We start from the raw sequence: 144,179 nt of genomic DNA on the forward strand, positions 1-144,179 counted from the left end.
TAAGACATTAAGGGCCTGATCCAAATTCCACTGAAGTAAATTAAGACTCCCTTTGATTTCAGTGGGTTTTGGTTCTGGCCCTAAGGGCCTGTTCTTGGTGAAGTTCTGTTTTACTATACCCTAAAGCAATGTCCTCTCTGCCTATCTCTGGAGTTTTCCAAGTGCAATTTACCATTACTTATCTAGATACTTATATGGTCCCAGTCACCACAGTATATAATTGTCTCCCCATTTCACAGATGGAAAAATGAGGCACAAAAGATTAAGTGAAGACGAATAGGGAATATTTTTAGCTTTCTAGTCAACATTCCCGTTCTTAAATAAAAAATCAAATGTCAGCCATTGTGTGAGCTGCTGAGTCCATGACTGCTGCACTGGCATACACACTCATTGTGTTAACAATTTCTATGTCATTGCAAAAAATGCTTTCCCCTAAATACAGTATCAGAGGTGCTGTATAAATCCACATTGTGAAGTCAACAGGCCAGATTCACTGGTATACTCTGCCCCTTTGCTCCACTCCAGTGACATGAAGCAGTGCTAAGTCTGGCTTGAAAAAGAAGTAGAATGTACTGGTGAATCTGGTTTAACAAATATATATTTCCATGAGCACATATGTTCTATTCTATGAAGTCACTGAATTTCATAGTGACAGAACAGATGCAATCTATTTTTCAGTCTATGGGATTAACTCATATGCTGCTATGAAGGATTATATCTTTCTACATTCTGGAATCATAAGGTGTATAACTTTGTCTGTTAATACAGTTGTAAGAGGCACAGGTACTTTTGTTCTTGTGCTGTTTTACAATTATTAACACAAAATAGTAGCCAAACCCTCTCCTGACTCATACAAGTATTTGTCCTAGTGACTTCAATAGGATTCTTTCCATGAATAGACTGAGCAGGGTTTGGCCATAATTTGCATAATATATTACCTGAAATAATCTTCTCTTTGTAAATGAAAGCCCTATTATGTACAACTATATGGTGTTCTGACTGTAAGGTGCTTTGAGTATGAAAACACTATAGCAAAGATTATTTATTTATTATATTATATTATATTATATTATATTATATTATATTATATTATATTACTCTATCTACTGGTAACAGATTTTCTTCAGGATCTGAAGTACCTATCAGCAAAAACAACAACAAAATATTCCATTAAACAATTTCAACCTCATTTCTAGCAGCAAAACTGTAAACTTCAAATCTTCATCCATTTCCACCCTAATTGGGTAGGGGAAAAAATCATATGAGTAGCTAAATGAAAATTTCAAATCTATAAATGCCTGAGGCAAAAAAAAAAAAAAAAAAGAAGTGAAGTCTCTTGTGAGTTTGGTTAGTGAAAAGAAAAAAAAACATACTAAGCATGACTGCATGTCATTTTTCAATTTGCTCGTGTTAAATAATGATTTCTAGGGCAGAAAAAGAGTGAAGTGAAAAGGAAGAGCTCCACTCTGGTCTTGTTTAGTTTTTCCTGGTCTTTTGCAGTGTCTGACCACTTCTTGGTTATCATATTAAACTTAAACAATGAACCATGGACAGTTTGGCATGTCATCTCTATCCTGGGCCATGTACCTGATGAGGAAAAACAGAGCAACCACTGGTATCTTTGGTAAAGATTTATTTATCTTTCTATTCAAAAGTTTTTGTTGGTGTGTTATCATGGAGATCTCTACTACTGCGTAATTATGGGAACTATTTGATGGGAAAGAACTTAAAAGTAATATAATTTCTACTGGAGCAAAAAAAGAAAATACATTAGTGTATATACATTAGCTTTCACTAGACGGCTAAGTATGTTGTAGGCTTTTAAAAAAATGAATTAAATTTCTTCAGAGGAAACACTTAAAGATAATTTTCATTATAACACTATGGATTTGGGTCCCATCAAACTCAGTGGGAATTTTGAGTAGGATTGAGTTCATAAATCAGTATTTGCTGTTTGACATTTTAGCCACTTCAGAAAGCAATGTTGTCACATGAGGCCGGGAATTGTCAATAAATTTCTATTAAAATTCATGGAATTATGCTGATTTGCTATGCTGATTTACACTAACTGAAGGTCTGGCCCATACATTATATCTTTAATTCCTTCAAAAAATGTTAGTGGAATAAAAAAGAGTTTTTGTTTCACATCAAAAAGCTAAAGAGAAAAATATCATTTAACAAAATAACTTGAGCTTGAATGAGACATTGGTCAGTTCAATTGGTTTCACTTAGGTCAATTCTGTTGTAGTTGTATTTAGCTGAGAATGTTATTTTTGATGCTTTTCAAATGAATCATTTGCCAGAATTAAATACAATATGTTCAATCTTTCATACATTTGACATACGCAAATTTTGTTTCCTTTTACATCATCTTGGTATTAGCACTGCTCTTAGTTGTCCCTTTCCACTAATAATATACATAACTATACAACACAATATCTTAATGCAAAAGGGACCTGGTTTGCATAACATGAACGTAGTATAATTATTAATATGGCTAGTTATTGTTCTACTCAAAACTATACTGAACAAGGATAGTAGGCCAGAATGAGAGTTAGGAATTACAGAATACTTTTGTCCCATCTATTATTTTTAATTCCCATTTTACAATTCCTTCACTTTTTCCCTATCAATTTCTATTGCAGTCAATTGTCATGATGTGATTCTCAGGTGCTTACTGTTAACATTATAAAGGTTATATTTAAACTGAACACGGGAATACATTCTGTGCTGATTTCTATCTCATGTTACCCTTTTGAAGTCCTAATCCCATTGGTTCTAAATCAGCACAGAATGTGGAGCAGAATCTCTGAATTCAACATATTCTATTGTTCTGTCAAGAGAGGGATCTATAGTTCTTGTTTCCATTCTACATGTTTTGGAGGTATTGTTTAATCATTTGCTGATAACATGTAGATACAGAACAGAGTTCAACAATGCTAATTTTCCAGATCGGCTTTAAGATATAAGATATGGCATATGGATGTAAAATTATAAGCCGTATAGCAGTTCAGACTGTAAGAGTTGCTATCCAAATCTCCCCCCCCCCCCCCCCGTAGCATTGTTTTGCATGTACTGAAGAGAAAGAGTAAAAAAATAATGACAAAAATATGATGTTTGGTACGTTTATTAAAAAATAGCTTTCAGCCAAAAAAATGAGACATCATCCCAATGTTTCTTTCAGGGTATAGTGTAAGTGATAAACATACCCTGTATCTGAAGTAGTTCTCAACATCTGAAGAAGATCTTTTGCTTTCTAAAGCAATGGCATATTGTCCTTTTAGAGTCATTTCTCCAGTAGAATGATTTAAGAAGTGATTTATGAGATGATGGGAGGGAAGTGCTTAGGAGGCAACACCATAAACCGAGGTTGGTGTGTATGTACTATATAACTACTGTATATAAATTAAGTTCTAATAAAATGATACAGTTGGAAAGATCAGCTGTATTTTAGATTTAGTTGTCAGGTGATGTGTGTAATTCTTACTGTCCAGTAGATTGAAAAAATATCCCTTTTGGTACACTGTAGATAAATTGGGTTCTTAAATGAACACTATGAGAAATGCTTTGGTCAGTGCAGAAATCATATCAGCAGATCAATTTGTTTGACAGTTATGTTTAGGCTCAATTTAGTTGTGATCATTCTTGGTCCCAATTTTATAATTCCCATTTAAAAACCATGCAAACAAAATACATATTGGCTAAGAAAAACTTGAATACTGCCTAACATAGAACAGGGTTAAAGCTCTTTTAATGCGTAATTTCAGAACCTGAAGGGAAAAACAGATTACAGGGTAGCATTGTGCTCAAAATAAACTTAGCAATGTATAGATAACCCATTGTGTCACTGGTATCATACACCACATCTGCTAATGAAAGGCTGTAAACAGATATGATCCCAAACCAAAGTTATTTGCCTTAGTATATAGTAACTTCCCTTTTAAACAAATTTAGTTTATAGAGTGGCTAATATTAAAATGGTTGGTATACAATTCACTATGTCTTGTATCCTATACTGATTTGATCATGCTTATAAATGTTCTATAATTTTAATAGCAACTTAAGAGTTGATTTGCAACGAATCTTTTGAAACTTTGCAGATTTTTTTATTTTAACACAACTAAACTAAAATGGCTCAATTTTCCTCTGACTTGCAGAGGTTTTACTGGTGTAAAAGAAGATCTCTGCTAAATTGCTATACTGTTACACTTGGGGTTAATGGAACAGCGAATCAGGCCCAATAGGATTTTATAATTAAAATGGTTTAAAATATTGTGCATTTCAGTTAGGAAACCTAAACTGGATATCCTTGTTGGATTTCATCATTTTCTCTGGCAATTACATAACATGATAAGAAGGCAACATTAATTCAGTCTAACCCATTATATTCCCACAGCATGTTTCTCAGAATCTCACTTCCTCAGAGAACTGGGGATTATTTTCACATCTGTCTCACTGAGGACTGTATCTCATCCTTCACTCATGTACAGATGTCATCGTGGACAGATGAGGGTGGAAGACTTGATAGGAAGTGTTCAGTGTTGTCTATTATGATTCACTATGACCTCTATGGGAGATCTGATGTAGATCAAAGCTGGTATAGCAACCTATCTGGATAAAGAAAAAATTTGTTTTAAACAACAAGCTTCCTGAAGAAATACTGTTGGTTTCCAATCAAAACAAAGTAACGCTTTTTTGTGATTATTTATATTTAAAGCTACAATTCTGGCATGGAAATTTTTAGTAAATTTCATAGCAGAGGTGCCGGAAAAAAACAATAAGTCACAGAAAGCTCATCAAATAATGTAAGTTTTGCTACATCACCGTGGTGAGGGTGCTGAAGGCCAGGGCAGTGGCTGTGGGGAGTGGGGTGTGTTGGAAAGCGAGCTCATCCTGCAGTCACCCTGCAGGGGTGGCTCTATCCCATAGGGCTGGGGCTGGATCCCAACTCTGGGTGTTGCAGGGGTAAGTGGTCCAAAGCTGAGTGATGCTGCAACCCTGTGCACCAGGTCACAATGCCACTCAGTTTGCGGGCTTCATCAAATGTGATTTCACAGCCATTTCTAAGATTTCACTGATTTTATTCCAGGTCACTATTTCCGTGACATCTGTGTCAAAATCATATCCTTATTAATGCATACTTGAAATCAATGTAGTGTTTTGAGGGAACTGATTGACAGTCTGGAAGGAGGCAATCCTGTATTTATCAGAATAGACAGCAACATTATAAACTCTTGCCCTACCAGTATGCCTCAATTCCACCTTGGAAGGTCAAACAGCCATTCAGTCTATGAACTTTCTGCTAAGGCTTCCAGCTGGAGTGACTATCTTGGGGCCACCTTGTCCAGTGGAAAATGAACTGACACCATCATCTGAATGCCAATAGACTACCAAATAGCTGTCAAATGGTAATGTTCACTATTGACCTGGGCTGGATTTGAACCATGAATCTAGAAACTTCTCTCCTATCCCATTAACTGTCTACTGAGCCACTCAGTGTACCATTATTTTAAAATGTTATCTCTGCTAATATTTGTGCTCTTATCCAAAATGATTGGGTGGGGGGGGGAGCCTTGCATATTGAATGTGCCCTCAGAAGGTTGGATCTTGGCTTCATATTCAGCCAACATCAGAAATGCAACTCTGGCCCCAATCCTTGGCTGGTGTGAATGGAACTATCCTCAGCTGAGGATTGAGTCTTCTTCCTTTCATGGGAATTGGTGGTGGAGAGAGGGAGAGTGCAAGATCTTGGACAGCCAAAGGGAATTGCCACAGTTTGTCTTCCGTCCTGATTCCTAAGGATCAAAAGCCTTTCTCCCTATAGAAGTGGTGTGCAGACTTTTCCAGTCACACCCCACCACCACCATTAACAGAATCTATCCACACCCCACTTCCCATTATTGCACCGCCAAGGCTTCCTCATCAGCAGAACTTGGGATGAAGGCGGAGCTGGGGGCAGAACTGGGGATGGAGGAGGAACTGGGGCTAGAGGCGGAGCTAGTCTGGAGTGGAGAGGGAATGAGGGCAGAACTGGGCTGAGGGCAGAGCAGGGGGTGGAGTGGAGCTAGGGGTGGGGGTGGAGCAGGGGTGGGAATGGAGTGGGATTGGGGGCAGATCTGGCCTGGAGGTGGAGCTGGGCCTGGCGGTGGAGCAGGACTGGGGGCTGAATGGGGTTAGAAGAGGAGATGGTCTAGGGGGGGGAGTGGGACTGGAAGCATAGTGCTCCCTCCCTGCCTCCCCCCTCCCCTCCCCCCCCGTGGGGACTGGCCTGGACCTGTCTCACGCCCCCCAAATATTCCTTCATGCCTCTTAGGGGAACGTGCACCACAGTTTCGGGACCACTGCACTATAGCAATAAAGGAAGGTAATGGGGGGCTGGGTTTAAATAAAAATGAATCTATCTCCAGAATGAATTACTCATTGAGATCATGGTTCTGGATATTCAGACCTGTTTAAAATTCCCCTAGTTTTTTTGTGGTGGTGGAAACCACCACCAGTATTTCCTATTACTGCTTCATGAAAAAGTCCTGATGCAGCCACAGCCTGCTGACATAGAAAGTACTGCAGATGCCTGCACCTGTCAGAGCCCCCAAAATAATTGAATAATAGCTAATGAAGTGTCAGATAAAACTACTCAAGTGAGTTGCACTTTAAGGATACTATTGAAAGCTGAGTGCCATTTGAAAAAGAGAAAATTATAAAAAATAAAAAATGTAAATAATAAGAGGAAAAATAAGTTCCTATCATTAGATACTTTAACAAAAAGGTGAAAGGACCCAATAGTTTTTTTTTTTAAACAAAGATTCTCAGCTAGTGTAAATTGGCACAGCTGCCAGTTGATCGGCATTGATATCAGAGAAGCAATGCTAAATTATGCCAGCTGATGATCTGGCCCACTGACTTCAGATTCACTAAAAACAAATAAATCCACAGATAGTGAATAAATGCAGTTATATATAATGGCTAGTGAAATATAATTAAGAACGTGAGCTCTTGAAAGACTGGATGTGTTTTGTATATAAAAGTGTGAGTGTGCATACACTAACATATAGCAAAGCCTGCCTGTAAATCCCTTGTATTGTTGAAGTTTGTTTTGTGGTCCTGAACAAACCATGAACTTGTCCGGTCATGAACCAGGACAACATTGTGCTACACAATTGCTAGACCCCATTGTGCTGTACAAACACACAGCAAAAATATACAGCCATATTTAAAACAAAACAAACAAAAAACAGCTAAACCAGACAAGACACAATAGTGAACATTCTTACACTGGCAAGGAGATGGACTAATAGCTTTATCCCTCTGTAGACTCCGTAAAATGTGTACACACTCAGGCTAGCACTGCAAATAATTGTACAAGATGAGTTCTAACAAAAGGTGACATATTGATATATTAAAATGATGTTAATTCCTTGGTTTAAACAAATTAGCATTTTATCTGGAATTCATCTTGTTGGAATACATATATACGTGTGTGTGTGTGTGTGTGTAAAATATTTATAATAATTCAAATATTTTCCAATTTTTAGTAACAAAATCTGTATCTTGATTATTTGAAATAATGTCTTTCTTCAAATCTATTCCTAATCCTGTTGCGTATACATTACCGTAAACTAGATTATATGATGAAGCTGTTTTATAGTGGGGAAAAAGCTATAATAAGAGTGGCAACAATGTATCAGAGCCTAGAGCATCTAAGTGGTATACTGAGCAATCGGTTGCAGGTGGAATGTTAAGTGGAAAAGAAACAATTTATGAGATTAACTTGCGGCTTCGTCTGTGGCTGTGAAAATGCATTAGTGGTGATGATCGTGGTTAATAGGCCTTTGCATTTCAGTTAGGCTTTCTTCCTCCATCTCTGATTCAGTCAAATGACCTTATGGTGAAAATCCCAAGCATGGTCCCTTAACAGCTCTGAGGCAAAAATGCCTTCTCTGTGTAGAGTCATTGTTAGATGTGCACCATGAAAGCCAGTCCTAGACCAAATGGTGCCTCAGGCGAGGAGCATCTTTGGCGCCCTCCCTCCTTCCCCTCCATTTGTTAAATTTTTGAATAACTTATTTTATTGCATTTGTGGCCCATTTCACAACTTTCATTCATGATTTGCGTGCATGATATATCCCTTTAAGATGATAAATTTGCATGCTAGGATCTGTATCTGTATTTATTCATGCCATATAAGCAAATAAAAAATGGTTTCCTCTAAGCTTATAGAAACACTTTAATTTTAAGAATAACTGAAATGTACTAACATAAAGAAATTGAACTGTGCACCAACATTGGGTGGACCAGTATTAAATAGTGTTGCAGTAGGTGACAGTGTTAGGATGTTAACCCTAGTCCTTTAGTTCAAAAGATTGCTTTTCTCACCTTTGCTCTGGTGAACTGAAGCACCGCGTCAGAGAGATCTGAAGACTGGCCAATGGCCTTTTCAAGCGATAAAATAGCAAGCGATGTCAGTCTCTTGTCATCCATCATCAATCGAAGATATGTTTTAATGAGCCTGAGCTTCTAAAAGTTGCGCTCACCACTCATGACTGTGACCAGCAGCGTGAGCAGAATCCTCAAAGCTATCCACACATTAGGAAAAGCATCCTTCAGCTCTGCATCATGAATGAATTGGAGAACTTGGAGTAGAGAGTGCTTCCCGTGTGGCAAAATGTGACAGATGTTGTCCAATTCGACATAGAGGTTTTTATCACTGATGTCCGAACATTCCCCATGTGTCAGCATCCAATGAAAGTCCATACAATTGTTCAAGAGTGTTTTCCTGTCCATCGGCAGCTTACTAAGGTCATACAAAAAGCCCCAGCTCTTTTCGAGGTGTTTCATTTGTCCAAATCTTTCTTCAACGGACTCTCAAGCAGCATCAATGAGCGAGCAAAAGAACTTCCTTTTGAATTTTAATTCCGAGCTTCCCATCACCTCATCTCTGCCCTCGTAACCAAACTGTCTCTTCTTCTGATGAATATGAGTTTCCTTGAAGACAGGCTAAACTCCTAAGTTTTTTGCTATTTCTTTGGCAGCAGTGGCGGGCTTTGCACCTCATGTCAGATTCTGGCCTCATCTTTACTCGACTGCACCAGTTCCATCAGGGCATCATAAACCTCAGTCACTTAGTACTTCACTGGCCGTACGCTGTCAATGCTGCTCTCCCAGTGAGTTTTACTTAGCGGCATCATGGTCAGATTTGTAACATCGTTCATGAGGATCTTCCACCTGATAGTTGATGCTGAAAACAAGACGTGTATCCTAGAAACTAGCCTGTTATCTTAAATAGAGTTACCCAGAGACTTCAACTTAAACACTCTGGATTAGATAAAACAATAAAACAAGCTTGTTAACTACAAAGAAATAGATTTTAAGTGAGTACAAATAATAAGGCATAAAAGTCTGAAATAGGTACACGAAAAATAAAGATAAAATACTTACCAGTGTCTAACTTAACAAACTATATTACATTCAAGCAAAATTTCTCACCACATGCATCCAGCAAGTTTACTGACCAACTCTTTGGGTCTGGATTTCCTTCCCTTGGGTCCAATGGCTGTTTCCTTTTGTCTTCTCAGGTGTAGAAATGTGGTGGGCAGGGACAGAGAGAGGGCGATCTTATAACTTCACAAACAATGTTGCCACACATATTTTATCAGGACAGTACTGACCAGCAAATTATGAGTTTTCAAATAATACCTTACAAGGCATACTTTGTACAAAGATCATTACAGTAGTGTGTAAGGTGTGAATACAGGCATGTATTCCATCACACTAAGGTAATACTCAGTGTGAGTAAAGGTGGTAGAATCTGTCCTATGGCATATACATTTCTCATAAAAATGAGCGTAACTGGAGCTAAGGTTTATGGTCCGGGTTTACCTCACTCTGCATTTCCTTGGTATTGCAAAGATGTCAGAAGGGTATGTAATATTTTACATTACGTTTGCTGTTGTAATTAAAATAGTAAAATGAATTAGAGACAGAATGGCAGCCTTATGTCTGTCAATAAAACTAAAACCAAGACTCAGGATGCAATCTCTTTTCATTGTGTGTCTTATCCACTCTCTCCTGGAGCTCCTGGAAGAGCACAAAGCACAATCAATTTCCACCCTACTCACTTGTGAAACACTATTGAAAATGCTAAGCAAATTCATTGAGAACTTTCTACTATGGGCAGCAAAATGAAGGAGATGCCAGTCTTCACCTTGTCTCTTCTCCCTAGGACCAACGTGGGAGATGTGGAGGGAGAAGGAAAAGGGGGGAAAGCGATTCACTTCATCTTGAAACCAAAAATAGTATAAGGGTGAAAGAAAAGGGAGATGCTTCTACCATTGAGCAACCAGAAGTCAGGAAGAGCTGAAGATCCATTCCTTCACAGAATGGAGTCAGAGAAAAGTTATATGACCAACTGATACAAATATCACAATGTAACATCAGGAGTAGCACTGTGATTTTTTTCCTTTGCGGCTCACTGCAACATCATTCCATAACAACATGGTTCCTCATCTCCTCAAGGATACATTTAATGTAAGAGGAAGGAAAAGTTAATGCTTCGTTTCCACATTTTTCTCACTTGGTTAACTCCAAACTCTACATCATTGGAACTTTCCTACAGGCCAACCACGGTTGGATGGAACTCCCTTTGAAACCCATCGTCATTGCTCTGTATTGAAATATCAGCTCTATAGCTCTATTCCACTAGGGAATGAACACGCTTCCCTTCACAGCAGTTCCAGCCCTTGCTGACCTGAAGAGCCAAAGATGGACCTTGGGAAGGAAGACTAGATAACTACAAGGATGGAAGAGAGCCATAATGGGATATAGAGTCCTTTATCTAGAAATCATTGGTTCAAATCTAGCCCAAAGCAAGCAGTGATTTTGGGGTTGTTACCATATTGAGGCTCATCCATGGCCTATATACAATGAATTGATAGCCCTAGTTTATCTTTTAGAACACAATGTCCACTTCATAAAGCGAACACTATAATCGGCATGCTTGTTGGCAAATTCAATATTGAGGCCAAGGATTGAATAGGCATGGTGTCTGAATAACCCTCTGACTCCCCAGGTCAAGGTTATGGCATACTGACAGGGCAGTGTGAGGGAGCTTACATTGCTGCTGTCATTTGTACCTGAGAATAAATTGATGACTTCAGGTTCCAGTTTTATCCACACAAGAGCTTTCACAGCCACTAGAAATTCATACTGAAGTTGTTTTTTGTTTAAATCAAACTAATCCTGAGGAAGGCAACCAAACCCAGGTCTCTGACCCAGCAGTGCCCAGCATTAACTACAAGGCCATCTATTCAGTCTACTTCCCTTGCAATTTTAATAATAGTCTAAAGAGGAAAAAAAACTATGTTTTTGTCATTGTCTTGGGTCAGGTATTCTTTGGTCCTGATACTGTGACTGGAAAAATGACATATCCGCTAACATCACATTAGTTATCGTATTTTCTTTTTTGTCCAGGATTATGCACAGGAGAAATATTATGGGCTGGATTCTCAGACTCTGGTCAGACTTCATTCATTGAAAGAACTGAGTCAGGGAAAAAGTCCTTCCCAGTATTTTGGGGCTGGCTGGGGTCCTGCTCAGCTACTTACATAAATTAGTGGAGCCTCAGGGCTGCTCTAACTTACACTTGGCTGCCCACAGCTGCAAGGGGCCATTCCAATAGCCGAATTGCACTCCAGTCATGCTCCTCAGCCAAGTCCCTGACATGGCCCCTACTCTGGGGATTGTAAGTGGGGTAGAACAGAATCACTATACCAGCTCTGTGCAATCTATGGAATCCCCATATGCCAAGGTTATGCCCTGGTGGCAGGTTGGCTGGCTTTTGCAGCCCCACTAGAATGCCCTAGGGCAATGGAAAATTGGGCCCTATATTCCATTTGCTGATATATTCCACCTTCATTATTCCTACCACTGTATATGAAAGCCCATCAAAAGACTAAACCTTACAATGAACCCATGTAGGTTAATATTATGTAAACCTTAGTATATAAAGTGCCATTGAAATCACTAGGTGTGAAAGATGTTATCTGTACTAACACAGACCTGTAACTCACAGTATAATGGTATGCAATGCTAATTTAAGTTTCAAAAATAGCTACTACATATACACAGTGGTAATTATTCAGCTCACTCACTTCCATTCCCTCTCCATCTCACTCTCCTAAGTATTTCAAGTAATCGGCTTCTACTCTCAGGATTAGCTACAATATTATATTAAAAGAATATTCTTAATTCAGCCTCTTATTTTCTTCCTTTTGTGCTGTGCAAAAAAAGAAATGATCAGAAACCACAGAGTATTTTTGTGTGTTCAATTTTGGAGGATCTCTAAATTGGCTTAAAATCATTAGAGTTCCAAGTCATATAGTGCATCACTGTGTTTTTGGCACCACTCCTACTAATTCTAAATTTTCTCCTTAAAGATGCTTCTCAAGCTGTGACTTGAAGGTTCAAGTGATGTTGCAGCATATTCCACTGTTTATCTGATCTTATGATCAGAATTGCTCCTGCTCTTAAAACTGACCTTATTTTACTGTTATTTCTTGTCTTATCATTTTTAAACTAATGAAAACAGTTCCTCCCCTTCCTTTTTATAGTACCCTTTTATATACTTGTAAACCTCAGTCATGCTGTCCCCCTTGGCTTTCTTTTTTACCTCAAATATATGGAGATATTTTATTCCTTTAATCTTTCCTTATAGATAGTTCCTTCCAGACCTTTAATCACTGTAGTTGCCCTTCTCTGTAATCTCTCTTATTTACTGATATATAGCCAATAGTATGATGCCCAGAAGTAAATGCATTTCTCCTGCTGTTATCTGAGTGCTGAGCAAAAGAGAATAGTTGCCTCCTTGGTCTTAGATGGTATCCCTCTACTTATTCATTTCAAAATAGCTCTTTTGTGCTTAGCCAACAGCATTGCCTTGAATAACCAACTTTATTTTTTTAAAGTTGCATCCAGGCTACATTTCATATTTTTAGCCAACACAATATGGAATGCACAAATCAGAAACTGCAGAAGAATGGCTTTGCAATGGAAACTTTGACCAATCCTTCACTGCAGCATGTCAGTTTATGGACATCAGTGTAATACACAAAGCAAAAATATCCTGTATACAATCACTTTATAGTATATTTAGGGCCAGCTTGTGACTTGAACAACACCCATGTGCAGTGGGGTAAAGAAGAGCGAGAACACCTGTTGCCCCTGCTTGGGTTACACATATCTTGGCTCTGGGCATGCGGGTGGCCACATGGACTGCACACCTGGTTACTCACACAAACCCTGAAGCAGGTGAGCAGGAAGCAGCCATGAATGAGCAGAACCTTGGCTTTGACCCCCATCAAGCCTGCCAGCATAGTTGAGCATTGGGGGATATCATAATTGACTGCTGGTATAGAGCAGCAGCAAACTACTGCACCTTTGCCGCCTCTCTGGAGAAAAGAGGAATCAGGGAGAGGAGGGTGTCTCTGAGACACGATACCTCCCAGGGTGGCATCTGAGGCTGTGCATTTTATATGGAGCTGTGCCTAATTGAGCCTTGAATTATATCAATTTATTTTTTTTAAAAAAAGCAGCAGATCCAGCGCTCAGGGTACTCGTTGTAAAAAACAATAAGTAGGACCAATGTCCCACAAACTAGCCCCTCTGAAATCTCCCCACAATTGAGCTCTTCCCTACTCTCACCTGTCAACTCATTCCTTCCCCCAAGGAAATCCTGGAAGAACAAATGGGTGTGACACTGCCATCTGAAGATGAACAAATCTGGGGTTTGATTCAGAAAGCATATTCCAGAGATGAGAGTCTCTCCCTGAACATATGGGTACCCACTCCACCTCCTGCACCCCAAATGCCTACACCAGGGGGTTACTAGTTTGAGAGCCACAAAAGAAAGAAAAACTTTTTAATCAACATGGCTTTCAGCCAGCAGCTGCACTTTCCGAATGGTTTTTAAATGTAATAATAATAATAATAATTAAGAATGCTGCACACTTTCATAGCCTTTTTCATCTGTAGCTCTCAATGTGTTTTACTTAATCCCTATTTTGTGGATGGTGAAAGTGATTTGCCCAAGACATAGCTTCCTGTAAACCATATTACAGTAATAGCATCTTGAAATGACAAAAGCATTGGTCACTCTAGTACAGTCCACATGCAAAAGAAAAGGTCACAAACTTCTGGACAAGAGCAAATCAAATGTGCTCTTGGCCACTGTTGGTACCTGTGTATCCAGAAGTGGTTGGGGATTCAGTAGTAGTCTCTTTGTTGCAAACCTGACCAACAAAAGGTAGGCAGATGACCACAGTCAAATCAACTGTGCCATTTCTCTAACCCCAAGGTACCCGCACAACCGCAGCCTTGCCTGGGTTGAACTGCAGTCAAGCTACCTTCTTCCAAGCCACAGTCTTGGCATAACAATTGATAAGCACCAAGCAGTCCAATGAAATATATACAGCTAAATGTCTTCCACATGTTGGAGACCTCACAGCCCAGTCTGTCTCATAGACTCTAAGGTCAGAAGGGACCAATATGATCATCTAGTCTGACCTCCTGCACAACGCAGGCCACAGAACCTCACCCACCCCCTCCTGTAATAGACCTCTAACCTATGACTGAGTTATTAAAGTCCTCAAATCATGGCTTAAAGACTTTAAGGTACAGAGAATCCACCAGTAAGTGAGCTGTGCCCCACGTTATAGAGGAAGTCTCAATGGCCTCTCATACACATTAACTTATATAGATTAAATATATTCAATATCTATATATTTCAGTGTATACATGAGGCCATTGTGGGCTATAGTGAGGATTAAGTGGCTATAACTATAGTATATTACTTTTCTCCATGCTGTATTTAATCATAAAACTCAAAGGCAAGCAGCACAAAAATATTTTAATATGTGAAATAACAGAGTATTTGTTTTCAGCCAATTCGGTCAGACTACTCACGATAAGAATTGCTATGCCTAACATTAAGTGTTTGCGGGATCAGTTGTAAAGACCTGATCATACAAACTCTTATTCACATAAGCAGTCCATCAATTTATCACACGCAGAAGCAAAGACTACTCACACAATTAAAAATTTTTGGCAACAGGGCCTTAACAGACAAGCTAAGCAATTCAGCCACAAAATGTACTAGCTGACCCAGAGAATAGTTTTATCTTAGGCCCCAATCCTGCAAACAATTATGCATGTGCATAATTTTATTCATATAAGTCCCATTAATTTCAGTGGGACCACTGCTAAGAGCAAAGTTAGCCAGGTGTGTAGGTGTTTGCAGGACTGGGACAAGAGCCTTTTTTTTTTTTTTTAGATTGTACTTTTATTATATGTAGCCAATTCTGTTAATGTCTACACTTTTTTCCTTTTATGATATTTTTTCTTGCTCCTTTTCCTCTATAAAATATGCTCAATGCCAGATGCATTTAAGCGATTCGAAACAAGTATATTTTTCATGTTTGCCCTTAGAATATTTGCATGAAGTAGCTGTAACTTGCATTGCATTCAGTTTTCCCTGTGCAATTCACTAAATTTCCTTTCTCATATTTCCAAAGCTTTTGCTTAACTGTAGTAGTTAAAAAGCTCCGTGCTTTGTGGTCTAGCAATCCTGTATGACAGAAGCAACCCATAGTGGCTAGAGAGTCAGTTGTGGTTTGTTTACAGCTTCAATAAATTGATGATAAAATACAAATATAAGCAGTACAGTACGCTGTTTATCATTAAAATACTAGCTGTGACTCCTGTTCTGAACTGATTCTTACACATAATCTTCATAGTATTTTATGACAATTATTAGCCTTAGGAATTCTAAGAAAGACTATTATATTAGGAAAAAATGCTTCCTGATGTATGTATAATTTACCTTCAAATATAGCAACAATCAGTTCACTAGTAACTGTCATTTTATTCTTACAGCCTGATTATTTCATTAACTTCTATTCTTTCAGAATATTTACACAGAATTAATCCATCCAGAGATTTTCACGGTACAGTAGATTCAAATTATATTTCCCTGTTCCTCATGCACAGATCAGTAAAATAGAAGATGATAAACTGAATTAACCAAAAGATGAAAACATTCTTACAGCTGCCTTCTTAACTCTAATAGGCATGTAATACACAACATTCAAGTTCAACTATATCAGTTATCTCCATCACAGTATTTACCACAGCCACTCCAGTCTTATATGACTCCTTGTGACAGCTTATTTTAATATAAAGCCTGACTTCTGGCTATTTACAAATGCTTTATTATTGCTCTTGGTTTAGTAATACATTCTTCTTTTCAACACTGATAATGCCAGCTAAATGGTGCAGGGTTTATAAGGATGAAATATTTCCTATGTCTGCTATTAAACTTTGAAATTGAATGTTTCCTTTTTCATTTGTGTTTCTATTTCATTTCTATTTCAACTGAACAATTCAGATTGAGAAAGGATCACCAGTGACTGAAATTCAGCTCAGTAAAGGAATGAATTTTAAAAATAAAATGCCTCTCAACTACCTGAATAAAACTGAAGAATCCTGCTTTTTCCAAAAAATAATCAAAGTCTGTAGGTGTGTGTATTTTACATGATGTAATATATACAAATATGCACATGTACATCACTGAAATTATTCTGCTTATCTATATGTCTATAAAAAGGTTTTCCACCTCTAATATATCCAGGATGTAATAAATACAGTAAATGTATTTTATAAATCCCCACTTGCCTTTTTAACTGCTCCTAAAATATAATGAAATAGATCAGAAGTAATTTAGATTAGAGCTAATTTAGCACAAGGGAAAGTTGAACAGTGAACAGTTCACTGTAATGATTTAATATTACAAGTGCAGAATATTTTTAAAAAATAAATAAAACTTGTTCTTGTTAAATGCTGAGGTTTTAAAAAGCTTTTTGATTAGATCCTCCGCCCAGTAATTCCTGAATGGGTATATTTAGTAACCCATGTTTCCTCAGTGCACTTTGTTATTAAAGGACATATTCTATATTTGCCACTGAAGGTTCTATTAAGGAACTGTGTTGTAAACAGTATGGAAACAAATTTCGAACAATTGTCTAGATCATTCCCCGTTAGTTGCGGGGGGAAAACTACAATTGCATCACCTATACATCCTACTAAAATAATGGAAGCTATGGCGACGAAAAGCTATTCTAAAATGAAGCTGTTGTTCTCTTGTACAAAAGAGACTAGAAAGAACTGCGTCTATTAGGTGGAGTAAGAAACTTTTCGTTAGTGAACGGGCGATACCGCTCAGGACGCGCTGTAAATGTGTTTGCAACGCAGGGAGAGTATGCAGCTTCTTCCAGTAACGTGCCTTCCAATAACGTTGAGCTCCCAGTAAAGGGGAAATTGCAGCTTCTGGGAGACAGCGTGCATTATACAAGAAGCGGAGCCTGAAAACATGAAGGTGAAAACGCTCCTACGTGCAACAACTGAGCAATATTAAAACCAACGTCTAGTGAATTTGCAAGATGTGGGCTGTGCTCATCTCTGTTGAATTAAAACCCCGTCGGAAGCCTTCTTGAAAGAATTATTGACTAACCAAATAGGCGACATATTAGGAGTTAAAATCCCCCATCAACATGCTAACGAAGGAGATGAATTTCCCATCTCTTGGAGATTCACACAGAGAAATAATCTGCTTTAGCTTCATTTTGTCTAAACAAGATCGGGTGCAACTAGAGTGATTTTCCTTTTGTTTGAAAAAACAAACAAAAAACCGGTTCATATCACCAGTCTTCAGAAGCTCATCGCCCTGCCTGTGGTTGTATGTGAGTGGGAAGTATTAGCCAAGTTGAACTTTTTCCTCTTGTGTAATGAAAAGAAGGGACCTGGAGCCGGGCACTTGGTCGTGCGGGAGTTAAGGCTGCTATTGAACCGGCGGTGAGGGCAGTGTGTAATGTGCGTCTTCTTTAATTGGGGTGGCACACGCCGTCCTACCAGAGCTCCTTTCAAGTGGTAAAAGGCAGTGTTACATCGCACTTCTTTCGCACCCGAGCTCAAAGGACAGGGACTGTAGGACGGGTCCTTAACGAGATCTCGCGTTCCTGACCTAGCAGCAGGTGACGCGACTAAGCGTCCGCACAGAAATCGTGATTAAACACGACAGAAACAGCTGTTCCCTTTACAGCCGTGCCTTGTCACCTGCAAAAGCCCTTCGCCCCAGCCTGGTGAACTGAACCCCTGAGCGCTTAATTGGGTGACTGGCTGTGCTATCAAACGTCACGGCTGCCTGCCTTGTGAGAGCTGGAAGCTGCCAAACACACCACAGAAAGGGGCCCCACCCTGGCTGGCTGACCCGCCGGAGGCGAGGATCGCTCTTTACCAGTTACTTCTCCGGGCTCCGTTCTCGCAACACGTGCAGATACGAAGCGGGGAGAGAGAGAGAGATTTCCCCCAGAGCCTCAGACGAGCCCTAGATTACATGGCAGTGCCAATCGTCCGGATCCCTTTCTTTCGGACGCTGACCTGCCCATTGTAGGGCAGCCTTTCTCTGCGGGGTGTTTAGTGTCGCCTGGGGGGTGGGGGTGTGAGCAAGCCCCATGCAAGGATCAGACACAATCCACTGTACCGGGAGGGGCAGGGGGGAGAAGGGAAGAGGGCTCCCCTCGCTTTCAGTCCGTGCGACGCTGCTGGGAAGGACCCACGCAGCCAGAGACTAGCCCCGGCGCCTTTTGCACCGAAGCCGACGGGCGGGGCTGATGCGGCTCCGTGCACGTGCCCTGCCACCTGGTCCTGTTGCACAGCACAGCCGCGTGCGCGCGTTCCCCGCCCGGCTTGGCAGGAGGGTGCTGCCGCCGTGCCTTGCCGTGCGGTGCCGAGGACAGGCTGTTGGCCCCCTCTACTGTCCGCTTCTCATTGCTGCAGGGCCCAGAGCGAGGCCGTGCAGCGCCGCCGCCTTCTCCCGAGTTTTATGGGCTGTTTGCTTTTGTATTAGCTTTCCCCCCCCGCCCCGCGCCTCCCCAATTGCGCAATAAACAGCTCAGAGACTCAAGGAACTCAGCCTCCAGCCCGCTTCCTCTTTGCTGTTAAAGACAGGGCCTCCCCCTCAGCTCCTCCCGCTCTTTCCACATGTACCTTTTGCAATGGTTTTTATTAACCAACGTGCCTACTCCCCCATTTCCCCTCGGACGCTGCTGGGCAGGAGCTGTTGCTGCTTCCCCGTTTCCCCTCCTCTGCAACTGCAGCTGTGCCCTTCCCACACATACCACACCCATATCCCTGGGTGGGAGCTACTGCTGTCCCCCTCCCCCGCGACTGGGGTGGCAGGCAAGGACCTAGCCCTTGATGTGACCCAGAGAGAGAAAGGTGCGAAGGGGCCACTTCAGTCTCCTCCAAGAGGGGGAAGCAGGGAGGAAGGAGAGGAGTATTTTGTGGCCTCTCTGCCCCCGGGGCATCCCCTGGGAAGGATAAGGAGGCAGGCTTGTTACCTCAAAGGAACACTGGATATGGCATTGCTTGCCCAGAGATGGAATTTCATTACATTGTTAGCACAGTTTTAGGTCTCGGCTTGTTTAAATGCTGCTGATGGTATTTGCCAACGGGTATCTGCTGAGGGGCTCCATTACCTCATGTCGGCCTTGTTTATTCTTGCCATTTCCCCCCACAAAATGTCACACCTTTGCAACCACCAATTCAACTCCCCCAGTCCTATCAGCAGGAGGAGCACTGGTGTAGAAAAGGTATCCGCAGAAGCCAGCCTTGGTAAGCCATGTTTTATCTAGCTAGGAAGGGTGTGAAATTTCAGAGGGGGGTGGGAAGGCTAGTGAGGACAGAGCTGTAAGTGGTTAGCAGCTAGGGATGGGCCCAGAGCAGCTTTGCAGTGCCATCTGCCTGGAGTGATCCCTGTTTGGCAAAGGGCAACAGCTTAAAAAAATCAGAAGAAAAACCAGAGTAAACCCAAAAAACCATCAATGTCTTCAGTGAAATGCTAAAACAGAAATCCTACTATTTGCATTTTGACCATGGCTTACAATCTTGACCTGAAATAAGCAGGAGTTGTAAAGGAAACTATCTGGGGCCGCAGGGTGGCCACTGCTGTGCTCCCTGTTTGAAAACTGTAGAGCTGTGTTTTTGAAATGACTGGATCACCAACTGCACCAGAATGGTGCAGAGGGATTTATAGAGTTGCCAATCCTCCAGGACTCACCTGGAGTCTCCAGGAATTAAATATTAATCTTTAATTAAAGATTGTCATGTGATGAGACCTCCAGGAAACATGTCCAACCAAAACTGACAACCCTAGGAGGGACCTGTATTTTATTTTTGGCTGGGTCTATGACTGGAGCTGTGATACCAAAGCAGTCATACAAGGGCAGGGTTTAAGAGGGGAGGGCAGGGGCTGTAGCTCAACTAACTGTTGCAAGTCCTTTCTTCCTAGAGGTGAGTCACTGGACCCTGCCAGGTGTGATAGGAGATCCTAAGTGGGCCAAGGGAAAGGACAATTGGAACAAACCCTGCTGTGGTTTTTCTGTTGTTGCGTTTTTTGTTTGTTTTTTAATTACGTTAATGCTTGTGCATGCTGTAGTTTGCCTGGCCCACACTGTTACTACAGCCGCAGTTATCTAGGGGCTGTGTAACAGCAGGGCATAGTGGGAACACATATACTTGTAGTGCCGTTCGCCCTTCCATTGTCATATCCCCTTGCTGGCTGAATAGTTTGTGATTGAAATAGCGTGATTTGTGCCTTTTTAAAAATGTGATTTGCAGGCATATCTATGGCAAAGACTGTGATTGTCCTGGCCTCCCCTGTGAAAGAGATTCTTGAGAGACAATGTGGGTGAGGTAATATCTTTCACTGGGACCAACTTCTGTTTGTGACAGAAACAAGCTGTCCAGCTACACAGAGTTCATCAGGTCTGGACTCTATGTAGGCCCATGTTAAAAGCTCAGGAGTGTGGAGACACTGGAATTGTATAAACCTGAAAGGACTCTAGAGTGAGGGAACAAGAAGTGACAAATTAAACCAGTATGGGGGGAGGAAGGAATAGCCTTGCAAAATGGTGTTTGTCCAGCTTGTGTCTTTCAGGGAGCGTGGGTGCAAATATCATTACACGTTATAATATCCTCACGTATGGGGATAAAGTTCAAGTGATGATATTTGGTGCCTGGGAGAGTCATTTTTCAGTGCAAGGCTGGATAGATAGAGTTAACCCTGCCCTAGTGGATATTCAAGGGACCCACAATCATCATCAGTTGCCTAGCAGTCGTGGCTTTTAACTGTAGTTCAGACAGAGCGGCAATGAAAGCCTGGGGGAGATCCCCAAGGGCTGGCTGACGCTGGGGGATTGCTTATCGGATCGATGCCATCCTGGGTGCTGGTTTCACTGTAACAGCCTTTAGCAAGCCACAAGCAGGGAGCGGAGTGCACCGTGCCCGTGGCTGCTGCTGCTGCTGCCGCCGCTGCTCCCGCAGTCGGTGTTTGCGGCGGGGTCCGAGCCCCAGCAGCCGCACATGGTCTCTCTGCCTCTGCGTGTGTGTGTGTTGTGGTGGCGGCCGCGGCATCCCATTGACACGTGGGCCCTTTACTCTTTACAGTAGCTCCGGCGGCGGCGCCCGGGCCAATTCCAGGAGCCCCAGGCCTGGAGCCGCGCCTCGGTTGATACCGGAAAGGGATCTGATTGGCCGGCGTCCTCCCCCTATGCAAAAGAGCTGAGGGAATGACATTCCTCCGCACTCTTACTGTAAAAGCAAATTCATTTCCAGTCAATCTCCATTCATAGAGCCAGAAGGCGCAAGGGAGGAGGGAGGAGCAGGCTCTCCAGAGCAGCATGAGCAAACAAACAGCGCCTCGCAGAAGGTCATAACGCTGTGTAGAGCCTGGGTTCCGTAGGTGGCCGGGAGGACGCTCTCCGTTCCATTCTATGAGCACGTGAAGACTTCCCAACTCTGGTTGCTTTGGAAATGGGGGTTTTTCTGAGCGGTCACCTGGGCTGGATATTTTGATTTCTGCCGTGTCCGTGAGCTGTTGTCATTGCTCTGCCTGTGCCTGTGTGAGTGTGTGAGAGAGAGAGAGAGAGAGGGAGGGAGAGCGAGCGAGCTGCTACAACTCCTCTTCCTTCTCGGGAGGGACGCTCGCAGCTCCTTCCAAGTAGGCATTAGTTGGGACTTGCCGGCTTTCAGTATCGATCTCGTTGAGTTGAGGCGAAGAGAGAGAAAAAGCATGTCTCCGAAAGCAGAGTTCCACCTGCTGTGGTTAAAATATTGTTAAGCAGCTGGCTGCTGTGGCCGAATTAGAGGAAGATTGTCTCAGAGATTGCAAAAAAAAAAAAAAAAAAGTTGGCAGTGACTCAGCCAGCGGCTGCAAGACTGTTGGTTGACTTCTGAAGAGTGTGTGCGACGGAGGGAGGGAGGGAGAGCTGTTGCGCACACCAAACCGCAGAGCGAACCCACAATTTAACCAACATCCCCCACACCCAAGTTTTCATTTGTGGACTTCGTTAGCCTCACGGCCTGAGCTCGGCGGCGGCTTTCCCGAGACTTTCTGCCAAAGACATGGCTGTCTAGTTCCAGGCCGTGCCCTGAGCGCTTTGCGAACTGACGGACAGCTCGTGACACGAGTCCTGTAGCTAGAGCAACGCGTGTCAAACTCCTGGAGCTGATTTTCAAGGCTACTTAAAGCCATCATCATCCTCATCATCATCATAACCCTGCAGAGCCCATTAATGGATTTCTGTTGTGTTTAAATCCTCCGCAGATGCTGCTGTAAATATTTGATGATGTACAGTATAGAGGCCTGCCTGTGCGCACATACATTGGTGTAGTCAGCTGACTTTTGAAAATCCTAGCTCCCGCACTGGGCCCTTTGAAGACTGCAGCCGGTTCTGGCCATTTTAGAGCGCGGCGGGTGTCTATGGGAGACACTGATGTATTTTGTATTCTATTGGGACTTTAGGAAAATCACCTGGAAGAAACTGATAGGAAATTAACTCCCGGGAAGCCCGGGTTTTGCGCGTCGGGCTGAACGCGTTGTCTTGAGCACAAACAGTGCCTCGCTGTGCGGGATTTCGGAGGGGGCTTTGCCTCTGATAACTCCTGTAGCAGCCAAAAGACTCAATGTGCAGCCTCCACAGCCAGCCCCCCTAAGGAAGATTATTTCGATGATTGGATTAACTCTTTTCTGTTTCGCAGGCCCAGGAAACCAAAGGGTTAAGTCTTAAGTTTGTTCGCTGCCTCGAACGGTTCAGCAAAATTAACTTTGGGGCCAGGCATAGAAAGAACTCCAAGCCCCCCTCCAGTGCTAAGCCTGTGTCCCTTGGTGTGGGTCTCCAGGGAGCTGAGCGCTGAAGAGTTACGCTCGTTTCGCTGTTTTGTGAGAACTCTGGGGAGATTTTTCACTCAACAGGCTTGTTGTGATGCGTATCCCCGTAGATACCAGCACCAGCCGCCGCTTCACGCCGCCCTCCACCGCTCTGAGCCCGGGGAAGATGAGCGAGACGCTCCCGCTGGCTGGACAGGAAAACAGCGGCGCCCTGGTGGGGAAGCTGAGAAGTGCAGACCGCAGCATGGTGGAGGTGCTAGCGGATCACCCCGGGGAGCTGGTCCGCACTGACAGCCCCAACTTCCTCTGCTCAGTGCTGCCCACACACTGGAGGTGCAACAAAACGCTGCCGATCGCTTTCAAGGTATGTGGCTTTTGAACCCTTCTCTGAGGGGAGGCACTTAACCGGGGAATCAATCGGGGAAGGGGGGAATTGAGAGCAATGTAAACCCCCCCTCCTCCTCGGTGTGTACATGATCGGGATAGAAACGCAGCGTTCCGCTCCGATAACTCCTTCCCGGAGGGGAGTTGGTAACCTGCTCCCTTCTAGCACCGATCACTGAGATCTGGCGTGTGCCCGGGCTCCTCTCATTCGTTTTAGGCGTGTTCCCACGTAAGGAGGCCTGAGTTGCTGTAGTGACTAGCTCTGGGCATCCTGATTCACTCTATAGCCCTGGCCACTATGCTACAATGTGTGGGGAGTACAGGGGCCCCCCCCTATTTAAAGGTATTAACGTATTGACTTGCTAACATGAGTCACTTTCGAGAGCTGAGGCTGTGGAAGAAAAGGATAATGGGGAGGGGGAGGGCAGGACAGCGGCGTTGGAGACTCTCTCTCTCTAACCACTGTCGGTCTCTTCATCTCATTCATAAGTATACAATTAAGGAGTGGTTCTATACAAAGCAAAGAACAAGGAGCCGTGTGTTGTTGCTACATTGTGTAACAAGATGCAACACAATCAATCCCAGGATGGATACACGTATCCATAGTCTAAAATGAGTCTTTCTGGACTGGACTGTGTTTCGGACACAGAAACAACCCATTACGATGGGAACAGGATCCTTTTTAAAAATACATATCAGTGTTTGGGGGTACTTCTGGATTAATATGTTTGCAAGACCACAAAGCACTACAGGCCGCAGTGTTCAAACTAGCGTGTCTAAAGTTTCGCACCTAAACTGTATTGAAGGCACCTAACTATTTGCTCAGAGGTGTTAAACTGCCATTTGTGGGGAGTGGCAGGTGCTCATCACATTTAAAAGTCAGGTCGTTTTTGTTTTGATATCTAAATTAGGCAACGATTTATTCTGAGCTGATCGTTTGTTTAGGAAAAAAATCCCGTTTGTTGTTAAATATCGGAATGTTTTTCCAGATTATTTTTTTAACTCGAGCCCATCTTTGACAAACCATAGAAGAAATACAGTGGCTTTTCTTCTGATGGAAGTCACTACAACGAACATGTTCGAAACACTAGATTAAGGTTACTTATTTGTGGATGCTGCTGTTCTTGCATTGAAAGGAGGCATGATCTCGCGGTTTCATGTATCATCACATTTCCACCAAGGGTGGTGGTTTGAAATTAACCAGAGGGACGTTTAGAAGCTTTTTTTCTTTTTTTGATCTTTTCATATTTGGACTTGCTGTACTACACTTACCCAGACTGTCTTAAGACGCATGGCCTTTTTCTTAAAACAAAAACGAAGAGACAGAACCCCACAAGGGTAAAACTTTAGCAGGACTATCTAAGACATAGGCTTGTTCTGCATGCTGAAATTACCCCACTAAAGTTTTGTGTTTCTCTGGATAATCAGTACAGTGTGTCTTTACAGTCAGAAGAGTAAAGTATGTAGATTACATTTAGAAGATAATTGCTACAGCTTTTCTTGTCTAAATGGCCCGATTTTATCTTATGTGGATTCGAGTATTTAGTACCCTTTGCCCATTTTCTTTTTAAAGACTTTGGCCTATAAATAATTTGTTTATAATGCTGAACTCTCTGCCATTGATTTATATGTTTCCAACCAGAAAAACATATTTTAATTGTCTCCAAGGCTGAGCCCCTGTTAGTTGTAACTCCCCTTAAACTCTTACATTTAAGATTACGAGCAGTACAGTTTGAACCAGCCTATTCCTTTCACAGGGAACAGGCTTCTTTCAACCGAGTTCATCACTGCCCAAGCAGCTCAGATCAGAATCCATCTGATTAGTTGGAGTAGTCAGTTTAGCTCTTAGAGCCTTAGTAAATATGTGTATAAGAACGGGGGTTTTAAGATAAGTGCGAGTGTTTATTTTGCCTACGGAGGGTTTTGTTTGTGAAGAGAGGTGGGAGAAAGGAAGGTCAAGTCGGAATGATCAGTTCTGAAAGCCAAATCCCCTCCCCCTCACACACGTAGGTGAGTTGTGATACCATTAACCGTACTACACGGGACACAAGTGCAGCTCATTAGTTGGAACGCGATAATACTAAAGTTATTGCTTTAAAAAAAGGCTCTGAAAACTCGCTCGGTCCCTTAGGGAGCTAGAAACACGAAGTCTCCGAATGTGGCTGATACTCCTCTTTCGAATTCGCTTCTTCTATTTCAATGTGCACTTCCGCGCAGGCTGCTCTCAAGCGTGGCATGCCTGGCGCGGAAACACGTTTGAAATCTTTTGATCTTATCCTGAACTGGAAAGAGAATGAATCAATATTGTGATTAATATCCAACACCTGCCCCGCTCCTTCTAAACGTGAACGACGCACCGGATTTCCACCGAGCCACCTTTTCTCCTCCGAACTAGAGCTGAGGGCTCAGCAGCTTACAAACCATCAGCTTCGCGCTCTTGTTTCTGAGCTGGTGCTTTGTAATGAAATGTTTGAATGGTGAGATCTCTTATCAGTCATGTGAAAAGTGCCAGGCTTGGGGGAAGGGAAGGAAGGCGGAGGGTGGATTTTCGGGGTAACGTCTCCTCAGCTGGTTTTCTGTAAGGAGTAATGCTTCATAATTTAAATAACCAGCCCCCTGCAACCTTTGCAATCGAAATAGGGGAGTCGAATTCTCTAAACTGACAAGATTATTAATTCCTAGCATTAAAACGCACCAACACAGAAAAGCAAAGGTACAGCGTTTCCTGTGAACTTCTGAAATTGTATGTTATGATGCCACCTGATTTCTGACTCCCTCTTCCAGCTCTGCTCACCACCGCCACCAAAACTATCCAGCTATTGCGAACTGCTGGGGAATGAGACCTGAAATATTTGACTGATCATAAAAACAAGCACAATCTGATGGTATATATTGCTGTATATATTTCCACATCGTCCTTTCTGAAAGTATCCCCCTACATTTGAAAATAATCTCTGTTTTGCTAAAATTGTGTAACAAAGAATACCTAGTTGCATGTAGTTCAGTTCAAATCATCCATATACTACCAAGATCCTATGTTCAAATATAGGAGTGGGATTTTTAGGGTACTTGGTAATATTTATTGTACCAATAAAACTCAAGAAATTTCTACAGATTGAAATACCCTCTCTCCCCCCACTTTTACACTCCAAAAATAAAATAAAATAAAATAATACTTATTTCACATAATCTTTAGAATCAGAATGCCATTTTAAACAAAAAAAAAATCCAGTATTTTCTTCCAAAATAAAGGAAAATTATAAGGAATTTAAATAATGTAAATTGCAATTATTGATGTAGTTTAATAATACATTGTAATAGAGATTAATTGTTCAACATACTGTTAGGAAATCATCTGAATCCTAATTTAAAAGATCAATTTGGTTTGGTTGATGGACCAAGATTGGTGAGGTGTACCTGTGCTGTTGCATGGGTTTGCTGATATTCTGCTCAGCTCGCTGAAGATATATTTTTAAAAGCTGAACAGTAAAACAAAATACTAGATATCTCCGGTCAGCAAGTTCCCACTTATTTGTTTAGTCTGTTTTATAATGTAAATGTTTGTATTTCTTCAGGGCCTATCATTTAGTACTTTTCATTCCAGTTTTTCTTTTTTCTTGTGTGCGTTTGTGTATGCACAAAAGTTTTTATATTATTTTTATAGTGGTTGCTTCAAATTGCTTATCATGGATGTTGCTTTCAGTGAATTATAAATATGGTGAATTTTTAAAATATTATTTTTCAATTTAAGATCATTATCTCAGTAACTCCGATAAATTTGAAAATAATTGCTGTCTTATGAAAACACACATAAATACACAAATACTCATGTAAAAAGGTGTTTCCCTAAATGTTCTTCCTTCCATTTCCTATATCTGAGGTGTTTAATATATGTAGAATAATTATTTTATTACAGGCTTTTTAAAAAACTTGGTAAGCGTATGGGGTTCCTGACTGTGGATTTTGAGAACCAAATTGCTACACCACACAACAGTCTGGAGAGAGAAAACATTGTGTGCAAGAACAGGAGGATTTGAAATACGTAGTGCTGATTATACTGCATTTTTGCTGTGTTCAGATAAATACAAAAACTGAAGCATGGGCTGGTGAGGAGGGATGAGGAAGAGGAAGTAGAAATATATGCACAACGAGGGAATTTCAACATAATGAGCACAACTCTATGTGGAATCAAGAATAATACTTAGAACATGTTGGAGAGCATTAAGTGTGGGAGTATAGCTTCATATGTAAGGAAGGGGTGATCAAAGACTTTTGAAATATTATGGGAATTATTATGACTAAGAAATAAGTATAATAAAGGGAGTAGGTAAAGGAGCTGTGTGTGGACCTCTTTAAAAATATCAGTATGATGTGAGAGTAACAGATAAAACTGGGTTGTGAAAAGCAATGAGTTATTTTAACTATATGCACATGAACTAGAAAATGCTAAGAGGAAGGGAAAAAATCAAGCAGTACCTCTGAGGACACAAAGCAGGACTATTTACTTCCTCTTAAAATATGTAAAAGAGGAAACTAAAAAGAGCTACATATTATTATAATTATTTTATTTATTCTTTTGTATTATTTCACCAGTGTAAAACTGGTCTAAGTGAGATCAGAACTGGGTTTTGCACAAGAGTTTAAGATGAAATTAAATACTAAAATGTTTAATTAACATGAAAATTGTGACACAGTTGCGAGAAATCAGAAAAATTAAGTCTAGAAATCTAAATGCCATGTAGCACATTGACAAAAATGTAGCAGCATGTATGTTCTTAAATATTAGGTGATATTTTTTAGATATTGACACTGAGGAAACACAATGGAAACTTTAGTGACAGAGCTTAAGCCTTCGATTTCAATGTTTCAGGTTTTATCAGTTCACATTACAATTTTAACCAAGTTTTGGGACAATTCTAATTTCATTGACTTGTTTTCTTCTTCTAAAAGGAAAAAATAAATGGTTTTGTGAACAGTGATCAAATGTATATTTTGGGGCTGATTTCCTATAGTTTTGCACTGGTGTAGCAGCATTGAAATAAATGAAATTACATGGCACAAAACGATTGACACTGTGAGGAATCAATTCTGTTATGTCCAAGAGAGACAAAAGGCCTGGTTTTGCTCTTGAACTACTTTTATACCAATATAATTCCACTGACTTTGATTAAATTATTCCTGACCTACGCTGATGCAAATGAGATCAGAATCAGGCCCGGATATTTATTTATTGGTAAATATAAATGTATGCATGTTATGTGTATTGTATATATTTAAGTGCAATTATAGTTTGTGGTTTAGACTATGTAGATACAAATATTTTGTCTGGCTCTGTGAACTACATTTGGAAATACACCTATTTACTCCAAGTAGCATTTTAATTTATTATAATTTGTTGCTTCTCCCCTTTTCATCAGCTTATTTACTGATACATTTCACAGACGAAAACTGAGGATTCTTCTATTTAATCTTTCAGGTAGTGGCCTTAGGCGATGTCCCTGATGGGACTCTGGTCACAGTAATGGCTGGAAATGATGAAAACTACTCTGCAGAGCTCAGAAATGCTACAGCTGCCATGAAAAACCAAGTAGCAAGGTTCAATGACCTCCGATTTGTGGGTAGAAGTGGAAGAGGTATGTATTTGCTCACAGCTATATTTTGACTGTGTTTACTACTTGAATCAAGTTTCAATTACTTAGGGACAATTTGAACACAAAATATATCCAACTTCTGCATTGGGGAATCTGGCAAAATCTGGCTTGTGCTGACTCCCACTGTACAGAAATTGCATTTTTATTGTTTTACACAAGCCAGTCCTCAGTATGATTTACATTTCCTAACAGTGTTCTTATTTAAAAGAATAGCCAAAAGACAATCCAAACCGTGCCCTTTGTCACATCTATGCAAACTCATTAGCTTCACTGAAATCCAGATGATTTCAGATGTGTAACTAAGGGCAGAATGTAACCCCTACTTCAGTTTAAATTAATTTGTGAACAGGGCCTCAACATCAGCTGATGTAAATCAACACAACTTTATTGTCTAAAACTGTGGTTGACAATTCCACTCCTCAGGCACAATGAAAAATTCTACAGTACGGGTAAAGCTTGTCTGTGCAGGAGTCAAAGTGTTTTGGGGGGGTCCTGCCAAGGCTGTGGAATGAGTTTCCTCAGGAGCTCAGGGCCATCAGAGACTCCACCATCTTCTGCTCCAGGATGAGAGAACAAACACATGGCAGATGTTAGTCACATTGCTTAATATTGTACTGGAAGGCACAGAGATACTACAGTGATGAGCATGGTATGAGAACCTGAAGAGAATAGAATAGAAGACTTCACTAGCTGAGGATCTAGCCCAGTGTGTCTCTTTGGTAACTTTTAATTATAAGTAAGAACAAAAAGGTGAAATTGTTATCTGCAGCAGCGGAGATTTTAAAATGATATAGAATATAATTCCACCCAAAAATCCATAAATTGTAGCATTAACACATCAACGTGTGGAGAGATGATACGGGGCCTGATTCAATGGGAAAGACTCCCATTGACTTCAGCAGGCTTTAATTCAAGCCCATAATTGTAGAAAACGCAAATTATAAACAGCCATGTTTATATTACAAGGTAATTTGAAGAACTCATTTGAGACTGCTTTCCTTACTCATGTAATTAGTCCCATGGACTGTTCATGGGAATAGAGTCTGTTTGCCTTAGTAAGGATTGCTGGATCAGGCCCATAGCAGAAAAACTGATGAAATTTTGAAAATACGGCCTTTCTGTTTTAGGTTAAGGTGCTAAAACGTACTTCACATTCAGTATGCTTTCATACAGTGCTTACCAATATACTAAATACAATATTGTCAGTTAAGTTCAGTTCAGTGTTGTAAAATTTACAAACCAAAACTGCCCTTATCTGGTGCATTAAAATAGGTTAGTTTTACCAGTTATTTTGAGATCTGCGTCTCTTTGGAACCAGACAGAGCTCTTTATGGCTTATTGTTCTTCCCCGCTCCCATTTTTATTCATCTCTGTTCTCTCTGAGTGACCTGGTCTCCCCTTGGTGCGCGCGCGTGCGTGCGTGCGTACATACGTATGTATGTACACAACTCCTATAAAAACGAATGGTAATACAAGCATACTCCAGGAGAATTGCATAATGGGCCTATTTCTATTCCTTGCAAAGCAGCATATTACAATGGGAGTAAGATCAGTCTTTAGACCTAGAAAGTTACACTGATTATAGACAGCAGAATTTATTTGCTTATGAAATGAAACTCATATTTTGTAGATTTTTTTCTAATATAAAATCAGTGTACAATTTGAGAAAACCATGCCCTTGTAACAGATTTAAAGATGAGACCTAAATTCAGAAAGTAAATATGTTTTATGTGTAAAATATCCAACCAGGCCCGAAATGTCCTGTAGCTTCATTAGCCTAATATCATTCAAACCTGTTTGTTTGGGTTAGCTTCAGAATGCAATTGGTGGAAAAAAAATCTGCAGTTAAAAATGTAGTTTAGTAATGCTAACGAAGGATAATAATAGGGTAACGCAGAGATAATTATATCCATTTACTGAAAACATGAGAGATGCTGTAATGTTAAAAATATCAGTCATTAAACATGTTCATTTGTTATATTAAAGGTTCCACCTTTTCAGTAAATGGTGTTTGCATTATGATTCAGAGATGAGGGTTTAGAAAACATTTTGAAGATTCAAATGAATAGCTGGCAAAGAGGCTGAGAAGCTAATAAAAATAGACTTGCAGTTTGGTTCCTGGCCATGCTAATGAAGCTAGAAATCACAACTGTGATCTGCGTGATTTTTCAAGGTCAGAATTTGATAGCTCAGAGAGAACGCTAATTGTCCAAAAGAAAAACCTTGTAGGGAAGATTTTTGTAGCCATCTACTTTAATACCGTTCCACTGGCAGTAACATTAATCACTTATATACAATGAGAAGTTTTATTTTAAAAATACTGTGATTGTAGCTTAAGTAAAAAATGTCATATGGGACTTTACATGCTACTAATCAGTTTTAGAGGTTTAATCTCATAAACTCCATTAGCTATCCATATTTTGAGTGAATGACTAATATATACTTTTGTTTACTCATATAATACTGAACTGTTTTCCAAAGGTGTGGCTTGTTTGCATTTGAGTGCATGATTTCTGATGTTCTGTTGCGTTTGCATAAAGCCTAAATAATAAGGTAGCTGCATCAAAGGGCATTGCTTCTTTTGATTCCTCAGTATAGGGAAATCAACTGAACTGTTTGCTGTGTCATATTTGAGCTTGAATAAATTCAGCTCCCACCAATGATAATGTGATGCCAATAAATACATGAACAGCCACTGAAAGTTTGAGTTGGTTATGGTCATTGTAGATATCATTTGTGTGGCTCGCACGACTTGAAATCAGTACTCTGATATAAAAAAGAAGGGGTTTACACTGTGACAATTCAAATTCATGCCTCACTTTCTCTTATGATGTGTCAGTTATCGTTGGAGGTGTAAACATCACCATTAAAAACCTCACAGAAATGTTGACAATCCACTTCTCATTTTCAGGGGGTAGAAAAGAATCATTCTCACTAATTTTAACAATTATTCTTAATTCTGACCCTCAGTAGTGCTGTAAAAGGAATGTGAGACATTAGCTATCAATATAGGTCACTATAGTTATTGTTTCATGTGCCCTTGTTTAAGACCATAGGCGACATTCTCAGCTATGTAAATTGATGCTGCCCCATAGACTTTAAATGGAATTACACTAGTTTGCACCACTTGAGGATCTTTGCCTGTGTTGTACATAGATGCACAAGCATGTGCCAAATAGTGGCTGAAAATTAATCCAATAGCTGAGCTACCTTTCAGTGTTCATACACATTTAATAGTGAAGCAACGGGCCTGTATTGCTATTTCTGGCCATGCACTGTGGTGTTCTTTATTTTAGAAAAACGTGATTTTTCTTGATACCAACACAGCGAGGGGAGAGTATCACAGATCTTCAGAACAGCAGGATGTTGTATTTAGGAGATTTGGCTCGCCCTCCACTACAAAGCAAATTTGCATTGGAATTGGCTGATGTCCAGGATTACTATTCCTCACCCTTAGTTCAGAATGCCACTGGGAAAACCTGCCTGTCTGGCTTGTAGGCCTTAGTAAGTAATTTCTAAAAGAAAAATGTAGTTTAAGGCTTAAAGAAACTCTAAGCTCCTGACTGACAATCTGATAAAAGTCTTCCTTATTTTTTTTCTTCCAAATTTTCCCTTCATTCATTTTTTCAAATGTAATTATTCTATACCAATGCAAAGTTCATAGCTCTCTTAATGTGTGATCGTCCTATATAGCTTACGATGATGAAATAAAGCTAACATGAAAAGCCTAATACAACACAGGAAGTTCATTGACTAAAATTAAAAATAAATAGTTGTTTTGGAAAGGGAAAGCTTCAGGATCTGGTGGACACTACATTGTTTCCGTGTGGAATCATTTATCCAGATAACTAGCTGATTTGTAGATGGTAACATTTTTATCATGTTTTCCAGATGAAAACTACCTTGAATGAGTTAATATAGTAGTAATGATGTGAATGTCTTTTGGTTACCTGCGGAAGCTGTCAATCTTACCTTTAAACATTTTGCTGGACTTTAATGGTTATTATAACTAGTTTTATTGCAAGATCTTTTTCTTTTGGTTGTAATTTTTAAAGATATACAAAATGAAATTTAAAAATTCAGCCTCTGGCAGGAATAGAACCATATGAATAATTTTGCAAACAAGAATATGCCATTTTTCCATTTCTATGAACATAAGGCATTGTAAATCTGTGCCACTGGTTTCACAGCACTAGCCTATATGAGAACACTTAGAGGATATTACAAAACATAATCAGAAATATTTGCCTCCAGGTCTCTTTCTTCCAGACATAAATTTGAGGAAGAAAGCTCAGTTGAAATTGGAACGTAGATCACAGACATGTGCTAATAAGTTACTTGGCTAGATGTGGAGTTCATTTGGCTTTTACTGGCATTCTAATGGCAGAATTTGACTAATTTTGTGTAGCTTCATTTTCTGACATATTATTTAAGGACATTTTTGTTAACTTTGCTTTTACTAAAAGTTAATCTCATTTAAAATTATAATAGTATTCAGAGTGCAGACTAGAACTCCATGCAAAAGAGTATAAAAAGCACTAAAACCTGCCTTAAGTGACTACCTCGGGCCTGATCCAAACTCATTGACATTGATGAAGAGACGCCCATTAACCTCGGTCAGCTTTGTATCAGACCCTTGAATAACAGTTAATTGGGGTCTTAAAATGAAAGCAGAGCTTTGGGAAATACTGTGGAGAGGGTCTCTTGAAACAGGAGGTTGACTAAAAAGTCTCTTATCTAGATTTCACTCTTAGAATTGATGAGATCAGAAGGGAAGTAACAATAGCATATTTGACAAAGAAAAGTTGCAATGGATAAAGTAAATATATTTAAAGTAAACATACTTAAAAATAAACATTGCTATATACTTAATGTATTATATTGTGAGAGACAGCAGGATTGGCAGATAGAGGTGATGGTCCAGGGGTTTGATAGTGCCAGCTTTGTATCCTATTATCTGTTGCCTGCATTGTTCCTATTCTGTGTATTAATAAGGTTTCTGGGTTTGTCAATTTAGTATCATCCTGGATCAATAACTTTTCTAAGGATGAAGTTCATCCTTGCACGGAGGGCCTGCATGCCACTGGTGCTGTATAATGGGACTTTGCAGGGGGTAAGTTGTGACTGGGGGAAGCTGTGTTTCCCTGTGTACTATGGAAGGTGGTGCTGGAGGGTAGTTTGGAGAGGAGCCTGGGGATTTTTTGAGTATGCCAATCCAGTGTCCCTTACACATGTTGCAAGTGGTGAAGGGGCAGTGGTATCTACTCCATCTCCAGGTTGTGGCCACAACAGCATACTGGGCTGCAGATTCAGACCCTGAGTCTGGGTTAGTAGGGTAGGTTTTGCCCTCTAGTATCTGCATACTTCACCTGAATAAAGTTGAACGATTCATACTTTGTATGAGCAAAGTGAATGTTAGCCAGAGAGAGAGGGGGGGATTTTTCACAAGGATGTGTGCAGCTATTGGTTAATATTATTGTAAAGTATTTTTTTCAGTGGGTTAAAATGCTTTTTCTGGTTCTCTTTTTCGGTTTGTTTATTTGTAGAGAGCTACTCAAAAAGTCATTGGCCTATTAAGACTGGGAAAGTAAAGCTTGTTAGTAAAAAAAATTCTTAGAAAGCAGGGTTGTGCAGGACAGAAACTGTCTTTAGCTTTGTACTGCACATTTTCTTAGTGCTTAACAAATAAGTCTTATGAATAAAAACTATGCCATGTGAGTAAGATTTGTAAGCTCAGAGGAAATACAATATAACCAAGTTTCAACCCATCATTTCAGTAGGAATGGAAGTATTCCTTTAGATTTCTCTCTAAAATTAAGAGTCATGGCAAAATCTGACGTGAAACTCTCTGCATTTATAGAATATATCACAGATCTTGCCAATCAAATAGTGGTGGTCCATCAGTGTGGGAAAAGATATGCAAATTAAATCAATTAATAACACAGTTCCTTTAGACAAAGTCACTTTCTTGATGTAAGCTTTCACTGGAAACTTAGCTGTGGGGAGTGGAGAGAAGAATTATTTATAAAACTGTACAACCAAAACTGACTTGTGTGTACAGTTGTATATTCTATACAGACATTTTGTATGAATTGCTGATTGTGTAAGGAAGTATATGATACAGTTCAGTGAGGATATTTGAATTGAAAACATCATGTGGTCCAGGAGGTTGAGCATGACTCCTGCTATCTGCCAGCTCACAGACATTCAGTTGGGTTATTTAAATTTGGTCTGGGCAGAAGAAGTTTCAATCAGAAAGCGCCTATAGGAGAAAAATAATGGTAGAATGATTTTTAGAGCTTCCTGTCTCCTGGAGCATTATAGTTGTAAACAGTGATCATGCCAAGTACTGAAACACTGGCTTAGTTCCATTAACAATAAATCTACTTTTTGGTTGCACAGAGCTGTGCTTGAACATTTTGTTTTAAACTTGGGATAATGATGATAATGAGGTAGTATGTTGTTCTCCGAGAGTTTTCTTATTTTGTAGATTTTAAAAGAAGTTTAGCTTAGGAGTATGGTGTTTATGGAAAACAAAGTATCTCACTGAAAGAAGAGGTTACATTGTTTCAAGCAATCTGTTTGCCTTTCAGCATTTTTTGTTTTGTTTTGCTTTTCTTTCTTGTGTGCTGTCTTTTAAGTGTCTTCACAAGCAAAATTGTCTGGAAAAAATGTCACACCAAGAACAGCTGCTGATTTGTAGTCAAAATAAAGCCATTAAGAGAAATTAATTAGTACTCAGGCTTCAGGGCAGCTTAATGAACTTCAGATGACTACTCTAAAGTGTAGTCTACTCTCATCAACTCTCTTGTACTTAGCAAAAGAATCAAGGATGTTCTAAATCAGTGGTGCACAACTGTTGTGATGCTCAGAGGCATGATCAGACCCTAATGTGCATATTAACTCACATAAACCTACTGCAATTTTGGATCAGTTTGTATATAGCATTTAGAGTAAATGGAAAAAATACATTTTGTTTAATCTTAAATCTTTTCCTTCTCTTTTTCCCCTTTTATAAATCCTTTTCTCTCTTTTTATCTATGACTTTCCTTCTCAGATCATTTTATCTTTCCCTTTTTGTTCTCTGTCTCTTTCACTGAACCCTTTCCTCTGTATCTGTGTTCTTCAGCACACTTTTCCTCTTATTCTTGCTCCTCTATTCCTGCTCCTCCTACATTTCTCATCCTAGAGCCATTGCATGAAATTCTGACCTCATTGTAGTCACTGAGGGTTCTGTCATTGACTCCACTGGGGCCTGGGTTTTACCCATTGTCTTCACGGTGCCTCTTCCCAGGACTCAGGCCAGTTGTAGCTTGAAGCTCAGCTCTGCTTCTTTACCCTACCAGCTTCAGGCACTTTGTGCCTGATCCTCATTTACACTGTTCACTTTAAGGACTCTTTACCCTGCTAAAGTGGTGTAAATATTGTTATCGAATGTTTATATTGTGGTAACACCTAAAGGCTGCAAGTGGGTTGGGCCCCATTGAGCTAGGCAAAGTACAAAAATGGCCTTTAGTTTTTAGCCTCATCTGGGCAACTAGCAATAGTACTCCTATGCCCTCCTTGTGGGCAAGGGGTTGCTTCTTATACCATGCAAGGAAGGGAGAGGCCTGGGGTGGTGGGAATGGGTGTAGAATGAGGAGCCCTTGGAAGCTGGCAAGGTGGAAGTGGGGAGAAGCAGCTGTTGGAAGGAAGGACAGAAGCTATTGGAGCTCTGGAGGGAGGTGTGTGCCGTGCATGTGCTGTCCAGTTCCTTGAAGCTCAGTGAGAAGCTATAGGAAACACCTTGGTAGGCTGTATATAATTCACAGGCTGAAGGTTATGCACCACAGCTCTAAAAACTAACATGTTTTGAAGTTTTGTTGAAGGCTTGTCTACATGAGAAAGTTCCTCTGTTGGGACTTTCTGTTAGTGGGGGGTGCCAGGTGTTCATACACAAATCTATCTGTAAGAGTGGTTCTTTAGACATCCACTAACACAAGATACCCCAAGGTGTGTATCAGTGGGTGTTACAGCAGTGGAATGCCAGTGTAGATGTGTCCTACTTCCAAGACAAATGAATCATTGCAAACAGTCCTTCTGTTGATGTTCCACACTGCCCCAGTCACTTCAGGGAGTGATCTCTCTGATCCTTTTTCTACACTCCACTGCTCTGGGGTCGTCTGGGCTGCAAGTCACTCACTTGTGCAAACAGTGCTGACAAACACACAGGTGCCATTTGCCAGCCGTATTCAGCGTGAGCACATTCCACTTTCTTTGAAGCCTGTGTACTGGCACTATCTTTATTCACTGTGCCTCAAGTGTCTGCCTGAAGCCATGTGGAGGTCACTGGTATGATTGTACTGCAGGGTGACAAGTGTGTCCCGTTCCAGCTGGGAACTAATCGCCAAAATGCAGAGATCTCCCAGTGTCAGTCTGAACAGGTGGTTGAATTGGGATTTGGCCAAAGTGAAAAGGGAAGGCACTAAGACAAAATCAGTAAGGATTACAGCAGGTGAATCAGTAGCTAGTACTCTTTTCTCTAAGCTATTACCAAATAAGTGCCCCAGACTGGTGAAAGGACATAGAGTGAGATGCTGAAAGTGCCATCTTTACACAGAAAATTGAGATACTTTCAAACATGATTCTGAAAGAGTGGCAATATTTAGGCATGGCAGAATTAAACACACACACACTTTGATGGATAATATCAATGTTTGCTTTTAAGCATTTTTTTAGATTTGTAATAATTTAAATGTTTACAGTAGTAGGAAATTATGTGTGGGGGAGAGTCAGACAGTTATTTAATGACAGTAGATGCTGAGATTCAAAAAGTAAAAGCTTTATAAACGGTTAACACAAATTGTCAACATCACAGGTCAAAATATACAATGTCAATATCCTTAAATCAACAAATGGTAGTTGTTTTTACTATTCATTTGCTAGTCCATTTGTAACAAGCCTGATTCAAAAGTCTAATAAGTTCTCTAGCAGCATTTTTCTTACTTTGTCTAGCTGTATATTTTGATCATTATACATGGAAATATTTTTCGTCTGTTTGCATGTATACAGTGAAATTGACATTTACCAACATTTACCAATAAAAATCTAATTCTGCCAAACTAGCAATATTCTAGCGTGTACAGGGCTGGGAACCAGGAATTCCAGAGTGTTAATTCCATGTTTGCCATTGACTTGTTCTGTGATCTTGGGCAAATCACTTAGCCTTTTAGCATGTGTCTCATCACCTATAAAATGGGTGCAATAATTTCTACCTCACAGAGGTGTTGTGACAACACATTAACATTTTGAAATTATGAAGTGTTACAGAAGGTTTAAATACTATTATTAGAATTAATGATCCCAAGGTACTTTTTGCAAGGATAAGGTGCTAACCTGGCCACACTGCATTTTAAATAATTATATTCTGCCTACCTGAGTTCTCCTCTCCATTTCATTTTACAGTGGTTTTTTCTCCCTCTAAACTGTTGTATAGCATCACTGCACTCTGCTAAACAACTGCTGCATTCCACCCCAGAGAAGGCTGCATTTCACTGGTGGGGACTAAGTGATTTCAGCTTGTTTGTTTGTAAAGTACTGGGTGATCATTTGCAGCGAAAGGGTCTGTGTAAATGTAAAATGGTGTTATGACAGATGAGCCAAAAAAAAGCAGCATTCCTGCCTACATAGGTGGCCGTAATTCAGAAAGACTGAGACCGTTTTTTGAGCAGAGACTTAGCTACTGAATGGCAGAAATGGAGTGATTTATGTCAGGCTGATCTTTGCGGGAAAAAAATCACACTTCTGTAATTCAACCCTCCCAACCCTTTTGTACAAACACGAGGAACATGCAAATATTTATGAAGTCCACATATACCTTTCAGTGCTCAATAATATTTTCACAATAAACATTACATTTTAGCAATAAAGCTGTATAATCCCTTTTGTACTGCCACTGTGCGACACAGGTTGGGCACCCAACAGCTTCTCATTCTTCCTGTACTGTAATTATTGTCTCCACCCATGTTCAGAAGAATTTTATAGTGGTGCTTGGCTTCTCCATTCAGAGCTCTTTTTTCAGTCTTTTAATCAAATGCTTTAATTCACTCTACAAACTTGATCTGCATGCTTTCAGCCTAACAAGACATTCCTGCAAATTTCCTATGAAGTGGTGCTGTTGTTGCTTAGAGCAGGATGAAATATATTTCTTCTAGTTTCTAACATCATTCTTCAATCCAACATATACTACGCCACACCGCCTTGATGCTTTAGGTTGAAACACACATAAAATTCTAAAGACGTTAATGTACAAATATGCCCAACTGGCCAAATTCCTGCACTTACCCCAAATAAAACCTGACCTATGAATTTGACCAATGCCATGATGTCATCCCCAGATATATTGCTTTTTAGTGGTGGGCAGTACTGCTGATGCTGATGTAATCCGATACACTGAATCACTGATTTCCAGTAAGAGAACTATTCTATCATCACCATGTTCTCAGGGAACTCACATCTACCTGATCCCAGAACTATAGACCTCATGCATAATCTCCTCCCTTTTGCTCAGTTACTTCCTGTTACACTTTTCCCCTCCCATTGCCTCCAGTACCGACCCCTGGGGCACTCCATTTGTGACCGGCTGCCAGCTAGACATTGAGCCATTGATCACTACTCGTTGAGCCCTATGTTCTAGCCAGTTCTCTATCCATTTTATAGTCCATTCATCCAACCCATAGTTCTTTAATCAATTCTTCTTTGATAAATGAGTGATCTCAATTTTTAAATGAGAAAGGGTTACCAAGTCCCTTCCAGGCAAACAGAACAACAGCAACATCTGCACTGTGACAGGGAAAGTGTCAGGGAAAACTTGGGTGTGGGGGCTCCCCCAGCAGTGAAGGAAAAGGGTGGTGTCATGCTAATGCATGAGATTGGGAAGTGAAACTGACCAGCAATGAAACTGACTATACACAAAACACTGTCAAATGAAAAAGTAAACAACTAAAAAACATAGAGAGAAAAGATCTGTCACTGTTTGTAATCCAAGGGCCCAGTCCTGTACCCCTTACTCACATGAGTAATCCTTATTCATGTAAGCAAGGATTGCTCTTCCAAGAATTGCAGGATCAAACCCTAAAACATTACTTGTTATAGTAATACATACAAAAAGTGTTCAGGCAAAAAGGTAATATTTGAGCTGACCATTTCCCATTTATTGTCTGTATACTAGCATCCTGGATTATTATGTTAGTTGGAATATATAGTGCTCTGGGACGCTAGTCTACGTCTTTCTGAAGAAAAGAGGAGGTCAGATTATCAACTCTGCTACTGCAGGGAAACGCGACGACAAAAAATCCATTTTAACTAGCTACCTGGGTATTCCCCAGTGTAAGAGGGTTCCTTGGGTAGTGTATAACTATGGTAGCCTAGGTGGCATGGCTGGTGCAAAGGGCTGTGGCCAGAGCACTGTAATACACCAGCAATACCTGCCTGCCAGAATAGCCCCATGGGATGTGGAGAGCGAGGCACATTTTTAGAGCCTGGTATCTACTCTAAGTTGTCCCTGGGGCTGAACCAGCCTCTGACTGGACCTGAGATCTGAATCTATTAGTTTTAATATTTTATGTCAAAACTGTGCATTTAAAAAAAATCTATGTAATGACTGTCTTAAAACATACCATTCATGAAAATTCTTACCATATGTGTAATGTTTTTAAAGTAGATTGAATTCTAGGACCCAAAAAGGTTGGTGATTTCTTTTTTAATATCATTTAATTTCACTTCTGGAATTCAGTTACTTAATATATACACCGTGCTTCTAATACAGTGAGGTAAATACATATATTTATGCTTCACAAAATAATAAAGTTAAAACTGTTTCAATCCAGATACAATCCTCCCCCTCCACCCCACGCACACACACTTAATCTGAAAAATGTTGAGATACTCCACCTAATTCAACATTCAAGAACATTAATTATAACCCACAAAAGCATTTGATTTGCTGGTTGCAGACAAGGTGGGTGTAAGGAGGGGAAATATGAGAGTACAATTTGCGTCTGTTGTTGATCACTATAGATGTATCTACACGGAAGCTGGAAGGCATAAATTCCAGCTCAGGGAGACAAAGCCTCACTAACTCTGAGCTAGCATATTAAAGAATTGGTGTGGCTGCAGTGGTGCGATGGGCTAGCCACCCCAAGTATGATCTCATGTGAGACCCGAGGTACGTATTCGGGACAGCTAGCCTCTCCCACCACTCCAGCTGCACTCTATTTTTAGCATGCTAACTTGATCAGAGCTAACATAGGTATGTCTCCTTAAGCTGGAATTAACACCTTCCAGCTTCAGGATAGACATACCTTATGTAATGCTGCAGGGAACAGAAATGAAAGAAAAGGGTGGAAGCCAGTAGCTGAATTGCATCAAAATTAATGATGATAATTGTTGAGCCATTAGTATTCAGGTAATTCAGAATCTTTTCACACTGTGGATTAAATTCTATGGTTCTTATTTAGGCCACTATAAGAAGGGCAGGATTTGACCCTATGAGTGAAATCCTGGACCTATTGAATTCAATAGCAAAACAACTATTGATTTAACTGGGGACAGGATTTCACCGTATAAGAATAAATGTAAAAGTAAGAACTTCCTGCAGTGGGACACTGGGAATTATCCAGTAGAAATGTTGCAGAATATTTCTGTGAGATTGAATTGATGAGATCACTTGGCTGGAAGAATGCAACAGTTGCATCTCCAAAACCATGCATTTCACACACACAGGCATCTATTTTTGTGTGCAAAATCTGATCTGTTGTATTTCAATTATCTGTTTGTTCACACAATTATTCAGTTTCTAGGTGCAAATAACTATTTGTACACTGTTTTGCAGGCATACCCATTGTGTTCTTGTTGTGAGATTTGGCCTATAATGCAGTGATCACCATTAAAAATTCTGTATTTAACAATTACCACATAGTAGTGTATGAAGTTACTGTAGTTTCTCTTGTACTTAAAATAATAGTTGTCTGTGGTATATATGTGATGATGGTAACAAAAGTTAACTCTTTAATATCTTCTACTTTAATTATAATTGTTTTCCTCTGAGATGCCCACTGAATGAAACCCAGTTGGCAAGGTTGTGTCCTTAGTTGTGTGAAACTGCTGATGAAGACAACAGGAACAAGACAGGCATCTGAGAACAGAATTTTATAGTTTTTCCTACACCGTCACACAATTAGGTGAACCATTAAAAATGAAATTATGCTCTGAGCAACGGCTAACTAAGGGTCAGGTTTTACTACTCTTACTCATCCCATCAATTTTAATCAGATTATTTAGGTAGTAAGCTATTGCTCAACCTGAGTAGTCAGAGTGGCAACATTTTCCCCTACTGTATAGTTGTTAATGGTGTGTGTGTGTGTGTGTGTGCGCGTGCGTGCATATTTGTAGGTGTGTATATATTGCACATGCATACATCCACACATAAAAAAAAATAGTAGACATCTTTACTTTGGCAGATACCCAGAGAAGTATCATGAGAAGTTGGAAAGATAAATAACAATAATCATTTAGCATGGTTTAATAAAATCAGCTAAACACATAAATATGAAGAAGTACTAGCAGAAAACATGGTACCATAATTTCTCTTACTACAACCTGGAAACCTCTCTAAGATCTCATGGAATTATCCATAATATCATTTGTATTGTATTGTGTATTTTATATTGCATTTCATATTTTTTCATCCACATTGCTTGTCCTTGTCAGCACAAACAACCTTGGCTCCTTTCCCATTTTTACTTCTTTTCTATCTTGTTAAAATAATGTATTGTAATTACTTTTAAAAACCAATAATATTCTATGGCAAAAGAAATCCTAAGGCAGCATATAGCTATTGTAATCATATCATTAGTTTCTCATGCTTTTTTCCCTTCCCCGCCTTATTAGCCAAGTCCTGAAACTTTTACTACATTTTTGTTCAGTCTTCATTCAGACGCAAACACTCCCCCTCCCCCCCGCACATTAATTTAATTGGGAGTTTTGCCTGAGAAAGGACTGAATAAAAATAGAAAGGAGGTAACTCATATTTGGTCTGTAATCTCTAAAGTTCTTTTCTCATCTTCCCCCACTTACATCTCTTCCGCAACCACAACATGAGAAGAAAGAAAACAATCCTGTAAAAACATCTGGTGAGCCCTGCTAGCTACATGACTTCTGTGCTACTTTCTGTTTGCCCTTCTCTGTATTTTGCCTGGGTGTTCTGCTTTGCATCCACACACATTCTGAAAAATGCCTCCCATCTTGTTCATGTAATTACATCTCTCAGGGATGACTAATGCAATATACAAAACCTTTTTGCATGTTACTAGGTTGTTGCCTGGTATTCAGTATTTTCCCACCTTGACTTTACTCCCTTACAAAAGCTGCAAAGCCTCCAGATTACAGCAGCCTTCTCTTCAACTGAAGAGGCTGGAATGCCGCTCCCTGAAGAGCACTTCAACATGCTGTTGAGCATCATCCAGAGGGTGCGCAGGGAGGGCCCTTCAGCTCTAGGGATCAGAGCTCACTACACTCTTAGTGCATTTCCAGGCTAGGCCTGACTGGAAATGACTCAGCTCAGGACACAAGCATGGATGCCAGTCTGACAGAGAAATGCATTGTCATTGGACCATCAGGCTATGATTTTTAGAAGATTTATTTAATTTATCTTTTCTTTTGATGTTTTTAATCACCAATGGTTCTGGAGAGCATTCCTGTGTAGTTTCTAATGCACTTATCAACATCATATCTAGGCACCATATACAAAATTTAGTGTTACATTTTGCCTGTCCAGAAATACAACTAATTCTCTTCCCCTGTTAAATTATTTTTTCAAGTGAATCATGGTGGTGATCTTGTAGGAGAAATGTTACCAGGCTGCTGTGCTACACACTTATTGGGAAAAGAACTGACTGACTGAAGCAGTGAATCTTGTACTGTACCTTTGAAGTTGCAAGACTTGGGCTTATCTTGTTGTCGGTGTCAGTATATTCCAAAGCCAAGGGCCCTCTATTCAGAAAGCCCCAGGCTCCTGGAAGTTTAATGTTGTGACCATGATCTGTAGTATCCCTGATGTTAGGAGCTGCTATGGATAACTACAGAAGAAATAGCAATCTCTATACCTTGCTCATTCACAGTTTTAAAGATAAGGACCTCATAGGAGATCATTTCACTATTCTCACCTAATACATCCACTGATGTACAATAATTACCAATGGTAATTAGCTCATGTGTGTATGATCCCTATTTAATTTGTGCATGGTCTTTCCATTGCTTTGTGGATTGTTTAAAGCAGGAGTCTCATCTCTTCCCGTTAGCTCAAAAAGGACTGTGTACTGGGGAAATCTGACTGTGGACTTTCAAAAAACTTATCTGGTATTCCTTTTTAACTAAAATTTAATTTACCCCAATCTTGGCAGATAGTGTGTGTTTGCATACATCTCTGTGTGTAATATGCACATGTGTATCTAAAATCAAATGAGATCACGTATTTAGGCTGCATGCTAACGCATAGATGCAAGGGGAAGTTTTGGGGTGTGCATGTATCCGATGATCTTTATGCACATACAGTATGTATTTAGCTAGAAATACATTTACCTGTATCAACCAGACATATTGTTAATAAGTCATGAGTAAAACTGAATGCAAATTAAACAAAATGGCTAGCAGACTACAGTGGAATGATCAGAGAGTAACAGTAAGTGACACATAGGTATCTGGTTATTTAGTCCTGTGGTTAACCAGCATGTGGTTAAAGGGTAGTCGTCTATAAACAGTAAAAGGTAAGCTATCTTCCTGCTTCTGCCAAATTGTGTCACAACAGGCGCCATCATTTTGAAATCTAGTCAGTCTCGAAGAATGTTTTAAAATAGTTACAAGTACTGCATCTGGCCCTGATTCTTTCTGGTAATTTTTCTGGTTTTACCATCACATTTAACTATTACAAAATATTTTTCTCACTCCTTGTGCTTTGTGAAAAACCTACAGAAACAAAGGGGGAAGTGACTGAGCGTGCTAGGGAAACTGTGAAAATGCCCCATTAAGTGCTCTCAAATGCTTCAAGTAAATAAACTGGAAACATAGAGAAATAGAAGTAGATTACTAATTAGAAAAGTATTATTTTTCTCCAATCTCTTTCAATTATAGGCATTGTAGTGTTACTTGTAATAACAGGAGGTAAAATATTTTCTTAAAGAAGCAGGATATGTTATTTGGGTTGATGATGTCCCTTTAATATTAGTTAAAATCTCATGTTTTGGGTATTAATTTCTTGAGGGGTTTTCAATAGTAGTTATTTTTGATCTATCATAGAAAAGTCTGAGTCCTGGCAAGAAGACTAACATCATTGTTACGGTCTGCCATCTAATTTGGTTTAGAAAATGTCAAAAACACTTTGCCCTTGACTCGGACTGAGCTGGCCTAAGCCAGAGGTCAGCGGTCCGAAGGCCAGGATCAAAGGTGGCTTTATGTCACCTTTACAGCTCCTCCCAGTCCCTGGAACTACTTTTCAGCAGAGGTTGGGAGGGTGTTAGGAAGGCACTGGACCGGGGTTCAGGAGGCCTGCGTTTTAATTCCTGCTACAGACTTCTTGCGTGACTTTGGCCAAGACACTTAGGGCTTGTTTACATGGTGTGACAATGCACACGAGAGGGGTGTGTATTCTAACTGGCCCGCATAGACCCTGCTGGTGTGCATTAAAAGTTCCCTAGTGCACATTAACATAGCTCTGTTTGGAAAGGGACTACATTAGCATGCACTCGGGAACGTTTAGTGCATGCCTGCATGGTCTGCACAAGCCAATTAGTGCACAATACGTTGGTGTGCTCTAGAATTCACAACCCTGTAGAAGGCATTGCTGCACTGTGTAAACAAGCCCTTATTTAACCTGTGCCTTATTGCCCCATTCTGATTCACAGGGACGTTGTGAAGACAGAAACCATTAATGATTATGAAGTGCTCAGATATTACAGTGCTGAGGGCCATATAGGTACCTAGATAAGAACTGAGTTCAGGTACTATTTATATTGCAAATGAAAAATGCATTAGTTTTATTCTTGTCACAAGTGGACATATACCTACATCTAGATAAACAAAGCAAACTGTAACAATTGGAAGCTTTGATCAGAAGAAGCCTGAGACTTGGATGACAGGAATGCTGGAGATCAGCAAAGAGGTGCTTTTTGTGGAGGTGTATGAGAAAGTTTGTACAGCACATGCTTGTACTAGTATAACCTCAATTATCTGAAACTCCCCATTGTCCAAATCAGAGTCGTGCTTCTTGATGTCTGTTAATTCTACTGAAAATTCCATGATTATCCAGGTTTCCAAAGAGATTCAGATAACTATACTAAAACTGGCTACAGCTAGTGCTTTTAGCCTTTTATTTCTATAAATGCCAAAGTAATAATAGTTATACAATACTTTACATTGTCAAAATGCCATACATTCAAAAACAAAATAATCTGAAGTATACTAGGTAAGTAGTAGTATTATCCCCATTTTACAAATGAGGGTAAAAGATAAAAGGAGTTAGAACCAAAACAGAAGCAAAAAGATTTAAATGCATTATAATAATGAGGGCATATATCATAATTTCTTATCTCCATTTGAACCATCAAAAATAGTAATTTTCCAAACTCAGAACTATGGTATGCACATACCATATCTGAAAAATCTTCTTTCTGAATTATAGTGAGGCCCACCCAAATATCCCAACAAAACTTTGAATAAAAATCCAGGAAGCAATTTTTTACCCACAAAGGGGTAAAATAAAAGTTTTTATAAAATATTCTTGTCCAGGTTTAATACGAGAGAGAAAGTAGAGGAAATCCAGAACAATCAAATCTCTATTATGTATTCATAGAACTCTTTAATTTCCTGTAGACAAACTATAGAGGGTTTTTTAAAATCTGTTCTCTATAATTTCTCGGAATTATGGTAGTAGATTTTTTTTATTTTAAAGGATTCCAGTTTATTCTGTAGAATTGATCTAACACTAGCTTGATCATCTACTATGGGATTTTCAAAGCTTCCTAGGGGACTTGAGCACCCAGTTCTTTTTTATTTTAATGAGAATTGTGTGTTCAGATTCCTTAAGCAGCTTTGGAACTCAGCCATAATTTACATAGTTCTGAGAACTAACACCCTTAACCAGTGTAGATAATTTGTAAGTGGCAATGTAGATAATTAAAAAAATTACTGTCCAGCTTTGTATTTTACAAAGCATAAATAACATTAAATGTAAATCAATGTATTATAAATGCTTGGAGCAGTAGCCATGTAAGGAATGTACACAGCCTTGGATTGCTGTGAAGTTGATGTGAAATACTGCACTGTATGGGCACATATATAATATATAGAGACTAAAATATAATGTATTTTTGAGCTGTTGAAAATTACAGATACCAATTCACTCAGTGCATGTTGGTTTGTAATTACCAGTAATAGAGTAATGTGCTTTTCTGTTGCAGGGAAGAGCTTCACCCTAACCATTACAGTTTTTACAAATCCTCCGCAAGTCGCCACATACCACAGAGCCATCAAGATAACAGTGGATGGACCTCGAGAACCCAGAAGTAAGTGGTTTGACAACAATGTTAATGCAGGTGTGAGATCACATATTAGTACAAGGGTTCATCACCTGTCTGATTAAATGCAGCAAAAAATAAAATTAATTGGGCTCAATTAGAGCTCAGGCTATACCAATAATGATTTTAAATATGCCTTCCTAGGGTTTTTTCCCACATGAGTGTATTCTGTTGTTCAAAAATGTATTTTAAGTGCTCTGCACTTGAAGACAACAAACTCAGGTATGATTTGTATAGTACACAAGACTGAAAGGATATTGGGTAAAAAGAGGCCAGTACGTACACTATGCAGTATTTCCCAGTCACTTTGACTTTCAGATATTCATAGGATTTTTAATGCTAGAAACCAATGCGCCACTGGTCTAACTTTCCAAAGCTGGCAGACAAAGACCAAAAAAAAAAAAAAAAAAAATCAGAAGGATGACAACTGGCTGGTTTTTTATATAGTTTTTTGTACCTCATGCTGGTTTATAACTTAGGAAAACTGTAATTGTTAAAAACAGACAGATGGAATTTACTCCACAGGGGCGCACATTTTCACAGACAGTTCTTCTTGCCAATTTTTTTTTAAAGAATTAAGTATGAATAGAAGATGAATGATTTGACATCTTTAGGGACAAATCCACAACATTTCACACAAGTACAGTTTTTGAAAAAAACAGATGTACGGTCATCAGATGCTTGTGCAATATGTGCTTTGCTTATTACCATGGGCAATAATTAACCTCAGTCACTAACTTTAATGTAGAATTTTCATATTTTTATCAAAATACCCTGATGTAAATTGAGGTTTGTGGTTTCCTTCTTTTATTCCCTCTGCACATTTGGCGTAGGTTCTAACTGTTGCTTAAGAGAAGTCATCAGAGGAGAACAGAAAGAAACAAACACCCACTGGAGGGTGATCCTTGCAAGCCAGGGCTATATTTACTGAGCATTGGAAGAACAATGAGGTTCAAATTGCTAAATATAATAGGTTAGAAAACTCTTTCATCTGCATTTTATTGTTAATTGTCGCTTGCAGTTATGGGCCAGATTTTCAGCAGGTGTCAATTGACATATGCAGCTATACTGATGTATGCCATATTGAAGATCTGGCCCATGTATTTTAGGATTTGAGGCCAGCCTTTGAAACACAGAGGACTATGTTTTTGTGTGGTGGTGGTTTTATTTTTCAGTGGGTGCCTATATTGTTCCTGAGAAATATCTCTAGAAGACCAGAAACTGTGCATGCAAAACAGATATTTGTATATGCAAATACCAGATCTGCAGGCACAATTACCTGGCTGTGTTCAGATTTTACAGACATCAAGTAGGTCTTAGGTTTTTTGAGTAAGTGTCTGATAGAGTTCTAAGAAACACTATCATTCTGCTGATCTACCTGCTGGTTTAGATCAATTGCTTAGTTGATATAGTAGTTAATATTTAATAAGGTTTTACATTTCAAAGAGGAAGTTAAGAAATCATCCATACTGAAGCTACATATGTATCTTCAGAACTCAAATTCATGTAAAACCCTTTTTGTATGCAATTTCAATTTGTTAGAGGGAAATCAAATGTATAAGATAGATAGTATACACAAGGAAGTTTTATGCACATAGTATTAAGGGGTCAAATTTCCTTTTGACAGACAGTAACTTCATTATTGCCAGGTAATCTGTTGTGTATATAAAAGAACTGACTATGCTCATTTCATATGCTACAAAGTACTGTAGTTTGATTTCTAATCAAGGGTTTCTGAACTGCAGCAACTGTTACATATATATCTGTAATACTCTTAGGTAGTTGAGTAAAATTCAAACCGCTTGACTTTATGGTCCTAATCCAGCTCCAGTCAATGCAATGAAGAGGAGAAGAGATGCTACGCAGAGCACGCTGTATAACAGGCTTATGTGTAAATCTCTGTTTTCCTAAACCACGCCATTTCACCTGGTTTTTATTAGGCTGAAAATTTCCTCGATTGTCTAATTGTATTCAGTGTTTCTCATAACATTCAGACAACTGAGGCAGTACTGAACCATATCTTATTTTTATATACTCTCTTACTCTTTTTGTTTATGGCATGTTGGATTTGTTGATCAATTAGATCAGTTCAAAGGTAGTCATCTGAACAAAAATAGTTTGCATCACAGTTATCTGCATAAACATATATTTAGGGGTTCCTTGCAGTACATGCAGTGTCTAACAGGGATTGAAAGTACACTGTTCCACGGTCAGGGCCTTGCTATGTTCAGATCTGGACCAGTATCAAAATAAGCACAGCTGGATTCAGGGGATCATGAAAGATTTAAGATCCAGTACCTTGAGGCCTGCCATGCTTAGAAATAAATACGTCATAATCAGGCTGCAATTTAAAAGGGAAACATTAGTTCAAAACTTTATTCACACGAGTAAAATTATGCAGATACATAAGCGTCTGCAGGATCAGGACATAGCTAGCTGCCTCAATAGTATGTCCTTACCCATGTTTCCTCAGATATCCCCATTTTCCTTTACGCTTTTTTATTTGTTTGTTTGTTTTTTACTGTGTACACTTGCAGGTAACATGGGAGGCATATCCGTGCCCATTCTGGAGGACTGTTCTGGTGTTTAGCCTTACATATGTTCATACATAGCCTACGGTTGCATTTTCATTGAAGCACAAATAGCTTTGCTCAGCGTGCTGGATATATTGCAAGGATTTGCTTAATCTTGGCCTAAATAGGAATATTTGGGGGGGAGGAGAGGGTTATGTTTTTATTGGAAATCTTTAAAGTCATGGTAATGTTTCTGTTCATCTTAGGGTATGGGGTTTTTTGTTTTGTGTTTTGTAAAAGCTTACTTTTACGGGATTTAAATTGAGGGTCCATTTTGACTTGACAGTGTCTTTCATCTCTAATTCTAGTGGGTTGTGATAGATTGGCTGCAAATATCACGTTTAAATTGAAATGGGCAAATAACCAAGATGGTAATCAAAATAATATGATTTTAAGGTCCAGTATCTCTCAGCTTGCCAGGGCTAGAAACACTTTGGCAGGCACACTACTAAGAATGCTTTCAGGACCAGTAACCTCTTCCAAGAAGAGGTCTTGTACCCAAGGATCAGAAAGAAAAATGTCAATTCTCATATTTTACTTTCCACAGTAGCAGTCTGACACCTCTACTGGGGCAGAGTTAAGGTAGTAATCCTAATAAAAAATTTCAATGTCCTAGTTACCAGTGAGTATTGACCTTAACCATTTGAAAACACGAGGAACTTGTTATGGTCTTTTCTTTCTTTTTTGCCTTCACAAGAGAGCAACATCAACCTTATAATGGAGCTGTGGGTGCAACATTAACTTTGTGAAGGTTATCCCCTCTTCATAATAAATCAGCACACACCTGCACAGCTGATCCTTCAAGACTAAAACCACAAGCCTCTACCACTTGAACTAAAGGAATACCTCTATTAGCTACTTTCTGTACAAATACCTTGATGGTCTTTCTAAAATCTTATCTACGCTTGTGGCAGCATATAGCGTATGTGTAGCTACATGCCACAGCAAAAGGCAGGCTGTGTCCACACTTGTCGCTGCCATGTGTAGCTACACATGGCAGTGAAAGTCTCGGACAACGGGGAAGCAGCAGGGAAAGCTCTGGCAGTAAGGAGGCGGAGGGACACTACATGCTAAAAATAGTAGTGTAGACTTTGGAGGTACTGCTTGGGCATCCAGATAGCCATGGTGTGTGTATGCTCTGAGGGTTCATGTGTATACGGTTCTTGACTTGCCTAAGCCATGCCTCACTGTCTACACTGTTGTATATACACATGCTAGCTGGGCATGCAGTGTCTGTATTCTACACACTGCCCACCTTAAGTTGAAATCAATCAATAGAGGGCAACATTTTCACACACACAACCCAGTCCTGCTCCAACAGAAATCAATGGCAAACATTTCCCACTAACACTAATGAGAACGGGATTAGGCCCCTAACTCCCATAGAAATCAATAGGAGCAGGATTAGATCTAAAACTATCAACAACAACATTTTTTACTAACTTTATGCTTACAATATAATTACTTTATAGTCATCAGATTTAGTTAGTGCCTAAACTTTATACTCTATGGGAAGTTTAAAAGAGCAGTAAAAAGCCATTTTTGAGCTAAAAATACATGTAAGACAAAGGTCAAAATTTCAAACCAGGACAATTTTTATTGAGCTTTGACTTAAAAAACAAACAAACCAAAAACCCCACAAATCAACAAACTATCTTCAAACTTTTTAGAAATATTCTCTCGTGTCTTCAGAGATTATTTGGTCAAACATTTTTGACCCAAAATTATAGGAGTGTGGAACTAGGGCTTTATAATTGAAGCTGGCTGTCTCCTTAATTTATGTGCATAAAATGGACAAAAGCTAAAACAAGAGCATGTAATGTGATTTTAAGCCATTTTTGTCACGTAGAAAAGTACCGATAGCTAAGGATGTAAATGCATATATCCATTAACTCCAGGATTTTTTTGATTAACTCTGTGTGATGTGTATAGGTTTGAATACTATCTCACGTACTACTGTGAGTGCATGTTTGTATATATACATACAAAACCAGATTTTTCAGACGTGGATCGTGAAATGCTTGCACAATTATATACTTTACTGTGCAGTTGTTTACAATGATTGTGTGTGGAAATGGCCAGTTATTTGTCTAATAGTCCATTTGCTTATGTAAATACAAGAGTTCCATTTACAATTGTGGTAACTGCATATACAAATTAGTTACAGAACTGTATCTGGGTATGGTTTTGTTTTGGGGGGTTTTGCTACATTTCTGAATATGCATATCTATGCAGTGATTTTTGTAAAATTATCATAGATAGTGAGTGCATAGAGCCAAAGCACAAAAGGACATGAGTCTTACTCCACTAGTTTCATTATTTACTTTTTAAAACTTTTCATTTTCTAGTTTTTAATAAATGCTTATTTTTTACTTTTGTACAAGAAGGAAACATCCTGCACTGGCAAATAGTTAGGATGACCTAAGAGCTCATTTTCAGCTCCATCTTCTCTGATTCTATGACTCATAAAGCAAGCTGTGTTTCTATGAATTAACTCTATGGGGAAAATCGTTAGCAGTACCCAGATCAAGAGTATTACTCCCACTGAAAATACTTGGTGGAAATATTATGACGACTCTTAAATTAAATAGATCCCTAAGGCTATCTGACATATGTCTGCTCTTAAAAATTATTTTCTCTCTTTTGACTTCTTCTTTTATTTCTTCCTTTTTGGATTGTTTTAACCTCTTTAGCTCTGATGTGATTCTCTAGTACAGCTGTGCACTGAAGGCACTGTGTAAATTCCAAAGGGGTTGTAGGTTTACGCCAGACTGTTTGGTTTGGTTTGGTTTGGTTTTGAAAGTGAGTCATCCAGGAACAAGCTGGAGGTTAAAGGTGTTTGTCCAGCATGAATATATGATTGTCTCAATTAATTTTTGGCCATACATAATTAACCATATGCATTCCTCTCAAAGAACAGTACGGGGTGCAGGTTGTTGAGCAGAGCTCGAGGAAGAATGTGACAAGGGCCTGGTCTACGCTGCTAGCGAAATTCGGTGGCAGTCCACGGGAGTTACGCAAGCTACACAGAGTAGCTTGTGTAACTCCCGTTGACTTTGTAACTTCTGTTTAGCGCTCTGTCTCTACTGCTCTGCGCTGATGGGAAATGTGTATCCATCAACACAGCGCTACGTTTTTGGGGGAGGTAGTTTTATTAGATCGACTTCTGGATCAATTGAGTGTGTCTTCACTGCTGCTCAATCAAACCGGGTAAATCAAACTGATGGCAGTGAATTTGCCGCCATCACTGTAGATATAGCCAAAGAGGCGGGTCAGACAGACAGATGTTACCCAGCACTTTTGCCATCTGGCAAAGTTAACAAGGAGACAAGGAGGCCAGTACTCGTTCTCCATCTTTGATCATTTGTGATCCACTTTTGATCAATCAGTGTATTCAAGTGCAGGAGAGCAGCTTGTCCAGAGGCTAGTAAGTGATTAAATCTCAGCTGTAAAGATCAGGGATCAGATCATCCCCTGCCATGGGAAAACCAATGGGAGGTGGCTGTGAGGAAGGAACTCTCCAAGGATCCTCTTATGGAGACCCTTTCAGTGGGGGATTGCCCCTCCTCCTCTCCAAGGGATTTTTTCTGGGAATTCTCCCCAGGGCTGGAGGGAAGACCTGTGTCTGGCCTGTCCATTTCTTCCCTTGACCTGTCCAGCCTGTGCCCCGCTCTCTGCACCAGGGGTTCTCAAACTCTTTTTGCTGGGACCCCCTTTGAAAATATTTCAGGCTGTGATGATCCTCCCCCAAAAAGTGACACCCTTGCCACCACACGTGGGAGCTGACAGCTTGCGACCCGCCCATAATAACCTAGTGACCCCTTCCGGGGTCGCAACCCCCAGTTTGAGAACCACTGCTCTGCACAGACCCCGGATCCATAGAGCACCTTCCACAGGGTTTGGAGGAAGGTGGGAAGTATCACATAAGTGGATGATCCCTCTCTTTCCCAGGGGAGCTGGAAGAGCTACGCGTAGAGGGTCCCCTCTGCGTTCACATCTGGGATGGATGATCTTACTGGTTTTTATACAACTACCGCTTTTAAACATGCTTTAGAATTTGTATACAAGGAAAAAGCTATTGCATTGCTTTGGGACCTATTATATTGTACAACCTGACTTTATAATATATATATATCATGTGAAAAATAGGTAAAAGCTTTAAGTCCCAAAAGTGAAAGCTTATTTTACTAGATATATTGCATTAATCCGCTAACTCCCTAGACCCCTATAAAGTAAATTATTGGTAGTACATTAGTTTGGGACTTCCATATCTGTACTCAGTTTCTATTAAATACAGCTTTGATTGAAAACCAAACATTTTTCAAATCTTTCCTTTTGTCCCAATGAACTAAAATAACGTTAAATGCCTTTAAATGCCTTTCTTTCTGTCTTTCTGTCTTTCTTTCTTGCGAACTGATACTAACTTTTAAGAAAAGATTTGTATCAACCTATAATTTAGAAATCACATATGAATAAGGGGTTGTGTCACTGTCATCAAATGATGGTACCCTCCAGGGTTTCGCTGATTACTTATCAGACCCTTTCATTCATCTGGCGATTTATAATATTTCAAAAAATCTTTGACAGAAAATTCATAGGAAAAAATCAAGTGATATTTTCATTTGGCTTGCTAGATAATAATCAGTTGTGTGCTAAGCGATTCACAGATCATTTGCCCTCTAAGGATCAGCACCCAAAATTGCTAGTCACTTTTTAAGCCAGGGTGCTTTCTCCCCAAGAGCTTCCAATGTAAATAGATCATGTATAGGCAAGGAATGGTATGGGCTTTAATGAGTACAAATGATTGAGCATTGATGTGTACATATTCTGTGTTCATGTAATTTCTTGTATTATTATTACTTAGTGGGGAATAGGAGTTCTAGGGTTTAAATTATGAGTACACTACAAATACTTTTTAATCAGTTTATATAATTTTCATATACAAGTATACAGCAGCAATGTGAAATTACAAAACATTCTAGCTCAAATCTAAACAATGCAGCTTAATATGTGTGTTGTCTTCGGTTATACACGCACACAATTTCATTACTTGTATTCTTTTTTCATTTTTTTCCCCCATAATTGAGTCACGTTGGTGAAACCATTCAGGAACGGTGACAGAGTTCAGATTTAAGCAGAATAAAATACTGCACTATGTGAGCATATACAAAAGGAAACATGGTAAGCTGAAGAAAAGATGTCTTAATGGATGGAAAATGTGCAGGGCTTCCCAGCAATCTATCAGTAACCAGGATTGCTTTGCATTCTTCCAGAGCAGCAAGGAAATGTTGGCATAAAAGATAAAGTTCATATCATGCAGATGCCAGTTGTCCCTCCCAAGTCTGTATGTTGCCCATTGCACCCTCTAATTTAAAAAATAATCTTGTTAACAAAAATGATTTTTACTGTAGGGCATAATGAGAGCAAGAGAGGTAAAGGAATGAAATTGTGTTGTCAGTTTGTGACTAATAATAGTGTGTTCTGAAAAGAATCTGAATTATGAGGAAATAGGTCTGCTTATGACACCCATTCATTTACGCAGCAGCATTGAATTATTGCAATGTGCTCTACAAGGACTTGCATTTTAGGACCATCTGGAAGCCATTGTTAGTATGGAATGTGACTGGCTACCTGCTTGGCAGTGGCAGCTTCAGAGGTTATATTAAGCCAGTTCTTCAAAATCTGAGCTGACTTCTCATTGAAGGTGCAATTTCAGGTGTTGAAACTGATTTTTGTGGTTTGGATCCTGGCTACCTGAAGAGGCCCCTTCTCCCCTCTCCTTATGTGATGTTGCAACAGTTGAGGTGTGTTAGGGCGCTTTTCATGACAGTCCCAAAATTTGAATGACTTGTGGCCAGGTGTTCTCAATGGGAAGCCCTTGACTTTGAATCTCACCACCAGATGGGTAGGGTCTGCCTGTCGACTTTCAGGGCATGGTGCAAGTCCCATCTGTTCTTAGACCTTAACTGCATGGTTTGACTGTTAGGCTCTGTAATTTAGACCTGTTCAATGTGGGGGATTTTTCTGCTGTCATTTGTGATAGGGTGCCTATTTTATAACTTTCATAATAATATAAACACACACTGACTTGTGTGTTTGCATTTCACTGAGAAAATATTTTATTTTAGGAGCAGGCAAGATATAGCAACTTGTGGTATGAGATAAACATGTTCTGGTGGTTAGAGCAGGAGACTGAGACCATAATTACAGAGTTCTAGTCCTTCCTCAGCCAGTGCATCCATGTGTGGTCCTGGGCAAATCTCTTAGCCCTTTTGCATCTTATATTTTTCTACCTGCACAATGGTATATTAATACCAAGGCCTTGTTTATAGTGATTTTTGCACCAGTGAAGGTAAGCTGATGCAGCTGCACTATAGCAAATCCCTAGTGTAGATACGTTACACTGGTATAAGACATGACTTGCAGCAGTGCAGTTTACTGTGGGTTAAATTGTACCAGTGCAAGTCAACCTTTATGCTGGGGTGGCTACACTAGTGGAAAAAAAAATCCAGTATAGTTTGGGTCTACCCACTGACCTCCCAGGGGTTTTAATTAGCTAATAGCATCACCTAGTTCACAAGAGGACTAACATGGCCACCCCCCTAAGAAACACACAGATTACCTTCACAGCTCAAGTAACCACCCCAAACACACCAAGAAATCTGCTATCCAGGCACCCTGATAGCACAGAGGAGAAAGTCTGGGATATACACCTTAAAACACTTAAAACCACCTTCACCAAACAAGGACATTCCACCAGAGAAATATATTGCATCGTCCAACCAAATACCCTGGGAGTACTCGCTTCAATACAGGACTAAAAATCTCTGATTGCACACTTATAGTTGTCACCTACACCCTGCACTGGAACCTATACGGTTATCATTAAATAATTACAACCCATACTTGATGGTAGGGTGACCAGATGTCCCAATTCTATAGGGATAGTCCCGCTATTCAGGGCTTTGTCTTATATAGGCGCCTATTACTCCCCACCCCGTATCCCAATTTTTCACACTTGCTATCTGGTCTCCCTGCTTGATGGGGACCCCATCCTGAATGAAATCTTTCTTTCCTGAACCCCCCTTTTCTGGCCTTCAAACAACCCTCCAACCTTGCCAAGTTCATCATTAGAACCAAGCTCCCCACAGATCAGGACAAACCAACTCAGAGCAGCACCAGTACCTGCCATAACAACAGATGCAAAACCTGCAGCCGTATAACCACTGCTACAATGATCAATACCCCAGTCAACTCACCTTTCAAGATCTATGGGTCATATGTATGCCTGTCACAACATGTGGTGTACTTCATCCAGTGCACTAAATGCCCCAATAATAATTATGTGGAGGAAACAAAATAATCACTACACTCTCAAATGAACTGACACAGAAAAAGGATAAGGACAGAAACACCACATCACCATGGGTGAACACTTTTTATGAAATGATCACTCCATATCTGTCCACTTAGTCCTTGTTCTCAAAGGAAACTTGCACAACATCTTCCTGAGCCTGGGAACTTAAATTCATAACTCTGCTAGACACCAAAAATCATGGACTTAATAAAGATGCTGGATTTGTGGCTCATTGCAACAATCTACGGCTGTAGAGGTGTTAACTGCCCACTTCACCTTGAATGGTTTCTTGCAATATGTATTTACCCCTTAGCTGTTCCATCCTGTATTTAGCTGTGACACTCTGAGTACCTTTCCCACACCCCAAGAAGAAAGCTGTATAAAAGCTTGTCTCTTTCACCAAAAGAAGTTGTTTAATGAAAGGTATTATCTCACCCATCTTGTCTCTAGTTTTGTGGACAGTACAAGTTCCTTTCTTACATGAGCAATAAATGAGAGGATGTCGGATATATAGCATAGTTGAGGTAGCAGAGGGAGTTACTGTAATAATACACTTTGTTATAAAAGTTATTTCAGTTATTTTTTGTAATCATCAGTTCATCCTACTTGATCAATCTTTCTTCAGACAACTGAATTTTTAATCTAAAATGCTCATCAAGTCATTCAATTTCTCTTAAATCTTTTCATTCTTGTTGACCTTATTTCTGTAGTGGGTATTTGTTTTTACACCACAGTTCTCATTTATTAAGTGTGGTGAATGTTTTTACGTGTTTATTTGTACTTGTATTTGTATTTTGGGATCTTCAGACATGTTCAATCTTGATTTAACTCTGCTCTCATTGAAGTTAACAGTAAAACTCTCAGTAAGGTCAATGGAAGCAGAGTTAGGCCAGGGCAAGTGCATTTGAAAATTCCTCCGTAAAAATGCAGTAAATACTCCACTTCCTCACCAGCTGACTCATGCACCACTGCCATACCCTTGCGGCACATAGAGGTGAAGTGATCATTATTTATCCAAGGAGAACCTTGTATTATTAAGGCTGGTGAACAAGTATGTCTTTCTGACTTTTCCATAGGAATACACAGAAATACCAAGTAAACGTGCATGTGTGTGTCTGAATGTAATCAAAAGTGTTTATGTGCATGGATAGGGAAAAATGGAATCAAGGCTAGGATGTGCTGTACAATCAACTACTGCAGTTTCCAGGTTGTAGTATATAAACACTGTATGTGCCCACCACACAGGGTGATTAGCCAGTGGATCTATGTAGTGTGTCAACCTACTGGCGATGCCTCTGTCCTGTTCTGCATCCTCCCCCAAATGCCTTCTGCACTGCTGCTGAGAGAACTGCCATGGAGCTAAGTTCAGTGGTGTGTGCCAAGGGAGTTCCAAGGCCCATTACACAACATCTCTATAGTCCATATCTTCTCTCCACATCCATGCAGCTGAACGTCAATGGTTCTTCTGCTTTTCAGGCCCAGTCACTCACTCCAGGGGAAGGGATAGGAGTTGGAAGTTGCAAGGGAGGGGATGTGTCCCTGAGAACTGGAATTTAAAAACAAAAAAGCAAAACTTGTCAAATGCTGTGTTGTTCAAAACAATCTGCTGTAAATGCAGAACGTTTCTGAAGCCCTGATTATTAAGAAGTTTTCTTAGTTATGGGGTTTAACAGAATGGTAGGCAGCCAGGGTAAAGGCATAGCTTTGTGACTGCACTGTGTCATTGTTTTTCAGGGAGCAACCATCTTTTACACCTTGTGTTTAATTTCAGTAGTAAAGATGCTTATATGCTGCAATCATAGCTCACCTTGTCTTCTGTTATCAGAAGCTATAGCTGTTTCCTTCATGTAGGCACATATGAAAACCCTGGAAGCAGTCACTGTTTTATCCTTCTCTGATACACCGTAATGAACAAGTTCCTGGAAAAGGATATCTGATTCATATTCTTGCCTTTTGCCTATCGTTAAAAGGTATTTCACGTGGGCCAGGCTGTTCACATGGTACAATGGCCTGTGCTAAAGGAGTTGACTTCTATGTTCTAACGGAGGGAGACATTGGATAGAGGAGGAGCTGTGTGCGTCTATCTCTGGAGTAACAGAGTAAGATTTGTCTGTCATACGACAGCACACTCTGTTGATATCGGAAACAATATTAGGCTGCATATTACAGAGAGCATCTTGTTTGTTCTCCATGGCCCTGAAACAGTTGAGGAACAGTATGTACAAAGGGAAGAATAAGATATGGGAAGGAAGTTAAACCAGCTAGTAGTGAAAAGTGCTCCTGTTTCTTTGTACAGCATAAAACTTTTCATACAAAGTATAATAGTTGGAGGCAAAGAACTAATCGAACCAGCTTCCTAAGACTGGCTGGTCAGGAACTGTCAGGCTATGTTGTAACCTTAACACACAAACCAGCAGAAAAGTTTAAGCTGTAACATTGACTTAATTACTAAAAATGTTGATTGGTTCTGCCCGTCTTTCCTGCCTACACTCTGTATTATGGTCTGTTCTTCATTACCTGCTCTACCTATCTTCATAATCTAGCCACAAACAGTTTTGGTTGACCACACCACTTCCCTATTGAAAGTTAATACTGTTTGACTCATTCTACACTGCTAACATCAAGCCAAAGAAAACAAGCTTAAAGAATAACCTGCTTGTATGCAGTTTGGAAACTTCTCAGAGGCCCTGCTTCCAAAATACTATACAGTAGCTTACTATATCTCTCTGCAGCTGCAAAGAAAATGAAGGAAGCAAAAGTGGTGCAAAAAACTAAAAGACTAGGCAGAACCACAAGAAATGTATGAGCGCTCAATGAGCTGGAATTCTGCTGGCGCACAACATAGGATTACTACAGTGGAGGGACTGTTTAGTCAAAGAAGAAAATGTTCAAGCCATTTCACTGAAAAGTCAGGTATTCTGAACTATTGCACAGCAAAACTATTGTGAGTTAAATTACATTCCATGTACTCAATGAATAAAAAAATATTTATTTGGTTCAAGGAAAATAAATAGTATAGCTAATTTTTTCATAGGAGGAGGATTCTTTTTTGTGTATTCAAGTTTGAACAGTAAACATCTAAGGTAGGGAAAACTCACTCTTCCTTTTGTAATTCCCCTTAACATGGCTTTGACTTGGAGGATGAGCAATGGTTATTATAGCTATGCTGGCATAACCCTATAGTGTAGACCCAGTCTACATTGATGGAAGGCTTTTTCTGATGGTGTAGAAATGCCACCTTCCCAAACAACAGTAGCTAGGTTGACAGAGGCACTTGTCCATTGATACAGCGCACCTATACTCAGGGTTTAGGTGTGGGTGTGAATTTTTCCTTACCTAACTTGAAGTGTAGGCCAGGCCTTAGATTTTGTCATTCCAGTTGAGGCAAGGTAGGAGCAGAAAATATATATTGCCTAAAGGATTTTACTCTCCAAGGCTCCAATCTGGTACCTTTTGCAGTCCCTAAGATGTACTTTTAAAATCATTTAACCAAAAAGGAATAGCATTTCTCTCAGTAGGAAACTTACATCTCTCTTGATTTTACTTTGGTCAGAGCTTTCATTTTATACTTTTGTTTGTTTGCTTTGTTTCCACACCTATTCATTTATTCATGTAATTATGTTGTAGACCATGACTACACTCTGGGGACTGTCGTGGCATAGCTAAGGTGCTATAGCTCTGCTGGCAGGACCCTGTAGTGTAGATGCAGCTGACAGCAATGGAAGAGGTTGTTCTGTTGGTGTAGGAACACCCCCTCCCAGAGTGACAGTAGCTACATCAACTGAAGCATTCTTCCATCGACCTTCCACTGGGGTAGTAGGCTGGCATAGCTATTATGCGCAGGAACATGGATTTTTTACCCTCCCCTGGGTTCAGTAGCTATGTTGGCCTAACTTTTAAATGTAGACCAGGCCTTAGCCCATGTCTGGAGGATATTTTGTGGGCAGTTTGCATGAGGGAAAATGAAAATTATAAAAAACCAAAGGAGGCTTTTGGCAATGTTGCTTATGTTGGGAGCCATTCTAACCTTGGCAGGGATTAGGTTTTTTCAAAGTACATATGTTGAGGTTAAAAAAAAGTAAGATAAGGGTATAATTTTGCAAATTAATGTAACTTCCATGAACTGATTCTTCCTTAAAAGATTCCATATGCTCTGTTGCATTATTTTTATTTCATTTAACTGGCCTATTTCACATGTGAACATTGTGAAGCTCCCAATGGTGATGCAAGAGTGTGACTATCAACCTCAGGGCAGACTGTTAAAAACCAGGGCACAAACCTCAAATTGGTTGTAAGTTTTAAATGTAGATTTCAACAACCAACTGCATCAAGTGCATGTGCTTCAAGTACTTTAACAGCCTTAACATGGAGTCACAGACAGTCCCCTTGGGTACTCTGGTTTGTCTTGCCACCCAGTTGAGCATATCTCTGTAATAGATGACCCTGTACATCATGAATCACAACAATATTCAGTTACTCCTAATCCCAAAGGACCATCATTTACCCCAAGTCAACTGTGCTTTAGGTCTCATACCAGAGACAATGCTTGTAGCCAATCCTACAGTAAACTATATGAAGTTTTATTAAATAGGAAAAGGAAATTAGAGAGTTTTCTACAAGGTTAAAGCAAGCACACATAGTCACACGAATGAGTTACAGTGCTAGGTTTCAAAAGGTAATATAGGCTTCTATAATCAGCAAGCCTTATTTGTCCTTGAGGGCTAGCCCAGGCTAAGCAGATGGGGATCTCTTGCTTATGCCTAGAAACACTTTGCTCCACCCTACCCTCCAGAGTCCAAGCAGCATAGAGATCGTTAGTTCCTTTGGTTTGGGGTTTTTATGCCCCTCCTGCCATATGCAAACTCAACTGATGAGATGAATCCATTTACATGACTCATGGGGAGGAGAGCAGGACAGTAATAAGAACCTTTAGTCCTTTTGTTGATAGTGTCTCAATCCACATGTAGGGAGAGTAAGATCCAACTATTGCCCATCTGCTATTGATGGATCTTCTTTTTGGGGAGGGGCGTAACAATTTCTGCAAAAGAGCAGATCTTCACACTAATTAGTGTCCCTCTCCTGTATGGCAATTCATACAGTCACAGAAGCTCACCATACAACTGCTCAAATATTACATTACAATAGGAACACACATATTGCAAGTAAGATTAATGCATGGAGCAACTCACAAGCATTCAACAGTCTAAACACTAACACTTTCCTATAAGTCTAATACCTATTTTAGTAATATTAACTCACAAGTTAGCCAGACAGATTCCAGTTATGTATCTGTCAGTGTTCAGTTAAGACATGGGGACCTTGGCATGAACTGGCACCTGGCCTGCCAGGGTCACAAACCTATTAAATAATTGCACTTCAAACAAAAATCCATATATGTCACCATTCAGTAGAAGCGTTGGTGCAGGTTTGGGAAACAAAACACATTGCCTTTTTGTTAAGGTTTAGGTAAGATATATTCTAGTTCATAAAGTTACCAGTTAGTATAGTACAGTTCTTGTCAACCCACCATGTACTTCTTTTAACAGAATAGGTTTAAACAGAAGGATGAAAAAAACCATGGGAAATTAATTTAACACATGTACAAGTGGGATTATCCAGGTGGAGAAATGGAAATGCCCAGACAAGTTCAGGAGCTGTCTGAAAGGCAGCTAAGGTTGTGAAGTCTGAGTCTGATAACAGAAAGAGATCATACTGGGAATATCTAACATCTATGGATGCTTGCAGATACTCACAAAAATGAACAGTCTTCCCAAAAGGACACAAAATGGGTGAGGTTATGGCATGTGATTGCAAAAGAAGATGCATCTAGAAATGATGTCACAGTATCAGTCCGTTTGTATTTGGCTTATTCCATGGTGACATTACTAGACATTCCACTTCAGATGACCATCTGGATATCAATCAGTGCTCAGTGGGTCAGGGGAATGTCACACATGCATAATATCTAGCCTATTCATGTACTTCCCAGCACTCCCACGTCTGTGGTCAGTTTGGATCTGATGAATAACTGATGTAACTGAATCTATTCAGAATTATAGACACAATGCAAAGTTGTTTGGCATAAAACTTTATCTACCTTAATATTACTACCATCTGTAAGGTCAGCGTTAGGGATGTACAGTACTTTAAAAAAAAAAAAAAAACATTGCTGCTGCCAGCTGCTGAGATGAATGTATGATTCCCTTCTCCTACTCCACTCCCCGTTCCTCCTACACCCACTTTTTTATTGTTGCATCAATATTTAGAACTGAGAAAATATCATTCTGTTTACTCTATATAAAACTGAGCGATATTCCTAACTATCTTCTGTAAACCATTGTTATGTTGTTTACTCATAAGGCTTGGAAGGATTAGTCTTTTAATGGTCAATGTTGGTAAATGTTGATTTCACCATTTGCACACAAACTGATGAAAAACATTTCAATGGATGATGATTGAAATTTACACATAGGGAAAGTAAGAAAAATGCTGCTTGACCAACATTTTTATATTTTGACATGTGATATTGAGAATTTGTGTTGTAATGATTATAAAGCTTTAACTTTTTGAATCTCAATGTTTTCTGTCGTTAAATAATTATTGTCTGCATTCCCCATAATGTACCACAATTGTGAAAATTTAAATTGATAAAAATTGAAAAATGTGCTTAAAAATAAACACTGACATTATCTGTCAAAATTATATATAAAAAAAAATTGAATTCTCCCAAGGCTACTCATAAAATAATATGCAGTCTCAAACTGGAATTTCATTGCCTGAGGTTTTGGACTGGAAGACTAAACATACTTATGTTTTATATCTTTTCTTGTTGTTGTCTCTTCTTTTCTACCTGATTCTGTAAATATAAATATGAAAGAAGTTTAAAGAAATAAATAATAAAGTAGGTTTAAAGGAAGATAACTATGGAGTTTATTTCTTTTTGCACACCTCAAGAGGCAAATTGTATCCCTATGGTCAGCCACAATATTAAACACTAAATGAGTAAACATTTACAATTAAAGTTCAGTGTGCAAAAAAATCGGGTTTGCCAAGTTACTTTGTTTTTGTTGTTTTCAAAATCCAGCGTTCCAGCCAGATGGACCCAGTCCAAGCTGAATGCGCTACAGTCTCCTAAAGTCTATAAAACTGCATTTCCCCCCATTAAGAGGGAAATGACTTTCATATTGTGTTTTGGTAAAAATATCAGAAAAAGTTAACATTTTCTCTGTGCACCTTATTTCAAATTGTGTGCAGAAACCAACATGACTTCATCAAGATGATCTTTAAAAGGGATATAAAAATGTGATTCAGCCAAATAGATTGGATGCCCTGTTTATTCTATACAGAGTCCTAAATGTTGCCTTAGTAGTAAGATCCTGCCATCCAGGAAGAAGCCTGCCACCCTCTTCTTCCCTCTCTGTGTTCAGAGAACACTTAACACAGCAGAAGTAATGGGAGTTTTGAGCATGCAAGGAATGGAGGATTGGGCCCCATGTCAAGTATAATCTATCATTTGGCACTGCAAGCACTGAACCTGATCCTCTTTCTTACATCAGTTTCACACCTTGCCGATTTCAGTGAAGTTACATCTGATTTACACAAGCTATAGTGAGAAGAGAATCAGATTCTCAGAGCCAAATCCTAAACTGTTTTAAAAACAGTTCAGCTCCATTAAAATCAATGGAGCACTGCAGCACGAATTGACACCAGCTGAGGATCTGGCCCACAGTATGTGAGATAATAAGAATAAGACCACTGTTACATTGACTAACGCGAATGAGTGGGAAACAAATCATTGTTTGACAAATGACCTGCCACAAATTATTCTGTCTTATAAATATGGAACACCTGGACATTTTCATGTTGACCCTTAATATTATTACTTCTCTGTTACTTTTTCTGTGCCACTCTGCTGTGATTGGCTTCCTTTAAACTCAATATTACCACTCTTTCTATGGGCTACAAAGTATGAGAGGCCTGCTTTGTGAATGGCTTCCTGTTCCGTCATTCTCCGCTGTTGCATAGAGAGGAAAGATGGTTTTGTAGATAAGCATTAAATTAGGAGTCATGAATCTGCCACTCACAGTGTGACCTTGGGCAACTCAATTCTTCTTTCTGTGACTCAGTTCCCCCGTCTATAAAATGGGGATAATAATAATTCCCTACCTTATAGGGTTGATGTGAGGATACATTTATTAATGTGTGTAAACTGCTCAGATAGTACTTCAGAGTAAAGCTGATAAATAAGTAAGTCATCCTACCAGTGCTCGACCCATACATTTATGTGGCTTGGGAAAACCATTTATATTAGTTCTATTTTTTGGATAGTGCACATTTATACTGTAGACCTTTGTGAAGTTAAAGTTCTTATTGTATATTGCTGCCTGCGGGGGTCATGTAGTAGAAAAGGCTAAGTAGCTTGGCTGATTAAAAAAAAAAAAAAATTAACCAGCCAAGTCAATCTAATTTTAAGTGTAGACCTGGCTTTAGAGACATGATTTTGTGAATGTGTTTAAAGAATCCTAGGTACTGGAGCTGGTGGCAATGAGGCAGTCCCTCTCACAGTCCTTAAAGTAAATTGAAACAGGAAGGGGAGCTCCCATCTCACCAGCTTTTATACAGCCCTCATCTCACTGACTTCTATGTGGGTACTCAAGTGATCACCAGAGTATATTGGGGTTGTACAGACAAGCCCTTAATTCCCATGCCAGAGGAGTAATGTGCGATGCCATGAGAGCAGCATCTGATAGAGAAGTAGGAGGGAGGATAAGGGGGTAAAATATTACACAGAGGCACTAACCTAAAAGCATAAATTGATTGATTTGAATTTCGGATTGAGAATAATTTGTATTAAGGCAATAGACGTATTAGGGGTTTACTCTGAATCCTGACCCTGGGGCCTTCAGTCCAGCAGGCTGATGTTTAATATAATCAGAATGTATGAGACATTTTACATATGTACCCAGCTTGCGTGACTCAGTGTGTTTGCATTCAAGTCAAGTGCCATGAGCTAAGGACTTGAATCAGAATCCAGCTTCGCATTGCTGACAAATGAAAGAAAGTTGTGTTTGAACTACTAAAGTGTTGGATGAAAGTCTTTTTTTTTTTTTTTTTTTTTGAGCCTTGTTAATGATAAAATCACTACGACATACTTTTTAATTTTTTTCCCTGGGATAATTTATAGTGCAGAGTGGAATCTGAGAAAGTGCGAGCTTTGCCAAAGGGTCTGACAAGAGGAAGAAAACTGAGCCACTGAGATTTGGAACCATAATGCGAGTTATAGAATTTAATTTTAGAATTGCAGCTACTGGGAACTGCTTTTAAATGTACATTTTCCCTCTAGAATGAAAAAAAAAATGTTCCGATGTCTTGATTAAAGCCTTGTTATTGCTGTGTGAAAGAGTGCTTTGTACAGCAGGGGACAGACAGAATTTTTCAGAGAGCATTTTCTTTTCGTTTGGTGATATGTCTCCGGTGCAAAATTGGCAGTTCTATGTTTATATTTTAAACACTGTCTGGTAGAAAGGGTTAGTCGCTATCAAGCTGGGTCAGATTCAAACCAGTGACCTGGAATTTTTAATTTCCATCCAACAATTTGGAGTCAGGCTCTTGATGACATACTTCGAAACTGAACTTAATCATATAGAACTGGAAGCAAATGGACCCAAATGGGATGGAAAGTGGAGACAATATGTAAACTTTAGGCAATTAGTGAAACCTTCCCCCTGGAGGCAGGAAAGAGATGACTCAGAGCTGTCCTTTCATGGTGCCCCTGTGAATTTGGACAAGGCTTTCATTCCTTGAACCTACAGACCTTGGAAGTTCTGTGCTGGATCGGTGCCTTTCCCCTGGCTTCTGTTTTCTCCAGACCCTGTCCCCTAAACACACATAACTCCGAACCCCATGCTCCCACCACCACCCAAGCAACAAAGTTTTAGCAGGAATCTGGGACAGAGCTCCCAGGGGCTTCCCCCATGGCCACTGGCCCTGAAACTCCAATGTGAGGATGGCTGAATTCACTGGGCATAGGCTTACACAATTACGATAGTAATGAGGATGTCAGCATTAACTAGGAAGAGGATGTTCTTCAGGGCACAGTGGGAGAGGGTACTGTCCAGCCCTTAATGTTTTGGAAACTTCCAATTTAGTAAAAGAAACTTTGTTTCCCCATAATTTCTATTCGTTAAATGGTCTTTCTTGTATTCCTTTCCTGTTTGTGTGTAAAGAGACATTCCTAAAGGATCCTATAGCATTATTTGTTTGGGGTTAGGGTTTTTTTGTAACATCATAGTACCCGTCTAATTGCAGTGTATTATGACAATCTGGGTTTTAAGGAGCTACTGCAGTACAGGTTTAAGTCATGGAAGCCAAAAAGATGTATTATAACGCTCCTTTTTTATGCACAATAATCGGGATACTAGGGCGCTGTGACTTTTAGCAGATTTGTTTTTTGAGTAGTCCATGCCTCTTAGGAGTTAGATTGCTTTGCCATATTGTTACTTTGCATGACTTGTTTGTGTCTCTGTTAATACAGACCAATAGCCTTTGTTGAATTTCAGATGTCCACTAACCAGTTAGGTGCATTGCCAATGGATCGATGGGAAAAATAAAAAAAAGGCACGTGTCATATGTCAGTGAGATTTTCTGATCTTTTTCCCCCCCTCCCACAATAGGACATCGTCAGAAACTAGATGAGCAGACAAAGCCTGGGAGCTTGTCCTTTTCAGAGCGTCTGAGTGAACTGGAGCAGTTGCGTCGCACAGCCATGAGGGTCAGCCCACATCACCCAGCCCCCACACCTAACCCACGAGCTTCCTTGAACCACACCACTGCTTTTAACCCTCAGCCTCAGAGTCAGATTCAGGGTAAGTACCTGAAACCCTCCCCTACAGGGAAGGAACCACTGTTGGTCATCAGGGTCTTAACATAGTCTGCAGTACTAGATGGCCCTTCCAGATGCTTTTCCTCATGCCACAAATAACTTCCATGTTGTTTTGGTAACCAGGAGATGCATGGAAGACAGCACAGCCGATATGATGGTAGGGTGGCCTACATGAACAGCAGTTCTTCAGGACATGAAGAAGAGCTCTGTGTAGCTCGAAAGCTTGTCTCTCACCAACAGAAGTTGATCCAATAAAAGATATAATCTCCCCCACCCTGTCTCTCTAATAGCTTTGGCAATGCCATTTCCAAATGCCACTTGTGAAGTTTTGATAAACCACAGTGTGAGGAAGATGGTGAGAAAGGCATCTAGAACAGGTTTTCTTTGTTTACCCTACAACATTCAACTGTGGGATTTTTTCTAACAAGTGATCATATTTTTTTAAAGTCTAGCAGCATATTAACATGCATGTACTGTAGTAACTTTCACTTTGACAGTTCATTGTGTTATCCTCAGATGTCTTGGAATTGTAATTCTTCAAGCTTTTTTTTTTTTTTTTTAAGGTGCAGTCAGTATTCTAGGATCTTTTTTATATGTAGTTGTATTCCCTGATGACTATTTAGTCAGTTAATTATGTGCATGTGTGAACGAAACAGACTGTCAACAGCTTGCAGTGGTTTTCCTAAGAAACCATTCACAAACAAAAGCTCTCAAAGCCCATTGTTCAGCAACAAAGACCAATCCAGAGCTAAGTACTTGCACTGCTAGTAAAAGCAAACCTTTGTGATATAAAGGTATTCTATGGCTTTTATTTTAGTTAAAACCTGTAAGAGAGTGACTCAGAATGTTGACTTCATCTGTGATTCAAGTCCAGATAATGTGAATGAAATCAACCAAGTCAGTCTTGGATAATTTTCTGAAACCTTACTTTGCATCTATCTATCATCATCATTAAATCAGGTGAAATTCAGTGGGCATTGAATCAGATAACCACCGTGATACCTAATGTATATTTTACAAAGTTATAAAAAATGCAGATGCATAATTAAACACATCTAAAAGTGGGGTAAATGACAGTACTTATCTTCGCAATTGCTGTTGCTTGATGGAATTGAACTTAGTCTTTCCAGTCGCAATGAAATAGATTTGATCAAGCTGGTGTTCTGGGTAGAACTAGTCACAGTGGTTTTGAATCAATAGTTTTTCTTTAGTGTTCTGTTTTTAAACTCAGGGTTAGTGTGCAGGACTCTTTGCACTACTTGTAGATAAGCGTATTACTTCCACAACTAAAGTATTTGTTATGTGTCATTATCTTCTCGGGCCTGATCGTGGACCCATTGAAGTCACTTGCAAACCTCCCATTGACTTCAGTGCTTACAGGGTCTGGCCACGACTGAGAAGCAAGTGAGTCACTCAATTAAATCAACATGCTATAGTGTATTGCACTGCAAAAAGAAGCATGCAAAAAATGGACCACACCAGTCCTTCCTGGAGCTGCTCCAGTTTACGCCAGCAGAGGATCTGGTCCTACATCTCTAACAGCTTTTGGCAGTCACCTTTCTTAGAGTCTGATTTGGATAACAAAGTAAGTTTGATTTCTTCTGCCTTCAGATATAGTCCTATAAAAGAAAATGAATGTATTATTATGGCTACATGGGTTGAGGCATTAGCAACAGACTTGCATTCTTCAACTGCTTTGGAACACTATATGCATAGCAGAGTATCAGGTTTAACATCAAGTATCCCTCTTTTCTTGTTCTGCTTTAAAACTCTTCAGTAGTACAACTTCAGAGTGATATAAGTCTTTCACACTGCTCTAGGGACTCAGCTGTTGCCTCCGGAAATGTATTTAGTGTATTGCTTCGCTTTGCTTTGCTTCTTAAAATACAATTTTGATACATTTAGCCTATGAATTTATAGGAGTAGCTCAGAAAATGATAGCAATTGAACTGCTAATGTTTCCTCATAGATATCTCATGTTAAATGACCAGTTTCCTTTTTTTCCCCTTTAATGAAAATTACACATTAGCCCGACCACAGTGTAAGCAGCTTGTTGAGACTTGTAGCCACTAACAATAAAATAAGGCCAAGGCTAAAGCCTCTTTCCATCAAAATTTAGGGCTATTTATGCAAAGACCCCTTTTTATTTACACCCATTTTGAGGCCATGCGACCGCAACAGTGCAAAGAGGCCTTAATGTACATGAGAATCAAAACTTTGATATTTTTCTCAAGATCTGAAGAATGACTGATTTCCAGGTAGAGCTCCTATTTTATGCTTAAGGAGCCAGAATTTTGAGGGGTTTTTTAAATAATATCATTAAATTGCATAATATAGCCCAACAGACATGAAATGCCTCTGACACTTTCCATATTATTACGCTGCTGATGTGTAAATATTTGCAGCTTTAGATACTTTATGTAACCTACTGAATGAAGAGAGCATTAAGTTTTTTATAGACAGGATGCAAGAAAAACATACAGTGCTGGCTTCTAATTGGTGGTGTTAAACTTTGCTTTAACTCACCCCACTATGAATCACAGGCTACTCTTCTGTTCATCAGAGTCTGATTTTAAAACACAAAACAAAACAAAACAAAAAACCCTAACTCAAAATAGACATCTTGGGCTAATTCATGGATTTAAAGGGGGCAGGTTGCCATGCCACTAAACCACTGTTTATTTGTTGAGGTTTACATCTATGAAGGGATTGAGGTTAATTTAAACTTCCTATTTTACCAAGTCTTTCTTGAATTTGAAGATAAAGCTGCTTGTGTCATGGATACAAGTCCATGCAAGTCAGGAGATCATAAATTGCTATAATCGAGTTTTATGCTTCTTTCATATCACAGGAAGGGAGAAAGTACACCTGTTCATTTAAAAGAGCTAACCATACCAGTTCACGGACAAAAAGGCTGGTGGGGGGAGAAGAGCGGCTACCACATCACACAGGTTTCAAGCTGAAAGATTATTTTGTGCAAGTACCAAGCATATAATGTTAACAACCTAACATAAACTCACAAAAACAAGGACATTCAGTTAAGGCTGAAAATCCAGATAACAATTCAGGCTTAGCTCACCCCTTTTTTGTGAACAGAAAAGAAAGAAAGAAAAACCAGGCAGAGCAATGTGAGCTGGGGCCAGATTGTTGCTTTTGAGAGTTTAGGTAAGGCCTTTGAACATGATTTAAATATATATTTTTATAGTTGAGTTTCCTGTAGTGTCTTTCTGGACTAGTGAGGAAATATATCGTTAGGAAGTTTGCTATTCCTAATATTGACTAAGGTAGGTAGATATATAATTAGAAAGTTTTAAAAATATGGTTTATATGGTTCCCTTACAATTTGTCTTGCCAAGGCCAACATAAATATTTTTAAATTCATAGATCATTGACCCAAGAATCTGCTCCTGTGGAGCCAATTAGAGTTGAGTCAATGCAAGGAAAATACCATAAGCAAATTCTAAGTGGTAAAAATATATTTACATATATTTCCAATGAAATAATGTTTTAGTTTATTCAAATTAGCCAAAACAGTGTTTCCAACTCATGATTTATTAATCACCCACAAGTTTGAAAAATAAGTAAGACAGACCCATTTTTCCTGTTTAGAAAAAGCAAATAATTATCTTCAACTAAATACTTCTGGTTCTTTTTACATCTTGATAACCTAAAAACACTGTAACCTAATATGTTAAGTTTCATCTGGGACTATATTTTTATGGCCAAGTTTAAAGACCCTGGCAACAAGAGTTTTTAATAAAAATGTTGACAGATTTTTAACCAGTGCAGCACTTTATAACAAAACAGAGATTTTATTTATGTATTTGGGTGCTTATTTTATTAATTTAAATATCTACTCTTTAGATGAACAAGGAACATTAAAACTGAGATGTTCTTGTTACAACCCAGCCTTCTGTCTTCCCCAGGTGCAATATGCTTTGTTTAAGAGACATTTCAAGGTCCATACTCTCATAATCTTGTTCTACTGAAAATAGCCATGAACTAAATAATTCCCATGGACTAAAGAAACACTGTAGTGGAATCAAGGGCTATGTGTAAGGGCAAGGAATTTAAATGGCTTTGCTCCTATTACAACTATATCCTGTCCCAATTTTAATACTTCCACTTTAAAATCAGCTTGATAGGTCATAGGTTAATAGTTTGCAGTGTTATTGTAGCCGTGTTGATCCCACCTTGTTTCTATAATAGGTTAATAGTATTAGAACCATTCGGACAACAGGATTTTAGAATGATCTGGCAGTCAGTGACATTTGCTGCTGAGAATAAAATTGACTTAAGTGTAAAATCTAATTTTTAAGGCACTTTAGATAGTTCTAATTGACTGCTCTCTTACTGCAGACACAGACAGACACCCGAGACCAGGGCAGTGAATTGTCATTTCACTGTGTAATATTTTTTAATACTTTTATTTTTCGAAATATGTTCTCTCTGAGTCATTCTGTATCTCCCTCTTTTTCAATTAATATATTTTCCTTTAATTGTGGGTGCTTACAATGAGTATATAGCTCATTAATGGAATATCATGATGTTTTCTTTGATTAATCTGAGTAGTTTACTACACTGATTTATACCCCATAGGTATGTAATTGCATACTTCGTAATTCTACTGTTAAAGCGATATGCAAAAGGTTAAATATGATATCATATACCTTGATTACATGTCTACAACATATTTTCAAACAATTTTGATTGCATATTTATGCTGGTTCTTTGAATAGACTGTGCATCTGTGATCCTGATAATTATAAAAACTAAAAAAGAAATGGAAAATGAAGGGTGTGGATCAAATTCTGCCTTCCTAAGTCAGTGGCTGCGAGAACAGGTGTACACATTTGTTGTCCGAGCAGAGTTACTGTTTGCCTGTATTCTTACACCAGTGTTCTTCCCCACACCTGTACAGTATTCCAAGCAGCAATATTCAAAGGCAGTCCATACAGATTACTCCCGTTAGGAGCATGACAAATTTGTTTTGGAGAAAGGAAAACATGGTTGCCATTGCCACTGGGTCAAAGGATATTTAAACACAAACATATGGACCACTGTCGTCCCCCCCCACACACACAACCCCGGAACATTCTACCTTTATTCCAGTTGCAGATGGTTTGCAGAGCATCCTCTCCACAGCTTTAAGAGAGGATCCAAGAGAGGGTTGGAAAACTTTTGTCCAATGCACACTGTCTTCCTTATAGACTCGTGCTTGTGTGTGCATGTGTGCGCACATGCCTGTGTATGCCTGACAGCCAGAATCCAACTCTATATGTTTTCCTGAATAGGGCAAAAGATTAACTAAATTGTTATTCTTGGTTGGATAGAGACTGATGGATTTAATCTTTTAAAGAAATTTAAGACATTTGATGTTAATAATGAAAAGAGATTTCAGGTCTAAGGGGAATCATCTCTTCACTTATCTTTAAAATGGGTTGGTGACTATCAGAAAGAGAAATCTATTTTTTCCAAGAGCACAGTGTTTTATTTGACTCACATTTCAGTGTTGATCAGTTAAGTTTTTAGACATTGATATCAGTCATCTTAGCAGTTTTTCTTTTAAAAATTCTCGATGCTATATTATAGGAGTTTCAAACCCCTCAATATCGTGTTTATTTATTGTGCCACAAAACAGCTCTTGTAAGACACAGTAAGCATACTACCACTGTAGCCAGCATATGCATAACATTTTTTTCTTTCATTACAATGAATAGAATTCTAATCCAGAAAAAAGTTTCACTCTACTTTCCTAGAAGCCTAGTAAGTTAAGAATATAATGGGTCTCATTTTGAAAGGGGCCTAAATCTGCCCTGCGGTGTTGCAGTAATGAATATGACCACTTTTGGCCAGAATTAACTGTGCCAACCAAATTGGAGGTGTTATTGAACATCCGGTTTTAAAAAAAGTTATAGAACTAAATGGGAGCATCATTAATGTGATTCTTTCCATTTCTAGCATGGCCAGAGTAGGTTGCATAGCACTCTCTGCTGGACAAGCCTCCTTGCTTTGCCACAAAAAAAATCCCTCAACCCACATTTTTCCAAAGTCATGTCTGCGTCTGACAGAAAGTTGAGGGGTTACAGTGCATAAGATAAGGAGAAAAAAATAATTTAAAATTGAATATTGGGAAACCATCTGTAATATGGGTGCATAACAAACCTAAGGAAGCATGTGACCTTATTTTTTTGTAATCCTCACCTTCATGTTTTCCATTCTCTTGGACCCTCCTCTTTCCACTGTGTGTTGCTCTTATTCATTTTATTATATCTAAAATTTGCCTTCTCAGGGCAGGGTGTGTGTGTCTTTTATATGTTCTGTGAATCTCCTAGCATCCTTTGGGTCTTGTCTAAATATAAATTTTTTTAAGGGCCTGATTTTGTTATTAAGAGTATCTCCACCAGTTCTGCCATGGAGATGGCATGCCATTAGGGAGATGGTTCCAGATTTTAAATCAGGAAGTCCCTCAGAAGTTGGAATAGTCCAATGGAATTCCTTCCCTTTGCATCAGAATTTCTCATTGGACCTCATGACTTTAACCTCCTTTTTACTGACTAAAAATCTCACTCTGTCAGACAGGTCACTGCTTTTGCTGCTTCTGAGCAATAATCTCACCGTGTGTCTTCATTCAGTCAAAACAATGCCAGATTACCATCCTCTTTATGGGCAAGAAACTGCCTGGAGATTCCCTGAACTATGCTTTATAAGGTCTCCAGGATGAGAGAAAATCTCTGTGAACTCCTCATACATTTCTTACTGCCACTTTAATTATTCTGGAGCTCGCTGAATAAATCTTATTTCAGATACAGCTATCTAACACTAGAGCTGCCAAAATAAACCAAAGCCAGCAAAGAGTTTTTTGATGCCAGAAGTGCAAATCTCCCATTTTGACCGTTAAGGGGAAAATGTCTTCATTTCAGTTTAGTGAGATTTCTTCAGATGTCCAGTGTGTTCTGCCTAACATCATTTCAGTGTGCTTCATGTGTGTCTTTCCCTCTAAACTAGAGGTTCCCAAACTTTTCTTATTGAGTACCCCCTTCCAGATCTACCAGCTGCCTATGTACCGCTACCTTTCTCATCAATGATATTTAGTTTGTTCTTACACTACCTGTCCATATTTCACCGTTACGTACAGATATAGTTATAGTACAGCATATACAACCGAAAAAAAACCTGACTAAGCTCTGAGCTCAGTTAGATTGAACAGTTGCTAGGCAGCTAAACCTGCGCTGTACAGTGATTGGAGGTGAGGGCTTTGTACCTCAGCATCCCTGTGTGTCTGTGTTTTCATTGGTACATCCTGAAGTAAATTAACTACCGTATTTTGTATAACAAATTCCCACAGAGTTTTAAAGTTTCATCTGAGTAGCCTATTATGAAAATGCAAGAAATAAAATAATAAATAAAATCCACCATTACACAATTTCTCCTGTGTGCTCAGTTTGGGAACTCCTGCTCTAAACCACAGACTTGTCTCTCTTCCATCTTCTCTCACCTGGAGAAGATCAGGGCAGTGAAGCAAGTTTCTTCATCACCCAGCAGGATTCCAGACATATGTCCAGCTCCATGGCAGAAGCCTTTCTCAGGAATATATTCTGTCCCCTTATTTTCAATTCTGAAAAAAGCTTTGTGCTGGACTTGAAATGGTTCACCTATTTAGACAACTGTAGATTCTGATGGAGAGAAGTAGGCCTGTCATAGTGCTGGGTAAGCCAGGCAATTTCCTAGAGTTTGTAAGTTTAAAGGATATCTGTCTTCATATTCCAATTGCTCTAAAGCGCCAAAGATTCAAAGATGCAGTAGGCAGGGCAATAAATGGCTTCTCAGTCCCTTAGCAAGGTCTTCTACTACCCAAGTTCTCTCTGACCTATTCTATCCCCAGTGTTCTCTGGAAGGTACTAGCAGAAAAGGCAAATCTAACTGTAGAAATGATAGTCTTGTGTTAAAACCAGACAGCTGGGAGTCAGGAGACTTGGTTTTGTTTCCAGCTCCTTGCACAAGTCACTTAGGGCAGATTTATAAAGCTATTTAGGCACTTAAAGATGCAGATAGTTGCCTAGATAGATACCTAGGCACTTGTGAAAATCCCCGTAGGCACCTATCTGCATCTTTAAGCACCTAAATAACTTTAAAAATCTGGCCCTTAAGACCTGGCCACAAAATTATTGTCTGTCTGGTCTATCACATGACAAGGTGGAGCAAAGCATGATGTCAGTTTGGTGGATACTGTTTACAGAAATCCAATTTTCAGGTCAGAACAAATGTCCTTGTTTCAGTCTTTAATTAACATGGCAAATCTTTTTTGTAGTTTTTAGGCTTTGTGAGCCACACTGTTCTCATTTGCCCCAGCATAAAACTAGAGACACAAGGAATTATCTTGTACTTCACTGCAGCTGAGAGTAGAGTCTGTCCTGGGATATTGCACTGGTTCATGCTGTCATTCATTAGTAGTTGTTGCCTTCAGTTTTCAACATAGAAGAGTTAAATAACTTAGATTATTTTCATGCTTTCTTAACACCATTACACTTTTACAAAATAATTTGTGCCTTGATTCTGCAAGATACCGAGCACTTAGCAGTTCTGATTGCTCTCACTCCCTGTGGGAGTTGGGAGTGCTCAGTACCTTGCAGGATTGAGCCCTTAATGCAATTATTTAAGTCATGCTATTATTTGTTTGAGTTTCATATTTGCCATTCAGATTAACTGTGCCAATCAGCAATTGGTATTCTTTCACTAGATAACCTGATTCTGGAGCTCCAGCACTTCTCTTCCCTCCTTTCCTCTCCCCTCCCCCCACTACTCTCACCTTTCACATTAACACAGTGAACTTGCTGACAGTGAAAATATCTGCCTGCCTAACAAGCAGGTGCACTTACTATCCTGGACTTCAGACACTCACAAGCAGTTGCTTATTTGATCACATCTTCGCATTCGAGTCCTACACCCACTAGTTTTTGGATTATTCTTTACTGGCCTTTGAAGCATGTTCTAGGCCCTTGAATAGCCCAATTGTGATGAAGATTAAAAGTGCTGATTGCAAAACTCTGGTAAATAAAATCTCTCTTAGCCTTTTACTGACAAACCCAGTTTCTTTCCATAGAATTTACTCCTTTAATCCCTTCTTGGCAGAACACTTCATGTTTGATACCAGAGCTCGAATTACCTCCCATGGTAAATAAAACAAACAAAAAATAAAAAAGAGCTCCTTACTCTAAAATATAAAACCAGCTAAAACTAGCTTATTATTTATCTGATGGCACTCATGTGCCAGAAGATACCAATTTGATTCTGAAACTGATTTTTCTTTTCCTGGTGATAATGTGTAGATACTCTCTAAATTGGCAAAATGCTCAGCCAACTGTACCATGGAAATCAGACACATCTCTACATTTTACAATTAAATTAAAATAAAAGAAGGATAAAACAATGAGAATACTTTTTTAAATGTAAGCTGCAGACATTTGTTTCTTTTAACTGTAAATAAGTCCAGCAGAACCCAAGCTACTGACAGAGAAGTCAGATGTTTCCCATGACAGTTTTAACCTAAGTGAAATTCATCCTTCTCTATATACAGACAAGACTAGCCTGGGGGTAAAGTCAACCCACCTAACCCACAGGTAGCTCATGAGGCTGCAATTCCTATTGGCTGGAGTAGCAACCACTTGTCCCTTCAGACCTACAGTGTGTGAATTCCACACCACTAAATCCACAGTCGTGGATCCAATGACTCCTCTCAGGTTTACCCCCACAACTCCATCTCTACATGAGCTGGCATCATAGGCGACGAGTTATATGGGCCTGTGGTGCCCGTGCTCCACCAACATTGAGGATGGTGGGCCCGACTCCACCAATATTTCTGTGGTGCTGTGGGGGCCGGCCGAAGAGGTGCCCCCAGCACCCAGAGCAGCCCAGCAGTTCTGCCTCCCTCCCCCCCGACACTGTCAGCAGCTGGCCAGAAGCCACTCCAGTGCCAGCCCTGGCCTCAAACTGTGTGGTGTGGTGGCGACTGCTCCCCTCTCCCAGCCCCACCCTTTCCCCCACCCCTCTCCCATGTGGGCCCAGCGCCCTTACCAGGAGCTGCTCCGAGAAGTGCTGCACAGTAGCTGCTCGCCGGTCCCAGCCCCGCCCCTGCCCCCCACCCTCTCCCATGTGGTCCCAGTGCTTTTGCCAGGCACCACAAAAATTATATGACCCTGACATCCATGGTTGGCATGACTGCCCCCCCAACTCATATGTGACATTAAAGGGTGAAGTCCAGACTAATAAGTAGCTGTGTCATTCCTGCTCTCTAACTTGGGGTGCCCTTTACACTGCTTTGCAGCTGTAGCCTCCAGCTTGGACTGCTCCCAAACAACCTCCAGCATGCAAATCATTTCCAGCTATGTCTGCGTGTGCTGCAGCCAACCAGCCACACCTTGCCTCTTACCAGCCTTGGTTACACTGCAGGGTGACCCAAACTCACCCCAGTCTTAGATTTCTCCCCAGACATTTATGTCCTGTACTGCCCAGCCCTCTCTTGGACAATACAAGTTTATATAAAATCTATTATTGCTTTAATAGAAATAATATGCACATAACTTCCCATTCCAAATGAAGTTTCCCAGACACTTCAGTTTAAACACACTGGATTAGATAAAGCAATAAAACAAGTTTATTAACTACAAAGAGTGAGATTTTAAGTCAGTACAAATAATGAGGCATAAAAGTCAGAAATGGTTACAAGAAAAATAAAGATAAAATGCAACTGGTGCCTAATATACCAAACTATGTTAAACTCAAAGCAAAGTTTTCTCACCACACGCTCTCAGCAGTCTTACTGACCAAACTTCTTAGGTCAGGACCCCGGCCCCTGTCCAACGCTGCTTCCTTTGTCCTGCAGATCCTGTGAATGCATTGAGCACAGAAACAGAGAGAGAGGGAGTGTTTGGGGGTGTTTGTTCCTCCTATTTATAATGTTAGTTCCCCTCTTGAAATACAGCTCAAGCTGAGATTAGGGAGACAAAGAGTCTATAGTGAAGGATGTTCCTTTTCCTTTACCTGTTTGAGCGCCCTTTGTTTCCTTTCCCGCTTAATGACTCTGTTTACAGCTTAAATGCAAATTAAACAGAGCACACATTCCTTTGTTTGAGGCAGACCTGTTTGCCAACCTCAGTCTGGAATATGTGTTAAGAACACCGATGGTGGAATCTTATAATATCACATACAATGTTGCCATACACCTTTTATCAGGACAATAATGACCAGCAAATTATGAATTTTCAAATGATACCTCCCAAGACACACTATGTACAAAGATTATTACAACAGCATGCAGGATATGGACACTGGGTACATGCTAAATCCACAGTCACAGATCCAATGACCCCACCCAGGTTCACCCCCACAACTCTGCCTCCAGACAAGACTTTCTGAGCTGGCATGACTGCCCTCCCCCCTCAATCCACAGCACAAAGATAGTCCACCCATGGGCCCTAGCCTACACACCCTAGGGTTTAAGCAGCATGGAGGGCCTTGTGTTGGCCCTCTGGATGAGGATGAATTTCAGATCTGCAATGTGCAGATATAATGAATCTTTTTTAACAGAGATTCTTGTAGTGAAACAATCTGGAATGCGCATTCTATTTCCCTGTTGCAAATAGGAGTTTCACTGTCTCTGTTTTCTTTAAGGGTGGGTTTTGTGCACTAGATTTTTTTCCTCTTAAAATAAAATATAAAGTGCACATTTCCCTTGTCACATTAACAGGTGTGTCCTTTACTAGAGGCTGTGTGGACAGAACTGCTGTAATGGTCATGAGTGTTTACATGGGTAACAGAACTCTCTCCGTGAATATCATAACAAATACACATTGAGCACTTAGTGTAGCTGTAAAAAGGTACACTTATGCAACCATCCAAATCACTGGAGTCTGCCTGCCATTGGAGGCCCTCTATGCATCCCATACATTATGTGGTGCATAAGGAAAGGGGATTAATTACATTCAAAACAAAAATGTGATTGGATAAATCATGGAAGGCAGTAAATTGTACGGAGAAGAGCACATTATATGCTTAACAAGATTATTGTCACAATATGGCCATTCTTCCTCCATTAACATAGCTCCTCAAATATAAGAATTAAGAAATGATGTAGTAGGAAACATACTCATCTATATTATGTGAAATCTGTATTAACATAGAAAGTTGACTTCACATTTCTAAAAATGAGTGCTTTCTTTCTATCTCTGTTTCAGAAATTTCTTCATTTTTATCTATCAGCCAAGATTGTCACTAGTGATTAGTGATTTAGGTTGCCTCCATTTTTGGATGCCCATCCTGAGACCTTAAAGGGGCCTGGTTTTCAGAAACTGCAGATCACTCACCCTCTGAAAAATTAGACACTTCAAGATCTTCAAATGGGCACCCAAAAATGGAAATGGATCACTACTCACTTTTGAAAATTTAGGCCACTGTAATTTAAATTGTTTGCTGTTTTGAACAATCATAATTATGAGAGATTTTAGAGGTGACTTGGTCAATTATAGATTTTCTTGGAGATCAAAAATAAAATCCAACTAAATGTCATTTGATCATTGGTTTACTCACTGCTAAGTTTTCAGTATTCAGAGAAGTTGTTATAAGCTTCCCTTTTCTGTAGTATATTGTGTTGTCAAGCAGAATTGTAGAAATAGCAACACTGTGAGAAAAGTGATTATTTATTTGTGTAATATGGTTTAAAGCTAGGCTCACCAAACATACCATTTAAGTTGATTTCTGTTGGCACCATCAGACTTAGCCAGGAGCTCCATTTGTAAATGTACTGAAATGCTATAGTATATTTTATTTTAAACATCCAAATTACGAAATATGCCCAATGGTTGCAAACACATATGCATGTGAGACACTTTACTCATAGGAACAGTCTCTTTGACATCAATGAGACTACATATGTGTAAATTTCCATGTGACAGGGTTTGCACATTTGGGCCCTATGTTATTTAGATTATGAACCATGGTATCACCTAGAAATGTCTGCAATGTCTGTACTTTATAAAGGTGAAAACTGTATTAATGGACATAAAAACTATCTCAGGAAGGTAGGCAGGTAAAGACTGCAAATCAGGGTTTGCAAGCTGTATTCTAATGGCTTGCATATAAACATGCATTGATCATTAGCGTGGTGGCATTTTTTATCCCCATCTACAAATACTTTTTTAAACGCACTTTCAGCTTCTTTATTATTTTAAGTACTTACCTCACTGCTTGGGCCAGACTATCATGTTGATTCCACTCAGGAGACTACCCTTCAAAGCCCACTTGCAGCTGTGGCTCAAACTGTCCAGCCAAAAGCATAAAACCAAACAGGTGTGTGTAACAGAAAAATGGCCACTGATCCACAGCTGTGAGTGCCCTGGTCTATTATTGGAGAGGATATGAATCGGCTCTGAACTGGGGAAGCAGCAGCCAGCCTGTTGACTTTCGCTCAGCAAGAGAATGTGGGCACTGACAATAAGTGTTACAGAAGCAGAAGAATCACAAAGAAAGCCATGCATGGCTTAGTTAGCTCCCCTGGGACAGAACTCATTTGTTGTAGGTTCTTGCTTCAGAGTCTGGTCCCGGCAACTGAGGGGTGCAGAGATCCCCAACTGCAGTATCAGGGAGTAGTCATTAGACAGTAAAGGCTGCGGTGTCTACGGCAGCCAGAAATGGTGTAGGGAGCTAGAGCTGCTGTTGCAGTTCCAAACGGTAGCCATGAGAGAGTAAGGGCTTCAAATGCTGGATCAGCCCCTGAAGGGTGCAGAGAGGCAGGGCTAGTGCACATGACTGGACAGGAAATAAAGACCAATCTATTACTAGCATTTCTGTGCGTTATATTTCTATTACATGGTGCCAGAAATAAACTGAATCTTTTCACAAAAAATAGCAAACGAAGGTGCCTGAATCTGGAAAAGAGCCCGGCGGAAGTGGCCGCAGGGCTCCATAATTTTCCAGGGCGCAAGTGGTGAAGCAGAGAACTCAGAATGTCATGTGTGTGATTGGGGCCAGGAATCAAAGTTTAGTCTCTTACCAACACTCCTTTATTACAGTGGTGCGTTCTTGGCTCCTACAAAAGCAGCAGTCGTGTGTCAAAGGAAGAATAATTCTTTGGGCATCTTTATGAGACCTTGGATAACTAAACGTAACCGAGAGGTTCCTTAGTTCCAGATTCTGAATTGTTGATTGTACCTGTTATTTAAGTGATCCAAAATATAGGCAAATGCAGATTAGGGACTAGTTCAAAGCAGGTATCAGAAGAACAGATGGAGAAGAGAGAGTAAAAACTGGTTTCCCTGGAAAAGTGAAGGAAATGTATCTGAGAATAAGCAGCTGTGTTAATTCTTGGGCTTGTTTGGTCATGTTTAGAGCCTCATAAACTCCCATAAAAAGTGAATGATTTTGTTTTGTGAGAGTAGCTGGTACAGAATGTATGTCCATGTGATTTCTATACATTAAACATTTTCCCAAGATGTAATTCATTCCCTCTAGTGCTTTGAATAAAGCGACTTTACAAGAAGTACTACCTCACAAAGAGTGTATGTACAAGGGCTGGTGGGACAAGATAGGGCACATATAAATGTGTCTGTGCTAGCTCCTCCACCCAACCTCTCATCTTTATGACAAAAAAAAAATGTTTCTAATAACCCAAACAGGCAGGGTGTGATCTGCACAGACAGTCTGCAGGCATCTGCCCAAGAAGCTGACGGTTGGCTGGTACATCCTCATCTGATTTATGTTGTGTGTGTGTTAAGCCTTAAATTGTTGAGTCTCTGGCTGGCTGCAGTGGTATTACTGGATGGTTGGTGCATGTTTTCAGTTCACAGAGCTGGCTCTGATACTGGGGTTGTTGGTTCTGAATCAGTTCCAATCTCACACCTGTCTGAAACAATGAAGGCCTTGTTAGACACATCTCCAGCAAAGGCTGTCTTACTACTTATTTTTCACATTTGGAGAGGGGAGAAAATAAAGAAGAGACTGAGGAAATGCTGTCTCTTTAAAAGACACATTCCTGATCCTCTGATGCAGCATCCCTTTTTTTAAAAATTATTTTACGGGAAAATGGATTTACAAAACAAAAACAGTGGAGCTCTTGTACAGAGTGCAGCTTAATCCTGACAGTAAAACATCAGGGAGTGCTACTGGCTGAGGAGCAATTTTATAGGACCATGCTGGTGGATTAGACATGGGAGACATGCATCTAGTTTGTCACACAATCACTGAAAATATACCTTGTGCTGCTTTAGTATTATCAGTATATTCCCATTAATTTGTCTTGCTCTGCTGCTGCTATTCCAACCATTTCTTTAGAATTTAGTGGTTGGAGGTTTTATAGTATTGAGAACTGAAGTCCTCTGTTTATTGATCCAGAAGTGGGCCAAACGTGGGCAAGTGTAATACAGGCTTCCCTTCACCATCAGCTTATCTTCAGTCAATCTTTGGTTCTCTGTTTTCTTTTTCCCAGTTCTCCTGTTCAGATATCTTAGGCCTGGTCTACACCTAAAACTTAGGTCAACCTAGCTACATCACTCACCAGATGTATCAAGCAGGCCTAAACCCTAGTATAGACACCGCTAGGTCAATATAAGAATGTTTCGAGACCTAACTACCACTTCTTCAGGGGGTGGATTATCTACAGCAATGGAAATGTTAATGGTAATATTTCCTCAACCAGGAATGTGGAAAGAAAGGGTGGTCTTGTGGGTAGAGCACTTCATTGGAATTAAGGGGATATGGATTTCATTTCTAATTCTGCAACAGCCTTCTTGTGTGACTTGTTCAAGTTATTTAATCTCTCTTTGTCTCAGTTCCCATTTGTAAAATAGGGGCAAAAATATTTCTCTACCTCATAGGCATGTTGTGAGGACACATCCACTAATGTACATGCGACACTCAGATAGTATGGTGCGGGGGGCCATATAAGTAAAGATGGAAGATTGTTCATCATCGCAACAGTTATCCTACCATCTTTTTACGCCCTCCATTTATGTCCTGATTCCTCCATTTTCTGCCCATATTATCACAGATCCTATTGATAATAACTATGCAGAAATGAATGTGGATAGGAAGTGTGCAGAGAAGTGGAGAAGGAAGGGGTGGCCACTATGTTGCAAAGTCTCTTATCTCTCCCTATCTTTCCCTCACTGATCTCTCTGGACCCTTCACACAAATTGACTGATATGCATGTTTACAAGGCTTTTTTTGAAAGGAAAAGAAGAGAGACACATGTATTCTAAACCCTATTAGTTTGCAGTGAGGTTTGAAAGAGATCAAGTTAAGTGAAAACTAGGAAACAGATTGTCAGCTGAGGTAAACTGGCATCGCTCCACTGACTTCAAGAGAGCTACACAGCTTTACATCACCTGAGGATCTGGCTCTGTATCTTGACAGGGTGGTCGGCAGAATAAAAATAAATGATTAACCAGGACAATCAGTGCACATAAAGACAGACGTTTTAATATGCTTTTGTTGGTACTTGCATTTTCTTGTTTAAAAATACTGCAAAAGCCCTGAGGTGATGAAATGCAGACAGGAGTGTGATGTTATCTCACACCTATAAACCTTGCTTTGAGTCCACTGGGGGTCAGTCTCCAGAACTACTGAGTTCAGACAGACTTGGTTGTGCTAAGTACAAATGGCGCTTTCAGTCCTTAGTAAACAGCATTTTGCTCCGGGGCCCAAATCCTTCAAACATTTGCCTAGGTAATTGTCTGCTTTTGCCTTTTAGTGTCTCATCACCAGCTTATCTATAGGTTCAGACTGGCTAAATGAGCATGTGAAGATGGGGTGGGAGCAAGCCATTTTGTATTTAATTCACTTTAAGAGAGACTAATACAAGTGCAGCTAACTCCTCATTTGGGATCACATTAGCAAAAAAAAAAAAGTATAATATGGCACTTTCCTTTGAAGGGATTTAAACTGGCTGCTTGCAGTCACTTTGCAGTTTTAGGTAATTTTTAAAAGACAGTCAAAATGGCTTTGATCAGTTTTGTTCTTACTATTGTTTATAAGAACTCTTAGGAGTCTTGAAAATGAAATCCATTTCCTGATTGGAATTGGTTTTTCCTCCATTCTGCTCACAGACCAGGTTACATATGAGTGCTCAGCTACTGCCATTATTTTCTCCCATTAGAAATAATGAGCTTTGAAATATTTATTTTTAAAACTAAACGCGTGTGTGCATGCGCACACACACACATACACACAAGAATTCCTGGACTTTCCACATATGATTAACAAAATGTACAATAGTCAAATTTGGGGTTTATCAATCTTGAGACTACCCTTTTTAAATCAAGCAGGAAACTGCGTATCAAGATACCTTTAGCTTCAAGGTGGTTTCTTAAAGAGGCACAGTTAAATGATAATTTTCAGATGGCCTTATTCTGCACTTCTTACCTCGGCAAAACTGTTGTCTTCAGTACATCCAGGGGGGCTTCACTGTGATCAGTCAAGTTTCTAAAAAGTTTTAGATATAGCTGTCAGTGTCTCAGTAACTCCATGATTGTGATAGGAGCTGCTATCTTACTGATATTTCCCAGCAGAAAGTCTAGTCACATGGCATAATTTGAGACATAGGAAGTGCAATTCAGCTTGCAGAAACATGGAGGAGGTAGGAACCTTTCCAAGTTGTTTGAAAAGTTTCAAGATTAATTTATCAGTGGTTTAATGCAGATAGTTGTGTTTCAGTTACAGAAATAAGCAGAACATACAATAGTTTTCCTTATTCATGCTGAATTACATTTCCTGCACAAAAATTTATATCTTCAGACTGCCAAAGTTATGGCTTCCTGTTAATTATTAATGTTAATTATTCATTTCTTCATATATGACAATTTGTAACATTTTTTAGTAAATTGTAATCAGATATGATGATGAAGATTGTTTTATATTATATTACAATTTTCCTTTAATTGTACTTTTTAGTTCCAGCTATATTTAGATATATATTCATTCCCTGGTCCATTCTAATACCACCTGGGCACAAAATGAAAATTAAGGCCATTCTTTTGAAACTTAGGGACCTAAAGTTATGAGCACAAATCCATATTTAGTCACTTATTTTCAAAGGTTCTTAGCCCTGCAGTTCCCACTGACATCAAATTGCTAATACATGAAATGACTACAAGTGATTGAGGGCCAGTGGGAGCTGGGAGTGCTCTGCACTTTTGAAACTCAGGCCACATATTTAGAGGCCTAATTTTAGGCACCTAACTTTGCAGATGCTGGCGAAAAGCTCCAGTCCTTCAAAGACTTATGCATAAGGTTCATTTTGTGCATTTTGGGTGGGATTTTCAAAAGTGGCTTAGGAGCATAAGCTCCATGATGCTTTTGAGAATCCCACCTTTTGACTTCAAAGTGTACGGCCTATGTCTCTTCTTCAGATTTAGATTTATCCTGATCTGAAATTAGTCAACGTAGCATTGAAAGGTGAACTGCAAAGTTAACATTAAAATTGAACTAAACCCAGAGATGTGTGCTGAATATACCTACTTGTATGACTGTGGGGAGGTGGCATTAAACAAAAATAAGTTTTAATTTACCTTTCTTTTAATCTTCTTTCTCTAAATGAAATCCTCTGGCATTTTCTGAGTCACTAAAGAATCACAAGATACAGCCTACTGTGACTTCACTGGTGCCATAGGGCTGCATGGAATTTCTGATATCCACAGTGTTACAGTAAGATGCATTCCTCAACTAAACAGGAAGTGCCAGAGGATTTCACAGAGAGAGGAAAGCATTTCTTAAAAGGTATGTTAAATGTATTTATGGGTTGAATGTGCCCCACAGCCCAGTTAGTTGGGGCTTTCAGCACATTTTTTTGGGCTTAACTCATTTTTCATTTCAGTTTTGCAGATCTTCTGTAAACCAGTTTGATGTAAATCATTAGCTCAGTGTTTAGAACAGCACAGACTTTTATATTGTTTTCAAGAACTATTGTTTTCTTCACAAGTCACCCACTTCATTTAGTACTTTAACGAGCAACAATTTCTCAGTTATCTATTTCAAAAAATCCATGTTACAGTCTAAGCCAAAGTAACTTTAAAAATATATGTTCACTTGATGGAGACCTCGCTTCACCTTGTAAATCAAAGCTATGCTCTGGAGAGAGGTTTCATAGTGCTGTGCCTAGGTATCATTTTTCTCAAGGTGACCTCATCTGTTAAAGTATGAAGGTTGCATTTGATATGTCATTTACTTTCTCTAAGTCAATACAATGAACCAGTGCATCTTTAGATCATCAGAGGTCTGGTTATTAATAAAAGTTTTTTTAATCATGATCTGTGTTGGAATTTAAAAGAATCCAGGCAGATTTAATTTGCCATCCTGAATAAAAGTTGTGAGAGGGTGGGATGATATCTCCTGTGTGTGTAGAATGCCCCTAGATGAATTCCACGTTGTTAGTTTATGTTCTCTTTTCTGAGCACTAGGGATGAGATCATAAAAGTGTAAATGGCTGTTATCTTCAAAGGCCTCTCTTATACTGACAAAGCTCCATCTTGCCAACCTATATTATTAGTCTATTTCAATCCTAATTAGTTCACATCAAGGTCACAGTTTTTGGGTGGATAAAATGACTGCAAACTCCAGAGAGTACGTTTTTTCTTATGCAGCTTTCATGTGGAGAAAAGGGGAGAGAGAAGTGCTGAAGGTATGAAATACGAGATTGATACGGACTCTTTTCTTTATCAGTGGGCTAGGGCAACAGTTCCCAACCTGGGGAGCGGGCCCCCCCTGGGGGAGCGCCAGAGATTACAGGGGGTCCGTGAGGCTTCAGCAATATTGAGGTCATTTAGCCCCTTGAGCTCTAAGCCAGGCGCAGCAGCCTCGAGCTTCGCGCCGACCGGAATGAAAAAAGCAGCCCCCCTTCAGGGAGCAGCAGCCTTGAGCTCCACTCTGGCTGGAGCAGAGGAGCAGCCCCTGCCCAGCCCCACACCGGCCAGGTGCCCGACTGGAAAAGAGCAGCCCCGGCCAACCCACCAGACCCCACCTCCATTACCCTCAGTCCATGAGGGATGGGAAGAGGTGGAGCCACACAGGGCATGAGGTGGCAGTTGTGCTAGGGAAGGCTTAGCTTCTTACTCAGGTAAAAGTCATTTTTTATTATTTATTATTATTATTTATGTAATTTAGTGTTGTTGTTGTTGTTATCATTATGTGTGTTTATAGGGATTATATGTGTTTATGGCTGGTGGGGGGGAGTGTGTGTTTTACCCTGTGTTAACTAGTGGGACTTTCACTTAGAGGTTGGGAACCACTGGGGTATAATTAGTTCACGTCTTCAGGAGCCACTTTTGAGATACCTGACACCTTCATACCTGACACCTTTTGAGATACCTGACACCTTCATACTTGATACCTCCTTCATCACTGTGCCCCACAGCAGTCTGCACAGATTCACTGAACTTACTTCTTTGCCGCTCTTTATTTCCAAGGGGAACAATTTCTCAGAGAACCACATATTAAATGGTCTTCTCTCTCTCTCACACGCACACGCACATGCACACACACACACACACGCACATGCACACACACACGCACATGCACACACACACACACACACACACACACACAAATAGGAGGCAATGCCACATGAATTAAATAGGAGGCAATTCCACATGAATTAAAACCAGGCTCTATGTTTTCATGACTCTCTTTTTGAACACTAGGTCCCATATCCTTCTATGACATTTCAAAAAGATAGCATAGTGGCTTGGCATTGGCACATTGTGTTTCCAGTGACCCCTATCCTGGGCTGCTGAGAGCAGGTGCAGCATAGTGGAAGTATGAAATGCATTGTCCTTGAACAGGTAGATCAGAGCAACACCACTTCTGCAAACCACACCTCTGCTCCTCCTTTATCATATCCCTTGGACGGGCACGACAGGGCAATTGGTGGATTCCTTCAATCTCCCCTCTTTTATAAAAGAAAAATATTGTAGTAGGCACCAGGAGACAGGATAGTATAGTGGTTAGGTCACTGAACCAGTATTAGGTACATGGCTCTGCCACAGACTGTGAGACCTTGGGCAACTCACTTAAGCTTTGATTCAGCAAAACATTTAAGCACATGCTTATGTGCTTTGTTGAACTGGAGTCTTGATATCTGTGTGTTCTATTTCCCCATTTGTAAAACTGAGGATTATAATATTATTGTCCTTCCTTGCAGGTGTGGTGTGAGGGTAAATTCATTAACATTTGTGAGGTGCTAAGATTCTGCAATGATGGGGCACAGACAGGGCCGGCGCAACCACTAGGCAAACTAGGCCGTTGCCTAGAGCGGCAAAATTTGAGGGGCAGCAAAAACCTGAATGAACCATTCATGAAACTACATAAGTAAACAAACAGGCTTCAGAAATGGGAATGAAAGGTCAATGAGAATGTACAATCAGTATCAATATTCTCTCTTTTTCTTGTAACATAAATCTGTAATTAAAAATGCTAATGCACAATATTCATTTTCGAAAGTTAATTGGGAGAGGGGGAGGATGGCAAGGCTGAAGGTTCGCCTAGGTTGCCTAATACTCTTGCACCAGCTCTGGGCACATGTAATTACTAGGTAATCAGATGTGTGAAGCAATGGAGCTGAGGGGTGAGCCAGTAATAATGTTCGTTCTGTGTTAGTACAGCGCCTAGCACGATGGGGTCCTGGTTTGTGACTGGGGCTCCTAGGAGTTACAGTAATACAAATAATTATGATAATAACAACACTCAGTTATATACCAAGGCTTAACATAAAGTATATAGCAATAGCTTGTGTTAAGCTGTCATGGTAGCCAAGATATTCTTTGACTCGCAACTCTTAGGCTACGTCTAGAGTGACGGCGGCAAATTCGCCACCATCAGATCAATTTATCCGGATCGATTGAGCCAAAGTGGAGACCTACTCAATTGACCCGGAAATCGACGCTACTAATCCACTTCTGCCAGGTGGAGTAACGCTGCGTCGACGGGACCGCATTTCCCATCGGCACAGCGAACTGAAGATGCTGTGGTAAGTAGAAGTTAGGAAGTCGACGGGAGATACACAAGCTACTCTACGTAGCTTGCGTACCTCCCGTCAACTGCGCAAGTGTAGACGTGGTCTTAGAGCTGTGATTTCCTAGCTATTCTTTTTATGCTCTAAAAGAGAATTTGGGGATGGGGCGGGGGAAAACTGCAACATGCCAGAGTCTGCATGAATGCCTTTCACAGGAAGCCAAAAAAGGAAGGTCCAGGTTGAATTCTTTGATTTCACTCATTGTTAATATTCTTTTTTGGGGAGTGAGGAAGATTGGGGGGAGAGGCGGGAGGCAGAGAAGGAATGGAGTTTTTTGAATAAATAAATAAATCACTCTCCAGAGTGAGTCATACCTCAGAAGACAAAGAACAATGCATCCTTAATTTACAAAACTCAGCTTTCTGATTTCTGTGTATCGCTGGCACTGTGAGACTTTGCCGTTTGCACATAACACAGTCGTGTTCTTCAAAGCAACAGTGACGCCAGCCCAGAACAAGCGCGCTTACTCAGTGGGAGAGATGGTTTATATTTCATGTGAGCAACTTATGTACTAACCTGCTAGAACAGCACACACATTGATTGTGAAATCGCAGGTTTCATAGTTCGGTACTTGCTGCTGTTTGTGCCTCCTGGTGTTGGCGTCAGGTTAGCAAGAAGCACTGAAGAAGATTTCCAGGGCCCCTCACACCATTAGTATTTCATAAGCATTCCCTCGTTTTTATTTGGCAACGTAATAATGCACACAAGCAGTTCTCTGCTCCTAGCATGGACAGTTCATTAGGGAGGCTGTAAGCCTCCGTGTAGGAGAATGCGGGGGACGGATGGTCCCTTACACAAGTACTGTCTTCCATTGCCTTGGGTATCCTTTTGGCATATTAGCTAGTTTGCAGCTTTCACTTGCTGGCCTGGCCTGGAATAGAGTGAAACAAGTTAAAACAAACTGCTAGGGAGTGCTTGATTTTTCCCTTCTATAAGAGGACAGCCCTGCCAGGGCGCCCTTATGTGGCAGGCTGCAGCATGAAAAAAGTGCACCTGCCTTAGTTTCCCCCCTTCTGAGTTCCCAGAAAGAGTCCAAACCATCTGTCCAAGTATAAATATAACCTGTGCGGAGTTCATGTATTAGGAAAGTACTGTGCACATAAATTATAACAGAACATCACCCAGCACCATAAACCAGCATTTCCCCAGCATCGTCCAAACAGTAAGTGCAACATATAACCTTGGCATCCTGCAGCATGCCCCAGCTCACCAGCACACCCCCAGCATCCCTTATCCAGGCCCCGGCTTCCCTCACCACACCCCGGCACTCTAGCGCAGCCCTCTCCTGTCCTGGCCCAGGACAGCCACCCCCTGCCCTTCCAACTGGAGTGCAACCCTGCTTTTCCTAGTGGGAACCCCTCAGATTCTCTGCTTTGAGCCTCCTAGCCAGTGGAGCATCATTCACTCCCTCTGACCCTCTCCTGGTTTCTGTGGGCCCAGATCTCCAGCCCTGGAGATCTCAGCAGGTGAGCTCCTCTACTGCTCCCCTACCTTGAGCTCACTCTGGCTGCTCTCCTTGGCTTTGGATACACCTGCTTCCTTCCAGGACATTCTTCAGTCCTCTTGGTCTGTGGCAGCTCTCACCTGCCTCTGACTAAACCAGTCTGCTCTGATTCACTGGGACTATTTACTGGCTTCCATCAGGGACTTCACCGGGTCTTTCCTTGATGGTTTTTTGCCTCCAGCTGCTCTCCTGGTCTTGATCAGCCAAATGGGAGAACCTGCTCTGGCACAGGGGCTCTGGACCTACTTCATTTACTGGGGCCAGCCCCCTCGTGACATCCTCTGTCCCACACATTTTTAAAGAAGGCCTAGTTTAAATTGTTCATGCGTTATTTTACAAAATTGCAGTGGGGGACATTAAAAACTGGAGGATGACTATCCCCTGCAGTTAGAGGCACTGTGAGATTTGCATTATTTCCCACCTCAAGACTCATTTCTGGGGCAATGCCTAAAAGAAAATAGCCAGCTAACTAATTAGGGCGACATAGAGGGCCAGCTGGGGACTGATTATCCATAGAAAATAAATAAAAAGCAGAACTAACAATAGAACTACCAGTCATTACCTTGGCCTCTTGGTCTGTTCTGTCTCATCCTCCCCAATGTTTGTCTTTCTTTTTTCTCTCTCACGTTATAGGCTCTCCACTTCATAGAGACTGTCTCTTCTTATATATCTGTAGAACACCCAGAATAGTCTGGCAACTGCAGCAATAACAATATGTGTAGGGAATTAACAAATACTGCAATAAAGGTAAATTAATATGGTGCAATTAACATAAACCTTTTTGAGAGATTACCACTCTAGCCCATACTGTGCTCTAAAACCAAGGAGCTGATGCTACTGCAGGAATTGTATAGAAATTCTCTCACTTCATGGTCCCATGGGAGACATTTCAGAGGCTCAAGCTCCTCTAGAACTCCTCGAGCAGTTTTAACATTTCACAAAACCGCAGAAGCGCTGAAATAAAATAAAACAGTGGGATATGAGGTCATTGCTGAAGGTACCTTTTACAGAGACTGAGTAGCTTTGGCAGTGACATGAAAACATGATGTATGCCATAACCCGACGTGCCCTTCATTTATATGAGTTCATATAGTGGAAGGGCTATATGAGGTAATACGAGGCCTCCCACAATCAGCGATTTCAAGCCAACGGTGTGCCATGAAGTGTATAGAACAGGGTGGTTATCTTGCAACTCCCACAAAGGAAGGCAGTGAAGTCAATGTGGAACAGGCAATTCTACCTTAAGCATGTAAAGACAATGAGATGTCAACTACTCGCATTCTCAACCAAAAGAACCATGGTCTACAGTTAAAAATCTAGGGTGGGGTTTTCAAAGCCACAGGGATGCTCAGTTCCAATTAATTTCCAAGTTTTAAGCTCTTAGGAGGCTTTAAAAATCCCATGCCTAAAACTTGTGCCCACTTCCATGAATCCCATACTTCTCCTCACTGTTATATTGGGAAATGGCTCTGTGGCATGACAGAGCCGTGTAGTAGTTTCCACTGTGTGTCATGCTCAGGGAAAGCACCCTGTACAATGAAATAGCTGAATGGTGGAATTTTACAGTTTGCTCTGTAATTTTCCAGTTCCTCGTGTTCCAGCACTGAGAAGCATTAGAATATTTGCCTTATGTGTCTCTTGCTGCCAATGATGACCTTGCCCTTTGGAAAGTCCCACCTTCTTGAAGCCACTGACTAATTCTTTCAGCTGCTGAGAGGTGACACAGCTTTGCAAAGTGCTGCTTTAGGCTGGGATTTGAGACTGGCCTTTGTGATTTGTTGGGCCCCAAGTTGGTGGGAAAGGGAGAGAGCAATTGAGTCATTTTGGTCATGTTGCCAGAGGGGAGATCAGGTCAGATCAGTGCAAGAATGTAGGACCCCAATCTGTCCTTTGTGCTTTTAGGGTTGGAAACAGTAAAAAGTAAGAGGGAAGATGATGATGGCAGTGGATGAAGTGGAGAAAGAAATGTGACAGACTATGGAGAAATAAGGGAGAATAAAAGGAAAGAGGGACAGAGAGAAAAAAATGAAAAAGAACTTTTGCAAAATGTCTTCATTCTTTTCCTGAGGCCTAAAATTGCCCCGAGTATTCCCTCCTCTCAGCCCATTGCCGCTATTAAGCAAGAATCCTTTCTGAATGAACATCAAGACCATCCTGACTTACTCACATTGTAAGAGAAGGAAATTCACACTATGAAAACTGTTTCCCTGTGGGAAGTTTGGCAAATCATGCAAGCGGTGGGGAGAGAAAATGAATACTGGAGTCAGTGAGGCTTTGTAAAGTAGTTAATGGCCCTCGTCATTTCTTATCTCCCTCTGGGATGACATTAGTAAGCCCCTGCTTAGCCATTGAGATGGGATCCCAGCTTTCTTTCATCCCATCTTTTGTGCCAGATGTTGCCTTTAAAGTGGAGGAACTGCAAAGCTTGACACTATGTGACTGACAGACATTTTTGCAACTCGAGAGAAATGGCTGGCAACTGCAGAGACTGTTTCACATTTTGTCTGTATTGTGCTGTACCGGGGACTGACTCATGTTATTATGGAATTTTATCTGATATAGATATCTGGCTAAGTAATTTCTTGCTACTTGGATATGCTTGTGGGTGACTCCCTTTTACCCATTGACCTTTGGGCTGTCAAATCATTTCTAGAAGGCAAGACATCGAGATGATAAGACTTTTTAGCTAGGTATGTATTGTTTGTGGGAATGAAGCATTATTTTCATGTGGCGCCTTTGGAATTTACCCTAGTTTAGCTAGGGACATCCATGTAAAATGCACCTAAATCCAGTCAAGGGGAGTGCTTATTACCTTGCTACTTACTTATGCATCATTCTCAATACTGACTTGCGTCATAAAGTACTGACTCATATCCTGTAGCTCCTTTCTGAAGCTTCCAGTAACACACTGTGTCATAGTGAGATTAGGCTCACATTGCTCCGCTTGGCTACGGTCAGGCTGTAACGGCTGAGCTGCAATGACACACTGAGTACTCTCTCACTTTATACTACAGTGGCACAAACCAGCTCCACAGAAAGAGAGAAATTCACGTATTTTCTCAAGTGCTGCACAATTTAAAGCGTAAGTTTCCTCTGAAAACGTGGCTCTTTAGAAATGGTTTCCTGGAGCTCTGTGTTTATTGTGGCTCACTGATTTCTATGTCACGTGTGCTCAGTTTACAAGTTAAAAGATATTTGGGAGATTTTTTTTTTTAATGACTGCCCCACAAAATCACTTTGGGCTTTGAAGCCAGGCTGAGTTCTTTCCTTCTCGTGCATCTTCACCATTAATAAAGGTTCTGTAGGCCTAATTATGCCCTCCGTGATATCTGTGCAACTCCATTGCCTGGTAGGTATTTGCTCACTCTTTATTGGTTCTGCAGTGCTAACAAACAGTAAAAAAAAGAAAAAGTCACTGAAGTCAGCAAATGAGACTGAATACACACAGGGAACAGATCTGCTAAGTAAGAAGGCACTACTTTTATACAATCACTTTTCAGAGTAGAGTTGCACTTAAATCAACTGCACCAGAGGTGGTGTGGGTTGGATTGGACTAAAGAGTGCTACAATTATAATACAAATGGCTTAGATAGCTCTTGGGATAGTTGCGTGTGCAAGATAGCAACCTCACTACTGTTTGCAGTTCTGGGTCATATAGTACTGGAAAATCACCAGTGCTGTGGCATGATACTTCTGTAGTGCAGTGATTTGGTGCCAAGCACACATTAGCTGGAATATGTGCTAACAATCATGAGACTGTGCAAGAAGTTCTCCAGCACCACCTACTGACAAGCCACTGACAGTGAAATCTCAAATTGACAGGCAGAATTACCACCGTTATTTGAAGATGCCAACCTTTTGCAAATTATACTTTGATTTTCCACTGCGACGATAATTAGAAAACTGCTAAATATGAATCACAAGAAGCAACATGGGAGGGAGGAGTTTTTAACCCTCTTCCCTGAGTCTTTTACCAAAGCTTATTCTATTGACCATTAAACATTATGCAACATTGGCATTGTTTAATAATGAGGTTTTTTTAAAAAGCCAAGCACCACAACTTTTTCATGGCAATACAACAATATGAGGCATGAAAGATGGTCCAATACATCATGCTTAATAACTTGTTTGGCAGGAGGTTGAGACTTGGTGACTACAAAACAAGGTGTGAATTACTGCACTATAATTCTTGCCCTGGAGTGTTTTATTGCAATTACTAACTGTTTTCAATTTTTAAAATACATTTTCTCACATGATGAAAAGCAGAAATGAAAGCACTTGCTAATAGGAGAAATACAGAAAGATTTGGGCCCAGATCCTCAAATTGGTGTAAACAGGTGCAGCTCCACAGACTTCATGCTGTTTTGATCTCCTTTTAAATGGTTCTGAAATCCTATTTGACATTAAGACTACAAAGGCCACAGAGTCCCTATTATTTTCCCTGAATTTAAACCGGACTAGTTCTACTCTCTCTGCAGACTTTTTTGGCCATACTATGGTTTGGGAAGAAACTCAGGTTGTTTTTTTTTAAAGCACATTTTCATACATTTAATGTCTTCTCCCTCTTCCCCCTCCCGCCCCCCACAGCTCCCCGGAACACACACTTCCTCATCCCAGGTTGCTACAGTTTGATAAATTTAAATCCTTACTGTGTTTGGGAAGAGACTGAGGGAGGAGGGGTGGTATTTTTTAAACAGCCTCATTCTGCCTCCAGCTGTGGCAGTCAGTGTGGTTCCAGTTTAAGTTAAGGTAAACTAAAGGCTCACAAGTGGGTCCTAAAGAAAGAAGGATATCAGAAATATTTCCAGCTCTCTTTGAAGTCAGTGGAAATGCTCCCATTGGCCTCTGTGGGAGTTGAATGAAGCCCTAAATACTGAAACAGTGACTGAACTCTCCCCCCTCAATAAACCTACAGACTTTTCCAGTGCTATTTTCGTCCTTTATTAGTTAGTAAATGACTGTGAAGGAAGAGGCGGATGGGGTCGATGAATTTCTAACCATGGTATTGTGGTTATGCTTATTAATGTCACTGAATGGAATGCAATTTGTTAACCAATCAGATCTCTTCATTTCTAAAGCCATTCCAGGACAACTGTTAATGAAAAAGATGTGTTTGGGAATTCAGGTACCCAAATATACGGCTGATTGGTAGTGAGATTTTTATTTTTGCTTGAGGAAGATTTAGGTGGGCCACGGGATTAGTAATGGGTACAGAGCCTTTCAACGCCCTGGTCACTGCTTCAAAGCCACCTCAGGTCAGCAGTAATTGAAAGTGGAGCTTGAATGAGCTAGGTCAAATATATTGGTTGCCTCTTTCCAGTTGCTAACTGACCTGTGTCTGCATCGCAAAAAACACCGCTCTTGGGTTTCTGGCCAGGGCACAGCACTGCGGCAGCTGTACCGGCATTAAAAGAGGGATAGCGTTCATATTTCAGTGTTCAGACTGCCAACTCCTTCTGTTTTTGACACAATCAGTGACAAGGCGGTGCTGACTCATCTGCATGGTATCCCTTGACTAAGGGGTGCAACAGTGCCTCACATCATTCCTCTCCAGAAAGAGCCAGAGAATGATGATGGGCAGCTGTTGCTCCTTCCCAAAGGCATCCCCATGTAGATCCCCACAGGGAGAGAGCCTTCCTCAGGCCTCTTCGATATCTACAGGCCAAGTCGGCGCATGTGAGAGCAGGAGATAAGTCATTGCTCAGTGAAGGGGGTTCAGCTGTGAAACAAACCTCCAGGGCAGATTAGACTAAGTATGTCTATACTGACGGTGGCACCGTTGGCGCCGCCCCGGATCGATTCTTTGGGATCGATTGAGCAGCAATGGAGACCAGCTCAATTGATCCAGAAGTCGATGGTGTTAATCCACCTCCTCTAAAAGAGTAATGCTGCGTCGACCGGAGGGCATTTCCCGTAGAGTAGCTTGCATATCTTCCATCAACTGCTGCCGAATGTCACCAGCACTGTAGACCAAGTATCACCAAATATCAGAGTATCACCACATTTAGGGCACACTGCAAGACCCTTCTCTCTTTGAAATAGTTTTCCTACCAATGGTTTTGAAGGAAAATAGAACTAAATACAAATCAAGTGGACCTTCCTCTCTCCATGGAAAGGGAGAAAAGCAGAGATCCCATGAAGTCCATTAGGGCTTATACTGCAGTGATGGGGGATTATAGAAGACCCTTCAGATAAAACAGGCAACCAGAATTGGCTTCTGTGTAGCAGTCTTAGCAGATGCACCAAGGATTGCATGGGCAAGGAGACTGAACTATATAGTTTCCCCTCTAGAGTTGGTCCTTCCAATTATCATGGTACTCAAGTGAATAGGCCTACTGAAATCAATAGGACTAGATCCCTGAGTAAAATGATAGGATTTAACCCCAGTTTGGATTAAAGTGTGTTGGTGGGGTAATGTCAGGAAGCTTGCATTGCCACAGTCTGTCAATAACCCTGGAGACTGAATTCCTTTCTCAGTCTATCACCTTTAATAAATATTAAATGCACATTTTAAACAATGAGATGGGTTTTTTTCCCTCATAGAAGAAAGTTAGTTTTTATGCCCATATCTCCTTATATTTGTTTCCAGTAATGTCCCTGTAGTCTAGTTGGATGATTTTCTAAAACAATATGAGTCAACTGAATTATAGTATAAGGAAGACTGCACAAAAAGAAGCCATACAGTATTTTAATTTTTTCAGAAACGCTGTCTTTTAATATCTGTTAATCAGTATTGAATCTTGTAATGGAATTAGTTGTTTATTCTGCAAATGGCCTTACAAGTAATTTTTTAAAAGGCCAGGTGACTTCACTCTGCTTTTGCATAAGCCTCCCCTTCCAAACAAATGAAATAAACAACAGCTTTTTGCCAGTCTGATATTTGCTTCTTTCAATTAGCCAGTTTGAGCTGTAAGAGAAAATTCTCACTGGTGGTAATACTAGTGAAAAGCCACAATTTTGTGGATTTATGGAAAGAAGAGACAATTTCTACTCTCACTTTGAGTTTTTCCTGAAAGTAAAAGGCAGCTTCTGCAGATGGGAAAATGACAGTTCCAGATGTGAATGCTCACCAGGCAAAAAGGGGTGGTTCCTATGATGAACAAACTGCTTTGGACAAATATGAATACTGCCCCTCATCCCTGCCACAAGCCTTTGATCCCAAACTTAAGCCAAACTAGTTCTGAAACTATAAAATAATTGGTTCACTTTCTGCCCTATTTTTAAAAAATGTTTGCACATCTGTGCATTTCCAGATTTCACTTAGAAGCACTAGAAATCTCTCCTGAAAGCCTATGTTCATGAGATGTCCCGTTTTCCCAATTTTTCAGTTCCAAGAGGCTTGCACAAGAAGTCCTATTTCGAAAGTTCATCCAGCTCTATTAGTTTCATTCATCTCTATTAACAGACCTTTCATTCTTTATATCTAATATCTTTAACAAAATAAATTGTCACCAAACTAAGTCTGGGATTTTCAAATAAGCCTAAGGGCATTAGACACCCACATCCTAACTCCCTTAGGATCCTTTGAAAATCCCAGTCTGAATTATGTCACAATTTAGCATAGCTGTCTTCTACTCAGACATGTGAGTCTTACTTTTGTGGCACAGCAACAACATTGTACGACCGAAATATTAATGTACTTCAGCAATGAGCAGTTTAACCTTGGGAAGCTTAATCAGCTTTCCCCTGGCCAGCGTCAATGTGAATTATCAAAAAGCTTCAACTGATCAAAAATCAAAGCAGCCCAAATAACATTTTTAAAAGCGATTCATCCGTAGGTCTCTGAACAAAGGGGAGTGTTTGAAGTGAATTGTAATGATAAGTTTCTGCATAAACCATTTGGTTCAGTTCATGTGTTTGATCACAGTGTTTAGTGGTTAAAAATAACTTCTCTCTCTAAATACTTCTTTTCCTTTGCAGATACAAGGCAAGTACAGCCATCTCCTCCATGGTCCTATGATCAGTCCTACCAGTACTTGGGATCAATCGCAACGCCCTCAGTGCACCCTGCCACACCAATTTCACCTGGGAGAGCTAGTGGCATGACATCCCTCACTGCGGAACTTTCAAGCCGTCTCTCAAGTAAGTACCTAAAAGTTATTTACACTAAACAGGTACCACTAAAGCCATGTGACTGTTTCCAAATCAAAATGATACCAGTGGTTGGAGCTTCCCTATCATGTTGTTATCTTTTTAATCAGTTCGTAATTAAATACATTTTGAGCCTGCAAGAAAAAGTTTTCAAGTGTTTGCTTGGCTTTGCCTAACTGGTGGGGAAATCCAGAATGTCATTGTCAAAAACCAGAAGAGAAATTAATTTTAGCTGCTTTGAAATAGGAGATACGCAGAACTATAAAAATAGTTTAGATAGCTAGAGAGTTGCAATATCTGCCAAGAAATGAATGCCAGAGATACTTCATCTCTGCTTCCTTCCCTCACATGAAATTCAGACCAGATCATAGCAGATTAGGAGGTTTACAATTGAACAGAGGGTAGTGGGGTTTTTTTTGTTTTTTTTGTTTTGACATTTTAAGTGTTGTGTTTTACTGTGTCATGTTATTTCTTTGTCAAATCGCCCAGCAAAACTTTACAGGCCAGCATAAAAATGTATCTCCTAAATGAAAACTAACCACCTGGTTTTGTATCATTTACCTCGGTCCACCTGCTGACATTAACCCCCACATCTTGAACCAATATTTGGGTGTTCACCATCAAGAATTCTCTTTAAACAAATAGGAACCACACAACTAAAGTTCCTACACAGCTCTTTGGAGCTTTACCCTTTGGAGGCAAATTTTGGCCTTGTTAGAGTATGTAGGGATTCTTCTGACACCAATGGGACCCACTTGAGTGGCCTAGAGTCTACGCTGCTGTCGGACTTGTAATGGGTTGTATCTGATCAAAATTCTGTTTTCAAAGACTCACTTTTTATCACTTACATATCCTTATCTGGGATTCTCAGTAGAAGTAGGTTATCTTATTAAGATTAGAGGATAGCTCGATATTAGAGCAGAGTGGAAACTAATAACAGCTTTTCGTAGAAAATTAAAACAAAATTTTTGTTTAAAAAAAGTCTATGAAATAATTTCTTTTTCAGTGACAAGCTAAAACCAAAACAATGAAATGTTTTGATTATTTGTGTTTTTCTCCCATTTTTTCTCTTTTCCCCACTCTCCCTCCCCTCCCCCTTTTTCCAGGAGCAAAAGAAAAAAAGTGAGAAAGAGAAGAGAAAAAACGGGGGGAGGGGGGAGGGGGGATATAATCATTTGCTGACTAACCAGAAATTTTCAAACAAAAACTAAAATTGTCTGTGAAAATTTTTATTTACAAAAGAAAAACTATTTTTTGGTTGAAAATTGTTTTGGAACCAAACACTTTGACCAGGGTTTAATAGATTTAGAGCGAGAGAGAGAGAGAGAGAGAAAGAGACTGTGTGTGTGTGTGAAAGCTGGTAGCTGACCCCCTTTTTTCACCAGTTCATACAGGTACATACTTATAAAGGGAACACTTTAATCTTCCCTTACCACTCAGGCATAACATTATCACTGACAGGAAAATCACTTCTAACTCCAACAGATAAAGAAATATACCACATACCCTGAGCTCACCTAACTCAGACAGTATTGCAAAACCTTAACTCTGACCTCAAGGAAATTCACTTATAGTTACTGTAGAAATGCGTACGTTAGACTGTATGATGAGTTATTTTTCTGGGAAACGATGAGATCAGTGGTAAGGTTTTACATTACAGCATGGCAGATGAATTTGGGGGGTATAATTTGTTTCTGTATCTATTGGAGGTAGAAGTGATTTCGCTGTGGAGATGCAGAATCTGTCAGTGACCATAGTTAGTGTGATGGCTGAGTGGAGAGGGAAGCTATAACAGCTTCTTTCACTTGAGATTTCCTTGCTTTCATGGGTCTGTGTGGGTGGGTTTTGTCTTCAAGCAACCATACATGGTTTGTAATAAAGTTTTTGTTTGTGGGATATTATTTATATTTTAAATACTCTTTTGTATTCACATAAAAATATCTTTTTGTATCATTGTAACTCCCCCACGAATGCACAAAAACACTCCAAGGAGCTTCTCCTTGGCAAGGTCAGCTAAACAACAAATTGGAAGTTTGTAGGCCAAGTTATTTGCAGAGGGAGCACTGAAAATCAGGATTATAATATGAAACTAGCACCAACCTTCACTACAGAGTAGCTGTCACCGTTCCATCATACACTATAACTGCAATTTAAAATTGCAATGTGGTGTTTGTATGTTGGAAGGAAATGTATTCAGGCGTTCATTGATCTTGTTAAACCAAAAGGGAGCCTATTTCTAACTTGGCAGATGCAGCAATAAAGCCTATAGCAAGTGTTAGAGTTCTTCTAAGAAACGTTTAGAAACGTATTGAAGAAATCTGGTTATGTGGCTGACAAGCTTTCAGAACCTGACACTGTAGTATGTCTGCTCTACCTTTCAAGCCAGTCAGAGCAGACTGCTTTGTTTTCCTTCTTCCACATACTAGTGCTTCCTTCTGCACACACACTCCTCTCATACAGACTCCACACCTTGTCTGAAAGGAGCTGTCTTCTGGAAAGTTTTCTTATTATTGTTATTTTAATAATACATAGCTGCCAAGTCAGAGGACTGACAGCTTCCATTAATCTGACTCAGGATGAAGATCCTTTTAAGGAGGCCATTATCTGCTCAGGTTGTTTAATCCCTTTGGAGGAGGCCAGGGGCAAGCGCGGGAATAAAAAATTGATTGCTTTTGGAGGTGCACCTTCTGTGCCACTGCTGTGGCCTCAGGGCCAGAGGGCTGTCAGCTCTCCCCATGGCCCCGGGGCCAGAGGAGCTCGCTCGCTCTCCTCCATGGTCCAGGGTCAGAGAAGCTCACTGTCTCCACCCTGGCCCCATGGACGGAGGAGCTGCCAGCATTGGACTGAAAACTTGTAACCCCTATATTCAAGTTCCATCTCTGCCAATGTGTGGTCCTTGGCAAATTACTTAGCTTTGGTGTCTCAGTTTCCCCCTCTCCAAAACTACTTGTTACTATCATGTTACTACTTCACAAGGTCACTGTGATGCTTATTTAGTTAATGTTTATGGAGCACTCTGAAGCTGTAAATACTGCATAGGCTGTAAGTGCTATAAGAACAAACAAACAAAAACTTATAGGGTAATTGCCCCTTTGCTGAAATGAATCTAAAAGTTTCAGATAGCACAGTATTACCAGTACTCTATTACTGATCCACTTTGAGAAAGCATTGTCCTTTCATGGGTCATTAAAATCTTATTCTTTCCATTTAAAATTGATTGTTTTTCTTCCCTCAAATACTAGGTGCTTCCGACTTAACAGCATTCAGTGATCCCAGGGTGGGAATTGATCGCCCGTTCTCCACGCTTCCTTCAATTTCTGATCCTCGTATGCACTACCCCGGACCATTTACCTACACCCCGACGCCTGTCAGTTCAGGCATAGGAATTGGTATGTCTGCTATGACCACTGCCACAAGATATCACACTTATCTCCCTCCTCCGTATCCTGGTTCTTCTCAGTCCCAAGGTAGCCCATTTCAGACCAGCTCACCTTCTTACCATCTTTATTATGGAACATCAGCAGGGTCATACCAGTTCTCAATGATGTCTGGGGGAGACCGGTCACCCCCGCGTATCCTCCCTCCTTGCACTAATGCTTCCACAGGATCTACTCTCCTCAACCCCAATCTTCCAAACCAAAGCGATGTGGTGGAGGCAGAAGGTAGTCACAGCAACTCCCCTACCAACATGGGCACCACAGCAAGGCTGGAGGAAGCAGTATGGCGACCATATTGAATGAATTATAAGTAGAGATGGGCCAGGACTCAAGTGCTTTTTCTCTGCTGATGCCCATAGGTACCCCATAAATACCTTTCTTGCCTGTGGGTACTGCCATGTTTATACATCACTTTCAGAAGCAAACTATCCAGAAGTCAGTACTTCAGGAATGATGTCATGGTGTTAGCCAATCAGTGAACGGATGTCATCCCAGGAAAATAGCCTTTTTCAAGGGCTGAACTTCTGGAAAGGAGGATTTTTAAGTTGGTGGTGTAGAAATAGGGAGAGTTGGTAGATAGACACCCAAGCTCTTTTCAGACTTGTGGCCTCCAAACATCCCTGATTTTGGAGGTCTCCAAAGTCCTAAAGAGTGCTTTAGTTCACTTCTAATTTTAAGATTTAAAATCTAACACAATCTTAGTGAGTTTACTTAATCATATGGACGTGTTAGTTATAAGGAAGTATAGGAAGATTCCCAGAGGGAAACTGTGAATGCTTCTGATTTATCAATGCTGTGAATAAGAAGTTTTTTATCTTGGACATTGACTTTTTTTACCAAGTTGTATATTCCAAAGAGTATGGATTTTTTTTTTATTATTTTTAATTTTTTAAGGATGCAACTCATCCTGCTTTGCATCTAACTTCTTTTATTTCTTTTTTAGCACCTTATACGTTGCAAAAATATTTCACTTTTTTTAAATCATTCTTGCTTCTTTATTGTTTTGTCAACTGAAAGAATCAGCCCCTTCCTCAATGAGGTAATTTAACTTTTTTCTTTTGGACTTTTTTTAATGCAATGGCTACAGCCTTAGGTCATTTTCAACTACTGTACTATTATGATTTCTTCAATATTTATGCTTGATGTTTAGACTTTTCTTATTTGTTGATACTTTTATTATTTAAATATGCTCCTTTTTTTTTGTAGCAGCCAAAGTTAAATTTATAACATTGAAAAAAGGCTGAGATAACAATGGGTAATGTGATGTCTAGTTATCTAGCCATATTGTTTACATTTTGCTCCCTTTATTTAATCAGCCATTTAAAACCCAACAAAGTCATTCTTTTCCCTCTGCTGGTCTTTCAATACCAAGGGTCACTTTAAGGATCAGCAGGATGGAAATATATCATTTGTAAAGCAGACACAGTGGTGTCATGCATCTCCCTTCCACCAAATATTTAGGGCCGTATTCTGCTATTGATCATGACTCGGTTTCTCATTGATTTTAGTAAGAGCCAAGTACTCATTCAAGGACAGAATCTCGCATGTAGCTGGCACTCCACGGGTAAAATACTGGTGCCATTTAAGTCTATCAGAGGTTTGCCATTGACTTAAAGGGGGCCAGGATTTTACCCAAAGTTTCCTGCACAACACTCTACTTACCAGTGTACTAAAAATACAACAAATTAACAAATCACAAGTAAATGGAGCTGAAAGTTCTATCAGATTCAGCTGGAAACCAGAGTATCAAACAAGTGGAGTTTAAAAGTTCCATAGTCCTATAGTTCTGAAGGAAGAAGAATATTCAAAACTGGTGCACAGAATATTCTGTCCTGTAGAAAATTTGCAATGCATTATAATAGTACTAATCTGTTATTATGGAATCATCACTGTTGCCCATCATTACAGCACAAACATATCAGATGTCACTGTAAATTTTAAGGCACTATTTTATTAGAGGGTTTGGTCTGAATGCATTTGTTGTACTACTCATTAATTACAAACTGCTGATGTTGACGTGTGCATTCAAAATGATCTGATTGTTATTTAATGTACTTCTTAAATTAGTGAAACAATTGCAGGTCAACTCAGAAGAGTATTTGAAAGCAGGACTTCAGATCAGTGTTTGATGTTTTAAAAAAAAAAATTAAAAAGGATTTGAATTACAAAGATCCTTGGCTGCAGGCAGCAAAACAGCTGGGTTTATTTAAAACAATTTGTTTTTTGAGTTTTCTTTATATATATATATATATATATACGTTAGGTTTTGCTTCTTTGTTTTGGTCAGATGCAATAGCACTTTGGAATAAAAAAAAGTTACAGATTGAAGCATCTAACATGGTCAATAAGGTCATTTTTCTCATGCAGAAAATGGGGAATGTTTCAAATGATCTCAGTAGAAGCTGAAAGTTATTTTCTTATTATTTAAAATATATAAATTCGCATTTCGTTCAGTATAAAAATTATATATTAAATTTGATAAGAACAAAAAAAAAAGTAGAAGACATAGACAAATTATATATTTTTTAAAAAAATCTTAAAAGTATATTTTGAAAGTATGGTGACCATACTGAACTTAAACCAGCCTTTGTGACACTTTGCATAGTCCATGTCTCTTGTCCCTCGTGACCTTAAAAAAAGTCCTTCTTCACTGATTAGACTATAGCTCCACTAGAACAGTGGTTCTCCACCAGGGGTGCATGTACCCTGAGGGTACGCAGAGGTCTTCCAGAGGGTACATCAACTCAGCTAGGTATTTGCCTAATTTTACAACTGGCTACATGACAAGCACTAGCGAAGTTAGTACAAACTAAAATTTCGTACCAACAATGACTTGTTTATACTGCTCTGTGTACTATACACTGAAATGTAAGTACAATATTTACATTACAATTGATTTATTTTATAATCTATATGGTAAAAATGAGAAAGACATTTTTCAGTACTAGTGTGCTGTGACACTTTTGTATTTTTATGTCAGATTTTGTAAGCAAGTCATTTTTAAGTGAGGTGAAACTTGGGGTACGCAAGAGAAATCCGACTCCTGAAAGCGGTACAGCAGTCTGGGAAGGTTGAGAACCACTGGACTAGAGAATCCACACAAGTCCACATGAAAAATCATAGATTGGTGAGAAAACTAACCACATCTGTCTTTTGAAAGCCATCCCCCCTTCATGCCCAGTAGTCCTGTTTTTAAGGAATTGTCTTGATCATCAACAAATTATGGGAACAGTATATGTGGTATATCTTTGAGACTGTACAAAAGCACTTAGCAGGTAAAAGGAGGAAGTTTAAGCAAGACATTTCCTTTATTCATGCATCTCTATATTAATTCAGTTTTATCATTCCTGTCATTGAATTAAACCTAAAAGGACATTTCCATTTCCCTACAAACTGCTCTGATCCAGCAGATGGCCCAGGATTCTTATCCCACTAAAATAAAGACAATTATTTATATTTTCCCCTACGGGTTTAGTTGATATGTTCCTTTTGCAAAATATAATTTGTAGCCCTGTTTGAAACAACCTGGTTTAACAGTCAAATTATTATTAGACATGAGCAAATATAGGCCTTGATTCTCATTTACACAAAGGCCCCTTTACACTGCTCTGTAAATTACTTTTATACCCACTTTAAGTCCCCTGTTACACAGTTGGAGCAGGCCTTCGTGTAAATGGGAATCAGGCTCCCCACTCCGTATTACTGCTATTGAGAATTTTATGTATAATTAAGTTAAATAATTATTTGGAAAGGAAACAAAGCAATTTCCAGCAAGTGGCCCTCAGTCTGAGGTAGGTGATAAGTGTCCTGGTTTACCTGTGTCCTTGAAACATTCATTGCTATTTTCTGGATGACCTTTTTCATTCATTTGTTTGAAAATTCAGAATAGATTATTTTCTATTTGAGCAAAATACTTTCTTGTTTACCTGCATCATAACATTTTTTGTTAATTTAGCTTGATCAGTACTGATCACTTGGCATTTTTTCTCCTTATTGTAGAAGAGTTGCATCAACAGACTTACTTGTATTTATGTGTGTAAATAGATTTTAAAAGCTACATAGCAAAATATTGTTAGTGCTTGTAATTACTCTGCATTTTTTCATTTTTCTGTGTTTTTAATGAAACTTGTTTCTTTCCAACTTAGTTATTTTAGGCTTCAAAATTAACTACATTTTATTCACTTTTGTAAACAGTTATAGCATGGTCTCTGTCAAACACTCTTCACTTTTTTGTTGTTGTTGTTGTAGGGGAGAAATGAATGTGCAAAAAAACTGTGGGTTCTTTGTGGTTTTCTGGATGTGACGGTTATGACTTCATTTAAAAAAAGAAACTTTCAATCCGAAATGACTGTATGGTAAATCTGATAGAGAATGCAATGGGAAATTGGTCCTATCAGAACAGCATCAGAGCATATTTGTTCAGCATTTACTGGATATGTTTACAAAATAGATGTTGCAATGTACTGGAATGGTCACATTTTCCTTCAACACTGTCACACTGAACATTTTCAGAAGGGGGAACTTTCAAGCTCTGGTGGTTTATTTGTTGTTGTTTTTTTTTAACCAGATAGGAAAAGAAAATGGAGTAGATTTCCCCCACTACAAGATGTCTCTAGATACCACATCAGAGTAGACACTTACTGTACATAGTGAAGGCAGCATCCAGTGCTACAGGAAAACTCATTATGACTAGCATGCTGAGCAGCTGGACTGCTAAGTTAGTTCTAATGGAGACTTGCTTTCATTCTTTGTACCACAGTTTCTTCTGTAAATTCAATATTATAATTAGTGTGAATGACAAATAAAATGTTTGACAAGTATGCACATTGGATTGGTTTGTTCTTTTATTAGCAAGGGAATAGCCTTCCCAGTAGTGCAAGCCATTGGCAAGGTATCAGCCATAATTTTTCAAAACTATTTTCCTTACAGTTTGCCAGTCAAATGCTGACATGCTTACTCTTCTTTTTTTTTTTTTTTTTTTTGTACCCTTCTGGAGAAGACCTGCTTAAGACCTATTATGTCTTTAGACCTAAGTCCTTCAAAATAGGACTTAAGTGGTGCAGAGGCCTAATAACTGAATTAAGTCTCTGGCTTCTTAATTAACTCAGAACTTTCCAAGCGGTCCTATATCTTCTCGCCACCTCTAGGTCTTTCTTCAGCTATGAACATTACAGTACATTTCCCCTGTTTCAGAAGAGACTTGCTGTCTTCAGTAGGTGTTCCAAAAGTATCATCTCTTTCACCACTTCATTTGGGATTGTAGTGTGGATTCTGTCCGGCTCTGCTGAGCAGTACATGAATTCAGGAGGCATCAAAACAGATAGTATAGATAATGTAACTTACACGGTGCATTGGCAATTTTTTTTTTCTTTAAACAAATGAAGAAATTCTATGCCAAGGATTAGCGTCAATACAGCATTAATGTCAGGGAATCAAGTGGTCAAAATCAGAATCAACAAAGCTAAGACTGAAAGTTCAATCTTAAGGGTATGTCTTCACTTACAGCAGCAAATTTGGCACCGCTGAATCGATTCTCTGAGATCAATTGAGCGGAAATGGAGACCCGCTCAGTCAATCTGGAAGTCGACTCAATAAATCCACCCCCAGAAAAAAAGTAACGCTGCGTCGACAGGCGGACATTTCCTGTTGGTGTAGTGTAATGGAGATGCCTCGCTAATTAGAATTTAGGAAGTTGATGGGAGATACGCAAGCTACTCTATGTAGCTTGCGTATCTCCCGTCAACTGCCGCTGAATTTCACGGTAAGTGTAGACCAGGCCTCAATCTTCCATTTGTACATATACTTTAAAATATGTTTTTGTAACTTTACACTAAATTTGTCAATACTGAATCTTATATAACACAAATTAAACCTCTTATACATCCTTCCACAAAGCAAGGTACAGTACAGTATATATCAATTTTGCCTTCATTTATGCTGTTAATGAGATCTACAAAACAAGCCAGCTTAAAGAAAATCTGTTCCACTGTATGACATCTTGTCACACACCACACAGTCCTTCATGTGATGATTCATGTAATCACTATAAAATTATGGTCAGAAACATGAACTAAGGGAAAACAGTTTCCGAATTCCAGATGGTTAAACTCTCTTATCTGGGCACATAACCATACAAACCACACTCCAGACAAAACCGTGTTTTATGTAAGCTTGCTCCAACAGGCTCATCTGACATGATTACTGGTAACTCAGTTCACTATGACCACAGAGCAACACTTTCCTCTGCACAAGCACATGTCATCCAGCATTGTGCTGCTGCTATTTTAATGAAGGTCCCCCCCACACATTTCCCTCCTTTGCCTGTGAAAAGCCACATAACCAGAGTGAGTGCACTTGTAGAGAAATGGGTGAGGTATCAGGAATCTATTCATTTGGTTTCTCACTTAAACACGCCAAGGAGGGAGGTAACAAACACCATTTAACAAACACTAGTGTACAAAGTGCACAGTCAGTGGAAATGTTTATCTTTGTTCTTGAGAACTATATTGAGGACAATAGAGTGGAGTTTTCTGCTTGCTTAGGTTGATGGGATGGGTGGAAGTGAAGCCTTGCTAGAGGAGACTAGGGTAAATCAGCCATAACACATTTCACAAAAAGTTCCACTATGGAGTCCCTGGAGACTCCTTGAACCACAGTACTGCTAAGGTTGACAGTGTAAAGTGGACTGCAGCAGCTTGGGCAATAGGCAGCATCAGCTGGCAGGGGTGGAAGGATGAGACACTGTCACAGCAGCATGGTCCCTGGCTTATGTGGTGGTGATTGTGACATCACCATGCACAGGTCCCAGGTGTGTGTTGGCAGCAGCTGCCCTCTTCATGCACATGGAAGGAGCCATTGCAAGCCACCATCTGCTGCCCATCTACATCCCAAGGAACAGCAGAACCGGGAATGACTCGGAGGAGCGGCATGTGCCTTCTACCTCCGCCTCCCATGATGAGTCTGCTGGCTGGGAGGATGAGGAGGGTGAGAGCTTCAAGTAGAGCCATTGCCAGCAGAACACTCGGCCGTTGCTGTTCCCTGATTGCTCCAGGTAGTTTCCTGATACCTTATTTTGGGAGTGGAGAAAGAGCACACTTGTCCTCAGCCTCTGGCCTATTTGGGAAGGGCAGGAAGAGGGGAGGATAAAGGACTGGGAGGGAGAGAGAGCCAAGTGGGGAAAGTGTGGGAGACTGACAGATTTTAATGGCTTGTAATTATAAAGCCTGTTGTTAAAGAGGTTTTCTCACTGTGTATGTCAAATGATAAACCAGTTTTGCAGTTTAATTCACAGAGTGAGGAAAAAAACGTCCTTAAACACTGGTTAGAAGCCATTAAATACAAGGAGCCATTAAACGCTGTCAGCCCTGTGGAGGATACATAACAAAACACACCTGTGCCATATTTTGGTCACCTGTTTCAGTGGCTTGTCTCACGTGTTAGAGGTGTGCCAAGTTTGGAGGTTGCTATTGGTGTTACAACTGGTTTGAGCTTCGAAATCTTGTTACAGCCCTTCTGGTGAGTAGGCATGAAACATCCCTGTACACCCAGCGAATTAACAAAAAATCCCATTCTAACCATAGCTGGTGAGGGGACACACCTGGCTACAGGGCCCAAGCATAATTTTTTCGGGCCCAGTACAAACTTGTAGCACGGGCCCCCTCCCACACACATATCTCAAGCTCTCATCCCATACATACAATCTCATGATGTGGGCCGGGCCCCCCAGGGCCGTCAGGCCCTGGTAAAGTGTACCCTCTTTCCACCTCAGGTGGGGGCCCTGCCTGGCTATATACTTAGTGTTGTTGGAACCTTGTAATGTATATGCTGTGAATAAGGGCCTCCCTCTGCACAAGAGGATTTTACTGTCATTTCTACCCTGTTGGAAGACTTGACTTATGACACCAGGATTTTCTGACAGGACTAACATGCGGCAGTGTAAATGGGCCAAAACTGTATTTTAAACTTGTGCCTGCTTTGTGCTGCAGCTTTGGGCTATTGCAGAGCTGTAGAATGATTTGGGAACATGTCTAAACTATAGTTTCCACCCTTCTTTACGGCAAGATCACAGCGCATTTCATATTTTAACTATGTCAGGGAACCCCCATGTTCCCACTGGGATCCCCAGTGCAGTAGAAATTAGAATGTAGGCAGCAACCTAGCCAAAGAATGTTTGAATTACAGCTCATCCTAAACTACTGCAGATCTCACCGTATTGCTTTGCGGGGGAGGGAGACAAGCTGCAGATAAAAGCATGTTTAACCCTGAGGAGAAGGAAAATAAAAACTCAGAAGCTACAGGCCTTCAATGGAATGTCTAGCTACTGAATTAGGGAGCTTGTTTTCTGGTTTTAAGTTACAGGGACACCTAGAAGTCTCCCAGACTGTATTAGTCAGTGCGAGTCACTGTCTGGGAATTGTTTGGGTTTGCAACAGGAGGATAAAACCAATTAGAAAGAAAATGTAATACACTGATTTAAAAGGCAACGTGCTCTCTCGAAGCTATGGTGGGGGGAGGGGGGTCATGGTCAATTTCAGGGCTTCACAAAACAGAGTCATAAGAAAATAGAGTTGGCCAAGTTATATCAGGTCATGTGGCCCATTGCCTTGCCACCGCAGGACTGCTTCCTAGCGCACATTTAAAAAGGCTTCTGTTTAACGTAGTTTTAAATGTCCCAACTTAGCGAGGGAGCATCTCTGGCTTTTCTTTTGGAGGCTATTCCAGATGCTTATAGTTAGCTGAGTACTATTGTTGTGCTCAGTGTTATACCAACATAAGGGAATACAGCCCTTGTCCTGTGGAGTCTCCAGTTCAGCGTGCTGCGACTGGAACAGGGTTGCTATGTAGCTGTCCCATGTAGTCCCTGAAGCAGGGTCCCAGTGTGAGCCCTGGAGGTTGTGCCAGTTGTCTGGGCCATGCGTGCCTAGCACAGATATCTCCCTACCAAACCCTGGGAGATCACTGTTAAAACACCTGGGCAAAGGGTCACCACACTGCCTATGTACAGCTTACATGCTACTGTGAGGGCTGAAATGGTGCATTGTGCTTTCCCTTTGCATGAGGTGCATGAGAGGAGATTGCCAAAGCCTGCTAACTCTGCCACAGCTCAGCCTGTTAACACTGGCATACCAACACCGCTCACTGAGGAGGCCTGGCACTTATTCTGCCCAATTTTCTTGTCCTCCACAAGATATTTGTGGTGTGGAGATGACCAGACGTGAAAGTAATATTTCTAGTGTAGTCACGCCAAAGCTACTTAAAGGGGGATAATTATTGTCATCATGTGTTACTTGTGCTGTGGGAATGATTGGGGCCTCGTTATGCTTGGTGCTGTACTAACAGACAACAAAAAGACGCCCCCCCTTCCCCAAAGAGCTTTCAATCTAAGACTAATGCGCTAGATACCAGATGCGTATGGTGAACAGACAGTGAAGAAACACAAGTGACAACACTGGTCAGCACACCAGCTGCCTAACCACACTTCAGTTTCTTGTAGGCATCCCAACAGAGGAGATAGGGAGGATAACAAGGTGGCATTGAGGATGTTTATAGGGAGCTTCTCCCATGCCTGGGGGCAGCATGGGAGATGGCACAAAGGTGGTTGTTGGAAAATTTGACATATAGGCAATAAAGCCAGAGCCGAGGTGGGAGTCAACATCCCAACAGCATACAAGAGATGATAGGCAGGGTGGGGATAATCTGTGACTATCAATTCCCTGCTTTGTAAGTTGATGCTTCCCCATGGGCAATCCATAGTTGCACTGGCATTTTGCTGCCATATTTCATTGCAGAGTCATATCAAATTTGTGCTTCCTATCACCACACATATACACAAACACACACCTTTTTCTTGCTGTCACATTTATCCATGCATGACATAAAGAAAGATTCAGTACACTTGACCAGCATGAAAGGGGGTTAACCATCTCATTAGCTCACCTACCACTTTTGAACCTTACTCCAACATCTGCAGCTTCAAAACATGCCAGGAAATTCTCCTTCAGTGATGGCAAAGAAGGTTCATTTGCTATGAAGTCCGGGGACTGAATAGAAGAAGAATTTCTCTCATCAGCATTTCCCACTTGCGTTAATAACTTTTAGCTCTCGCTTTAGATCTCGTTTACATTAAGCTGGTTTAGTAACTGTGTGACATGCCTCCATTCACCCCCACCTTCCTCAGGTATTTGATTTAGGTACCAAACATCTGACTCAGGTCTTGCTGGGTCATTGATTGAGTCTGCTTGTATCGAAGAGTGAAGTACTCTTCTCTGCTTGTGTGTAGAGCAATTTAATGGGAGTGTTTCGTTACCTCCATGATCCCATGCCTTGAGAAAATAAAAGTTTAGGACTTTACCACACCCCACTGCCCTGGTTTGGCCTCTCAATGGAGAAGTTAAATAGAACTTGTACTGATGGTCTGTCCTACGCAGGAAGTCAACCTGGAGGATCATTATGGTCCACTTTAGCCTTAAAAAAGTCTATGATTTCATGCTACCTAGCTTCTGAGAGAAAAGAGCTCCAGCGGTAATTTCTTTGAATCAGTCTGGAACCAGCTACAATACTTTAGAAAGGAGCAAGTCACACAGTGCTAAATATTGCCCTCAGCTACACACCGGAATCTCCCACTGCAAGAGCTTGGACTTGCCTGTAGAATTTGACCTATGCTGCTGCTTCTTCTATGGCCGCTCCATTACTGGAGGTTTGCAACCGTGGCAGCCCATCCTGTATGATCCTCTGCTAATCTCTTAGTGGATGAATAGGCCTTTTGATCTACCCAGGACACTACATTATCCATCCCAAAATCTTCTTTTGCTGCCTGGTGTTCTTCTTCCATTAACTTTCCCTTCTACTACCCGTAATAATGCTAGGGTAAGTTAGGGTAGTTTAATTTCTTAGGTGCCTCTTTTTGAAGCACTATAACAAATTTAGCAAAATAGGAAAGGGGCATGTTCATGTGATGAACATCGCATCTGGAATCTCACCCCAGTCTCTAGCTACCCCAGTGTTCAAGAGGGTATTTTTTTAGTTCAACCATTATAGCTATGTGGAAGATTGTGTTGGAAATGTAAGCTTGAGGAGGTCCTGGTCCTGCTTTCAGACTAGGGGGCTCTGTGGTGAAGCATATCTGCAAACAGACAGTGGACAGTAAGGTGGGATGAGTTGTGCCTCTCTGTTTGAGGAAGTAGCCTGTTTTGTGGGTCTCTGTTTTTGGATTCCTGTGTGTTATTGTTCTGAATGCTCAGTAACACAGTAGTGTAATGTTGCCACATGCCAGCAAGAGCATTTCTGATTTTAGCTAGCTTCTCCGTGTGTATGCTTGGATCATGACAAGATCTAGGCCTAAGTAGTGAACCCTTTACTTGTATGTACACTCCAACATGCAAGAGACCATACTGAAAGGGAAAGAAAAGAGTTCAGTTTCTCTCCCTTCTGCAGCTGTGTTCTGTGTATTCATTTTTATTGGTCAGTTGCAATCCACCCAGGTCCCCTAACTAAGGACCTGATCCAAACTCATTAGAGTCAATGGAAAAACTCCCATTCACTTAATGGGCTTTGGATCAGGCTCTAAAGGAAACACTGTGGAGTCAGGAACAGGGGACGGGAAGAAGTGAAAAAGCGAGAAACTACAGATTTCAGGGGAGCAGCTAGAGACGGTAGAAAAATGGAGAGCACTCTCCAGAAAAACCGAGACAACAGAAAGAGCAGAGGAAACACATAGCACAGATGCCAGGGGCAGTGGGGAGGAGGAGACTAAGGATGAGGGGAGACAGACCCAGTCGGTGAAATAATGAAGTTGAGGGAGCAAGAACATCACTTAAAACTTTAAAGACATTTAACTTTAGACTTTCTGCCCTTCGACGCATGTCTCCCATTGAAAAGCTCTCAAGCTATTTGACTTCAGCAGGAGCTAAACATGTGCATGTAAGGGCAAAATGTGTTGCACACATGGTCTGAAGATGCTGGAGTAACAAAGGCCTGCTGAAGTGGCATGACCTACTTCCTCTTCATTCAAGCAGCAATGTACGCTGCATGAATCTCTCTGGCGGGCTATCATTTGGTTGTGCATAAAGTGGTCATTCACTTGACTAACTCATCAGGCCTGGACTGCAGAGCTACAGTTCTCATTTAAAATGCCACCATCCCGCCTCCCCCTCCTCCTCTCTGCAGGCATTCTCTCCTCCTGCTGTGACCTCAGCTCTCGGGTGCTGCACGAGCTAAAATGCTTCGGCTTCATCTACCCTGCACACCACTTGTGGCAGCGTGTCATGTACATGTGGCTAGGCGCCCCCAGTGAAAAGCACGCCACCGCCACACTGCGCTGTGTAGTTCTATGCGTCGGTAAGCGGCTGTGGCAGAAGGGAGACAGCAGGTTAGGGCTCCAGCGGTGGGGAGCGGCCAGAGTCTTCCCCTGCTGAGGGGAAAGGCTCCAGCAGCAGGACATTACACTGCTAAAAACAGCAGTGTCGAGAGGAAGGTGCAGGCTGGCCAAGGAGAGCGCTGTATAGGGTATATGCCTACACCCTTCAGGCATGTCATTACTCTACTTGTTTACGAGGTGCCTCATGGCTATACTGCCATTTATACCCCCGCTGTGCAGGGGCTACAAACGTGTATGTACACTACATGCGGCTGAAGGACGTGTGCAGTGTAGACCTGTAGCAAGCCAGACAAGTGGTTAGTAATTGTACCACTAGAGGGCAGTCCCTGTTAACTGTGGGAGAATATAGCCCTTTCCACAAGATCAAGCAGCCCCTTCCTTAATACAACAGATTTGTTAGTTCTGTTACAAATGTTAAACCACATGAAATACATATTTCAGATTGGGGAGCTACTAAGATGAAAATGGCGAATGAGGTAAAGAGTGCGTGCGTGTGTGTTTATAGAGAGAGAGAGAAGCCCAGGAATATGGAAGCCGGTGTGCTATGGGTTGGGTGACAACTGGCGAGCCCAAAGGATCCTAGTGTTATGCCTGATTTTAGTCTTTCCTTCTTATGCCCAGCATTGCAGAAGTGCTTCCCCAAGGGAAATGCCAGCATAAGTGCAGCACCACATCACTAGAATAGCAGTGCATCTGTCACTGAAAATAAGGAGCATCCGACCCACCCAGCCAAAGGAAAGATGGACGGTCTTGTGTTTAGGGGAGTATCCTAGCACTCAGAGGCCTCAGTTCAATTTCCGGTTCTGCTGTACTCTTTCAGTGTAACCTTGGGCAAACCATTGACCTTCTCTCTAGGCCGCACTTCCCCAGCTGGGAAACTGGAATACTAACACCTCCCTATCTCATAGGAGTGTGGTGGGGCTGAGTACACTAATGATGGTTAAGTGCTAAGATACGATAGTGGTAATGGGGGGTGGGATGTGGTGTGGTGTGGCGGGGCAGGAAGTATCTAGTTAAATAAATTAAGCAGCGCGTTAAATAAAGAATGGCTCAAGGCTGTAGGCCTCTGCTTTAAAATGTCAGGATTCTGTGGACTCTCAGGTTCAAATCCTAGCACTGCTGTCTCAATCCTTCCTCTATTTACAATAGATACATTGTGGTCTATGCCACCTACTATGTAGGCAAATAAAAGGTGCCTGAGACTTTAAAAACATAGGTCTTGCCTGCTCTGTATGGACATTAAAAAATCCAATGCCTCTAACAGAGGTTTGCTGTGGTTTCAGAATTTTCCCTTTCCCCACCCTGTGCAGCTTGCAGCTGGCTGCTACCCTCCAGAAGTGGCTGCATTTCACAGATGGTCTGAGTGTCTAGGTTATGAAGCATTTTGTGGTCATTTTGGATGAAAGGTTCTAGCAGACACATGTAAAATATTATGCATTATCCTTATACTGCACTTTCAAAGGCTTGATTGTCAGCCACTGGTAGTTTACGCATTGTGGCACTGACAAAGCAACAGTAACTGACCCGAAACAAATATAGATAATTGTCAGCTATTAAATCTAATGGTATATGGAAGCTCAACATCTCAAGCAGGGTTGAGCTATTTGCTGGGAATCTGAATGCTGTTTGGTATGCTGGTAAATCAATAAAGTTGGGGGAAGTGTTTGCAAAGTTCTCTTGCTGTCTGTGAACTTAGCAGATATTTTCCTGGTTCACATGGAGCTGGCTTGCTGAGTTTAAGTTGAGAAGGTCACTATAGGAACTAGTAACTAGTGCCAGTACTGAATGGAAAATTGCAGCTGAGAGTGAGAAAGAGCTCTGCCATACTCCACTGGTCCAGTTACGGTTTGTAGGCCTCCAAAAAAAAGGAACCGTGCTACAGAACTAACTAAGGGGATGAATGTAATGTTTTAGTAAGAATACCCATGTGCTTCTTTTTCTGCTAGACCCAAGTAAAAGTTAATTGACCTTGGTTGTAAACACATTTGAAGCTAGTGTACTGCATCGTGTTGGTTGAGATATTCAAAGCAGTGCCAAGGGATTTAGCCAAACAGCTTCCACAGCGGCAAAGGGGATTTAGTCACGCATCTTCTGTTAAAACGAATGGAAAACATGTGGCTAACGCTCCTGCACTGCTTTGAACATCTCAACCACTGATCCTGTTCCCCCTCCTCTACACATTTTCCCTGTTTTGTTTTATTTCTGTGCAGGCAGAAGAGACATGGCTCACTGTGATATAGTGCCACTTTGTGGCATATTGAAGCATTGCTATAAGATTGGACTGAATATAAAGCACGGGGTGAATGATGCAAAGAAACAACTTTTCGTTTGGGAACAGAGGAAAGTACAAACTCAATGAGGAAAAAAAGCAGGGCTATAATTGAGACCATATGGATTATAAAGTCAGAGTGACAACACACCTCTGAGTCTGCTAAGCAAAATGCAAAACAGTCTTCTTTGGCCGAGGCTTCCCACAATAAGCACACTAATAAACTAAATCCAGGCCCTGCTGTCTGGAAGGCAGAGAAACAATAATATATCGTTGGGTGTATGCTTTGTAATTAGAGGAGGCATTTACACGTTGATCCTGGAAAGACTTAGGCACATAGTTAACATTATGCCATGTGAGTTATCTGTGTAAACTTTAACTCTGTGCAGTGTGAGCATGGTAAGACTGGGGCCTCAGATAGCAAGGTGATGGGTACCATAAAAGAAATTAGATAGAAAGAGGTTAAGATTGAGTGAACAAGTTTCATAGACTCTGTTCCTTCCATTATTATTCAAAGTAAATATTTGTATTATGGTAGCAGCCAAAGGTCCCAGTAAGGATGGGTGCTTGGTTGTGCTGGGTCCTGTCTGAACACAGAAAGGAGACAAATCCCACCCTAATGGGATTTCTAATCTAAAGAAACAAAGAGATGAAGGACAGGGGATGGGGCTATAACAAACACGCAAACAAATGTAGTGAAGCACTGGCACAATTTTGTTAGCTACTGTTTTTTAAATTGGTTATGGAAGTACAGTGGAAGGGCATAGGAAAAGGAAGGAAAGGGAAGAGAAGTGGCCACATTGTAGCTCTGCCTAGCTGTGGTCAGCAGGCTGGATATTGTAGGCATCATGACAGGTGAGTCTTAAGGAAGGATGAGAAGGTAGTGGCTGTTTGGACTTTTATCAGTGAGTTTCCTTGTGCATATTGGGCGGTGTGGGAGACTGCCCAGAGGGAGCAGTTGACTGAAGGACAGTGAATGCTGGCATGGTTCGTCATGACAGGTGACTAGGTCAGCTCAGGGTGTTGGAAGTGGGAGGTGGGGGGGTAAATCGTGAAGGTACTAAAAGGTAAGAGACACAAAGGTGTTATCTGATGTGGAGGTGAAGGGGACGCCGGTGATGTGAATCAAAAAGGGCATTGGTTTGGTCAGAGTGACAAGTCAAGAAAATTCTTTTGACAGCAGCATTCTGAATTGACTTGAGGGCAGCAAGGTTCAGTAGTTAAGGCCAGACAGGAGGAGGTTTCAGTAGTCAAGATGTGAAAGGCTCTGGAGGAGAGGTTTGATGGTGTGGACCGAGAGGAAAGGCCAGATTTTAGAGAGGATGATGATGTGTAAGAAAAGCATGAATATGTGGGTCCAGTAAAAGAGTGGACCTGAGTGACTGGGGGCATGGTGGTGCTATACAGAGATAGAAAAAGCCCAGGGAGAGTGCACACCTTAGGGGGTGGGATGGTCAAGAACTCAGTTTTAGCCATGTTGAGTTTAAGATGATGACTGGATAACCTTGAAGAGCTAAGACTGGAAAAAGGGAGATAGAGTGCTGAGTCATCAGCATAAAGGTGGTTGCTAAATCCGTGCTTGTGGATAGGCACGCTTAGAAATAGGATGAGGATGGTGGGGGGTAAGGATAGGCCCTTGAGAGGCACCTTCAGAAAATGAGAAGAGGAGAAGTGGATGACCTAAAAAGTAAAACACCGAAAGAGTGATCAATCAGGTAGGAGGAGAACCATGAGAGGACAGAACTATGGAAACCAATGGAGGATATCATTTCAAGAAATAAAGGAATAGATCAAAAGTATCAAAGGCCATAAAAAACTTCCAAATGGGAACTGGCTGAAGAAGACTCCTCTCCATACATCAGAGATCTCATGCTAAGGCTGCTGGCTCAGGGTTTAAATTCAGATTTTGAAAACCCAAAGCAAGGAGGCTTTGAAGAAGTCAAGACCTGATTATAATTCCAGGCTTAAGGCAAATAGGATAAATTCTCTGGCAAGATTCTGTAGTACGGTGGCCTCAGCTATGCAACAGGTGCCATGGCTCAGCATGGTACAGGTCTTCTAAAGTACTCTGTAAACAGTACAATTCCTGTTTCGTTGACAACATTCAGAACATTAGTGCCCAGTATTTGCCTCCAACTCTTTCAGATTCCAACATCTGGAGGTGTATCGGCGATCTGTGATCTCTGGTCTGCATGGCTGCTGTTTTCTAAGGACAGTTTTGACACTGTGACAATGTGAGTTGAGCAGGCTCCCATCAAGTCTGATGTGGTGATCCTGAGATTTGTAATTTCCTCCCGTGGACCCAGAAGTAACTCAAAGGACACAGCGTAAAGGCAAAAGGCAATCCTGATGACAATCAGAACATCTTTCTATCTTATAGGCATTCTGCTTGTTAAATGTCTGCATTAATTCAAGCTCAGACATACTTCCACCTCACTGAAATCAATAGGAATTGACAAATAAATCTGTTCACTGGTTTGTTTGGGGTGATAAAACCCATATCTATAAATGGCACCACACAGAGGAACCAGAATTTTAAGACCAAGTAGAGAGGAGCACTAGCTGGTGACGTTCTGACCCATATGGGACAGATCCTCAAAAGTAAAAAAGAAATTAGCTCAATAAAAGATAACACTTCACCCACCTTGTCCCTCAAAAATGCAGGGGGTTCAGCTCTGGTACTCTGATCCAAACCCATCTCTGAGAAGTAAAGGAGAGAGAAACTCAGTTTCCAGAGAGTATTTCTTAAGAGCAGTCACACAAAAATAAATAAGCCAAGTGGTGCTGGTATAAAGGCACTTAAAGTCCATGTGGGGCTGACCCAGAAATTCCAATCCATGCTTTGAACTGATCAAGCAAATTACCCATAGGTTGCAAACAAATGGCAGACATGTTTCATAACAAACATCCAGTTCTGTCAAACTGTAAACAGTTCAAACTGATTACAAAAAATCAGTCAGGCAAACTATTGACTTCGGTGAGATTACTCACATGCTTAAAAATGGGTATGTGCATGTTTGCATGATCAGGGCTTTTAAAAAGTCATTTAATACATTAGTTATAAAACAATGACATTTTTCCAACTCTACTTTTCTTCATAGGAGAGAGTATATTTTTCTTGTAGAAAAATAAAAAGTCACAATTTAAATATATGGATATTTATGAAATTTTCTTTCTACCTTTCTTGAGCTATTTACAGGGCCTCAATCCCTGAAGAAGCTGAACTCCTCAATCTTTGTTGTATTTGGCCTCCCAACACCCTCGTGAGGTAGGAAAGTGTTATCATTCCCCAGGGGAACTCAGACACTGAGCAACTTGCCTGACATCACAGAAGGCATGTGCAGCAGAGCAGACACCAAGACTAGCACTCTATCCACTGGACCACCCCTTTCCTTGTTTTATAAGCAATTGCCATAGAGCTGAAAGTCCTGGTGCATGATGTACTATAACTTCATGCTTTACCAGATTACATGTTAGCTTTCAAATTTGTGCTAGATTTATTTTTATTCCCACTACGTTTGGCAGTTATAGAGAAACTTTGACATCAGTCAGTGTAACAAGTTACAGTTCTACCCTGAAAAGTGACCATGTAAAAATAGCTCCTTCTTTCTCTACAGCTCTGCTCCCTGTGTGTATTCAGACCACTTATTTTAGTGACCAAAATAAGTTTTCACTGTTTTTTACTCTTGTTAGCCCTACAGCTACAGAGCCAATGCAGCTAAGGGGAGAAGACCTGGATTTTATTCTTTTTTGTGCATCATCATTTGAATTGTTTATTAATTATTGTAAGTTTAAATGACAGCTAAGGTCAAAGAACAGCTTTCTATGCAAGAGGCACAAAAGAATACAGCCCTGAATAGAATTTTCCTCAGAAAGTTCCAGAAGGGTTGACGTTCACATTCTGAAACATCGGTAATCTGGAATGTCCATGCATCAATGAAGTGTTCCTACACTTGGAATCCTGTTAGTAAACAGTGGCTTTTTTACCTTTTTCCAGCAAATAAAAGGTGCTCCCTCATGCCTGAAGCATGTCAATAGCAATTTAGGTTTCTTTTCTCATACAGACCATGTGGGATTCTGTCAAAACGCTTTGGTTGCATGTTGCTTTCTAGCTGCTTCCTTAACCACTCAACAGTGCCGTATAGTCTGTGCATGATCAGTACTCACACCAGCTACTTGAAGACACAGCTGCTTAATGTATGAGATGAGTCAGTTTCATACAGAAAGTGCTTGTTTGTTGGAGATCAGTAACAAATCATAGAGGCTTACGGTAAAACTAAGTAGATGTTGGGTGTCTGAGTGGCACTCTCCCTGCTCAGCAGCTGAAAGGGAGGGCATGTTATTTGCATGGGCTTTGTATTTGCATGAGTACAATTAAGCACTCAGCATATTGCATAAGCACACTAGGTGTTGAGCATGATGGGAAATGGTCAATGTGTCTGGTATTGTGTTACAAGTCACTTTTGTGTTAACTGCAGGGGTAATGAAATGTTGTCCTTCGATTGCATGAACAAATGGCATCAGATCTGTGTTTAGCCTGTTCTGATGAAAAATTCACTCTCACCCGAACAGAGCCCAAAAAGGGTGGTGGACGGATGTTTCAGCATCGCAAGGGAGAGGGAGGGATATGAAGTTGCTTGTTGAGATTGCAGTAGTTGTGGCAAAGGGCTACTCTCAGGCATGGATTGATGATCATTTCCTACTGTTAAAAGGGAGAGTTAATGATTCCTCTTGGAGGCTTTTATTTGTTAAAAACAGGGATGCTGCTTCAGTGTCAGCAGAAGGTTTTCCCATGAGCTGAAATTCACTAAGAGCTGAATTATTAGAGAGACTGTTTGGTGTGGTATCATTGACAGGGACCCCTAGATATAGAACCCAGCCCTTGCTGCTGCTGACTCTGTCTGGCAGAAGGGTTACATGTTGTAATCATTTGCAAAATATTACCAGAAGGCACTTAGGCTAAACTCCCACTGAAATCCAGGGACTGGGCTACATGGGAAGCTAGTTCACGGCAAGTTCCAGTGTAAATCTACCACGCATTAACCTGCCAGGCATTAACCAGCCATGGGAACCTTGCTAACACACACTACAAGTTCCACAGTGTACATTGACTTATTGCTGTTTCAAATGGGATTGAACCATTAGCTAGGCATCATTATAGACTTTTAGGTTACCTGTTTTCTTTCAAAAAGGCTTTTTTTGTTTCTTTTAGTAACAAAAGTGAGCCTCTTTCCAGCAGTATTTGTACAACATGGATTGTATCAAGAGGAAGAATGGGCTTCTGGGTAAGGCCCTGTACTGGAGGGATGGGTTCCATTCTCAGCTCTACCATAAACTCCTTGTGTATTCTTGGGGAATGCTCTTAACTTCCATGCCTCAATTTCCCTGTCTGTATAATGGGGATAATAACGTTCCTCTACCTCACAGGGGAGTTCTGAAGGTAAATGTCCCAAAGTCTGTGATGTGCTCAGATTTGATGGTGATGACTGTGTGAGGCACTTGTGGGGAACCTTGTCTAGTTGTCAGGGTCTTAGACCCTTCGGCACACAGAGGGGGGTTGGTAGGGAAGCCCAGGCCCTCCCATGCCACCAGGCTCTGGGCCAGGACTCTGAGGTCTGACACCCCGGAGAGCCTTAAGGCTGCCCTCCCTGGGACCATGCCTACTACCCCACTAGTGTCCAAAGTTGGTAGTCTATGGGAAGGAGATTTGAAGGGCGTCAGCTCACCCCTGAGCACTTCCTCATGGCTGTTTTTGGCATGGCAGTTCGCTCTCTTGGGGCAGTGGCTTGCTCCTCCTGTGACTTGATCTTCCAGCCAGGTCAGTTCCAGGTCTCTCCAGTGTCAGGAACCACCAGAAGGGGAATTAGCACAAGCAAATGGAGTTCACGTAACAGTGGGAGGGGATTGCCTCCCACTCAGGGCGTATCTGTAGCAGCTCCTCCCTTCCTCAGGGAGGGACCTTTGAGCAGTGGTGGCTGCGAGTTGCAGGTCTGCTCACTTCCCTGGCCTACCCACCAGTGAGCTGTACTGCTCCCTTTTAACTCCTCCTCCAGTCTGTGCATCTCTTGGGGCGGGGCTGGCTGAGCCCCGAGCAGCTCTTTAACCCCTTGCTGCCCGGTGTGGGGTTTGTATTCCCCATCACAGAGTGCAACAGCAAACCAAATAAATAAATGTGTGCTTGCAGCTATGTATACACATTGCACCATATGAAACTTGAATGCCATTCAGCCAGTGGGAAGAAACTCTCTTGTTCTCAAGCTGAGCAAAGTTTTTGGCTTGATAGGTGGAAAGATATTAACACCCCAAATATTTAATGACTTGGTCCCACTTCTGACAGAGCTGTCCAGGCTGACTTCATCCTCATGCATCTAGCTCATACTTTTATTTAGTCCTGGTGATTTGGATTACTCTGGAGGCTTTGCTGTTTATTCTGTTTCTTGGATGTTTGCTATGCCGACCGCTGGCGTCACTGGGATGCTTGAAATCTTTGTTGTTTAATTGGCATCCTTGTTAAGACGTAGAAAGGAAACAATGTAAAACCTGGGGCTAGTTCCTGCACTGCCGATAGCTGACCCCTTACTCCATTCCAAAGTTTGCCTACACGTTTGGGAGATTCTCCTGTTCAAGCAGTGATAACACAAAGTGAATGTGTTTGCTTAAGAAGAGAAAAGAGCTCTGACGTTGGAAACTCTATTACCAGAATGGCACAAAGCAAACCACCGAAAAGAGAAAGAGACACGTCGCCAAATGTCAAAATGCAGGTTAGTAAAGTGGAATTTGATTGGGAATTTGTTCACTAGGTAAGGAGGGGACATGGGGGTTTAAAAGTGGGTAGCTGGGATGGCTCGTTCAACCAGACAAAAAACGTGGACGAAGGAGTCTTGACAAGCTTTGTAGAAAGGTGCTAACAGTACAGACTTAGGGCGCAAAAAAGATCCGGTTTGGCTACAATGGAAACTAGTGTATTCATCAGTATCCTTATTGCTGCCATTGTTTCGACAGCTTTTCAGGCAGCTGCTTCTCCAGAGGTGCCTGAAAAACTTCAACTTCAAGAAGGTAAGCAAATGCTGCAGTGCCGTTTCACACCGTGCCGTGGTGCAATACGTTGTCTCTCTGCACCCCTGTTACCGTATGAAGCTTTTAGATATTAAGTGAGTTTGAATGGAAGACGATGTCATAAGATTTAATTAAAACAATGATGGGACCATTTGTTTGCACTATAACAAGAACACTTGCTAATTGTGTTTGGGCTAGATTCTCAGCGCATATACATTGGTATAGCTCCACTGAAGATAATTGCACTGTGCCAATTTACACAAACTGCAAATCTGGCTCATCCCAATATATTGTATCCCTTTTAGGGCCTGGCTAATATGGACAGAAAGCTTACCATGACCTAAATTTTATATCCAGTAGTACAATTTAGTTGAACTATCAAGAGTAAATTGTTCTAAAACTCTGTTTGAGAATTGCACTTTTAGGAAATGCAATGATTTTCCTTGGGTTACAAGTGTAAGAACATGAGTAGAGGTTAAGTTACATAAGCGGAGACATCGCTATATGAGTTCTTCACTGCCAAAATATAGCTTTTCAACAAGTTTTTATATATGTATGAAAAACTTGCCATTTTATGCAAGTCATTTAAAGAGGTGATAACATTCTTCTTTTTCCTAATATAAGACAAAAAGCGAACAGCTTTGGAAAACCCTGCAGTTTATGAACAAGGGAAGATCCTGAAATTTTTATCAGCATTTGACGAGGCACAAAAACGTGCCAATCCGAGATTAAACCCCAAGGTCACTGGACTAAAAGGTAATTGCAAAAATATCTGTTGGTTCAGAAGGCATCTCTTAGTTAGGATGTCATTTGCTTTTTGCTAAGCATGATTGCTATGTGCATCGAAAACAAATAGAGGTTAGATACAAAAGTTGTCTGAAAACGCTGCCTTGCAATTTAAAAAATAGAAAGGTAACCCTTTGAAATGCTGAGATATTATTTTTTTCTGAGAATTCACCTTCTGTTCAGACCTCAATATAGGTACTGAATTTGTTTCCAGGTAGATATTTGAAATACAAAATAGCTGTGAATTATTGAACCATTTTGAATATACTGTAATGTAGCTATATTGAAATATGTGTAATAATATGTTTTAGTAGACTACTATCTTGTATTTATGCATAGAGCTGTGCAAATAATGAAAAATTTAATTTTTGGTTAGACTCTCAACAAATGTTTTGGAATTTCCAGCAAACTAAAAAAATCTACTATCCTCCCAGCTCTATGCACAAATAATGGACAGCAGTCTAGTAAACATATTTCACTATAGCTACCATACAGTATATTTCAATCTTTCTATATTTCTGTATAGAAATGAGCAAAACTGGAGATGGTTTGTGGATTTTGCAAAACCGTGCCAATCAACTTTTTGTTTTGCAGACACACGATGGTTCAGATCTGGGACTTATTTATGAGTCCCCTTGAGTCTAGCTGGGGTTTCAGATAATTAATTCATTTTACCCACCTCTAAAATGTACACAAAAGCCCTACAAAAAGAGGTAGTTGATACAAGTGGTTAAAGCTCAAGATTGGAGGTCAGGAGATCTGTCTATTTTAAGGTTTTATGCTGCCGTTCATTACCATAGTATATCAGCCTCTTCTACATAAAATTGATAACAATAGTGATTTCATGGAGTCTCTGACTTGTTGCTTCTTTGGCGGTGTAAAAACTCAGCATGGAGTACAGATATATTTTGTTTGTTTGGTAGGAGAGGAGAAGGAAGGTTGAAGGAAGCATTAGTGTTTGAGTATCTGACTAGTCACTTACTAATAACTTCTTGGTGACTCAATTTCCCAATCTATAAAATGGGGACAATAATACCGCCCTAGTTCAAAGAGTGCTATGTAAAAAAATCCTTCAGTCTTCTTTGATGGAAGATGCTAGAGACGTACAAAGTATTTAAAATGTTAGTTTTCTATGAGATGCTAAAATTGAGGGAAATGCGAAAATATATATACTATAAGCAATATGTTTTTGTCAGCACTTAGTGGGGAAAAGTACTCTAGTTTTTCGTGGGCAGCATGAGTTCTAGTATTAATTTCATACATTTTACTCCCACTATAGTTTAAAATGTAATTCAGATATTAAATATTGTACCGATGTTCAGTGCAGCTCAAGTATTGCATAATGTTGGGACCATATCTGCTGTGCATAGATCAAGTTTAGTCACATTTGGAAGCAATAATACATTTACGGGAAAATTTTTAGAAACACACCTAAACAAGCTAGCAACACAAGTCACACTGACTTTCATTTGACAATTGAAGTTGTCCTCCTGAATCCCTTAGGTGCTTTTGAAAATCACACCCATATGTATTCCCTTATATGTTGTTTTCTAACTTCAAGAACTTAAAGTTATATGGCTTGATTCTCATGTACATTGAATCCGTTTTATACCACTTTGACCAAGTAAATGGACCAAAAATAGTGTAAATTACATATTTGCTCACTTTAAGGCCCCTTTACATCATCAGAGATCTATAAAATGATTTTAGTGTTAATGAGAATCAGGGTATTTTTCTTTCTAAAACCAGGTTTAGATAAAGAACTTTTCATTACTGCATCTTAATATTTCATATCCAGCAAAATGTTGGGTTCAGAAGTGAAACATGGAGACGGCCATTTAAATCACAAACATACAGGGCTTGTGTTAAATATTTGTTCATAGTCCTGCTATAAAACTTCTCCACGAAACACGAGACACAAAATAACAGGGGCTCATTTTAACTTAATTAATCAAGTACTGAAAGTGTACAAATGAAACCTAAGAGCGGGATTTATCTGAAGGGTCGAAGTTAACCCTATTGCTGAGATACTGGATGCATTTAAAGGAAGAATGTGAACCTGTGTGCACTGAACAGTCTTCTAAATCACTACGTGAAGGGGTTGGCATGGGAAGCAGCAATAAATGTTACTTATCCATAAATGGTATAAAGTCAAGGCAACCAAACCATCCCACTAAACACCAAGCCAAATACAAGAAACATTTTCAGCCTCATTAGTTTGAACCAGAGAATAATCAGTCTAGAGTTGTAGCCTCTGCCAAATATTAATTTTAAAATATATCTTTTCAGGTATTTAGAAGGACCATATACATTATAATCAACTGAAGTGTAATATACTGTATGTACAATAGTGATCCATGTTATTGTCACAGCTTTCATCATGTTATACAGCAAAATGTATTGGTTGATTTATTTATCATGAGCAGTTGTTTCTATATGAGTCAGGATATATGGTCCTGGGAATTTATGGTGAGAAATTATCTTCCGATAACTGTACTATTAATGTGTGTCGTGGTACTATTGATTGTCCCAGATTCTCAATGCAACAGAGTTTGGGGATTGCCAGGGGGGCTGTTATGGCTCCCTAATTCTCAGAGCACTGGCATGGATTAGACCAGCCTTAATCTCCCTTACTGCAAACTAAGCCGATTACTTCTTGTCCTAACCTCATTGGACATGGAGAACAACTGATCACCATCCTCTTTATGACAACCTTTTATAGCTCTGAAGACTCTTATCATGTGCCCCTTCAGCCTTCTCTTCTCTAGCCTCAGCATGCTCACTCCTTTCAACCTTTCCACATGGGTCATGTTTCCTAAATCTCTTATCAACTGTTTTGTGTTCTAAATTTCCCAGTTCAGCCCCCCTTGAATTAGCTGCATTGGTGGTGCGAGAGAGAAGGTGTGACCATTTTTTAAATAAGAAAATTGTCTTTGTTGCATCATTTCAGATCTCAGAAAAAGCTGGGAGAATTTTGCTGAAATTTTCCAATACAAATTTGCTTTGGGGCAGAAACCAAGCATGGAAGATTTAAACTGAAAAGGTGCATTTTTGCAATGTTCTGAGTAGGTGAAAACAGGGATTACAACTGAAACTGTTTTGCAAACTTATCTCTGGCTGGTGCTGCAAGGCACCTGTCATATCTTTACACATATTCCTGTCTTTTCAACTTGAGAATTCAAACATTTCAAAAGCATTTTAAAACCGAGAACCTCTTCATCCTTATATCAACTGGACATGACACTATGATCTGTGACTGCTTGCGTTTTCTTGTGTTAGCAGTTTTTCCTAGTTAAGCTATTTTTATCCTGGGGTCTGTCATTTTATGACTTTGCCTATGATGAGTAATTGTGTATTTAGATGATAATGATGTCCCTTGATTGTGATGCTCTTAAATAAAGGGTTAGTGAGGCTAAACAGATTATCGCCTGGTTAAAATAAATAGTGCTTTAGAGACTTGATTTCTTTTTAAGTCTTTCAAATTTGGCAGTTTTCTGTCATTCTTCATGTGTGACTGTTTCTTACTTCCTTTCTGCTGAGAATTGTTATTGAAGCGGCACAGTATTTATTTGTTTAGTGGGTTTAATGTCATGAAACAATGGAAAGTTGCTTCATTTTCCTTTGCACTTGTTTTCTTCCTGTTATTCGTTGTTCATCTGTCTCATGTCATTACTATATAGTAATGGTCATTGTGTTTCCATGTCTGCTGTGAATTCATTTCTTATTCAATTCACTCCCTTGCTTCACCAATTTATTTGGCATTATAATCACTGCATTATTGTCCTCCGGATTGTGAAAACCCTTTCGACGATAGGATTTCTGGTTATTCTCTTGGTGTTTTGCTTGATTTGGTCTTGTCCCAAAATTCTGCTATACATTTCACTGGTTCCTACTGCAGGTGGCCAATAAATAGTTTACACATTGCACAATCTGAGTTAGAGCCTGCCCTTGCCTATTAATTTGTGGACATACAGAGGAGTAGGAGAAAATAAGGACTCCCTCTCCAATGCGCATAAGGGCTTCCCAGATTCACAGTCCAAGCACAGAGACTGTGCCCCAAATACTTCTCCGGGAGCAAGAGGGCAGAGAGTAGGTGGGGAATGAGTGGAGCCATGACTCTACTCCCTGCATGTTTGGCTGGCAGTCTGGTGGGTGGATGAAAAGAGAGCTGCACCCCAGAAATGTTATTGCAAATTGTTCTCGCCCCATGTCAGCATTACTATATGTCTCTGAGGCTGTTCTTCTGGTGCTCTCCTTGGGTAGTGTAGCTTTCATAAGAACATAAGAACGGCCATACTGGGTCAGAACAATGGTCCATCTAGCCCAGGAGCCTATCTTCTGACAGTGGCCAATGCCTTCAGAGGGAATGAACAGAAAAGCTTGGTACTGAAGTTAGGCTTACTGACTTGTCATTGCCAGGATCATTTCTGGAGCCTATTTAAGAACTAGCATTACATGAGCTGTCTGCCAGTCATCTGGTACAGAAGCTGATTTAAGTGATAGGTTGCATCCTACAGTTAGTAGTTCTGCAATTTCATATTTGCATTCCTTCAGAACTCTTGGGTGAATGCCATCTGGTCCTGGTGACTTATTGCTGTTTAGTTTATCAATTTGTACCAAAACCTCCTCTACTGACACGTCAGTCTGGGACAGTTCTTCAGATTTGTCACCTAAAAGGAATGGTTCACTTGTGAGAATCTCCCTCTCATCCTCTGCAGTGTAAACCGATGCACAGAATTCATTTGGCTTCTCTACAATGGCCTTGTCTTCCTTGAGTGCTCCTTTAGCACCTCAATCATTGAGTACCACTGATTTTTTGGCAGGCTTCCTGCTTCTGTTGTACTTAAACAAAAATATTTTGCTGTTAGTTTTTTTTATCTTTTGCTAGTTGCTCTTCAAATTTTTTTTTGCCTGCCTAGTTATGCTTTTACATTTGACTTGCCAGATTTTATGCTCCTTTCTATTTTCCTCTGTAGGATTTGACTTCAAATTTTTAAAGGATGTCTCTTTGTCTTTAACTGCCTCTTTTACTCTGTTGTTTAGCCATGGTAGCATTTTTTTTTATTCCTCTTACTATTTATTTTTATTTAGGGTATTCATTTAGCTTGATCCTCTACTGTGGTGTTTTTTAAAAGTTTCCACACAGCTTTCAGCTATTTCACTCTTATGACGGTTCCTTTTAATTTCCATTTAACTAGTTTCCACATTTTTTGTATAGTTTCCCCTTTTGAGGTTAAATGCTTCTGTGGTGGATTTCTTTGATATTTTCCCTCCTACAATGATGTTAAATTTAACTACATTATGGTTGCTATTACCAAGCAGTTCAGCTATATTCACCTCTTGGACCAGATCCTTTCTGGCTGTCCTTAAAAAGGACTATCTTATTATTAATTACTATTATTATTATGGTAGTGCCTGTGGACTCCAGTCATGGATCAGGGCACCGTTGCACTAGGAATTGTACATTGAACAAAAAGACAGTCCCTACCTTAAAGAAATTACAATCTAAGTCATCAGACTTCTGTGGAAAATTGTGCAGCATTTCAGCTCATGGCAAATCTGTGTGTGTGTTATACCTTTCAGTGTTGTCATAGACGCATAGACTTTAAGGTCAGACGGGACCATCATGATCATCCGGTCTGATCTCCTGCACATTGAAGGCCACAGAACCTTGCCCACCCACTCATGTTGCCAGACACCTAACTCTGGGGCTATAAAGTGGGGAACAACATCTACAAATAAGTAATAAATGCTAGTATTGTTCAAAAACGTGAGATGAAAAAGAGTATTCAAGCTATTGATACTATACTAATTAGTTTTCACCTGTATACTGTATAGATAAATAGATTTTATATATGTGGTTTGATTTCACTCACACCAGTGTAAATTGGAAGTAATGCCATTAATATTAATGGATTTAAACTGGGACAACACTGGTGTAAGTGAGAACAGAATAAAACCCGTAAGTTCAACTGGCAACTTACGGCCTGATCCAAAGCCTGCTAAAGCTAATGGAAAGACTGGATGTCTTTAGTTTGGTTTGGGACTAGGCTCTTATCACCTTCTCCATAGAAAATGTACTGCAGTTGGGGCTGTTTACCTTGTTTTCTTCTGGTTTCGATTGAGGGTCAGTTTCTGTCTGAAGTGTCTGGCATGATATTGCTCATGTACCTTTGAGTAAGATTCCCTAGCTGTTGTCTCCGTGGCCCTCTCATCATAATAAGGCTATCTCAGTCAGCAAAATGAGAAACAAGTACATTTCCAATTGCCAGCTTGCTGTGAAATGCGCTCTCTTGTTCTGTGGGTGCACTTATCTGGGAAGACTGAGGCAGTGAGCATCTGCCTTGTACATCTGTTGATGCACACGACACAAGATTTGAGTCTTATTTAGCCAGTCAGATTGGTTGTTTTGGGGGGGAAAAGGGGAGGGTTTGGATCTTTGCACAAAAATACTGAGGGCCTGATGTTCCACTGCCTTGTAGCTTGTGTAATCATTTACACCTGAGCAATTTAGAATGGTGGCAATTTATGGCCACTTTGCACACGTAAAATGACACACCAGGCTCCAAGCTGTGGAGAATCAGGCCCTGTGTGCTACATTTCTTGACTCTGTAACTTGAACTGTGCAAACTCAGCATTGCTTTAATACAGGTCCCATTACTATCCTAGCTTCCATGAGTTGTGTCTGTTGTAAGTGGGGGATGAAACTAGGGATGAAAAAATTCCATTGATTTCAAGGGGTTTTGGATCAAGTTCTAGGTGAATGGTCATTTTTATTCAGAATAAAATTCATTCAAATGTAGAGGGCCTGCCCAAGGCAATGAAACATCACAGGGACATAGGGAACCATGCTAGTAGATCCCCAAATGGGATCAGGGTCTAAATGGACTTCCCCTTCCACACTCCCCATACAGCCTCTTTGACTCCACCCACAGTAATCCCCGGCTTCAATTCCAGTGCCTTTAAATCTCGCCCTCAGAACAGCCAACACTGTCCTTCTAAGTAAATGAGCAGCTCACTCATAAGCTAACAGATAAATACACAGGGGAGTTGGTTAGTTCATTTCTATTAGTTATTAAATCTCTCCTGGATTCTGGCCTGACTTTTTGTGTTTTGCCCAAAGAAGAGACGTATTCTTCCTTTGAGAAGGAAAATGTACCTGCTGAGCTACACCACAGTTCCTGTGTATGCTAAGTAGGTATTGATTTCCCCACCCCCTTCTCACTTATTGGTTTTACACCCGTGTAACTTCATTGGTTATTCCAGAGTTACCCTGGCATGAGAAGAATTTAGCCTGGTGAATGGAAATTTAATTTGTAAGTGCTTTGCTTATTGCACTGAGATCCAGAAGGATCTGTAGAGATGATACTTTCCTGTAGTGTCTGCTATTGATCAGGACATAGGGGTGAATGAAAGAGAGGCACGGGGATGGATTTAAACAGCAAGCCACAACTTTATTAATTTAGCAAAGGGGGGGGTGCTATATGACCCCCCATCTCTGCACCCGACAGGATCCAGTGTAGGGTTATAGGGCTCCTGCTATGTAACCAATAACTCAGGGTAAACCCCATCAGCCTACCCTTAGGCCTCAGCTCATTGCTGTACCCTCTCCACCCTTTAAGAGTGCTAGAGAGTACCATGGGGAAACCTCGGTCTGCGAAGGCTTCAGTTCTTCCCTTCTCCCTACAGTCACGGAGTCCACCAGTGAAATCCCAGGTCTCATTGACCTCTGGGAGCAGGCCCTTTTGGCTTTTATCCACACTGGACACCAACCATGGGGGGCACTAGCATCTAGCTTGGTTGCGCTTTCCAACGACATCATCTCGTAGCTTTTTCCTGCTGAATCCAAACCCTAATGTCCCACAACCAAATGCCGGCTCGCACATTCGATAAGTTCACTCCATCATCCCTAAGAAAGCTCCAACCCAGTAAAGGATTCTGGCAACTCCACGGTTTATGCCCTTCCGGGCCCTGTCCACAAGCGCTGGCTCAACAGCTCCCCACCATGCTCACCTCACAAACATTTCTAACCAAACCAAGCTTGCATCTGGCAAAGACTGCCTAATCAATCCCATACCCCTCTGAATCCCAGTGCTCAAAATGACTCCAGTGCAGGATTGAAGATCAGTTCCCACCTCCTGAGGTGAATAATCAGGACATTAGATGGTTGTCGTTGGCCCATCAACAGCTGCAGAAGAGGCCTGGGCTGACCCCACAACATGCCCCCCTGTTGAAATGTCCAATTCAGATGGCCTCAGCCTTGAAGCTTAGCTGCGATCCACCTACTGACCTGGCTGCCCACTTGGGAGGAAGAGGGGGACAATGCACTACAGAGTGCTCACAAATCCAGACATCCACCTTCTTTCCAATGCCGCCTCCAGTAACAAACAGACAGGGTTAGTGACACCCTTTGCCTGCCCCAGTAAGCCATCAGCAGGGTGAAAGCAGGTCCTGTAACAGTCCAATCTTCAGTGCCTAATTGCCTGGACATTCTAGGAGTCAAAACTATTTGGTCCTGAAGGAATGCATGCCAAAATTTGCCAAATTGAAACCTAAGTAGGCTAATACCACAGCAAACTGGCCCCTGGTCACATGTACAAACAGGGGGCCTGGCTACTTGGCCTATATGGCTAAAAGGGCTTTGATGGCTTTCAGAGGGCATATCTGTTTAATCTGAGCAATTCCTGCAGCTGAACCATTGCCTCTTTTCCCATTTGTTCAGGTTTCGAATACCTCAATGTCAAGGACACAGCTCCCTAAACAAACTGCAGTTCTGCCAGTTCTCACACACGTCTGGAGCTGTCTCCTGCTGCCTTGGCTCTAGCTCACTAGCCCTGAAAGTACCAAAAAAGATTGTGTCAAATGCTGCCCTAAACAGAACTGCCGCCTTGCCACAACTGCACGCACAGCTGTCAATACCCCTATCGAAATCTATGTGGTTCTGGGGCGCCTGCCATCTTCCTAACATCCATCACCTCTGCAGCATCCCTCCAAAAGCTTCCTTAGTAAGACCCCTCTGCATGGGTCAGTAAATCCTGCCATCCTGCAACCAAACAGCAGTACATGAACGTGCACTACAGAACTTTTAGTGTGCGGTAGCAGGGTCCATACAGAGAGTTAGCGCATGACAAGGTAGATTACTGTCAATTCACCCCTTGGCTTGCCGCACACTTACTCTGAGCAGTTTAGTCGCTTCTGTCTCTCAGTTGCTCTCTCATAAATCAAAAATTAAAAAAAACACAAAAAACTATAAATTATGCAACTTTTTTCTGGAATTCCCAGCAAGACTATCCACCTCAGTTCCCTCTTCTGGGCACTGATGATGAAGATGATTTGTGTTTGTATTGCAGTAGCAACTAGAGGCCAGGACCCCAATGTGCAAGGTGCCATACAAACATATACCAAAGAGATGGTTCCTGCCCCAAAGAGCTTACAATTTAAGTAGAAGACGAGAGACAACAGCCGGATATAACAAACAGACCCGGGGGGGGGAGCACAAAGACACAACAAGCCAATGTGGGCTAGCATGATAAGCAGTTGTCATGGCACAACAGTTGCATAATCATTATGCTTTGTCTTCTATTTTAAAATTCTTCTCTCAAAAAATCCTTAAAATAAGGAACACGATACTAAGAAGGACCCCAGGCAAAAATTCAAAGGGTAGGGGAGATTTTCTGCACAGTTTGAAGCGCCCCCTCTGACTCCGTTTCGTCTGTCACACATTCAAAATGTTCACCCCAACTGACAGCATACTGTCTTTATTCCTCACCCTATTCTCTGGTGCATCTGCCCTTTTGCTCACGGTGGAAGGGCCTTCAACCCAAAGACTCGTGTGCAGTTCTGGGCCTGCTGCACTGGGATTTACATCCATGACTAAACTATATTTACACAATGGATGAGAGAATGAGCAAGTGGTCTGAACAAAGGCATGGGAGCCACGTACTCCTATAGTCTCCGTTTTGACACTAATTCCCTTTGTCACTTCAGGCAAGTCACTTAACCTCACTCCTGCATTTTGCACATTTGTAAAACGGTGACCCGACAACTCAATGAATGATACTTATTGAGGGTGGACAGTAATAATACACCTCAATCAAAACAGAAGAAAGAAAAAAAGCAAGGGAAATGGAAAAACTGCTTTGATGGAAGGCCTCTGCCATGTCGGGGACCTGTTTTGTAAATCTTTACTCATACAAATAGGTCCATTGATTTCAGTGGGTGAGTATGGACAAATCAGTAGGAGCTTGCAGGATTGAGTTCTTGGTGTATCTTTCCCTTCCATACACCCTCCTTACTGTCCCCCACCAAAACAGGATTCTTCCAGCAGTTTTGTCAAATGTGGGGGTGGGTGGGTCACAATTAAGTCTGCAAGAAAGAGCTACCATCTCACAAAAGAAAAGCTGTTAAATGTTTTCCTCCCTTTGCATTTCAGCTTATGCCAAGATGCTTGGGAAGAAAGTCAAAATGGTAAGAACAATTATATATTTTCTTAATTTCCAGCTCTAGTCATCATCTAACACTTGTGAAATTCACCTCCTCATCACACAGTTGGTTAACTAATGGCTAGATATTTATTTCACTGCTTCTCTCGATTGCTTGTGTTCCTAGCTTTTAGAAACTGTATTATTCAAATTGTCCTTTGTGTGTTTCATTTTGGGCAGGATGGTTTAAATGAAGGTCAGTCCAATCCTCTTGTTTATCGAGACGGAGCTGCTGAGTTGAGCCAGGATCTCCTGGAAATAAATCTTCTAAGTGGGAAGAACTTCAGGAAGTCAGCACCACAATTCCCCAAGAAATCCAAGAAGAGAGGTAAGACTTCCAGCAGTATGATGATGTACCTTTCTCGACCTGGTGCTGGGTCACTTTGATACTGATACATTGCAATCTTATTTTAATCTGGGGCTTGTGGAAGGTGCTAGATTAACCAGACTAAAGAATGGACTCCTCTAGCCACAGAAGAGTATAACATAGCATCCTCACATTGCTTCTCACTAATGGACTTCCACCCTGGCTTCAATAGGTGAACAGATAGTTTCCTCTCTAGGGCCATCCGTTCTTTGTCTTGCTGTGGAAAGAGCCAAGTGGCATTTATGATGGCCTCTTCTGTGATGTGATCTAGTGATCTAGACTAGTGATCTAGATCTAGTGATCTAGACTGTGATCTAGTGCCAAGAAACTGGACTGAAACCACCAAATCCATTTAATATAAAAACCATTGAACAGTCATCAGACAGTAGACTTCTGTTCCCTTGAGTCATATTTGGACTTGTGTCCCAGAGGTGAAAGCATTTATAGCTTCCCCTGATCCGTACATAAATTAATTATAAATTTTTATATTAAGCAGGTTAGGTTCCAATGGCTAGGACATTAGCTTGAAACTCATAGACTTTAAGGCCAGAAGGGACCATCATGATCATCGAGTCTGACCTCCTGCACATTGCAGGCCACAGAACCTCACCCACCCACTCCTGTAATAAACCGATAAACTCTGTCTCAGTTACTGAATTCCTCAAATCATGATTTGAAGACTTCAAGTTACAGAGAATCCACCATTTACTCTCCTTTAAACCTGCAAGTGATCCATGCCCCATGCTGCAGAGGATGGCGAAGAAACCCCAGGGTCTCTGCCAATCTTACCCAAGGAAAAGTTCCTTCCTGACCCCAAATATGGTGATCAGTTGGACCCTGAACATGTGGGCAAGACCCACCAGCCAGACGCCTGGGAAAGAATTTGCTGTAGTAACTCAGAGCCCTCCCCATCTAGTGTCCCATTTCTGGCAGTTGGGGATATTTGCTAACAGCAGTCATAGATGGGCACCATGCCATTGTAGGCAGTCTCATCATACCATTCCCGCCATAAACTTGTCAAGCTCAGTCTTGAATCAGTTAGGTTTTTTGCCTCCACTGCTCCCCTTGGAAGCCTGTTCCAGAACTTCACTCCTCCGAAGATTAAATTCCTTCATCTAATTTCAAGCCTAAACTTGTTGATGGACAGCTTATATCCATTTGTTCTTATGTCAATATTGACACTTAACTTCAATAACTCCTTTCCCTCCCTGGTATTTGTCCCTCTGATGTATTTATTGAGAGCAATCATATCTCCCCACAGCCTTCGACTGGTTAGGTTAAACAAGCCAAGCTCTTTGAATGACCTCTCATAAGATAAAGTTTTCCATTCCTCTGATCATCCTAGTAGTCCTTCTCTGCTCCTGTTCCAGTTTGAATTCATCTTTCTTAAAGATGGGAAACCAGAATTGCATGCAGTATTCCAGATGAGGTGTCATCAGTGCCTTGCATAATGGTAATAACTTTTCCCTATCTCTACAGGAAATACTCGCCTGATGCCTCTTAGGATAGTATTAGCCTTTTTCATAGCCACATCACAATGGTGGATCATAGTCATCCTGCGATTAACCAGTATACCCAGGTCTTTCCCATTCTCTGTCACTGCCAACTGATAAAGCCCCAATTTATAGCAAAACATTTTGTTGTTAACTCCTAAGTGTGTGACCTTGCACTTGGAACTATTAAATTTCATCCCATTTCCATTACTCCAAATTTCAAGATCATCCAGATATTCTTGTGTGATATTCTGGTCCTCCTATGTATTGAAAATACCTCCCAACTTTGTGTCATCTACAGATTTTATTAGCACACTCACACTTTTTGTGCCAAAGTCAGGAGACCTGCGTTTAATTCTCTGCTCAGACCACAGACCTTCTGTGGGACCTTGAGCCAGTGACACTGTCTCTCTGAACCTCAGTTTCCCACTGGTAAAAGGGGATAATAGTGCTTTCTTACCTCACATGGCTATTGTGGAGATAAATACATGGAAGATTGGGAGAGGCTCAGATACTATATTTAAGTTTTGGGGGGAAAAATCAAAATGAAGTGTTTCAGAAATGTCAGTGTTCCATTTCAACATTTTTGGCACAAAACATTTTGATTTTCATTTCAAAATGACTATTTGTTTCAAAATTTATTTTACATAAAAAAATTTCAAAGAACATTTTAAAGTGTCAAAATCTGACCAAAATGTTTTGATTTTATTGAAACAAAATGATTTGACCCAAAACAATTGTTTTTTTTCAGAATTTCATTTCACAAGAAATTTTGAAATTTTTGTGTTTCATTTTTGAATGATCCCCTCCCCACAAAAAAAATAGTGGCATTTCCTGTGCAATGAAAAATCAGGTTCCCACACAGCTCTAGTCATATAATTTAGATAGACAGATATGATCAGTTTATGCTCATACCTGAAGAGAGCAAGCAGCATGAATTTGCTAAGCATTATCTATAAATGCATATGTATTATACCTAAGTATGTATAGGAGTCTATATAATAGATGACCTAATGCTCACAAATTGGCGGGATTATAACAGCAGAAATAGCTCCAACTTCTCTTTGCTCCCTGTTTTATTTCCCTGTTCCTTCATCGTCCCCCTTTTCACCCTCTTTCTCTTTTCTCTCTCCCTTCCAATTCCCTTTCTTAGAATTTAAGTCCTCAGTAGATCTAAAGGGCAATAATTAGTCACACACAATTGACCTTGTGTAACAACGACATTCCATCCATCAGAGGGCAGTGTTTGTAAAGCCAGAGCGAGACACAAACTTTGGTATATTGTATTGCAGTTCATATATCATCAACTGCTGTTATTTGAAGCATTAGGATAATTCAGTGTGATTTTTATCACAAGTCTCATATGTACTGTGTTCTTAATACCCAGGTCTTGCAATAAGACTCTCAACACTTTCATTTTTCAAAAAGTAAGTTTCTAGTCCTTCGGGTTGCAGAGAAAAACTTGAATACATGACCTAAGTGCCCTCTACGACCCTGTCTACACTTACCTCCGGGATTCAGCAGCAGTTGACGGGAATTATGCAAGCTACGCAAAAAAGTTGCGTAAGTCCTAAGCAGGTTAGTCCTGCTTTGAGCAGGGGGTTGGACGAGATGACCTCCTGAGGTCCCTTCTAACTCTATGGTTCTATGATTCTATGATTCTAACTCCTGTCGACTTCTCTGCTCCTCTTCTGTGTGCCGTCTTCACTGCACTGCCGATGGGAACTGTGTTCCCATTGACGCAGCGCTGCACCACTTTTGAAGGTGGTCTTAGTACGTCGATTTCTGGATCGACTGAGTGGGTCTTCACTGACCGCTCAGTCAATCCAGAGAAATCGATCTGATGACGGCGACTTTGCCACCGTCAGTGTAGCCACAGCCTATGACTCCAGAAGGCAAATAAATACTGTTTTAAGATCTCATTATTTTTAAGCCAATTTCAATATTTTGGGGGTCTGATTCATGATTTTTGAATGCATGAGGCTGGTGATACTAGAAGATAAAAACTGAAGGTGAGATGGTTGTTACTACTGATTCAGCTATGCAGCACTCATTCATAATATACAACTAGAGTAAAAAGACGAACGACAAGAAAAAACATTTTTTTAAAACAAAAAATATACTGTCAGGTTCTTAGGCTAGCTGCACATTAGTCCCCTTTCAGGTCTCTCTGGGTACGTTTACATTGCAATTAGACGCCCGTCGCTGGCCCATGCCAGCTAACTTGGGCTAAGGGGCTGTTTAATTGCAACATATATGTTTGGGCTTGAGCTACAGCTTGAGCTCTGGGACCCTCCCGCCTCGCAGGGTTCTAGAACCCGGATCCAGCCTGAATCCAAACATCTACACCGCAGTTAAACAGCCCCTTAGCTGAAGCCCCATGAACAGCTGAGTCAGCTGGCACAGACCATCCGCCGCTGTCTAGATGCAGTGTAGACACACACTCTGAGTGCACCCACCCCTCAGGTGATAAGTTTCTTGCTCTTACATGTCCCGGGATGGAGGCTCTACCGTAGACACCTTAAGTTGTCAAAATTCAGTTTTTCATTGAAAAAAGAGAAAGTTTTCAAAGCAATTGACAAGGTGGGGTGGGGTAACAGGACTCCATCCATTAGGAAACCCTTTGATTAACTGTTATCTAATCGGGATGGGCAGGATTTGCAACAGCACACAGTGCTGACTAGAGCTGGCTGACAAAATTTCACCAAAACACGTTTTTAATGGGAAATGGCTTTTCAAGCAAATTTTTTGTTTTGGTTCATTTTTTTTTTCAATCAAAAACTGAATTTTGACGACTGAAAAATGTCTCGGTTTCTTCTCCCCTCCCGCCCACCTGTCTCTTATTTCCTTCCTCCTCCTTCCCTTTTCCAGTGAGTCAGGGTGCAAGTGGAGGGACGGAGTGACAGGGTGGGAGGGGAACGAAGGAACCAAAGGGAGAGAAAGGGAGTTAAAAACCAGGAAAAACAAAAAATGTTCGTTTGAAAACTGATTTTTTTTTTGTGTTGCTCATTTGTTTAATCAAAAACCTGAACAATTCTGTAAATTGTCAAATGAAAAAAAAAGTTCTTTTAACTTTTTCACAGACAGTATGGGCCATTATCTAACCCGTCCTAGCTTTGATCTAACTGGGCTTCCATCAGTGATAAGACTTCCGCTGACTCAACAGGAACCGAGTCAGGCTGTAGCTTGAGTGTTGTAAAACAATTGCACTCCTGTTCCCTACAAAACATTTTGCTGGTCAGGATGAACAGAATGACATCCTGCTTGCATGTGGCTAACTTCACTAGTTTGTTTCATTCTTGTCACCCATATCCCAACTAGAGGTAATCTAGAGAAGCTATTCCAGCAGAAGCTGCAGACTCTGTAGAACTAGGTAAGGGGCCAGATTGCCCGAAAAACAGAATCTGCAGTGCTGACAGAATGCAGGATGATTTGCAGCTCCCTGCCACGAAACTCATTATTTAGGGGGTGGCTTTGCTTACCTTTCCAAGAGCTAGGCACTCTGGAATTCCTTGGATATTTTCTGATGGTTTCAATCTTAAGAGTCCTTCCTGACCTTGGCAGTTATTATTTGTCATTTTGTCCTTCAGAGCTTAGAATTCACTATAGAGACTTAAAATAAACTTTAGTGAATTGCTTTAAAGTTATTTCAAAGGCGAATGCACACAGTGAAATATATTGCGGTGTATTTTAACTATGTATTTTGTTCAATTTCAGCCTGTTTTTGGAAATACTGTGTTCAGAGCAAGTAGTTTTTAGCCCTTCAATCAACGGACCATTTTGGTGACTAAGGAATTTGACCCTGACAAAGAAATCTTCAAAATCTGAAGACTTTTCAACACAAATGATTAAACAGCAAGTAATAAAGTAACTATTTGACCATATTTGCCTTGCGTATGATATGTATTTAAAGGAGAAATGTAAATATTTTTATTTAAAATAATATAATAAAATAATTTTTGTACCAGCAAGATTGCATAAAAAGATTTCTTACACTAATAAACACTGTAGGTGTTTTTGGGAGAAAATACTAGGCCCTTTGCTCTGCACTTTGAAAGGAATAGCAAACCAGAATTTATTTCTGCTCTTCTGATAGTTGGAGTTTCACATATACAGTATACTCTTAAAGTGTGACACCAATTCTGCAACCTTAGTGATACAACCAGTCTGATTGAAATCAATGATGCACATTATTTCCCCTTACCAAAACCTGCAGGAGGCGGCTCAGAGGATCTCTGCGAATGAGGATCCTCTCATGGAGTTGGAGATCCTGCATGGAGTCCCTTCAGAGTAATGGGTGGGATTTCCCTGGTGAAAAGCACTGCAGGGCCAGCCTGTTCCCAATCAGGCAGATTCTGGTGAGGGAATCTGTGGAGACAAAAACAACGAGAGTCCTGTAGCACCTTAAAGACTAACAAATTTCTGTGGGATTAAGCTTTCATGGGCTGCAACCCACTTCATCATTTTTCATGCATCTGACAAAGTGGGTTGCAGCTCACGAAAGCTTATGCCCGCAGAAATTTGTTAGTCTTTAAGGTGCTACAGGACTCTTGTTGTTTTTGCTGTATACAGACTAACACGGCTACCCCTTTGGAATTTTTCACTGTAGGAGACAACAAAGCCATCCTTGTGGGAGCCCCATGCAGGCACACTGGTGCTGGTGGGCTTTCTTGCCTCTCTGGCGGCTGTACTACCAGGGACTTCCACAGGCTTCATTGGCCCACCTGCTCCTTTCCCGCCTGCTGCCAACTCTCACCCTCTTCTCCCCTGGGAGCCCCACACAGATGTTCCACAGGATCTGGAGATGGAGAAATGTGGCAAGGAGAGGACTGATCTATGCTACCAGAGCTAGGGACTGAGTCAGGGGGACTTCTTGTGTGACTATATGTTGCGGGTCCAGACCTTCCCATGAGCCTGATTTTCAGATATGCCTAGTGTCCATAACTCCATTTGAAGAATCAGTGGGAACGGCTGCTGCTCAGTATCTCTAAAAAATCAAGCCCTATATGAAAATTCATTTCAGATGAGAGTTTCATTTTGCCTTTCATCTTTTAGCGAGTGACATTACCACAATCTCTTTGTTTAAGCAAAAGGTAATACAGGGGATATCTGCACTGCAAAAACATCCCTGTGGCAGCGAGTCTCAGAGCCTGAGTCAACTGATTAGGGCTCAAACCATGGAGCTAAAAATAGCCACGTGGACCTACCTACTCAGGCTGGAGCTGGGGTTCTGAGACCCTCCCCCAACCCCGGATTTCAGAGCCCAGGCTCCAGCCTGAGCCCAAATGTCTATGCTGTTATTTTTAGCCCCATAGCACAATCCCAAGTCAGTTGACTTAGGTCTGGTCTACACACCAGGGTTAGGTCAACATAAGTTATCTTATGTTGACCTAGCCATGGCAGCGTCTTCACTTAAAAATGTTGGCCAGACTTCCTGTGGGCTTTATGAAAAAATATGAAGTTTTGTCAACACTGAAATGTTTTGTAAAAACATTTTCAATTTTTCATTCAAAACAAAATGAAAATTTCCATTTA

The 144,179-nt window shown here is 40.5% G+C and overlaps 1 protein-coding gene across 2 annotated transcripts; it reads left to right on the forward strand.

Annotated features, from left to right (window-relative positions):
• The first annotated feature begins 21,858 nt into the window (after positions 1 to 21,858).
• On the forward strand, positions 21,859 to 108,629 carry RUNX1 (RUNX family transcription factor 1). Of its 2 annotated transcripts, XM_067565551.1 has the most exons (6): positions 21,859 to 23,639; positions 29,136 to 29,292; positions 47,802 to 47,906; positions 68,522 to 68,713; positions 100,209 to 100,370; positions 103,622 to 108,629. In XM_067565551.1, the coding sequence occupies exons 1-6, from the start codon at positions 23,370 to 23,372 to the stop codon at positions 104,113 to 104,115; spliced, it is 1,380 nt and encodes a 459-aa protein (XP_067421652.1). In that variant the 5' UTR covers positions 21,859 to 23,369; the 3' UTR covers positions 104,116 to 108,629. The 2 variants fall into 2 exon arrangements, with proteins under 2 accessions (XP_067421652.1, XP_067421653.1); XM_067565552.1 differs by lacking the exon at positions 100,209 to 100,370.
• Positions 108,630 to 144,179: the final 35,550 nt, after the last annotated feature.

The sequence above is a fragment of the Emydura macquarii genome, unplaced genomic scaffold (genome assembly GCF_026122565.2).
Source record: "Emydura macquarii macquarii isolate MOO-44397 ecotype Brisbane River unplaced genomic scaffold, CSIRO-AGI_Emac_v2 contig_2681, whole genome shotgun sequence".
Classification (NCBI taxonomy): Eukaryota; Metazoa; Chordata; order Testudines; family Chelidae; genus Emydura; species Emydura macquarii.

What these genes read in the sequence shown, in the direction of transcription:
- RUNX1 (XM_067565551.1), top strand. Translation starts at nt 23,370, where the DNA reads ATGCGTATCCCCGTAGATACCAGCACCAGCCGCCGCTTCACGCCGCCC. An exon ending in TGGACCTCGAGAACCCAGAA is followed by an intron (nt 47,907 to 68,521) that starts GTAAGTGGTTTG and finishes CTCCCACAATAG; the next exon opens with GACATCGTCAGAAACTAGAT. An exon ending in ACTTTCAAGCCGTCTCTCAA is followed by an intron (nt 100,371 to 103,621) that starts GTAAGTACCTAA and finishes CTCAAATACTAG; the next exon opens with GTGCTTCCGACTTAACAGCA.